This window comes from Crotalus tigris, unplaced genomic scaffold (assembly GCF_016545835.1).
Source record: "Crotalus tigris isolate CLP2741 ecotype Arizona unplaced genomic scaffold, ASM1654583v1 scf7180000019951.354573, whole genome shotgun sequence".
Taxonomy (NCBI): Eukaryota; Metazoa; Chordata; class Lepidosauria; order Squamata; family Viperidae; genus Crotalus; species Crotalus tigris.
In genome coordinates, this window is record NW_024097787.1 from 67108 (window position 1) to 211286 (window position 144179).

Genomic DNA, 144179 nt, shown 5'->3' on the forward strand with positions numbered 1-144179 from the left:
ATGCCAGACAAGAAAAGAAACTGTATTCTACTCTCTCCCTCCTTTCATATAACCAGGACATCTAAAACAATTATAACACAGGAATTATAACATTCGCATATTAAAATTTAATTCCCACCGTATACAACTGTGGATGGGACTGTGGCTGTTGTTATTTAGGAGTCTCTTGTGGCCTTTAGGAGTGCTGTCCCAGATATAGCTGGATGAGAGACTTTCTTTGTAAGAGTTGAAGGGAATCAATTGTGTTATGCTGTTTGTCTCCTTCCCTACGATAAAGCACTAGCCCTGTCAAAGCTCCTGAGTCCATGGCTGAGTTGGCAATGGAATTCCCCATATTGAAGATGCTGTGGGACTTCAACTTGCCTTCTTTGGGCTGGGAGTTGGAAATGGCTTGGGAGTCCATGGTCACAATGGCAGCTGTTGACCCAATCCATCTTATTGACATCTGGACTCACATGGGGTGGGGGTCTCACAGATTGGATCTGGTATTTATCTCAAGCAGTGACATTTGTGCCCAAGTGGTTGTTAAAGCCTCTTTGTAGTAGAGTGTGACCCTGCCTGCTTTGAAAGAGGTGATAGTTTGCCTGTTCCTCAAGAAACCATTCATTGACTCTACAATTTGGGATAGTTTCCATCCTGTCTCTAACTTTTGTAGGGAAGGTTGTTGAAAGTTGTACTTGGCTTACAACTGCAGAGATCCCTGGATGAAGCAGATTATCTAGACCCTTTTCAGTTAGAATTTAGACTGAGCTACACAGTATCAAGACTTCATTTGTCATATTTGGGGATAACTTCTGGAGCACTCCAAATGTGTGTCTATCCTGGCTCTCCTGGATTTTTCACCTTTAAAGTCCTACATGACATAGAGTGAGGTTATTTTCAGGTTCATTTCCCTGAGGATATCTGCCTCTCCCACAAGCTCAGACAGATGGGCACACTTCAGGTTCCTTAAACATTGTCATCTAACCGGACCTTGAACTTGCAACTTCTCTGTAGCAACCTGGATCTTTTCAAATAGCTCTCCACTTGAAATTTGTGTGTATGTGTGTGTGTGCGTAATACACATTTAGCCTTCTGGAAAGTAAGAAAGACCTGTCTCTTCCCCCAAGCAATGGGCTAGGATGAGTTTGTGTCATAGGGTCACCAGGGCCATCTGAGGGAAGGGTCTGATTTGTTTTTATTTAATTGTTTTTATTGGTTGTGGGCTGGCTAGGTTCACTGCATGAGATAAACAGCCATATAATTATTTAAATAAATAAACTTCTGAAATAGAATCAACAACGTTGATTGCTGATAGACAATGTACAGCACTAGTTGAGAATGTATTGTATGTTTGCTTCCAGTTCATACCACTGTGGTTGTTTTTAAAAAAATTCTTAAGAATAGAAGAGAAAGTGGATGATCTTAAAAATGTTTTGGTTGCAGCAATGTATTGTAGTACTAACAATCACAACATATGGGACATTCTTACCCAAGACAGAAAAAGAAATTAGATTGTCAAATAAGAAGAACTAGGGGAATGTCATTCCTCCCTTATAAGATCAGCTATGGCAGCCAGCAATTGACAACCTGCCTCTCCACCCCACCCCCCCAGGTCTGAGCACTTCAAGTCCAGGTCTGTTCACAAACTGAACTTTGACTCCATCAGTAAAGGCAACTGCTCTAGTAGCATCCCAAAATTGCTGATTCTAAGTTGATGTATACCTGCTATTTTGCATTTCAAGAAGGAACATCCTAGATCTAGACAATTCCTCCAGGTGAAAGAAAAGCAACACATTTTTTAAAAACAAGATTATTCATAACAACTTTAAACTAATGCAACAAACCATTGAGTTTCCCATGTCCCAAGAGAGCTTCATGAAATGAGAAAATGCTGTATTACAAAATCTGTAAGATCCACAAGAGGGAGCTAAAAGTAAGTTATTTGTTCCTGTCTTTTTCCCACGGAAAAGAGTTAAAAGAGTTAACAAATCTCATTTCTAACCTTTGCATTGAAACAAGCTATCCAATGAAGCAGTGACTCAGTAGATCTCCCTTTCTAAGTCCCAGTTCTATAAACCCAGATAATGAGATATGAAAGCAAACAAAATGCTTTTACAATCTTACAAGTAAAACAGAGAGTTGAAAGAGATAAGTTGAATGAACAGGCAGGATTCAGAAAAACAGATAACTGACATATGATTCAAAATAGAGAATACAAGAATGAGGTTTGCTTTAATTTCAATGAGTAAAGATAGGCCTTTGTGTGCATTATTTATCTGTATGTTAGATTCATAGGATTGTCCATACTATATAGTTTAAAAAAAAGTCAAAACGGTGCCATATTGGTGTGATCAAAGGGCCATCCATTTGTTATATGTAACCTAGGTGGATGTATTGTGGCAACCATCTTGATTTTTTTGACCATATCACCAGACATCCCTTTAGATTTATGTTCCTCCTTTTTTAAGACTTCAAGGTGAGGTATATAGTACTTCTGCTTCCAAGTCCCCACCCCCAAACAAGATTGTGTCCTGGATAAGTTTGTCAAATTTTCTTTAAAAGCCACCTAAACTGGCAGTGTCTAACAACAATAAATTTCATAATTTAGTAATCCTGATTTTTAATATTGTGAGAAATGGGGGAGGGGGAATCTCCATAGGCCCTTTTTCTACTTTATGCATGACTTTCCAGTTCCATTACCTCTTTTCTCTTGTCTGCTTTATTTCTATATTTATTGGAATATAGCTTAGTTTTTAGTAATTTTGACTGTCATTTGCTACAGATTTTCTTTCTGACTAGAACTGTATGTACTTAGTATAGTTTCACTACAGATGTATATGACAGCATTGTTATATTAGCACTTCTATTTCTCCTTATTCTTGTTGTGTCCTGAGCCTGCAAAAGCAGGCTCGGGACGTTGCATTGGTCCCAGGCATTCCAAAAGCTGCCCGGGACCAGACTGAGCAGTGCCAAAAACGCTCTGTTACTTTGTTTGCATTGTTCGGGTCTCTGGACACATAAAGAGGCCTGCGTGCCTTTTGCCATTCGTTCGGGTGTTGTTGGAAGAAGAATAAAGAGCTGTTTAACATCACCATGTGTATTCATCATTCACACGCGAATGAAGTACTTAACACTGGCGACGAAGGTGGGATCCTTTGCAAACTGAAGAGAAAGTTTTAAGGATTTACCCAGGAAGTCCTGAAGAGGGAAGACTGTGTCTGAATCAGCATCCCAGCCTGCCAGTATAGCGTCGCTGGAGGGTGAGCTCGGCTAAAGAACCCTTTCCCCAAACAGAAATTTGCAGAGGAGTGAGTAGTGAAGGTAGTAATAGTTTGATGGCGAAGATTGGTCATTTGATTTTGATGTCTCACACCCAGAGAGATGGAATTCCTTCATTGCAAGGGTGGAGAATTACTTCAGAGTAAATCAAATTAGAGAAGATGGCTTGAAGGCTGCAACTCTTTTGTGTGTCTGTGGACAGAAGCTTTTGAAATCGCTGAGAATCTGGTGGCTCCTGCACCTCTGGAATCAGTAACATATACTGACTTGAAGAAAATGTTAAAGGAACACTTCCAGCCAAAGTTATTTGTTATTGAATGGAGGCACGCATTTGAGCAGAGAGACCAGAGGCTGGGTAAATCTGCTGCGGATTTTATTGCGGCCTTAAGGCAAGCAGCCAGACCTTGTGAGTTCAAGGATCTGGAAGAGAGGCTGCAAGATTGCTTCATATGTGGTTTAAGGAACAGAGACTTACAACAGAAGATTTTTGCAAAAGAAGATGTCTCTTTCCAAGATGCGCTACAAGAGGTAACAGCTAAGGAAGCAGCAGGCGGGGCTGTGAAGACCTTACAGCTCACCAAGAATCCTCCAGACACAGCCACCATCCATCAAAAGGACGTTTGAGAAGGATCGGAAGTGGATCCTGAAGAAGAGGTGGGTAGGCTTCACCAGCCAGCTGAAAGGAGGCAGAAGGAACATCCAGACAAGGCCCCAGCATCTCTTCAGTGCTTCGGATGCGGAGGACACCATAAGCGAGCTGACTGAAGGTTCTGCTCCACCATTTGCAGAGTGTGTGGCAAGCAAGGCCAGATTGCATCCATCTGTTTGGGTCGCCAGAAGATCCAACCTCGTGAAGAATTGCATCTGAAAGGTACCAGGGTCCTCAGCCAACATAGGGTGGGTTTCTGTGCATTGATTGCGCAGGAGTATTTTGAGGACAGGGACACATAAGCCCCTTAAGAAGAAACTGTCCATTAACGTAAGGTTGCAAGGGGTTCCCTTATCAATGGAGTTGAACATTGGGTCCGCTCTCTCCATTATTTCTATTAACACATTCAAAAGGATATGCAGCAACAGTGGCCTTTGAGTTAAACTCAGGGCATCCAATCTAATACTTACAGATTTTCAGAATTCTATGGTGTGTGTTAAGGGGGAGGCCACCCTTAGAGTACAGCATAAGGATTTTGAGGGTCCCCTAGATGTGGTGGTTGTTGGGGCTGAACGTACGAGTCTTATTGGACTTGATTGGTTCGAGGTTCTGGGAATCCAGGTAACTGGGCTGCACCGTTTGCAAACGTTGAGCCTCGCAAAAGTCTGCAAGGAGTTTGCAGATGTATTTAGTTCAGAGCTAGGATCCTACAAGGGGCCTCCAATTTTGCTATGGTTAGACCCAACCATCACGCCCATCAGGGTTAAGCCTAGGAGGGTACCTTTTGCCCTCAGAGGCAAGATTGATGCTAAGTTGGACAAATTGCTCCAGCAGGGCATTCTAGAACCTGTGGATTCAAGTCCATGGGAAACTCTAAAGGCTAATGGGGACATACGTATATGTGCAGACTACAAGTGCACACTGAATAAGGCGCTGCAACAGCACGCTTATCCAGTGCCTGTGGTAAGTCACATTCTGGCTTCCCTCAAGGGGGGGGGGAGCATTTTTGCGAAGCTTGACCTGGCACAGGCCTATCAACAGCTACCTGTTGATGAGGCAGCTGCAGAGGCCCAAACTATTGTAACTCATAGGGGGGCCTTCAAGGTCAAGAGACTGCAGTTTGGGGTAAATGTAGCCCCTGGCATATTCCAAAGTGTCATGGAGAGCACACTTCGAGGTATTCCTGGGGTCTGTCACTACTTTGATGATGTCCTCATTGCTGGGGAATCATCCCAAAATTTAGCAGAGAGATTAAGGGCTGTCTTGCTTCATTTTTGAAAAGCAGGCCTTAAACTAAAGAAGGATAAATGTAAGATAGGAGTCACTTCTACTGACTTCTTAGGATTCAGGATAGATGCTCAAGGCATTCACCCTGCTGAGACTAAATTGCAAGCTATCCAACAGGCCCCAAGCCCTAAGTCTAAGAGTGAGCTGCAAGCCTTCTTGGGGCTATTAAATTTTTACCATGCATTTCTTCCACATAAAGCTGCAGTGGCAGAGCCATTACACAAGATCTTAGACAAGCAGGCTCCTTGGCAGTGGACTAAAGTCCATGACAAGAGTTTCAGTGAGGTTAAGGCCTTGCTCACTTCTAATGCTGTTTTAGCGCATGTCAATGAGCAACTGCCTGTTTGCATCACATGCGATGCATCTCCTTATGGGGTGGGAGCTGTACTCAGCCATTTGAAGGCTGATGGGACACAGGTCCCTATGGCCTATTATTCAAGGACTCTGTTTTCTGCAGAGCGGAATTACGCTCAAATTGACAGAGAAGCCTTGGCCATAGTGGCTGGCATTAAAAAAAATCATGATTTCTTATATGGCCGCCATTTCACGGTCTATACTGACCATAAGCCTCTGCTGGGTTTGTTTACCACTAACAAACAGACTCCACATATCATTTCTCCTCATATGCTGAGATGGTCCATTTTCCTGTCAGCATATGACTAAACATTAATTCACAAACCAGGAAAAGAAATGGGTCATGCAGATGGCCTGAGCAGATTACCCCTGAATCAATTGGAGCCTGCTCCTGCTCCAGCCATTAATATTCTGTCCATTCAGGAGTTGCCTGAGTCTCCCCTCAATGCTAGGGATGTGGCTGCAGAAACTGCCACTGATCACATGCTTACACGCGTGCTGACATGGGTGTTGTCAGGATGGCCTGACAAGTGCCCAGATACTGAGTTCCAAAGCTTCTGGCACAAGAAGCATGAGTTTTCCACTTTCAAGGGATGCCTGTTATGGGGTAGCAGGGTAGTGATCCCAGCCTCATTGAGGGCTAGAATCTTGATCTATCTGCATGAGGGACATCCTGGCATAGTCAGGATGAAAGCGCTTGCGCACAGCCATCTTTGGTGGCCTGGACTCAATAAAGCCATTGAGGCTCAGGTGCACGGGTGCTAAGTGTGCCAACAGTCTTGGTCTGAAATGCCTCAGGCCCCAGTACATAGATGGGAGGAAACTCAAACCCCATGGTCTAGGGTGCATATAGATTATGTTGGGCCCTTTCAGGGGCAATTCTTCCTGGTTGTTGTTGATAGCCATTCCAAGTGGCTAGAGGTTGTTCCTGTTTCCTCCACTACTACTGCCAGGACCATCCAGGTGTTGAGAGGAATTTTTTGCATCATACAGTCTTCCAGATGTTCTGGTTTCAGATAATGGCCCTCAATTTACCTCTTCTGAGTTCCAGGCTTTTCTTCAGGCCAATCTGATTTGGCATGCAACATCGGCTCCCTTCCACCCATCCTCCAATGGACTGGCAGAGAGAATGGTGCACACCACCAAAGATGCCCTCAAGAAACTGACTTACAGTAACTGGCATCACAGGTTAGCAGATTTCCTTCTTGCACACCGCACCACACCATGCACTGCCACAGGGAAGAGCCCTGCTGAACTCTGCTGGGATTGCTGTCTCATCACTAAACTGGACAGGTTGCACCCTGACCGGGTGGCTTCACAGGTGTCACAACCGCGGGCACCTAGTAGACTCCAAGTGGGCGATCCAGTCTGGGAATGAAACTATGGGCCTGATCACCTCTGGGTCTGCAAGGTCTCTGGGCCGTTGTCATACAAAGTTGCCTTGGGAGATGGCCGCGTTCTTCGCAGACACATAGACCAACTGCGTTAGAGACTGGACTCTCACCCTTCCGTTCCTGGCTCTGCTCCGGGGGGTGGGGAGGAGGACCATAACATGCATTCTGAGGCTCAGTTTCACAGGCTTAATAGGCCATCACTAGCTGCTACTGAGGCTATTTGGGATTCATCCCAAGGTTCCGCAAGTGCTCCTAACAGGAATTCACAGGATAGGGGGTCATCCTACACATCCATAATCACTCCAGACAGGGAGTCTCACCGGGGGTATCTACAGTATTCATATATGTCAGATAGTGCTCCAGACAGGGAGACTGACCGGAGGTATTCACACAAATCACAAGCAACAAGAGAAAAAGAATTCCATCGGGGGGCTTGCCAAATTCTGCAATTGCTCCCAAAAGGAGGTCACCAGCAAAGGGGGTTGCCATGGAGGCGACTCCTGACTCTGGCACCTTGGGCAGGTTCTTAGGGGCAACAGAATATTGGGGCATTTCCGTGACCCAGTCCTCCCCATCTGCTGGCCTTGGCCTTGAGGGACAGTGTTCCCAAGAGGGGTCTATTGTGGACCCAGGAAATTCCACCCCTCCATGGTATGCTGGCTTGGACTTAGAGGGTGCAGCCAGCCAGCAGCGGGGCAAGTCAACCGGGTATTTGGGGCAGCAAAGTCCTGGTCTGCCTCACCTGGTAGGCGAGCAGGTAGGCCAGGCACCCTTACTGGGGTCACCTGGGAATTTAGGGCAGCAACGCCCTGGCCTGCCTAGCCTGGTAGTCGAGCAGGTGGGCCATGCAATCTCTCCGGCCCTTAGAAGGTCACAGCGGGCCAAGTGCCTACCCAAACATTTGAGAGAGTTTGTGAAGTTGCTGTCAAATCATGAGGGTTCTGTTCATGAGGCCCCTGAGTAACGGGTAGATTATTTTGCATTATTTTTTTGATTTTGGATACATTTATTGCATGAACAAAGTTGAAGGGGTTTTGCCTGAGGGCAGACTCAAGTATTCCACATTCCTTGCATTTGAATAATGAAACTATATAGCACTCTTCCAATGTATGATGTACATGTGTATGCGCAGGTATGTTCCATCTAGGGGGGAGGGGTGTTGTGTCCTGACCTGCAAAAGCAGGCTCGGGACGTTGCATTGGTCCCGAGCATGCCAAAAGCTGCCCTGGACCAGACTGAGTGGCACCGGCCTTGTGTGCATGCACAAGGCGCGAAAACGCTCTGTTACTTTGTCTGGGTCTCTGGACACACAAAGAGGCCTGCATGCCTTTTGCCGTTCGTTCGGGTGTTGTTGGAAGAAGAATAAAAAGCTGTTTAACATCGCCATGTGTATTCATCATTCGCACGCAAACGAAGTACTTAACAATTCTGATGATTCCTGATGTGCAATTCAGCTTTTCAAGCAGCAGCTGCACATTGGGTTGATATTTTCATTGAGGGCAGCTTGACATTTCCATTTCCATTATGAGTTTAAGATTCCTTTTCTCTAGATATATCTTTGTTCCAATATATGTCACTTCGGACCTGCTTTTATTGAATTGCATGTGTCATTCAAAAACCTAGTTTGGAGTTCTTCACTATCCCTTTTTTATTTTACTAACCTAAATAACCTGGATTTAAGCCATATGAAGACACCATGTGTGAGTTCATATAAATATAAATGTGTTTAATAAATAATAATGATGATGATGATGATGATGATGATGATGATAATAATAATAATTCAAAGTAGCAACAATGGTGCATTGGAAGATCTGCAAAAAATATCATTTGCCTGTAAGCAAAAACTGGTGGGATCATAAAATAGAGAAAGTCATAGAAAATGATAAAATTAAACTGCTCTGGGACTTCAGAATTCAAACAGACAAGCACCTGCAACATAACACCCCAGACTTAACAATTGTCGATAAGAAAGACAAAAAAGTCTGGATAGTGGACGTGGCAGTGCCTGGAGACAGCAAAATAGATGAGAAAGAACTGGAGAAGATAACAAAATACAAAGACCTACAAATAGAAATAGAAAGACTGTGGCAAAAGCAAGCAAGGGTAGTACCAATAGTAATAGGCTCCTTTGGTGCAATCCCAAAACAACTGGAGCACCACTTGAACACCATTGGCATTGACAAATTCGCTATTAGTCAATTGCAAAAGGCGGCCTTACTAGGAACTGCTTCCATCCTGCGACGATACCTGTAATACCATCAAACATCCACATCTGCCTATCCCAGGTCCTGGGTAAGGACTCGATAGGTAGACAAAATGCCAAATCCAGTCTGAACATCTGGCTGACTGTGCGATGATCCATAATAATAATAATAATAAAGTTGGAAGGGACCTTGGAGGTCATCGAGTCCAACCCCCTGCTCAGGCAGGAAACCCTACACCATTTCAGACAAATGGCTGTCCAGTTTCTTCTTAAAAACTTCCAGTGTTGGAGAATTCACCGCTTCTGGAGGCAGGTTGTTTCACTGGTTAATTGTTCTAACTGTCAGGAAGTTTCTCCTTAGTTCTAGGTTGCTTCTCTCTTGATTAGTTTCCATCCGTTGCTTCTTGTCCTGCCTTCAGGCGCTTTGGAGAATAGCTTGACTCCCTCTTCTTTGTGGCAGCCCCTGAGATATTGGAACACTGCTATCATGTCCCCCCTCGTCCTTCTCTTCGTTAAACTAGACATAGCCAATTCCAGCAACCGTTCCTTATACATGCTATATAAATGGGTTTAATAAATACTTAATTTAGGGATATCAATCTAGTCTATTTAGAGCCAGGTTAAAAATCAGCAATCTTCATACAGATGATTGCTTTGTGTGATATCAATCAGAATGGAACTGAAAGGGACCTTGGAGATCTTCTAGTCCAACCCTCTGCCAAGCAGGAGACACAATTTGAGAAAAGTGGCTACCCAGTCTCTTCTTTAAAACCTCCAGTGATGAAACACCCACAACTTCTGAAGGCAAGCTCACTATTAGGAATTATGTTAATGTTAAAAATTATGCTAAAAATGTTAAATGCACTTTATACAGATAAATACAGAATATAAAGATACACTTTATATTCAAGAGAAGATAACTTTTCTCTTGGCTAATTCTGCTTTCTTTTAATGCTGGTTGATTGTATGTACTTCATATATGTTGCTAAAGTACTTTGATAATGAGATGGATGGCATATAAATTTAATAAATAAAACTAGATCAGGAATTCAAAAAGGAATTCTATACCTTTGTCCTTTTATTCATCTCCACTTATATGTTTTCTTTCTAAAATTCCTAAAGCCAGATACACTGCAAATTGCATTTCAAGGCTAGATTTAAAAACTGCCTTGGGACAAACTGATTCACAATATCAGTCATATTTGCAAGGAACATATTGCTGCTGATCTTTAATGCTATGAAGTTCATACTGAATCTTGTGATAATTATTTTAGGTCATTCAGTCCATACCTGTGCTATCTGTGATTCACCCTGTAGTAGTCTGGAGAAAGTGATGTGATCTGCAACTGATGCTTGTGAAACTAGAACATTTATTAAAATAATAGGAATAATAGCAATGACAACAATAATAATAATGCAGTATAGTTAATTTAGTGCACTGGTTAAAGAAAACAAGTTAGAAACCAGTCCATCAAGCAGCTGGATCATTTTGCGCCAGTCACTCTCTTTCAGCCTTGGAAGAAGAAGACAAAGACCTTCAATAAAAGCCTAAAGTTCTAGCTCTACCAGTTAGTTTGGGGCTCCAGTGGGGGAGCATCACAGTGGTTGATGGTTGATAGATTAACAACAAATCCATCTTTAACTGGGCCACAGTGTTTGGCTTTTTGTATTATCTTATTTATGTCTTTTAGCACAGAGGTCCCAACCTTTTGGGCACCAGGGACCAGTTACACGGAGAGATTTTTTTCTGCCGACCGGAGGGGACGTGGTTTTGTGTGCTGCCTGCATCCCATGGATGGGGCTTTGCTTGTTTGTGCAGACTGGTTGCTGGCATACCACGGCCCAGTACTGGTCCATGGACCGGGGGTTGGGGACCCCTGTTTTAGCCTGTACAGTTTTTATTTTTTATGATTATAAGCTGTCCATGGTTACCCTAAAGTAAGATAGGTGTCCAATAAATTTTACTAATAAAAATAAATAAATCATTTCTACAAATGTTGCCAAGGAAACTGCAAGGACTAGTCAGGAACTGACACTGACTCCAAGGCACAAAAAGGAAAAGTTGATGTTGTCCCCATTCCCTGCCCAAGCAAAGCTAGGAAATGATTGTGGAAGAGGGACGGGAACTTGATGTTCTTCAGTTGTTGCTGAGCTACAATTCTCATCATCTGTGACCATGTTGTTGGGAGCTGAGAGCCAAACAACATGTGCAGATGCTTCTTATAATGGTTTGTTTGTTTCTTCCAAGGCTGGAGAAACTCTGGTAGATGGGAAGCAACTTCATTCCACAGAGAGTGGAATAATGTGGTATCAGTTTATGTTTCAGCAGCTCCCATACACTGCTTAGGAATTTTTAGAAAGAACTCTTATCTGATCTGAACTACTGAGGTTAACAGCATATTTACTTGTCCTGATAGTTAGAAGTAGGATTGTCCCAATAGCACTGCTCAGAATTTGTCAGTTGTAACAATAACTTATGATAGAGTTGGTGGTTATTTTTTTAAGAGACTAGGCTAGCATAAACATGAGAATCTGACTCGCAAATTGAATGAGCATATGGAAAAAAGAGAGAATATCCAAATATTCAAAATAGTTTTTTTTAAAAAATATGAATATTAGATTATTGACCATATTGACAGAGTTAATACATGATGCTAAGTCCTCATTTGCTGTACTTTATTTTCATTTAGCGCAGGGGTTCTCAACCTTGACAACTTTAAGACGTGTGGACTTCAATTCCCAGAATTCCTCAGCCAGCAAAGCTGGCTGAGGAATTCTGGGAGTTGAAGTCTACACGTCTTAAAGTTGCCAAGGTTGAGAACCCCTGATTTAGCAGATTATATAAAATTAAGTACAATTAAAATAAGCCATGGTTGATTGTGATGAGTTTTGGGCAATAGGCAGCTGCTGTCTTATTTCATATCAACTATTTCTCGTGTCAAGCTATAAACCCTACTGCCTTTAGCACCGCAGTGTACTTCTAACTTGCCAACAGAGGGGGGAGAAAGGGAAGAGAGCTTTGAATCTACAGGTGTTCTATATCAGTGTGTGACCCACCCCCACCCCCCACCCCCAAGCTGCTGAAGAATTGTTTTGGTGAAACTAAAGTCTGTTCTCATAATAATTACTAGAAGATGTATTGGACAATGTGACCTGTACTATCAGAAAGGGGTGGGAAAAGTTTCATTCTTTTAATTAAGTGCTTCCCACCATTTCCTTAGAGCTAGCTTCCCTTTAATCCGACCAGTTTGATTCTGTTCAATAAAAGTCATCATTAGAAGTTTGCAATGGTTCTGATGTTTTGCTTGGTTGGGGTTGACATCTCATTTCTATTGTCTACTTCTTTTTAAGTGAAAATAGTTGGACTACACTGGATCTAAATCATGTAGGTAACGTTATAGCTCTCCAACTGGCTCCAAAATAAAATGCTCTGATGTAAAAATATGCAGCTCATGCTGTCCTTCCTCTACCTGCAGAATGAACATAATCTACTGTTTTAAAATTATATATCCTTATGATATCTCATCTCTCTACCCTAAAGAAGTAACAGCTTAGTCATCTTTAGACGTTCCGGTTACAAAATCATGTTTTTCCTCTTCTCCTATTTTTTTTTATTATTATTATGGACATGATCTTGGGTATTTGAACAACAGTATGGTTGATGATGCAGTTGAGCTGGAATCCGCCCAGCTCTTATTGGACTGCTTCCCTCAACTATAATTTTGGCCAGAGCTTTAGGAAAGTCTGGATATCACATTTCCACAGAGAAATCTGCCTGTATGATACCTGAAGCACATGTCAGGTCTTACTTGACCTCCTTATAGGCACTAAACACATGTTCAAATTTGGTTTTGCTTATAGGTTACAAATGGTTCAGGATGTAACGGTAGAAGAAGTTCTCTCTAGCATATTGGGGGAGCTCTGTCTTGCTCCATCCCATAACCCATGCCTGCAATTTTTTTAAAAAATGTGGAATTAGGAGTTTTATTAAAAGAGCACCAGAGTCACATTGAGAAATAGACTGAAGGATCACAGGCATGGAGCAGATCCATGTTTGTAATTGTTAATGTGCAACTTGACAGGTAGTATAAAACCACCACTTGAAGCCCTGTCTACAGCCCTATTGTTTCTTAAGAAGTGTAATTAGTAATTGTCTTTTCCACCAGTGAGTGCAGCTCAGTGGAAAAGGAATGAACTGAGGGAAATTCACCAATCACTTTCCATAACTTGTTCCACATTAAGAAAAGGGAAAGCATTGCTTTAAGGATTACTTTAAGACGCCCCGGCTGCTGGTTATGGACGAGATGAAGACAATAACATAAGAACATAATTTTCAAAAGCCAGACATGTTTATACTATAGGTAAGGATGAGTTCTGAGTGAGGATTTGAGCCAGGTCTCTTCAGCCATGAGAATAAAACAATAACTATCATAACATGCTGACTTTCATATGCAAGTGAAAAGCCAGTGGACAATTTTATGCCATAAAGTGCAGCAAATAATTTTAGCCATCATATAGCACCAAGCTATTCTGAATCAATAATACGTGACTAATAAGACACTAAGAGCCTGCTGAGAAAGAAGATAGCAGCTTGTCAAAAAAAAAAAATGTGTGGACATTTGGGACAATAACATGATGCACCAAACAAAGAGGATGTGAAATTTTCACTGGCCTTTTCAGGCACTAATGGAGTTGTTGACAGAATGTTGTCAGGGTAGGAAGACATTTGGATCCGAAAGAATCCACAAACTGTCAGCAGATACAGCCTAGCAATGATTAGGGTTAAAACCTGCCTTGGTGATAATTGCAGTGAGTGCTAAAAAAATAACATTAATGGCATAAAATAACATCTCCCAAGAAGAAAGAAGTAAAATATGTAATTTCTCTCTCCCTTCTTTCTAAGCATACACACAGGAAAAAAAACCTACACCTAATACTGTGCAGTTCTTCCCCATAATTCTTGGCTTTTCTGATTGTGAGTTGGCTTTCTGAGGAGGGGGGGAAGGATCTGGAGCTGTATTTAAGGGATAAGTGGATTTGTATCGCACTGAAGTATTCCCTCCCTGTGGTACTGTGGGCGTTACAAATTGCTAAGCAGATTTCAACTGTTCTTTTGAGTTGTGAGCTGCATATTTTCGGCACTTACTGATTATTCTCCCACCCCTACCCTTTCTTCTTTTTCTTTTTAAACAAAATGCCACGGGTATGATCTTAAAACTCTTGGATCTGTTAAAGAAAGCATGACTAGAAGATTCTCTATGCCCAAATAAATGTTATAGGATTAGCCCCAATTAGTAGAGTTACAGGATATAATTTGATGAATCTACTATGTGCCACCTCCTGGGCAACAGGATACAGGAAGAGACAATAGAAACTTCATTCATGCTGCCCACTCAGTACAAGCCAATGAATGCCATAAAAAACGGTGCATTTAAGCCCAGTAGTGATGTGTAGTTTAAGTGGAGATGGTAGCACTAATTCTCTATTAATATATGTTTTGCGTTGCCAGGAAAACATTACCATAACGATTAAAGGAAAGAAATAGAACCTTTCAAGATTTCAGAATTAGTTTCTTTATTCATACTCACTATGTGTTAGGTTGCCATGTTCTACTGACAAAGAAGTGAGCTCATGGCAAATATTTCAGTTTTATGTCTTTGTGGGATCAGAACTGAGAGGAGGAAGAATTCCTTGTGTCACTCTGCATTAATAGCACCATAAATTCCATAGCTCTAATTGTTAAGTACTTTGTTCGCATGTAAATGATGAATACACATGGCGAAGTTAAACAGCTCTTTATTCTTCTTCCAATAACACCCAAACGAACGGCAACAGACACACAGGCTTCTTTATGTGTCCAGAGACCCGGACAATGGCAAACAAAGTAACAGAGCATTTTCGCATCTTGCGCATGCACACAAGGCTGGCGCCACTCAGTCTGGTCCCGGGCAGCTTTTGGAATGCCCAGGACCAATGCAACGTCCCGAGCCTGCTTTTGCAGGCTCAGGACACAACACTAATGTTGTTAGAATGACTCATATCATGCACTGAGGAAGGTAGCATCATGTTATGTACACTGATTCAAAAGCTTAGTACAGTCTTTAAATCTGGCAGCACCAATGATCATATTCATCAGGTCAACGGCCATTATTTTAGAGATTAAAGTTAACCAATACCTTCTTTTGCTCCTGCATTTGCGCCAGAAGAATGGGGCTTTTGGAAGTTGAAGTATTCTGTGTGCTTATGAGAGTATTCCTGAAGGTAAAAATATGAGAAATGATTGATGAAACATTTTTACAATTGTAATAGAAAAGAAATGCAGCCTTTTCATCAAAGTGGTCTATTTATATTGTGTCTTGCTCCTGCTATGATGAATACAACCTTATACAAATATGCTTGACTATTAGTGCAAACTTCTCATCATAATCATTACCGTTCTCAACCAAGAGTATCTTAAGCACAGCAGTCCCAGTTTTTTTTCCAAGTGAAACCCCTACACACATACACACAGTATACTTGGTCTTGAAAACTCACTTGCATCTCGTGGTTTACTTCCCTGCTAGTAACCTGAGAGGTTTTTTAAATTTCATTCTTATGGAGTGCTTCAATTATCTCTTCTTCAGCCCTTTTCATTTCTCCCCAGTATTTATCTACCCACCCTGAATCTTGTAGTGTGTAGCTCATTTTCACAGTTCAGGGAATAATTTTTTCATTTTTGCCACACCATTCTATTCTGGGATATAGGGCACTTTAACTGCATGCCACAATCCATTTATAAATAGTATCTGGATCTCTGGACCCTAACCTCCTGCACCATTTTTGATATCACAGTTCCTAACTGCTCTTGCCCTATCATTTGTACAATTTAATTCAAATAGCCCCTTTTTGGCAGGTACCTTTCATAAAGAATTCTCCCTTCTCAGTTACAGTGCTATACTTGCCTTTAAGTATCATATCACATCATTTTTCCGAGATATGTCTTAAATTTGACTCCAGAACTGGGACATTTAAGTATCTTTAATAGGAAGGGATGCTTCTTATTTGCCTAATGCACAACAGACAGATTCTTATAGAGCTTTCCCAGGCAGATGAGCTTTTAAATTTATTTATAGGTTTTCCTTGTCTCCCTTTCCTAGAACAAGGAAGGGCAAATGACCCAAGCCATTGGAAATAAAACATTTCCTGATTTTTCTCCTGGCCTAACAAGCAGATTCTTGACTAAGAGATGCTTTTAGCTCTTCAGAGTTACTCAGCTCTGAATCCTGCAAGCAATTTATTATGAAATTACTATCTACTGCTTCTCTCATTTCCGTTGCATGAACCACAGTTTTTTAAACTGCTGGACAGTTAATTTAAAAACAAAAGCAACAAGCATTTCTTGTCATGTAGGCTTGTTTTGCCTCTCACTGGAAAATTTCTCATGAACAAGATGGTTTTTTCTAACTGTTGAAAGAAATAAGTGAAATCCCAGATGCTTTTCCTCTTTATACTATTGGTTTTAGCTTCACCCACTACATAATAACTAGTTCTTAGGAAATGTAATGTCTTATTGACAAGAAAACAAAGAATTCCTTACTTTTACTATAGATCAGCGGTTCTCAACCTATGGGTCGGGACCCCATTTGGGGTCGAACGACCATTTCACGGGGGTCGCCACACAACGCAGTCCGCTATTTTTTCCCCCTTTTCCTTAGCTGTGCTACTCCCTTTTATTCTATTGGCTTTTGAAAGCCAATAGAATAGACTCTCTTGAATAGAGTCTAATTCTATTGGCTTTCAAAACCCAATAGGAATTGTCCAGGCTGTCTCTGAGCCTGCTGATCCCACTAAAAGCCCCAGTCTGCAAACGGTGCTGCAAGTTGTCTGAAGCAAAGGCGAGCTGTCTGGAAGTTTCCACCCCTCCCTGCTGAGCAACTACTAAAAATGTCAGTAAAAGAGGGCCAGGGGTGGGAGGTGGGAGGCTGGCGGGCACAGGGAGGGTTGCTGGCATGTGTGGGGCCCAGCGGGTGCCTTACCTCCCTTTGGCTGGGCCAGCTGGTGGCCCAGCCGGTGGTCGGCCTGTGCCATCTCTGCCGCTTGCCAGCCATGCCTCGGCTGGTGCAGGGGGCGGCACCATGCATGTGTGGCGCTCCCGAGCAGGGAAAATCCTTGACTTACGACTGGTTGGGTAGTCCTCGACTTATGACCGGTTGGGGTCGCGGCATTAAAAAGGTTGAGAACCACTGCTATAGATCATCCTTAATTTGGTATTTTCCAGAAGTATTGTGCTGGAACTTTATAAGATTGTTTTGAATAGTGGCTATATGGGTTAGACACTGAGTAAATTAAAAACAACTTTTAGTATCCTTAACTGGCAAAGGCTATCCTGCTTGGAGATGATGGGTATTCACATAACATATTTGGAGGACATCATATTGGGGAAGGCAGATCATTTATACCTATCTCACTATTTCCTTTTAGAATAAACAGTGTTATGCAAAGAGGAAAAAGGGAGCAAGAAACAGTAGCCAGGGGAAATTTGATTTATTGTTCTTTTATCAGTTATGATTTATCATTGTTTCCAAAACTTCCAAGGAGTTGACAAATTGCGAAAGAAATGGAGTAGGTATAACTTGGTTTAAATGCGAAGAGTTTTGGAGCTGAGCAATATTCTGTCACTAAAATGATAATTCTTACATTCAGTCAAGAGCCACTGAGATATAACAGTTATACCAGTTCCTATCTGTGCTGGATGAACTTGTGCCAATCTCTCAATATAGTCAATTAGACTAAAAACCTAATTGACTGTATACGTCCAGCTCCTTAATGAAGAGAAGTAAATAAAAGAAATGTTGAAAAGCCTCAAGCCAACAGCAATAGCCATATAACTGACAATCCAAAACAGAATTAAAAATTGAGTTCTATCAGGTTTGTTGTTGTTGTTATTGTTTTGGTAATATCTCAGATCAGTTCTCTCAATATGGGAGCCCCAAGCAAAAAAAGGCTATCCTGGAAAGATCTTTTCATCTAAATTCTATGTTCATATATAATTTTCAACTAAAGAACTAAGGAAGGAAGAGAAAGGATTTATAGAAACAACTTTTTGAATTAAATTTTTGTTCTATTCTTAACATTCATCACCAGCATGAGAGAGCCAAATTCTCTTCCTGTTACTAAGCAGCTATGTTACAATATTGAGTGGTAAGATAAGGAGATCCAATCACACGCTTGAGTGAAAAAGGAAAATCATCATAAGGGGGAAAGGAATGGTCAGGAAGCTCCTTCCTTCCCCCATTATGATTATCTTCTTTTCTTGTACTAAAGTCAATATTGCCGAACTGACTGAAAGATGATTGTATTTGAGTCCCTGTACTGTGGCGAGTCCCTGTACTGTGTGATGTTTCCATTAATTTAATGGTTCAAGCCTTAACAAAAATAAGTTCCATCCTGTCCACTCCCACAAACTTCTTGACCAGTCAAAAATAGGGGTCCTGTATGCAGATGATACCATAGTTCCCACAATGATATTGACTGGATGAAAAAAAAGATCTTTGACTTTGCTTCTTATTGTTTAGAATAGATGAAGGGCATTTTACACATTTAAAAAAGTCAAAGATCTTGGCCTTTCTAATAAACTACAGAGCTATAGAGAGCAGATCAGTGGGACTGTGATAGAAGAAATTAAGTTACAGTAATTAAATATTTAGGGTTATTTTCTATCTTTTAGTGGAAATAACAAAATTGGAAGCAAGGAGTGCCTATAGCAACAACTCTGCTGTTTTTCGTATACTAGAATAAGTAATTTACTTTAAATGTTGACGAAGATTCTCATTCTTCCAGAAAGAGTTGTCTGGAAGTTGAGTCATGGCAACTGAACTTCTTGTTGATTCAAAATGTTTCCCTGCTTATCCAAGAGACTGAAGAAGCTATTTGAATAAACAGTGAGATGTTTCGAATCAACAAGAAAAGAAGCACAGTTGCCATGACTCAATTTTTAGAAGAAGTAATGTTATTCCTACTACTTTGAAGGCCTCTAATGTGGATATGTAAAAGTTCTACGCACAATTCTTTCCACCAAAAAAAATTTGAGTTGCTGACTTCCGGTTCCGGTTCGTGACGACTCTAGACGCACGGGGAGACTCGTCTCCTCGGCAGCTAGCCTTCCCCCCGCCGGTCGACTCTTATACGGGTCAAAAGTCGCCCTGGAGGGTGCAACTTCCATTGAAGAGGCTTCGGCTCGACTGTGGAGGAGTGACAGCTCCTCCAGCTGTCTGGGCGATCTCTGAGGGCCGACGGAGAAGATCGGCCAATAAAATGGCCAATCATCCTGCTGCTTCAAACCGCAAGTCAAGAACATCTAAGCTTTAAGAGCCCCCATGGTGAATCCAGGTGATTTTTCCTTGTTACTCCCTCTACTTGACTTTGTTTTTTTGCCTGTAAGAGCCTTGTTGGAATTACTTCCCTGGCTAGAGAAAGCAGCTTTGATATTTTTAGGAAAGAAAGCATTTTATAAGATTAAAATTTATTTTCATATTTTTGGGGATACAGAAATCTCTCTCTTTTTTGTTCTGCTAAGAACTGTACTATTACCTGGTGTTGGAAGATTATTTCTTCTTTCACACTATACTTTTAAAGATAGAAACAAAGCAATGCTGTCTGCAAAAAAATTCTTTTTTAACTCACTGAGGACATCTAGTGGCAAAAAGTTAATATTGCATCTTCTGGTTATTTTTTTGAAGTAAAACCAGACCTGACCTTCAAATCATTTCTGGAAAAAGATAAGCTGAGCTGTGGGAATTGTGGGGGTGGATATAGATTAACTCTTACCAAATACAACCTCAACAAACAAAATAAATAAACAAAACAAAAAACTATTACTAACTACTATCAAAATGGAGAATTTGCATTCACAATTAAACTATAAGCTTATATTGGAAAAGATACATGAGGCCACTACAAAAATTTGTACTATACAGAAAGAATCTATTTCAGAACTAAGATCTAGAAATTTCACTTCAAACATTTAAATGGATGACCAGACTACACTTGACTATTCTACAAACCAAATTATATTAGAAGAGGAATCAACTAAGATAAAAGAGGAGTTTATTTTACCTTACAAACCTTCCATCTGTAACTTTGAGGAACAGAAGAAGCAAAGATTGAGATTTGAAACTATAAAGCAACGATATTTTAAAGAGGAGAAAAACAGACGTCTGATGCAGAGGATGGGACTTCTATTTCTTCAAAGGCCATTCCAAGCAACAAAAATAGACTTACTGATTGAAAGAGAAGCGTGTTTATGGAAACCTGCCTGGCACAGGAAAAAACCTAAAATTAGACTTAAAAGAGAAATTTAAAATTGTGTAATGGATTTATGGATTGTTTTAAGGATTAAGATTCAGAGTTAGAAGCATATATATATATATATATATATATATATATATATATATATATATATATACACACACACACATACATACATACATACATACATACATACATACATACACACACATACATATACAGGAGCGTGATTATTAGAATAGATATTTTAAACAGATTAAGAATGTATTGGATTGTATTTATGTAGCGTTTGGGAAATATATGAAAATTATTATGTACTGGAATTGAAAAAATGATGACTGTTTAGATTGGGATGTTTTTAATAATTTATGGAATGTTTTAAATTACTAGGATGGATTTCTTGTATGACAACAAAGATATGATAAGACATGATAAGTAATTGGAGAAAATTTGAACTTTGTTTAATGAACTTGAATGAATTAAGATTTAATATTATTTTGTTATTTTAAAGAGATGTATTGACTTTGGGATTACATATATATAGGGCTGATCAATATTTTATTGCTATTAGGATATCTATTGTATAGTGGAAGAAGAAATAAATGAGTTTGGTGATAGAATGAAGGATGTGAGAGATTAAGAATTAGAATGGATAATTTTTTGTTTTAAATTTAAACTATTGTAATTGTAAACTGATAAAGTTATAATACAGGTTTAATAGTGATAGAAAATTAAAATAGAAATGGAATATTTAAATGTATTATGTTAATTGAGGGGAATAGAGAGGGGATAGTGAAATTTATTGAGTTGTGTTGTTTATATATATTTTTACTTTTGAATGTTTGACCACCCAACCACCATGGTGGGTCTTGAGTACTTTTTCTTAAGAATTAAAAAAAATCAATAAAATGTCTTATAAAAAAAAATGAGTTGCTCAAAACATGCATTTGTCCAGGCATGGAACCAGAGCATATGTCTTTGGTCTGGACCTAGTCCCATAACATACATATTCCTAGCAGGGTAGTTTGGGGTATGGAAAGGTAGTTTGGGGTGTGGACCTGCAGAGATTTGAGTTAGAACAGTGGTTCTCAACCTGTGGGTCGGGACCCCATTTGGGGTCGAACGACCATTTCACGGGGGTCGCCAAACAACGCAGTCTGCCATTTTCCCCCCTTTTCCTTAGCTGTGCTACTCCCTTTTATTCTATTGGCTTTTGAAAGCCAATAGAATAGACTCTCTTGAATAGAGTCTAATTCTATTGGCTTTCAAAAGCCAATAGGAATTGTCCAGGCTGTCTCTGCCCTGCTGAGCCCGCCAAAAGTCCCATTCTGCAAACGGTGCTGCAAGTTGTCTGCAGCGAAGGCGAGCTGTCTGGAAGTTTCCACCCCTCCCAGCTGAGCAACTACTAAAAATGTAAGTAAAAGAGGGCCAGGGGTGGGAGGTGGGAGGCCGGCGGGTGAGGGGAGGGTTGCTGCTGCGCGTGGGGCCCAGTAGGTGTCTTACCTCCCTTAGGCTGGGCCAGCTGGTGGCCCAGCCAATGGTCGGCCTGTGCCATCTTTGCCGCTTGCCAGCTATGCCTCGGCCAGCGCAGGGGGCGGCACCACACATGCGCGGCGCTCCCGGGAAGGGAAAGTCCTTGACTTACGACCGGTTGGGTAGTCCTCAACTTACGACCGGTTGGGTAGTCCTCGACTTACGACCGGTTGGGGTCGCGGCATTAAAAAGGTTGAGAATCACTGAGTTAGAATAATAAAAGGGAAGGGGGAGTTATTTCTTCTTCTTCTTCTTCTTCTTCTTCTTCTTCTTCTTCTTCTTCTTCTTCTTCTTCTTCTTCTTCTTCTTCTTCTTCTTCTTCTTCTTCTTCTTCTCCTTCTACTTCTTCTCCTCCTTCTCCTTCTCCTTCTCCTCCTCCTCCTCCTTCCTCCTCCTCCTCTTCTTTGTGATACATCACCCAGGGTCCTTTGACTGGGACAAAATACAGAAATTGTATATAAGTACATTCAGTTTCTATCTCTGACTAGCTTATCCTTCCAACAGTGTTAATGAGTCTTGACAATTTTAGGAAGTGTGGACTTCAAATTCTAGAATTCTCCAGCCAATGACATAAAAAAAAAAATGAGTTAGCAAAAAAATGAGTTGGACCACAAAAATATTCTCTAGAAGTCTTAGCTGCAGGCCTAGAGATTTTTGAAGGTTTTGCCATATCATAATTTTGAAGGTTTTGCCATATCATAATTTTAAATGTACCAAAAGAAGGAAATTTTAAATGCTTGGTAAGATACTAATAACATTAAAAGCATATCATTTTAATTTGCTGTAAATTAATACTTCTGCTAGTGACATCCCACCATATCAATTAAAGGTTTGAACAGCTCTTGGGCCAGAAAGTTTGCTTATCTATATCCACAGCACATATTTGAATTAAACTAGCATTTGGATTCTCTGACAAAATTGGATATTTTCTCTTGAATTGGCATCCAGTGGCTTGCAGATGTTGCTAAATATCAGGTCCAATTATCTTTGACTACTGCTAACACTGATTTAAATGGATTGGAGCTGAAGGCTACCAAAGCCCCCGATTTCTATCCATGGTTAATAAGTTGCCCAGTGACATTTTTGTCACGTTACCGGTAGTCCTTGGCTGACAACAGTTCAATTAGTGACTGCTAAAAGTTACAGCAACACTTTAAAAAGTAACTTATCACTATTTTTCACACTCATGACCATTGCAGCATCCCTATGGTCACATGATCAAAAATGACTATGGTCACATGATCAAAAATAGCAACTGACTCATATTTATGACGGTTGCAATGTCCCAGGGTCACGGGATCCCCCTTTTCAACCTTCTGGCAAGCAAAGTCAATGGGGAAGCCAGATTCACTTAACAAGTGGGTTACTGACTTAACCACTGCAATGATTCACAACAACTGTGGCAAAAAAAGGGATAAAATGAGGCAAAACTCACTTAACAAATGTTTCATTTAGCAACAGAAATTTTAGGCTCAGTTGTGGTCATGAGTTGGGAACTACCTGCATTTTTAAGGCTTCAATTGTTGCAGTTATTTGTTTCCATTTGCTTAAAGCATGATTACAGCTTTAGCGTGTTTAGTCTTTATTCTGCCTAGCCAAAAAGTTTCTTTGTGTGGAATTATATTTTTTTATTGCTTCCTGTTTTTCTTGCTTGAGAGAATAAGTGATGAAGTCTCAGATTTTCTTCTGCTGGAGAAGAGAGGTGTTTATTAATGTACTAATTACTTGCTTATTTTTTCATTCATTTAAAAATGTCACCGTGGTATTTTATTACTCTTAGAAATGAAAAGAACAATAAAATTCATTTCTTGAACACAAACAGACATTGAAGAATTAAGAATTCAGTTGGCACATTGAGATAGAATTTTCCTAGCCAAAGTCAGCAGGAGTATACTTTGGACAGAAACAGTACACAAGTAACTTTTAATTAATATTGGAAAGGACAGAGCATTAAATGAATGAGTTTACAGTACTTATGAGAAAGCATAATAGAAATATTTTAGCCACAGAGAAAAGTATTGCTAGATATATTCAGCACTGCAAAAATTTCTGCTATAAATCCATTTTCAATTTACAATGGAAAAGTCTAATTGTGCAATAAAATTTGACTGTTGTTATTATTACACCTAATCTGATGAATAAGTGGAGGTAATTAGATGTGGCTGTGTAATAAAATAGAACCATTGAGTTGCACAGCCTGTTACTCCTTTGAAAATATGAAGGGCAGCAACTGTTCAGTGCTGGTTGATTTATTGGCTTATATAGATGCCAGGCAAGATAGTTCCTCTGTAAATACCTATATTAGAATCAGCTAAAATGCCACATATTTTAAAAAGCAGGTTTTGGAAGTCCGTAAATCTTTTTATCAGCCTACATTTTAATATGCTGAACCAAGAGACAGAAGGGAGGTTGCCAGTAATGAAAGAGAAAATTCAAGTATAGAATATAAAAGCATTTAAAATGTACTGCTGTGGTCCTATTTCTAAAATATTCTTTTCCATCTATACATGATTTTATTTTTGCAACTTGAATCAATTAATTTCTGCTTTCCACCATGATGTTCAATTGCCAATTCCAATTCCTTCAGAAAGAAAATAATTGATCTGTTCATGTTGCCCCGAGTCCTTCAAACTATCTCCTAATTTCATAGCAAGACTCATTAAGTCTGTCTCTAAACAAAAAGTTGTGGTCGCTTTAAAGAAAAGCTCAAATTCTATGCAATGTGGCAATCATAAGGTGCACTTATAATGGTTTTAATTTCCTGCAAATATAATTAGAGCAATATACAAGTAAAAATAAAACAGGATTTGATCACATGGTTGGAGCCACCATCTTCATCTTTTTATTAATCTACCCCTGCTGATGTCCCTGTTTGAAAAGCATAGTTTACATCTACATCATACTGGGGTTACCTTGTTTGTGCTCTGTATGTGTGAACCCACACTTACTTTGGCTTGCAATCTATTGCTTACAACCATGTTTCTCAATGTCAGCAACTTTAAGATGTGGGGTGGGAGAATTCTAGTAATTGAAGTCCGAAAGTTACTGAGGTTGAGAAACACTGGTTTACAGTACATGAAGCCAGCTAATTGTGGTTTATTCAACAAGCCAAGGTTAGAAAAACATGGTTTAACACACTATGAAAACTTTCCTTCAATTTGAGTGTGCTGCAGCTGCCAAAAAGGCCAACATAGTGCTAGGCTGCATTAACAGAGGGATAGAATCAAGATCACGTGAAGTGTTAATACCACTTTACTGTTAGAAGTAAAGTATTCATCCTGGTTCATCCAAGCCAGAAATAAATAAGCAAACATGGCGACTGCTTTGGGAAGAAGGTTACTGTTTATTGAAGAAGCAGAAAGATGGTTCTTCAGGAAAGAGCAGAGGAGAGAAGGGCTGAGCACATGGGCTTGGGGTTTTTATACTTCCTCTAGCCTTTTGTTTGGAATAGTTTCCTGTTCCTGTGGCATGAACTTTGAGGCTATTTCCTGTGTCACGTATTCTGACCTGAGTCTAGGTGTGCCTCTATGGCAGTGGTTCTCAACCTGTGGGTCGGGACCCCATTTGGGGTCGAACGACCATTTCACGGGGGTCGCCAAATAACGCAGTCCGCCATTTTTCCCCCTTTTCCTTAGCTGTGCTACTCCCTTTTATTCTATTGGCTTTTGAAAGCCAATAGAATAGACTCTCTTGAATAGAGTCTAATTCTATTGGCTTTCAAAAGCCAATAGGAATTGTCCAGGCTGTCTCTGCCCTGCTGAGCCCGCCAAAAGTCCCATTTTGCAAACGGTGCTGCACCAGTTGAGTAGTCCTCAACTTACGACCGGTTGGGGGTCGCGGCATTAAAAAGGTTGAGAACCACTGCTCTATGGTATACTTGATGGTAATGGGTTAGTCCTATTATATCCCAAAAGTCATCTCCTGCTTCCCTGGGGCTGGGCTAATGACTCTTAAGAGTTTCTTTGTCTTGAGTTCCCTGGCTCCAACCTTCCTGATGGTCTTATATCTGCATTTCTATGAGGTTAGCTCTTGCTTGGGACAAAGAAATTTGGGGCCAGGTTTGGTTTCTGCTTTTCAAAAAAATACTTTTGGTGAAAAATATATTTTCCTTTTTAATATTTTCTTCTGGGGGGGCTAACTTCCCTCATTACAATGCCTTGGTAAGGCCACACTTAGAATACTGCATCCAGATGTTGAGACTCTAGAAAGGGTACAGAGAAGAGCAGCACAGATGATTAGGGGACTGGAGGCTAAAACATATAAGGAAGGGCTGCTGTAATTGGGTATGTCTAGTTTAATGAAGAGAAGGACGAGGGGGGACATGATAGCAGTGTTCTGATATCTCAGGGGCTACCACAAAGAAGAGGGAGTCAAGCTATTCTCCAAAGCACCTGAAGGCAGGACAAGAAGCAACGGGTGGAAATTGATCAAGGAGAGAAGCAACCTAGAACTAAGGAGAAACTTCCTGACAGTTAGAACAATTAACCAGTGGAACAACCTGCCTCCAGAAGCGGTGAATTCTCCAACACTGGAAGTTTTTAAGAAGAAACTGGACAGCCATTTGTCCGAAATTGTATAGGGTTTCCTGCCTGAGCAGGGGGTTGGACTAGATGACCTCCAAGGTTTAATACTTTTGAGTCAGAAGCACTGAAGTGTTTCTAGGATGACATGACCGTTACTCAGGGATGCCCAGCTGTGGGCTTCTTTTACATCCCTGTTAAATTACCCACCAAAGTGTTACCCTTTTGGCTACTTGCAGTCATTGAACTGCTGGGTTGGCAGGAGCTGGAGTGTATGACAGGAGCTCACGCTGCTCCATGACAACAGTGGGTCTCAAACACAAAGCTGCTGAGCATCAGCCCAGCATTCTAACCTCATGAGCCACCACGCTCCTCTAACTACATAAGTTACAATGTCTATCAGGAGAAAATGCATTTTTACATATTGATTTACACAGGTAAGTGCATGTTAGAGACAGCGCCCATTATTTTCATAGGAATGTATCTCTTCAATATATGGAAGACTCGTGAACAGATAAACTGTCTAGTCTCTAGTCCATGTTCTGCTGTCTGTTTATTGGAATTTCAATGCCTTTCATTTCCCACTGGATAGTATTTGATTGCAACTTGGACCGGAAAACCCTTCTTACACAGCAAAGAAACAAAATGTCTGATCCAGAAACAGTATGCCTTCTTCGGATCACCAATCAATCCTGATGCCAACTTGCCCAACTGGTATAATATCCCTTTATTTTGAGAAGAGAATTACATGAAAATCAAAGTCTTCAGCCATGTGGGTTAATAGCTTAACACAGATAAAAAAGAAAGTTTTTTTTTTTTAAAAAAAAACTCATCTTATTTCAGAACAAAAGGGAAAGGGATTTGCTAGGACTCCATCCTGTTTTTACATATATTATTGATTGCAGTTATCACCACTGAAACGAAGAAATACCTGTTGAAAAAAGATTTTAGTAGGTTGGCTTCTGGAAAGAAAGCCATATGATTCTCCCTAGCTCTTGCCAGAGAAAATGCAGAATGAAAGCCAATTCATGTCTTCCTCATTCATCCATGTGCTGGGAGAAAGAACACATCATTCTAATGCAGTTAATCTATCTAATGGATATACAGTAATATCCTTTTGCTGCTATCTGCACCATCTGACAGGTGTATCAAATGTAGAACTGGCTCAGTGACTCATCTGATGCCCATTTTCCACTGACAATAAGTCCCTTTATTTTGGTACACGAGTTGGAGGAACAGAGAAGGATAAATAGGGTGATGAGGTACAACAGAAACTTCTACATTTTCATAGCTTCGCCCATGGGAAAAATAATTGAATTTTCCATTGCAAATTATATTTTCCTGTATGTCACTCAGTAACTCAACTCTAGATGCTATACAGTCAATTACATGTGGGGAAGGTACTAGATTATTTATTTATTTTTGTTTGTTTGTTTGTTTATCAAATTTGTATAGCCAGCAATCTCACAAAAACCAAACTTTTAGCTTTGCCACCTTTTGCAAAAATTTGACAACTTCTTGGTTGGATATAGCTTTTAAGAGAGCAAGATTCAAGGAGCTAGAATGGTAAAATATGGACATTCCACGAAATGCCAAATTTTGAGAAGATGTGTTTGTAGAGCATCAGAAACAAAAGATATTGCACATTGTCTTTAATTGTCAGAGGACCCTAAATGAAGCAGATTATGTGGAGCCATTTCAGGTCAGGGTTACAAAACAGAGACAACATGGATAATGCTTGTAGATGACTTCTGGCAGGAGCAGGATGGATGTAGTGCAACCATCTATGCTCTTCTTGACCTCTCAGTGGCCTTTGATACCATTGATCATGTATCTTCTGGACTGGCTTCAGGAGTTGCTGGTGGATGGCACTGTGTTGCACTGATTATCCTCCTTTGAGAGTTGGTTCCAGTTGGTTTTGATAGAGGTGGAGAGATCCAGCCCATGGATCCTACTTTGTGGGGTAGGGCTCAGATCTCTTTCCTTTATTTAACATCTACTGTATATGAGGCCACTGAGTAAGGTGACCTGACGGTTTGAAATGAAGTATCATCAATATGTTGATAATATTCTGCTTTATATTTCTATCTCAGGCTGCCTGAGCAATGCCATTAATATTCTGTCCCAATGCCTGGAGGCTGCAAGGGTCTGAATGGGATGCAATGGGCTTTGACTCAACCAAAGAAAGACAGAGTGGCTTTGGGTATTTGGGACTTCCTGTGACAAAGTTTTACCAGTGATAGTCCTGGATGGGGCAGCATTGACCCAGACAGACCCAGTGCACAATCTGGGGGGCAGATGGGTCCAGTTCTAGCTCCTACTAGAAAGGCAAGTGTGGCCAGAAAGGCTTTGTACACCTTAGAGTTCTGCATTTGTTGAACCTATTCCAGGATTGGAGGCTTTGCCTTTTGTCTATATCAATTGGTGGTACACGTACCATTGGTGGTACGTCGGCACCTGGCAGGTGGTATGCTCATGGTGGGTTGAAAAGCACTGTAAAAAAATGTGTTAAAAAGTGTAAAAGTGTAGCGTGGGGATGAACTGAAGTGGCGGCAATGCAGCTCAGGCCTGTGGGAGAGTCAGCTGGAGCTACAGTGTTGCCAGGGCTATCCCTGCTGGACTCCAGCTGATTAGCGCACAGCTTCAGCTGACTGGCGTTTCTGGAAACTGCATGCAGCCTGGTGAAAGGAATCAGTTGCAGCTACACTGAAGACACAAGGAGGGGGAGGGGGAGAGAGCAGAGGATATATAATAGACATGCCCATGGAGTATGTACATTTGGCCTGGGGCACCCTGGGGATAGTGAGGGGCCGACCCATCCCAGCCCCCAATCAAAGGAAAAACCCAAATCCAGTGGGCCAGAAGGCAGCCAAATCACCGTGCCCCTCCAGTTCCTTCTCCTCGGCCCCTGGGCACAGATGCAGTCACTGCTTCTCGCCATAGCCAGGGCAGGACTTGCAAGTACCTCTGTCTACTTCATCCTGCAAAGCTGCACTTATCTGGCACTCCCACCCGCCACCATCCTGGCAGCCCCAACTAAAGGCCACATGCTGCAGCCTCGCCCAGCTTGTCAGGGGTGCTCAAAGGCTGCCCAACTTTACTCTGGAATTTAGAAGTGGTACAATCTCTGAAAAGGTTGAAAAGCCCTGGTCTATATTACTGCAACATGTTCTATATCAGCACCCCCCCCCCAACAGTTTCATGGAGAGAGGTTTTTCTGCAGATTGCAGGGGACATGATTTTCACATGCTGCCTGCATCCTGCAGATGGGGCTTTGCTCAGTAATGGGATTCAAATATGTGAACAACCGGTTCTCTGTGTGGATGCCACTTCTAGAAATCCATTCTGGGCCTGGGCAACAAAAAATTAGCTACTGGTTCTGACGAGGTGATGTGAACTGACTGAATCACACCACTGGCTTTGCTTGTTTGCGCAGTCTGGTTTTTGGCATGGCGTAGATCAGTGCTGATCCAGCAGCACTGGATCAGCACTGATCCAGCAAAAAAAAAAAATTGGTCAAAAGTACATACGTGGTTACAGAAAATGTTAAGAAAACATATAGATTTCAAGCCAGAATTATTTCTTTTAGGTATAATTATAGAAAACTATGACAAAAAATGTATATATTTAATATTACATGTACTAACAGCAGCGAGAATTACATTTGCACAGTAGAAACATCATTGGAGGAAGACACAATCAGGCTTGACATTTTATGGGTCCCCTCAGCCAGGTGATGTCAGATGGGACGAGGAGATGTATCTTCTCTGCCATAGCCTCTGCCCTCTGGAGCATTCTCCCTTCAGAAATCAGGATGAACCTGTTTGTCTTTCATAACGCTTTAAAAACATTGTACTTCAACCTTGGGTCCCCAGTGTGTTAAGGGCTTCATTTCTTGGCTATAATAACATCCAAGGCAATAATTCTACTCAGTCACCATATATATTTATTATGTAAGGTTTTAATTGTTTTTAATTGTTTTTATGTTTTATGAGGTATGCCACCCAGAGTCATTTACTGAGATGAGCTGCTATAGAAATAAAATAAATAAATAAATCCAGTCAACCAAAGACTGAGATAATAAAAATAATCAAGTTGAAGACAGATCTGATATGGAATTGGAAAGATATATATTCTTGTTGAAATGCATTTAAAAGCCACCATATATCCATCAAATTAAATCACTGTAAATAAATTTGTAATACTTTCTATAGATTTCTATGATTAATTCAAAAAGCAAAAAGAATTATCTCCCCCCCCCATAATTTAGCCATAAAGGGATTTTTCCCTTTTTTGATATGTTTTCAGCTAAGCTATGCTGTTTCTCTCCAAAGGAGAGCATAAGCAACATTTTTACTGTTTATGAAAAGTACGTTCTGTGTATCCAGGCAACATTCTTGCTTTGCCATTCAGAGAAGAGAAAGAATTATCAAGAAATATACATCTGCTAACCATAGTGACACAAAGGTTAGAATGCAGTATTGCAGGCTGACTCTGCCCATGCTAGAAGTTTGATTCTGACCAGCTCAAAGTTGACTCAGTTTCCCATTCTTCTGAAGTCAGTAAAATGAGGACCCAGATTGTTGGGGGTAATAATGTTGACATTTGTAAACCACTTAGAGAGGGCTGTAAAAGCACAATGGAGCAGTATGTAAGTCCAAGTGCTATTGAGATTGCTATTGCTACTAGCTAATTGCTAAAGATTTCAAAACTTTTCTTTCATATTGGGGTGGTCTTGTTACAATCTCATTTACAAGAGAACTGGGGATAGAGGACTTCATTTCTGTTTGTAAGTATTTAATTGTATGAATATTGTTTTGTTACATTTTACATTGTCTTCATTATTGCAAGCTGCTTTATCAAATGACTAGAAAATCCAATAATAAACAGTTAAAACCGCTAATCAAAAGTAAATATATGTTTTGCTTTTAAACAAGTGTGTATCAAACTCTTGCAGAAAAACAAGAAAAAACATGGAACAGGAAAAACAGAATCTAAGCAAAATATATAGTAAAAATTGGGGGGCCTTCAGATACTACTGTATCTGATCATGCCTGGTTTTCAGTATGCCTAGAAATTCCCTGTAGTTGTCTATGATTTATCCCCAAATTTCTCAACACGATACAATCTGTCATAAGCATAGGCTGGGAACATATCTTCAGTTAAGAGATGGTTTGCTAGTTTGCTTATTATGCAAATACAGATATATATCACTAATTCTCATCTGTTCTCATGGAAATTGCAGAGAGAACCAATGGACAGTGAAGTCTTAAGGCAACAGATATAGTCTTGTCTCATTTAATAGATTTCATTTGTGCAGTATAGAGAGAGAGTGAAAATGAGAACAGAGTTCTCCTTGTACAGAAGAACTGAATAAAGTGCAATTCATGGCATACATGTGACTCAAGATCTACCTTCTGCATATTTTTTTTTAAAACTTGAGATGCAAGAAATAGTGTATTATTTTTCTACAGGCTAGACATACCTATTCCCTTTTTTAAAAAGTGGGGGGACCAAAAACTTTAGATCAAACTGGATACTGACATTACTGTCATACTACCTTTTCACGGGCATATGTGTTTGGGGAAAAGGAGGAGACAAGATGGCACTGTGGTTGTGCAATTAAAACCCTACCCTAATTTTTGCTTCCGTGTGTGGTATTTACAACCACCCCCTCAAAAAAGGGCCAGGCTTCAGTCAGGCAGTCACAGCTGCCACATTGTTGGCCAATTTTGTTGACTTCCCTGCGAGTGCCTCTGCCCCTTTGCTTTTGGAAGCTGAAAATAAAAATAATTTTGAAGTGTGTCCTTCTAGTTCAAAAAATTTGTTCACCTTGCATAAAGCAAGAGAGGCAAAATACATCTGTCTTTTATTTCTTTGAGAAGAAAATTAAAGTGTCCCTTTGCTATTAATGAAAGCACCTACAGTTAACAGAATTATTTTCAACCTGATATTATGGGCTTTGTCCTGAAAGAAATCAGACCCTGCTTCATCTGTTTAGGACAACAAGCTGAGTTACTGTCTAGCAAGATATTTCCATTTCTTTCTAAAGGCATTGGAAGCATTACTAATCTTCTTTTGTGCACAGAATAACAAGGGAATGAAGAATTTTAAAGCTCCATTTAAGAAGCAAAGGCTGTTTGGAAATTGTATCCAAGGCAGTCAATTATGGAGGTATTAAACAACAGACAAAGAGGCAAAGCTTGCATCTGTTCTGGGCTAAGCAGCAAATCATTCAAACCCCTTCTGGTGACTGGTGGGATGTATTGTCTGCTGAACTATTATTTTCCTGTGCTAAAACCTAAGCAGCAAATTAGTTTTGTAAGAGAATCAGGTCTTTCTTGCAAAAACTCATAAGAGCACTAGATGACAGTAAAAGAATTTTTATACTTCTTTGTGCCATCTGGTGGTGGCCCAGATTTTTGCAACCCGAATTAGGGAGCCTTTCTGTTGTTTGTTTTTGAAAATAAATTAAAGACATAAAATAAAAAGCAGGATGATTTCATAATATTGCTTATTTATTTGGTACTCCATTGGTATGCTATTTTCTTCCATGCTGATAGTGTCCCATCAGACATTGACCAGCCTTAGTTCTACCGAATGGCTTTGTTATGTGTTCTCCATTTAATTATTGAGCAAACTGAGCACTTTTAGAGCCTGTGGTCAGCTATTGATCCTCTTACATCTTTTTTCATTCACTAATAAAGATAGTGGTGATCTTCCCTGCAAGAATTAGCCCATACCCATGAAATCTTGTTCAACTTGCCTTTTTAAAATTTACCCTTACACATCAGCCCCCTCTAAAAAAAAGAGAAAATCACAATTAATGTATTAAAAATACAGATTTGCATTAAACCTGCATAGTTTAATATACATATAAAGATACATATTTAGAAATAATGACCATGATTTAAACAGAAATGCACAACATTGTAAGGAAATTTATACGCACATTTATATGTTGCCTATGTGTTTTGCTCTCCAAATGCTACCTATTGATTACCAGCTTCAAGTTCTCCTCTCCTCTCCTCTCCTCTCCTCTCCTCTCCTCTCCTCTCCTCTCCTCTCCTCTCTAATCCCCTTTCCCTTTGTACCAAGCCTTTTTAAACTATAAGCAAGGAAGTTTGTAGATTATGGTCAAAATAGTTAATATGGCAGACGCATGGTGTAACTGAAGTTTCACTTGTTTTTTTTTATGCGTATCATAGATTTTAAAAAATCCCTCCACTTAAAAAAAAACACCATCTAATTTGGCTTTTTAACCATTCCCTACAGATACCCAATTGTAAGCTTGAGAATAGGTATTGTTTTATACTGGTTTTTGTAAGCAACTCTGGGGGTCCATTTTGACTAAAAATAGAGGACAACAAATCCTTCAGATAAACACAAGACTGTGATCTATAAAGTGGACCAGATTATCACTTTCAGTAAATGTAATGCTTAGCATCATTAAAAGTGTTGGGGAGACAGATCCTATCTGTGGCCACATCAGAGTCACAGAGTTAACAGGACCCACCAAACTACAGAATGGAATTGGTTCTCTCTGCTTTTATGTTTATATGATCATCCATCTCACAAAAGCCACTCTGGGCAGCAGATACAGTTAAAAAGTGTCAATATAATAATACAAAATGAAAATGAAAAATAAGAATATATAGGAATAAAATAAACAAATGACAGCCCAGGACAACCTTCAATAAACAATATCTCACAGGCTCACCTAATTTCCTGAGCCCACTCTCTGAGAAAACAGCCAATTCTTCAGGAGGCTAGTAGGCCTTTGCTTTTAGAAATGTAATCAAGATACATCTCTTCAATTTAGTTTTTAAATGTGGTTTTAATACTGCCTTTTGCATTTTAAGTCTGCCCATATTAATAATTTCTTCCTTAGGAAGGTCCTGGGACTAATTCCCACCCAACATGTTTTTAGATGAGCAGTGAAACATGTAAATTGCTGTGATTTTTTCTCCTGCTGCCTGATTGCATTGTTTTTATCTGTGATAAAATGTTCTGCTTTTATTGTTTAATTGATTTTCTGTGATTGGCAGCCATCTTCAACCAGATCTCCTATGCCACTTCTCATATCATCTGTAGCCATAACAGTCTGAGCAAAGCAGAATGGTTAGGAGAAAAAAATATGTTGCTGTTGTCATTTTTTATAGAAATGAATTCTTAATCCAATGTTTTACAGATATTGAATACAGAAGAGTTTAGAATAATTGCATAAGTACAAGCTGAACAGAGCTCTGTGCAGATAAAATAAAATGTTACTCAGATTTTTAGAAATTCTCCATTTTGTTATAGATATACAAAAAGGGGAAGTGAGAAAAAAGACTGAAAAGAAATCAATTCTCAGTTTTTCAGGATTATCTCCCTAATAGAGTATCTGATCCAAAAATAGATAAAAAACAATAGACTTTTAAAGTCAATCAAAGAAAACAAAAATGAAAAGCCATTTCTTACTTATAATTTTCAGATATATTTCAACAAGAGTTATACATAAGGGTAGTGCAAATTAGTAATAGTAGTAAAGTTGGAAGGGACCTTGGAGGTCATCTAGTCCAACCCCCTGCTCGGGCAGGAAACCCTACACCATTTCGGACAAATGGCTGTCCAGTCTCTTCTTAAAAACTTCCAGTGTTGGAGCATTTACTGCTTCTGGAGGCAAGCTGTTCCACTGATTAATTGTTCTCACTGTCAGGAAGTTTCTCCTTAGTTCTAGGTTGCTTCTCTCCTTGATTAGTTTCCACCCGTTGCTTCTTGTCCTGCCTTCAGGTGCTTTGGAAAATAGCTTAATTCCCTCTTCTTTATGGCAGCCCCTGAGATATTGGAATACTGCTATCATGTCCCCCCTTGTCCTTCTCTTCGTTAAACTAGACATACCCAATTCTCGCAACCGTTCCTTATATGTTTTAGCCTCCAGTCCCCTAATCATCTTTGTTGCTCTTCTCTGTACTCTTTCTAGAGTCTCAACATCTTTTTTACATCGTGGTGACCAAAACTGGATGCAGTATTCCAAGTGTGGCCTTACCAAGGCATTGAAGAGTGGTATTAATACTTCACGTGATCTTGATTCTATCCCTCTGTTAATGCAGCCTAGCACTGTGTTGGCCTTTTTGGCAGCTGCAGCACACTGCTGGCTCATATTTAAGTGATTGTCTACTAGGACTCCGAGGTCCCTCTCACAGTTACTACTATTGAGCATGGTGCCACCTATGCTGTACTTGTGCATTTGGTTTTTCTTGCCTAAATGTAGAACCTTGCTTTTTTCACCATTGAATTTCATTTTGTTAGTTAGTGCCCAGTGTTCAAGTCTGTCCAGATCCTTCTGTATCTGAAGCCTGTCTTCTGGAGTGTTGGCTATTCCTGCCAGCTTGGTGTCGTCTGCAAATTTGATGAGTTCCCCATCTATCCCTTCATCCAAATCGTTGATGAAGATGTTGAAGAGTACTGGGCCCAGAACAGAGCCCTGGGGCACCCCACTACACACTTCCCTCCATATAGATGCAGTTCCATTGAGGACCACTCGCTGAGTACGGCCGGTCAGCCAGCTACGGATCCATCTGGTGGTGGTTCTGTCTACCCCACATTTTTCTATCTTGTCAAGTAGTAGGTTGTGATCTACTTTATCAAATGCCTTACTGAAGTCCAAGTAAATTATGTCCACAGCATTCCTCTGATCCACTAATTTTGTCACTTGGTCAAAGAATGCAATAAGATTTGTCTGGCATGATCTATTTTTGACAAACCCATGTTGGCTTTTAGTAATGACTTTGTTTGCCTCTAGGTGTTCGTTGATTCGTTGTTTGATTATCTTTTCCAGGATCTTCCCAGGTATTGAGGTCAGGCTGATAGGTCTGTAATTTCCTGGATCCATTTTTTTTCCTTTTTTGAGGATGGGAACTACATCAGCTCTTTTCCAGTCCTCTGGTAGTTCCCCTGTGTTCCAGGATCTTTGAAAAATATAGTTCAGTGGCTCCGATATCACATCTGCCAGTTCCTTGAGAACTCTGGGGTGTAATCCGTCTGGTCCTGGCGATTTGAACTCATCTAGGCTGGACAGGTGCTCACTAACGATTTTCTTGCCTATCTTAACTTGTGTTTCTGTTTTGTTTTTTGTGGCACTATTTTTGATAGGTTGGTCTGTTTTTTCCCTTTGTGTAAAGACAGATGCAAAAAATGAGTTAAATAGTTCTGCTTTCTCCCTGTTGCTTGTCACCTTCTTGCCACTTCCACCCACTAATGGACCAATCATTTCCTTCACTTTTTTCTTGTTTTTTACATGTTGAAAGAAGCTTTTTTTGTTATTTTTGACTTTGGTCGCAAGCCTTAGTTCATTTTGAGCCTTGGCTTTCTTCACTTCATCTTTGCAGGCTCGGGCTATTTGCTGATATTCTGACTTAGTTATGTTCCCCTCTTTCCACTTTCTATACTTGTCCTTTTTATCTTTCAATTTGTCAGAGAGTTCTTTATGCAGCCATGCTGGTTTCTTTTGAGAGCTGTTATTTTTCCTCTTTGTTGGTATTGTGCTAGACTGTGCTTTTATTATCTCATTTTTCAAAATTTCCCAAGCTTCTTGAGTTGTTTTCCCCTTGAGGATTCTCATCCATGGAATCCTTCCCAAGCCCTCTCTAAGTTTATTGAAATTAGCTCTCTTGAAGTCCAAGACTCTAGTTTGACTGTGTTCTATTGGTTGTGCTTCTATAATGTTGAATTCTAATATTGCATGATCACTTCCTCCCAGGGTTCCTATGGCTCCAACACCGTCTATCATTTCATCTCTGTTAGTGAGAATTAGATCCAAAATGGCTAATCCCCTAGTTCCATTCTCTACTTTTTGGGAGACAAAGTTGTCTGCTAGGTTTGCCAGGAACCTGTTTGATCTTCCACTTGGTGCGGAGTTTGTCTCCCAGTTGATGTCAGGGTAGTTAAAGTCCCCCATTACTATTGTGATGTGCTTCCTACATACCTTAGTTAGCTGACTAGCAAAAAGTTCATCTATTTCCTCTGTTTGGTTGGGTGGTCTGTAGTATACACCTATGGCAATGTCATTTCCCCCCCCCTTTTATATTGACCCAAATGCATTCAAGACAGTTTTTATCATTGTTGTACTCTATTTCTGTGAAGATGTAGTTATTTCTTATATAGAGAGCAACTCCACCTCCTCTTTTATTTGGTCTGTTTCTTTTAAATAATTTAAATCCCTCTAGCTGTGTGTTCCATGTGTGAGTTTCATCCCACCATGTTTCCGTAATGGCAACAATATCGTATCTGCCCTCATTAACCTGAATTTCTAGTTCACCCTGTTTGCTGTTCATACTTTGTGCATTGGTGTATAAACATTTGAGTCCTTTGTGGGTGGCCCTGTGTTTCCTTTCTACATAACCTGTGTGGTGCCTGAGTTCCCCTATTGTCTTACCACCTATTTGGTTAGTGCACTTTATATGGCACTCGCTATTAGAGGCTTCATTTTGATTGGTAGCAAGGTTGGTATTCTTGTCCACACACACATCTGTGCTACATGGACTGATAGCCCTATAGTTTTTAAATTGCCGGGGACAGGGTTGTTCCGTATCAATTAACTCCCTGTCCCCGCTGTTTAGTTTAAATTTCCCTCCAGAAAATCTGTGAATTTATAGCCGAGTAACTCAGTCCCTTTTTTTGATGGATGCAAACCATCTCTTTTGTACATCTTTTGATTGGACCAGCTACTGACATCGTGACTAATATATCCAAAGCCTTCCCCTTTACACCATTCCTTTAGCCACATATTGAATTGTGCTATGCGCTGGCCTTTTCCGTTTTGCTCCTTATACACTGGTAAAACCTCTGAGAAAGTAAGCCTACAGCCTATTCTGCTAAGTTCCTTCCCCAAGCTCTGGAAATCATTCTGCACAGAGAGTACATCTTTTTGGGACAGATCATTAGTGCCAAGGTGTCAAAATATATCTGAAGGTTTCCAGATTGTGAATGGATAATTTATACATTCAAATAATTTAGTGTGTACATTTTCTCCTTGTTTATCATTTTGGGCTGTGACTGGAAAAGAGATGTGAGCATATTTCATTCTTGATGACATTACATTGAAAATGGACATTTCAAGAACAATGATTCAGATTATGCTGTTCGTGTCAAGCTGATTTTCTGCATGTGCAATGGAATTGTTTTCCTGCGGAAGTGCAATCACATTCTCAGCCCTTCTACCTAACCCACCCATTTCATTCCATTCCACTCTACTCCACACATTATTAGAGTCCAAGAAACATTTACATTCTTGATTTTTCTAAAGCCTTGGATTCGCTAAGATCCTCCATTCATACTGTGCATGTATGTGCATGTGTGTGCACTGGATATGTGCGGGTGAGTGTATATTTCTCCCAGTATTTACATGCTGAAGAAAAGGTCAGTAGGCCCCAAATATTTGCCAGCATAGAATCACAATCTGTTAAGATAAGTACAGTTTCACACACATTTTTCTGAGCTTCCACCACTCAAAGAAATAGGCTGGCACTCAGAGCAGTACAGATTGCTTAAAGAAATCTGTACAGCTAAAAAGGTCACACTGGTTTGCAGTGAGAGATAAGGTCTCTCCCCTCTTTCTCTTCTCTCCTGACTCAGAAGAACCCAAAAGCGATGCCAAATCTTAAAGAGTTCTCAGAGCATATGCTAAGAGAATAAGTTTGTTCTAAAAGGGGAAACTTTAAGACAAGAAAACTTGCAAATTTGTTCATTCATTTAAAAAAATTATATAGCTGCCCATCTTATATCGAACTCTGAGCAATTCCCAGATTGGAGTCCAAGATTGTTACTGGATGAAATTTCTATTTCTATTATTTCTATTTCTATTATTTCTATTTCTATTTCTATTATTATGATGCAAACCGTGAAGTCTACAGTCTGCGGTAGAAAATAGATTTAAGAAGAAAGGTGTCTTAATCACATCTTCTTTTTCAATTTTCCAATTCCAGATCAACATTCCAAGCCATTTCTAATATTGAGAAAGCTCTAAGATGACAACCAACTTACTGCAATGATTAAATAAAACTTTGATATGGTTATATCTTGGAAACATCCTTTTTTGCAGCTTTTGCAACTGAAGAAGCCCAAACTACAACATTCATTTCTCTGTTTTCCTTGACTTACAACCATAACTGAGCCCAAAATTTCTGTTGCTAAGCAAGACATGTGTTAAGTGAATTTTGCCCCATTTTATGACTTTTCTTGCCACCGTTGTTAAGTGAATCACTGCAGATGTCAAATAAGTAACACAGTTGTTAAGTGAATCTGGCTTCCCCATTGACTTTGCTTATCAGAAGGTCACAAAAGGGGATCACATGACCCCAGGACACTGCAATCAATATTAACCAGTTGCTGGGCATCTGAATTTTGATCACGTGACCATGGCGATGTGGAACAGATGTAAGCGTGAAAAACAGTCACAAGTCACTTATATGCTGATGTAGTTTTCAATGGTCACTTCAAAGTTACAACAGCGCATAAGCACACTAACACATTTGTTGTAAGTTGAGGACTACCTGTATTGCATATCTAATGCAGAATCTTCAACCCAGAATGTAAAATAGACTTTGATGGAAAGCAGATTAAACACATTCCTACTGAAGAGTATATAAAAGTAAGAAGCCTTGCTGGATTAGGCCAAGGGGAGATCATCATTATGCCTCATGCTGGTCACTTAGGTGCATCACAAGGACTGATGGGAAGATAACTACTTTCTTCCACTGGTGCTTTGTAGCAGCTGGTATTTAAGGATTCAGAAAGTATCACCCAGCCATCAAAGCTAGCAACTATTGGTAGCCCAGTCCCCCACGAAGTAACACATAACACCTATGAAAGCCTTCTTTTTCTCTGTTTTGAATTTTCCTATGTTGATCTTCAATTTTTTGTCAGAGTACTTTTGTACAACTGAAAAAAAACCCTTTCAAACTAACTGTAGGAACGGAATGTAGCTTAGTTTTTTTTTAAAAAAAAACTCTTATTTCTGTTAACACTAAGAACACAATCACCTAATGCTGTTTATCACAAGGTACACTACAATGTGACTGAGCTCAACCAATATGCATGATATAAAGCCAATTGCTTCCAGCTGCCCTTTAGGTGGATCAAAAATCTTAATAAAGTTGATTTGTTGATGTTACCCAAATCTGTTAACTATATTTCCACAGGACTAACAAAGAGCTGCATTGTAAAGCAACTTGATTTATGATTAGGATTAGCATTGGTGAGGTTACCTTGTTTGGGTAATAAAATGTCTGCAAGAAAACAACCAAGCTCAGAGAGCACCAAGGACCCCTCATTTCAATCCTGAGCTAGAAATATTCTCCTTTATTGGTGACTTATGAGCAAACCTAGTGTGCTGCGTGCAGATAAAAGAAAGCAGGGCGTCTTGTGACACTTAGGGGCTAATGGGCATATTGTGGAGTGTGCTTTCAACAACCTCTTTCATCATATGCAAAGCCAGATTCACGACAGATGAAATTAAGCCTCCAGCTGTTGGAATGAGATGGAGGAACCCTTGCCCCTGGATCACTGTAAAATACTTGAGGCATTTTCATTCTTTCTATATAAATGCTCCAGGCAGGCCTGCTAAGATTGGCTCCTTCTGAGCTAACCTTGAATAAGCAAAGCATGGGAACCCAGTCAATTTGCTTTGAATTCCGTTAAAGAAAATAAAGAAAAAACCCTCCAGCAAGCTAGAGATTCAGTGAATCATACCTCTCCTAAGCCTTTACTCTGCTTAAGATTGCAGGAAGAAGTTTCATCTCAGGCTTGATAAAAGATATAGACAGCACTTGTTGCTGATGTAAAAAAACATTATTAGCTTAAATGATGTATCTTTCACCCTTTATGTCTACATAATGTATATATTCATGAGTTTTGTATTCTGACATGGTATTTTTTTTCTCTTGGAATTCAGGTGTGGATCTGAGACAAAAAATGGCTCAAGCAAAGACTTGTCTAAAGAAGCCCATCAGCTGCCTTTTGACAGGTTAATACCGTCACTTATTTCAGAATGTTCATTAATAAGTAACTTAGTATCTTTGGTTTCCTTCAACTGTATGATTTGAGCTTCATAGAAATGGAGTCATTTTAATGGCAGGGCGGTTTTGCTAGAATGTTTTCCTGCCACAGGAAGCCAAGCAACAGCAGGAAGTTGTTCCATTAAAGTCACTCCAGTCAGTCAGTTAAAAATACCAGAGCATTAGGCCCCCATTCATCATCAAGATAAATATGTATAACTATGAGAAAGAATTCTCTCTTTTTTTTCTCCAGTTTTTTTACTCTATATTGATATATATTATGGCAGCTTAAATACAGTAGATCTATTTGCAATATTGTGGCAGCTTAAATACAGTAGATCTATTTGCAAGTTTACTGGGAAGCAAATTATCCTGATTTTTCTCTTGGACCTGCCAAATATGCCTAAAGCAATGTAATGTGTCCCCTGGTAGCCCCTCTTGATGTGGTTAAAGGCTTGCAGCACAGTTAGTACATAAAGGACATGGGATTCAGAGAGATCCACAGAAGGCATACCGTAAGATATATGGTAGCCTCACTGATCTTGCTAGAGATCTGACAATCTGTAAGATCAAATACTGTCACAAAATATGCAGTACTTCCAGACTCTGCTTTTCTATCTAGAAATGGAAAGGACTCTGGAAATATAAAATGTATATTTACAACCACATAACCCAACTGAATGTTCTCTACAACCCAGTGATGATCAGAAATTGGCTAGAATCACATAATATGCTAAGCCATAAATCAAATAAATCTTGTTATGGGTTAGTGTGTGCTCAGTGGAACCAGCCAGTATCTTCTATATCACATAGTTTGTGTTCACCCAATATACTGTGTTCACCCAATATACTATAGTCACATTTTAGGCTAGTATATTGTGCAAATCCACTTTGTATGGTTAGTTTATTATTCAATTTCTTATATAAACCAATGCTGAGTAAACCAAGGTTATGCTAACCATAATATTTGTTATTTCTTAATTTGTTAAATTTACTTTTATATGGTCAAATAACATGGTTAAGCTAACATGGTTACCATGTCAGGCAGACATAGCCCAGATTCTTAATTCTGGCTGTAAAACAGAAACAGAATAGGAGTGTGAAATAAGAGTGTGAACATTGTGTGTGTGTGAGGAAGAAACAGAGGGAGGAATCTAACAGAAACTTCATGACAGTATTGGCAGGGGCCATTTCTTTCTTTGTTTCATAATTTTATTTTCTCTCTTTCTGCTTTCCTTTAGTGGGGTACTAGGAGAGGGGCAAATAATTCTTGCCAGAAATCTGAAATGATAGTCTGTAAAAAAAAATTGGAATTAGGTTTTGAATGGGTTTATTCATTATGCTAAGCCTTAGTTGGGTTTTTATGTGAGCCATTCCACCTATGGGACTGTGCCAGTTTAAGATTGGTGTTTCTCCTTCCTTCCTCTTTCATGATAATTTGTGGCTTCCATAGAATTGAGAAACCAACCCACTCCAGCTTTGTTCCAGAGGAAATACTACGAAGATGGTTTAACAGTGTGTTTCTGGAGCAAGAGGCAATTTCTGATTAGCTGGAACACCCATCTTGTTTAACTTTGGGATCCCTTCCTGCACATTTATTTATTTATTTATTTATTTATTAAAATTTATAAATCGCCCCACTCCCGCAGGACTCCGGGCGGCTAACAATAAAAACACAATATAACTTAACAAGACAAACAATACAGTAACATTCATCCAGAGGTCAGATTTTATAAACCCCAGGCCTGCCGGAAAAGCCAGGTCTTAAGCAGCTTGCGGAAAACTAACAGGGTGGGAGCGGTCCTAATCCCCGGGGGGAGCTGGTTCCAAGACGTGGGTGCCATCACAGAGAAAGCCCCCCCCCCGCGGCCCCGCCAAATGGCACTTTGCTACTATCCCACCAAATTTTGCTGCTTCACTAGGATACGAACTGATTGCTGCTTTAAAACTGGTTTTTATTCACCATGAAAAGAAACTGGAAGGAATCCTGGTTGGCTCAAGGAGGGAAAAGTAGTAATAGCTGCCAGGTGCAGCATAGCAGCATGAAAATATTGTTTCTAGTTGCAAGCAAGTGGGGAATAAAGCCAGCAGCTATGTGCATAGGTTTTTTTGTGTTATATGAATCTGGGCATGTGATTCATTCAACAAACCATACTTAAACATACCATGGCTAACCAAAATGTATGGTCCCAACTGAATTCTTAAGAGTTTTCATTTTTCAGGATGTAATTGGACAGCCATTTCTGAAGTTGCTTTTTTTGTATAGAGAAATGACTTCAAAGAAGATTTTCTGCTAAACGTTTCCAACCTAATAAAGATAAAGGTTTTCACTGTCCAGATGTGTCTGACTCTAGGGCAGTGTTTCCCAAACTTGACAATTTTAAGGCATGAGGACTTCAACTCCCAGAATTCCACAGCCAGCAACGCTGGCTGTGGAATTCTGGGAGTTGAAGTCCACATGCCTTAAAATTGTCAAGTTTGGGAAACACTGCTCTAGGGTATGCTGCTCATCTCCGTTTCTTAGCTGAGAAGCCTGTGTTGTCCAAAGACATTTCCATGGTCATGTGGCCGAAGTTCATGAAACGCTGTTACTTTTCCACCAAAGTGGTATCTATTTATCTACCCACATTTGTATGCTTTCAAAATGCTAAGTGGGCAGGACCTGGAGCTCACCTGGTCATGCAGTTCTCAGGTCTCAAACCCCGGCTATCAGTTTTCCAGCTGACAAGCTCAGCATCTTTAACCACTGAGCCATCTCACCTCTTTTTTTCCCAATCTATTTTGTTAATAATAATTTACTGAACTCACTAAACCTTTCAGCTGGTAATTCTTGCAAATTTTAATGTAGCCTTGCACTTTGTGGCTGAGCGTTGTGAAACTGACCTGTTCTATGCTTGCATCTACTGTAAATAGAAAGTGTGGAATATTGCTTCACAATAATAGGATTGTTTTGCTGCCTTTGAAATATACAGATGCTATAATTCTCTGCAAGGAAGTGGGTAGACAGAAAAACTCTTTTGCATGCAAATATTCTATACATGTTAATTGAGGTGGTGGTGAAGTGTCAGTCAAAAACATTTGGATAAAATGTCATGGTTGTCTAAGAAAATCAATTAGTTGCTTCTGAGTCTCTTAAAAACCCTCCAAATGTCTTAAATGCCTAACCCCTCTTGGACATTTCTTTTTCAAAGATACATTACATATATAACACTGGGAATTTAATTCTAAAGTTCTGCATCAACATGTAGCAATCTGAGCCACAGATTGTACAATCACATTGGCCAATTCTTTTCAAGTGTTTTACTTTGATGAGAGCTATTTTAATTCTTATCTTATCCTTACTTATCTATATGTATTATTAAGTATGAACATTTTATAAAAGTGTGAATTGGATATGTCAGGAGGAACATAAAAATGGGATACTGTGGGAGTGGATTACATAAGAAATATATGTGATAAACTGAGAAGGATCAAGATTCTGGCAAAAAAAATCACTTGATACTGTGTCTGTTTGCACAATTACATACTTGTACAAACAGAAGATATCCATACAACAGTATATTCCTTCCTATATTGGTCTCCTTAGCCAGCTGTCATGTTGATGGGTGGTAAAATGGCTTATATGTCTTAATTTCTCCTGAGTTTGCTTTTTCCAAATGTAAATAGTGAAGAAAGTCAAAGTATACACTGCAATGTATACACTATACACCCTGTATACAAAGTATACACTGCAATATACACACAAGAGAATTTAGAGGCAATTTATTTTATTTTATTTTTTTATAATGATCATTATACTGGAAAACCTTTTTTACTTAATGTAAAATGCTGTCTTTTTTGTTTAGTCTGATTCTTTTTTAAAAAAATAAAATCCTGGGAGTCATTCTCTGGAAACTGTGAATTTTGAGATGAGGGATAGGAGGGGTTATGGTAACCTATTAGGGAAAGAAATCAGAACATCTTCAGAGACATTATATTGTTTATTTTCAGTATTAGAACACTTAGGTTATAATGCAATGGTCAGCATGTTTCCTCAGAAGGAAACCCATGTGTTTACTGTTCCTTATTTCTTGAGTAGGGTTGAAGAGATGTATATTAGACTGGACTGTGTGTGTGTGTGTGTGTGTGAAAGAGATTTACTTTGGTGTAAGGGAGACCATAGGGTTGGCCAGCAGCCCTGGCCTAGAGGAGGCTGTGTTACTTGCTCAGATTCATCTCAAGGGATCTTTTGTACAGCACAGTCCTCACTGGTATGGAAAGGAGTGATTTTGTATATGTTCCCTTCTATTTAATTATCAGGAGGGATAGCTGAATTTCACAGATGTTATTTCGGACCAAACATGCTAGGAAACATCCAGAATTCAAAATGAATTCTGTTGCTTTAAGTCTGGCTCTAATCTAACTAATTTTGCTGTAACTATTACTAATACTTCTATTTATTCTGCTTACAAAATACTTTTTGATTAATATATTTCTGAATACAACTATTCTATGTAAGTGAGCCCTTGATACTGACTTTAAAATATGCTTCTACATTGGAGGTATAGTAGAAGGTTTCACTGTAATGATTCCGAGGCTGTGGAATGATTTCACTGCTGAGATTCATTGTTGCTCTCCTCTTTTGACTTTCATTCAAATCATGGACAACTGAACAGCTGCTAGAAATGTAAAATATTTTGCAGATTTTGGGAGGAAGTTAATCTTTAGTTGTTGCTCTAAGCAAACTTTATTTACTTTCTAAAAATGGAAGGTAAATATTTTTTTAAAACTAAAAGTGGGCTGATGGGATTTGAACCAGGTTTCTTATTTATTGAAGAAATGCTGTAAAATGAAATAGACCAAATACAACTGTGTGTCCAATATACTAAATCATTTATTGAGCTGACTGCTCTGAGAAACATTTTTTTCCTTCCTAATGTTTTCTCACAAGTGCTTTGTGTGTGTGTGTGTGGGGGGGAAATCAACCCATACTGATCCATTCAGGGATTCACTGACTGGCACAAAATTACCCAATCAGTTTCCATGTGTAAGGCAGGATTAGAACTCACAGTCTCCTGATTTCTATCATATAAGTCCAACAAAAAGTATAGCATTAAAAAAAAAAGTGTAGAGAAGTATAGCGTTAACATGAGAGTCTATGTCTACTTCAAAGCATCTTTTCAGCTTTGGATCTGAAGCACTATAACTCCCCTATACTGTAGAAGTGATTCGCCTTCTTGTAGAATATTTCTTTAGATGTCCAGTCTAACATATAAGCCTGCAATTTCCAGGCAATTTCATTTTCAGATATGGGTAGTCTTCAACTTACGACCTCAAGCCCAAAATCTCTGTTGATTTCTAAATGAAACAGTTGTTAAGTGAGTTTGGCCCTATTTATGACCTTTCTTGCCACAGTTGTTAAGTGAATTACTGTAGATGTTAAGTTATAATACAGTTGTTAAGTGAATCTGGCTGCCCCCTTTACTCTGTTTGTCAGAAGCTTGCAAAAGGTGATCACATTAACCCAGGACACTGCAACTGTCATAAATGAGTCAGTTGTCAAGCCTCCAAAACACTGGTTTATGGGTTTCAGAGTTAAATAGAATTGCCTTCAGGTCACATCCTCAGCAAATGGCAGCACTGAAGTGACTAGGGCTGATCTTAGTGGATTTTGTGCAAAAGCCACCAGGATAGCTAGAATCTAGACTTCTACACTATATTAAGAAGTCGAAAGATAACTGGGGGGGAAAAAGCAATGGCAAACCACTTCCATATATAGTTGTTTGGAAAAATCTACCCAGGAATGCTTTTACTCCCAGCCAGAAAGGATCATTCCACATTCTGGGAGGCCTTTAGCAGAAGAAAGTTCTGTAGAGTTTCGAAACTTGGTAAGCCCCACCCACCTCCCAAAGCGCGGGTCAACATTTAAAGCAACCCCACGAAGGGACAAAAAACTCAGTGACAACTTTACAGAATCAAGGGGAGTCTGGCACCTGAACTCCTTAAAGGAGGCGCATCGCCAAGTATCCGAGGCAGGGCAGCGCTCCTATTGAACTTGGGGTGGGATTTGCCACTTCGTCGTCTCTTCCCCTCCCCCGCCGCCGCCGCCGCCGCATTTTCTCCTCCTCTCCCCTTTCCTGAAAGTCGCCGAGCTGCTTTGCGTGTCAACCGAGGACCGCGCCGGCAGAAGCAGGAACGAACGGAGATGTCAGTAGCAACCCCTGCCTGACGCGCGGTGCCGCTGCTGCTCAGGCTCTCTTTGCGAGCGGCTCGGCTCCGTGCATGGCCACCCGAGCGCTCGCTGCCTGCCCGGATCGCCCTTCGAGCCCCTAGGCAGCCCGCGCCCCGACTCGGCGGGCAGAGAAGAAGCGCCGCCGCGGCTCCTGGCGCCAGCAGGTAAGTGAGGAGGCGCCGCCCGTCTGCCCGCCCGCGTTTTCCAGGTGACTTGCAGGGCACCGGTCCGCGGCTGGTCGGATAAAGGAGCCATCGAGGAGAGGTCCGAAGGAAGGGGAGCTGGGAATGCCCTAACAGCCAGCCAGAGGAGAAGGAGGAGGAGGAGGAAAGTTCATCATGCTTAGGTGCTGGGAAGTGAAGCAGGGAAGGAAGTCCGGATAGTGGCCGAGCAAGCGTCGGGCGGGAAGGGGGAGCCAAAGGATGGGACCCGGCTCAGAGGCAGAAAGAAGGGAGCGAGGAGGGACCCGGGGCAGGAGCCGGCAGCCGGGCGCTTTCTAGGGTGGCGACAGGGAGAAAGATTCCAGAGGGCAGAGTGGAGAGACTAAAGAAAGTCTATGGAGATTCTCAGTCATCCAGGTCAGGGTTGTCCCAAAGGTGCTTTTTTTCCATGAGGCAACCGGACTGGAGAGAAACGCTGCAAGGGCCAAAGAAAGTGGGAAGGGTCTGACTGATGGTTTCGCTTGTGGGCTCAAGAGGAGGGGAGAGAGAGAGAGAGAGAGAGAGAGAGAGAGAGAGAGAGAGAGAGAGAGAGAGAGAGAGAGATTGCCTCCAGGTACCGAAGGAGGAAGGTCTCTTTTTATGCAGCTATTCCAGCTCGGTGGCTAGCGGGAGACCAAATCCTCTCGGGCTCGGCGTTTTTACTGAACAGGTCTTTCGGTCGCTCGCTCGTTCTCTCTCGCTCTCTCTCTTTCCCCGATGGGCGAAGGTGGGAAAACGCCGAGCATGGGACCCCGCTTGATTCACAATGTGGGGAAGGGAAGAAAAAGACAGATGCGGGAGGCAAGGCGTTCCCGTGCTGAAACATTTTAGCCCAGGGAGGAACATGGACGTGCACAGATTGGTGGCAGAAAGGAGGATCGGGCAGGAGCGAAGCCTGGAAAGTGTGTGGAGAGGAGACGGGTTAATTAAAACCGAGCCTTGGTCTGTCCGTTTGTGAGCTGAGCCTCCTTCATAGTCAGCTCTTCCCATTTAAGAGGGGAGAGACTTCCTTTCTGGAGTAGAATCAGAACTTGTAGGATCCGGTTATTTTACTTTACCCGGTAGCTTATCCCCCCCCCCCCGAAATTAAAACAGCAGGTCTCTCCCTAAACAAAGTATTTTCTAGCTGGTAATAATTGATATTATGCAATGGTGTGGAAGTTAAAGTGGATGGTGATGATGAAGATGATGATGACAACGACTATGATGATGATGATGATGATGATCATATAAATCTACTAGCATATTACATTTTCAGTCAGAAATCAGAAGTTCCACTCTGCATACAGGGCAGAGTGTACAGGGCAATAAAAAATTGAACTTAGTGGGTCAGACTTCTAAGGAGATGTGCATTAGATTGCACTGGGAGACAAGGAAGCTGAAACAAATGGGATAGAAGCCATTGTGGAAAAAAGAGGAAGAAAGCAGGATACAGGTTCTCTTACACAAAGCATATAGTAATACTTTTTTTTTAAAAAAAGGATATCTGTAAAACAATTGCATGTCTATACTTTGCCATCGTTCATATTTCATCTACTGTATAGATGAATTACTATTATTAGCTTTTATTTCATATGCCCTGGAGCCCAGTCAGAAAATGACTGTCCCCATTTTATAGAAGAGGATCAAAGATCAAAGAAAATTATTTGCCAACAAAATCCTTTCACACATTGTGCATTTGCAAACTTAAATCTAATAATTGTGCACCCAAAAATAATTGCCTGGCATTTCTGACAAAAATTGAATAGGTTTTGTTTTTGGGGGAGATTACATACAGTATGTTTTATTGGCCACATTCAGATGCACAAAGCCTAATTTAGGAATTCAAAAAATGTCTCAACTCCTCCTTTTCTTTCACTTTGTACAAGCAGAGAAAATCTCAGAAGCCACAGCTAATATAGCTTTACTTTACATTTTGTATTGAGTAACTATGTTTATGGATTTACAAAGCAAGTAAAAAAGGATATGAGCCCCTGAGGAGTTGCTGACATAAAAAGCAATAAGTTAAATATTATATCAGGTCTCAGATCCTGAATTGTTGTTTCTTTTACAAGTCAGATCCCATAACAAACTATAAATTATTATTTCTAGATAAGAGAGACAAGCTAGAATTTTCGGCTTCCATTTTTATCAACAAATTTGCTTGTCAACTAGAACTTTGCTGTGACATTCTATGCAAATGTGATATGTATGCATACTTAAATACGAAATCTGATTTGGCTGATCTTCATTTCATATCTTCAGGGTTTAGAGCTGCATACTACTTACTGGAACAGTTAGAATGGAAGTCAGGGAACTGTAGGAGTTATGTACACTTCATCTGCGTGGAGGCATTGCTTAGCGCTGATATTGTAAATATTGTGTATCCACCTGTCCTTTAGCCTTGTGAAGACAAAAAGAGTGGGTGTCCATATTGCTGTGTAATGACTGCTTGTAAAGTGTAATTTTCTTTTAGGTTTTATATTTGTAATATATGAAAGAACAAAGATGCAAATTATACTTGCCATATTCTTTAGGCTATATAACCAATAATATGTAGAGGGTGTGCCACAAAGAGACTGGCATTAACAATCCTTGGTAAGAAATAAATAATTCAGAATTCATATGACCTCAGGTGCCACAGCAGGATTCAGAAGAGGATTTCTGAATACTTTTCAAAGCTAGATATTTGTGAAACCCATTTCTTTATTTTTCTTGCGTATTCTTCTTTGTCTTTCTTTGCTCTCAGGTAGCTTCTTCAGATAGTCCGTGTCTTTAATATCTTTGTCTTTCTGAACAGAGTTCTTGTCCCTCCTGGAAAGTTGAGTGAACTGCTGTCCATTATTGATTGGCAATGGATTTATGTTGACTAGTTTATGCAGTGTTATTTCATCCTCTTGAAAGTAGGGAATGTGGAAAAACAACTGTACACATAGTAATTATGCACATATATTTTACTCTCTGTAGTCTTCCTTTGCTTCAACATACTATACATGTATATCAGATGGCACATCTTTTTCAGCTCTCTAATGAGAGTTACATTGGAGATAACTTGGCATAACCAATGGTTTGAGCTAATGTTCTACACTAGAACCTTAAGAGAATCTATTTCCCATAGCATACATATGGAGGGGTTATTTTTTCCCCATTCTTCAGAGATGCCACTTCAGTACAGCAATATTTTCTTTGCAGTTAACTTGCTGGTGTGAAAAAGCTAGCTTTTTTTTTTAACATTTCCCAATCAGGTTGACAATGTCACACCTACATTTACATTTATAGAAATAATTAATCTGCTGTGCCCTAGAAAACTGACAATGTACATATTGAATTTAAGGTGTAAGTACTTACCTGTGAAACCTTGGAGACTGATAGTGAAAGCATCATAAGAATGTTCACAATGAGTATATTTTTGTATCTTCCTGTTAGGAAAAAAAAGTCAGCATTTCCCTTTGTGGTCACAAACTTAGGGTTGTGGTTTTAAAAGTATGTTCCCCCCCCCTTCTGCTGACATCCAGGATCTCTTTTTCTTGTTTCTTAGACTAGAAGCAGATGATTCATTTTTCACACAGCTGTAGGTGGTATCAGTGAGCCAGGCTGGCTAAGTTATTTCTTTTTGTCCCACTGTTTTAGATATTTGAAACAGCACACGAAACTTCTTTATAGTTTTTTTTTTTTGAAAGATAGCTGAGCTTGAAACGATAAAGGTGTGATTTAAATAATAATGCCACGATTTACAGGAAAAATATCATACTCAGAGTCTCTAGATTATTCTAGCTACTTTAGTAGTTTCCCTGAACTTCATTGAAACCTTCCAAATGCAAACTCCTATTACTGAAACAGATTTGTGTGTAACACATGCACTCTTTTCACTGCCATCTATCTTATCTTCGTTCCTCATGGTACGGATGCATTCTTTTTTAATTTACCAGCATTAAAGGCAACTTTAATTTTTCCTATCCTTGAAAAAAGAAGGAGGCATGGGTATTTTAAAAATTAATATTATAATTTAGAAAACATCGTTGGATTATAGGAAGGGAAGAAATTTTAGAAGTCTCCCAATCCAATCCCCTGCTTAGGGCAAGAATCCTCATAGCATCCCAGAAATGGCCTTAAATAGGTTAAGCTGCCCAACTGGAAGCCTAGGATTTGGTTCTCCCATCTTCTTCCTTATATATATACAATGAGAAATTTAAGGGTACATTCAACATTTTATTTTTTACATAAACTTAGGAAGCTTTATCTGTATGTGTTAGCCATGTATTATATGATTACAGACTTCCATCTTGTTTAATCCAGCAGTAACTATTTTGACACACAGTATCACACCAAAGACTTTTGCTTGAGATACACTAGGAATTATGCTATAAGTCTGATAGTACTTATATTTATGAAATGAATTAAAATATGTTCTTGTTTAATTGAAAGTGCTATATGTTTGATGATATGACTTATGAAATTTATATACTGCCTTCTTCCAGGCACTCAAGGCAACATATATAACACCTTTAACTGCCCAAAGGTTGCTGGGAAGAGCTACAATCTGTGAGTTAAGAAGGAGGAGGGTGGAGGAGGAAAGCAGTGGCCGCGAACCTAAAGGCGCGCAAATCATACAACTAAAAATCAAAAACAGCAGCAGTACATTCAGGGCATGTGCATCTGAGACTCCTTTTATCTCAGAATGTCTGGCTTAGTTCAGTACAATACTTGCTTTGCAGTTATCTTTCGCAGTACTCTTTTCAAACTTGGAAACTGTCCTATTTGTAAACAAATCACTAGTCTACAAGGACAGATTATTTATCTAGGGTCTGTAATCTGTGCTCTTCAGGCAGAAGTTAGGTGTCTGGTTCAGCCCTTCTACTCTATTGAGCCTCCGTATCGGCTCCCTCTACCACAAAGATCCTGCAGGAAAAGGGCAGTGTGGACCACCATGGGATCTGGCAGGGTGAGAGCTGTGAACCATAAATATAAAGCTTTTGCTGTGTCCCTGCATAACAGATACAGTGTCCTTACTGACCTTAATAGGGCCATTAAGAAGACAGGTCAAGGTAGTTGTGATAATAACTCAAATAAGCAGGGGATCGTGATCCAAGATGAAGAACTTATTTTTGATAGGGAGAAGTGCAAATCAGGTATTATACATCAGTCATGCAAGAAGAGAAAGGCATCCAAAAAGAGAAGCCACCTTCTGGTTGGTGATTCAATTATAAGGGATGTAAATTTAGGAAAGGACACAGAGGTTTAGAAAGAGATCAGGTATCTTCCAGGTGTTACTGCCAGTAGGGACAAGAAGCGTATTTTTAAAATAGTCAAGAATGCCAGCAAGGACTGTGATGTGGAGGCTATTGTACATGTTGGCACTAAAGATCTGTCCCAGAAAGATGTACTATCTGTGCAGAATGATTTCCAGAGCTTGGGGCAGGGCCTTAGCAGGATAGGATGTAGGCTTATTTTTTTCAAGCGTTTTACCAGTATATAAGGAGCAAAATGGAAAAGGCCAGCATATAGCAGAATTCAATATGTGGCTAAGGAATGGTGTAAAGGGGAAGGCTTTGGTTATATTAGTCATGATGTCTGTAGCTGGTCCAATCAACAAAATGCACAAAAGAGATGGTTTGCATCCATCAAAGAAAGGGACTGAGTTACTCGGCAATAAATTCACAGATTTCTCTGGAGGAATATTTAAACTAAACAACAGGAACAGTGAGTTAATTGATACAGAATATTCCTGTCCCCATCAATCTAAAAATTATAGGGATATCAGTGCATGTAATATAGATGTGTGTGTGGACAAGAATATCAACCTTGCTGTCAAGCAAAATCAAGCTTTTAATAGCGAGTGCCACACAAAGTGCACTAACCAAACAGGTGGTAAGAAAATAGGGGAACTCAGGCACCACACAGGTTATGTAGAAAGTAAACACAGAATCAGTCATAAAGGACTCAAATGTCTATATACCAATGCACAGAGTATGAACAGCAAACAGGGTGAACTAGAAATTCAGGTTAATGAGGGCAGATATGATATTGTTTCCATTACGGGAACATGGTGGGATGAAACCCACAAATGGAACACACAGTTAGAAGGATTTAAATTATTCAAAAGAAATAGACTAAATAAAAGAAGAGTTGGAGTTGCTCTCTATATAAGAAATAACTATATCTCTACAGAAATAGAGCACAACAATGATGAAAACTGTCTTGAATGCATTTGGTTCAATATAAAAGGAGAAAAATGGCATTGCCATAGGTGTATACGACAGGCCACCCAACCAAACAGAAGAAATAAATGAACTTTTTGCTAGTCAGCTAACTAAAGTATGTAGGAAGCACATCACAATATTAATGGGGAACTTTGATTACCCTGACATCAACTGGGAGACAAACTCTGCACCAAGTGGAAAATCAAACAGATTCCTGACAAACCTGGCAGACAACTTTGTCTCCCAAAAAGTAGAGAAGGGAACTAGGGATATCAGCCATATTGGACTTAATTTTCACTAACAGAGATGAAATGATAGAAGGTGTTGAAGCCACAGGAATCTTGGGGGAAAATGATCATGCAATATTGGAATTCAACATTATGGAAGCACAAGCAATAGAACACAGTCAAACTAGGGTCTTGGACTTTAAGGGAGCTAATTTCAATAAACTTAGAGAGGGCTTGGGAAGGATTCCATGGATGAGAATCCTCAAGGGGAAAACAACTCAAGCAGCTTGGGAAATTTTGAAAAGTGAGATAATAAAAGCCCAGTCTAGCACAATACCAACAAAGAGGAAAAATAACAGCTCTCAAAAGAAACCAGCATGGCTGCATAAAGAACTCTCTGATAAATTGAAAGATAAAAAAGACAAGTATAGAAAGTGGAAAGAGGGGCACATAACTAAGTCAGAATATCAGCAAATAGCCCGAGCCTACTGTCCACTAGGACTCCGAGGTCCCTCTCACAGTTACTACTATTGAGCAAGGTACCCCCTATACTATACCTGTACATTTGGTTTTTCTTGCCTAAGTGTAGAACCTTACTTTTTTCACTTGTAGTCCTAGTGGATAATCACTTAAATATGAGCCAGCAGTGTGCCAAAAAAGCCAACACAGTGCTAGGCTGCATTAACAGAGGGATAGAATCAAGATCACGTGAAGTAATACCACTTTACAATGCCTTGGTAAAGCCACATTTGGAATACTGCATCCAGTTTTGGTCACCACGATGTAAAAAATGTTGAGACTCTAGAAAGAGTACAGAGAAGAGCAACAAAGATGATTAGGGGACTGGAGGCTAAAACATACAAGGAACAGTTGCTGGAATTGGTTATATCTAGTTTAATGAAGAGAAGGACGAGAGGGGACATGATAGCGGTGTTCCAATATCTCAGGGGTTGCCACAAAGAAGAGGGAATAAAGCTATTTTCCAAAGCACCTGAAGGCAGGACAAGAAACAATGGATGGAAACTAATCAAGGAGAGAAGCAACCTAGAACTAAGGAGAAATTTCCTGACAGTTAGAACAATTAACCAGTGGAACAACCTGCCCCAGAAGCAGTGAATACTCCAACATTGGAAGTTTTTAAGAAGAGACTGGACAGCCATTTGTCTGAAATCATATAGGGTTTCCTTCCTGAGCAGGGGATTGGACTAGATGACCTCCAAGGTCCCTTTCAACTTTATTATTATTATTATTATTATTATTATTATTATTATTATTATTATTATTATCATCATCATCATCATCATCATCAACATCATCAACATCATCATCATCATTATCATTATTATCATTATCATTATTACTTCTTGTCCATTTTTTCCCACACAATTACCTTCTAGGACAGATTGGGTTGAGAGAGAGTAATTGTGCTATGACCAATGGATGGGGAAGGACTTGAATCTGAGACTTCCTTATCCTAAATCTAACATCCTACCACTATACCATATACTATTGCTAATCAGGTTGATCCATAATTTCAATGTAAGAAGAAAGAAAGCCAAGAAAACATTTTCAAAATTGTTTGCGCTTAGTAGGACTAAATCACATGAATATAGCACCTCTAATTAAAGCAGATTCTTTTTTTCCCCAACTTCCACGTGAAAAAAGGTGCAGGTGCCTTAGGAATTACATATGGAGAGAGGTGAATAATTTAATTCATTTTTGAAGCCTCCACAGTCCTAGTACTCAGAATTAATCTCCCTCCATCCCTTGAAGAACAGTAATTACCTTGGCTTCTGATACTTTGCATAATTTATTTTACCTTTTTACTATTTTGTATATTTCACAGCAAGAAGCTGTTCAGAGCACTGAAAACTCATCTGTGATTATTGGAAACCTTTTTTTAAATAGACTGTTTGGCTTACCCAGGCATTGTCCAAACACTTTTCAACCATACAGGATTAAAAATAATGTTTTAGATAGATGTGTGCAATAGAAACTGGATTTTACCTCCATTAAAAAGATTCCCTTTTTTTGTCAGTGAAGATTCTCAGTCATCCAGATAGAGTTCACTGGAAGTTAAGAAACTACTTGCATAAGCAGCAAAACATTTCAAAGCAAGAAGAAAAAGCAGTCCAGTTGCCATAAATCAACGTCCAGACTTCCTTATTTTTTGTTTTGCTATCACAAAATTATAACTTTATATTTGTAAACTGGTTACAGTCACTTAGACTGTGACATTGGTGGTGTATAAATCTGATAAATCAATCTGCATAGCTTTATTTACTCTAACTATTGACATTTGAATATTACTTTTCAAACTACATTAAGGTGACCAACTTTTTTACAATGAAAAGGAGGACACAAATAAATTGAAGAAAAAAATATTGTAAATAAAAGAAACAGTTTATTCATTGCAACAATAATACAGAATACACTATAATATGATAAATGCATAATAAAAAACATTTGTAACAATAACATTTTATATTGTAATTATGCTTACATGCTGCGCCCCCACCCGCAGCCGCCCCGCCAGCACTGCTGCCTCACCATGTAGAGCGGGCCCCGCGGCTCCCAAAGCACCTGCTGTGCCTGCTCTGGGGGGCAGCCCGCCATCGACACATCCCACCTGCAGCCACCCCGCCAATACCACCGCCCACCTTGTGCAACCCCATGTAGAGGAGGCCCTGCGGCTCCCACAGCATGGGGGGCAACCAGCCACCGCCGCCCCTCACACCCCCACCAGCAGCAGCCCCACTCCCCCTGCCTCTTGTCCCCGCAGCCATTATTGCCCTAGCAGGGCCAAAGATCAAGAGAAAGTTACCGTGGCTTCGCCACTCCAGTCTCCTCCAGGTATCTTCGGAACTAACTAGGAGATGGTGTAATTGGGTAGCAGGGAGAGGTGCAAAGTTCCTGCCATTTCGCCTTCGCTGCAAACAACTTACATGTGCAAAATTTGCTGGCTGGGTGTTTTGGCGCGCTCAGCAGCAATTCCTATTGCTTTCGAAAGCCAATAGGGGAAGTAGCACAGCTCATGCAAAAGTTGAAAAAAAAACATCAGAAAAGGTGCCGGAACGCCTTTCTGAGCGTTCTATGAGGAAAGAAAAGCCCTGCAGATTAGTCTTCAAATATCAAAAAGGAGGTCATGTAGGAGGACACTTTTTGAGGGAGGACAGAACTCACAAAAGGAGGACTGTCCTCCCTAAAGAAGGACGGTTGGTCACCTTAACTACATGGAAGATTCAACACATATTATTGTTTAATCCCGTGGCTAGGTGGTCATCAGAGGTAGGCTGAATACAGTCATTCCTATAGTTATAATTAATTGTATAGTTATACAGTAATTAAAAAAAACCCTGTTTTTGCCATACTGCTTTGTAGTAGTTTTTATTAAACTACCACAAATGAAGTAAGCCACTGAGTTCACAAACAAACAAACATCATTTTCCTTTCTTGTACTAAGAAAGGAGGGAAGTTCAGAGGGTAGGAAATGATAGCTTCCTGTTGTCTTTGAACCAGCCAAAATATAGAGCTTCTTGGAATCCTTTAGAGTGATCAGGCTTGTTGGAGAACCTTAAATCAAGTTTCAGTTCAAGCGTTTTATCAACATAGGAAGAAAACGATTTTAGGCTCATGAAAAAAAATATTTTTTTGTGTAAGATCTGAGTCACATTACTGGAACATTCTATATAGATAGCACTATGTCTGAGAAGCTGCAATTGATCCAAAATACAATTACTATGGTCCTGACTAGTGTTACCGTTCTTATTCCAGCAAGATACTAATTTGATTTCTGTACATTTGAAAGTAGAGATTACAATTGAAAATCAGAATACCTAATGTACCACCTACTTAAATATGGATCTGCCTGACTCATTAAGATTTGAGTGCCCTCCCTCAGGAGCCACAGGGGAATGAGTTTTTTTCTTAACCATTGCTTTACTGATTGAAATCCACCTGTTTCTGAACTCATGATTCTTAAGTGTAAAAATAAAAACCGTCCTTCATTTTCATTCATTGAATGGATTTGGGGTATGTGAAAAAGTGTAATTCTGCAATTTTTTCTACAGTAGGCAAGTTGCTGTCTATGAGAAGTTATTGGTAAGGTCATGAATTCAGTCTACCACACCAGTAGTTTCTTAGCTACTGATATTCTGAGTTATATTGCCTTTGACACTGAAGAATAAGAATCTCTGCAAATGAAAATCCACACTAAGACTGTGCCATAACTGTCTCTATTTCAGCAGTTATTTATTTGGTAACTTACATATGAAATCTCTTCCCGTGACCTGTCCAGTGCTTAGCTTGTTCTCTTCCTGCAGATTTGCTTTTAGGTTAAGACCCTTTGAAAATTGGCACAATGATGTCTAGAATGAGGGAAATAGGAGTTACCCAATATAACAATTTTGTATAAGTATATCTTATCAGATTTTCTCACCTTTTCCTTCTTCCTGTTGAAGGCCAGCCCATAGTTTACTGTTCTAAAGTTAGCTTTAGATTGAGGATGCTGGTCAAATCCCGTACTAGACAATTACAGATTTGCCTGAGGTCATGCAGGTGACTTCTCCACAGTGTTTGTCAACCTTGGCAACTTGAAGATGAGTGGATTTCAACTCCCAGAATTCCCCAACCAGCTTTGCTGTTTTAAAGGCTATGGATTTATTTATTTATAAAAATTATTTGCCACACATCTTATATAGAAATGACTCTGGGCAGTTTAAGCATTAAAATATTGACACCCTAACACAGGAGTGTCAAACTCAATTTCACTGAAGGCCACATCAACATTATGGTTGCCCTCAGGAGGCCAGGTGGGTGTGGCCAAGGTGGATGTGGCCTACTGGGTGGGTGTGGATGGAGTGGATGTGGCCTACTGGGTGGGTGTGGCCAGCTCTATATCGTTCGTGTCAAGGGGGCCTGTGGGGGCCTGGGCAGAAGTGGGATAGTTCTGAGGGTCTCTGGCAGAAGAGGGTGGGACCAGGGCAAGTGCCAAGTGAGGGGATTGCACTTTTGCTATCCCCCCATACGTGGGGCAGATCCCACAAGCTGACACTAAAGAAGACTCCTGACACAGAGGCTTTCTTGGGGTGGGACTGCCCCGAACCGAAGTCCGGGAACTACTTTATTGATTACAGTATGCAAATAAGCATTGATTACATGTGATACATTTGTGCCATACATATAATTTCTTGCTGCGCCATAAGCTTAAAACCACTCCCATTACTTAGTCTCAGAGCATGTCAAGAGTACATGTCATGTTTGACCTATATTGCCCACCTGGTGACACAAAACAAAACCATGTGGTTAGTGCCTTCTCGAGCTTAGTTCTGCATAACATCCTGTTTAACTGTCATGCGGTTTGCCATTTGTGTTACGAGCTAGCGAGCTTTGCCGCAGACGTTTCCTCTAGAAAGGGCAAAGAAAGGGCAAGGAGGGGGCGAGGAGGGGGCTACAACTCCAACATCTCCCCTGTCTTTTTCTAATTAAAGGAAAAATCATCTTCTTCACTGCTAAGGGTTATGGCTAAAGGGTCCGGTATGTCCATGGTTGGCAGTTTCTTGTACCTAACCAGGTGTATGGTCCTTTTGAGGAAAATATATTTTTCTGCTCCTTTTTAATATTTCCTTCAGGGGGGGCTAACTTCCATCAATATCCCCACTTTGTGCCTTAAGTGTGTAAATGTATGACATTAAAATTGATCTGGTCAGAGAGACTTGGTAGGCAAGCTTTTAAACTATTAAGCAAAAAAAAAAAAGGAAAGAAAATTAAAACATTAATGGAGGCAGCAGAAAAAGATCCCTTTAGTGGCATCTATAAAGTTCTAAAAGTTAGGGCAAAATTTTGTTAGGTGGAAAAGAAATTTATAGTATCCAATATTCTGTGCCAATCATTTTCAAATGTTGGATGTCACCTTTAGCTTCCAGTCAGGTTTGCATACCTCCCAAAATTCTCCACAGCCATGGTTTTCCTTAATACATGACCACTGGCTGCCCAATTTCAAGGGTTGTTTCCTGCCTTAGCTCTTAATTCAGTGCATCCAGGTTTGTAATGTCCAATATGCCAGTCTATTAAATTTTCTTTAAATTGCACATAATGAGTTCTAGGAATCCCAATCTGAGCTCACCAGTGTAAGATATTCAGGGCTGAAGTTTGGGATTTTTCCTGTTGCCTCCTTAGTCAGGGCATATGAATTGCAAATCACCTGAGGGGGCCTAGTTCCCTCCCCCTTGTTATCTGTTGAAAGTTGGTCCCACAAAGCTTTGGTGCAATAGAGCAAAAATCAGCCTGAGGAACTTTACTAAAGGTAGGTGGAGGAGATAAACTCAAGTGTAATTCTGAATGGTGTGTGTGTGTGCATATATGTGCAGCTACTTTTACAAAATAGTCAATACAAACCTTGTGGATCAATTTTCCCTCCCACCAGATAGAAGTTCAAGGTGTTTAGTACTTGTTCTGCCACATATTCCCAAGTGCCATCTCTCTATTAATACATTCAACTGGCTTGTTACAATACAAATGGGGCAAGAAAAAAAAGTTTACAATGAGTTTCCACCCTCCCCCCACAGTCTTAATTTTCTCTTTTGAGGCTTTACATGGCACCACCTTCTGCAGCTCTCACAGGCATCTGGGGAAATGGTAGGACTTGGGAAAATGTTCCACTCAGATTGCATGGTGGCTTTTTAGTGGATGGCTGGATTCAAAACTCAATTCCATGGCTCAAATGGATGGAGGCAGCATCTGGGTCTGTGTGTTCTGCTTCCAAAGGCTTGGGAGAGGGTTTCAGGGCTGAAAGATACAAGAACAGGGTCTCCCCCCCCCTTTCTGGGTGGACTCTACCAGGAGAGGCAGACAAAAGGTATGGAGAACAGAGATTAGAAAATGCTTATTTGTTTCAGAAAAGTTTCATAGTAGTTTCACCAGTAAGTTTTAGGATATGAAAAGTAACTTAGGAAAATTATTTCCCCACACAAGCAGACTTGAGCTTCAAAAGGCTCTTGTAAATAGACACACATTTTTCAAAAAAAGGATAGATGAAATACATACAGTAAATGCAAGTGAAACTTTTCCAACAGATAAACTTAAAACAATCCCTCCTGGTAACTTAAGGCTGTTCTTGAGCGTACACAGAGAGAAAGAAAAACAAACAAACAAACAAACACAATTCTTTTTCTTCACTCTGTTTGTTGGCTAGACAAACAGAATGAGGTATTTCCTTTTTGTGGCTTATTTTAAGCAGAATTTCTAGCAAACTTTAAAATTCTTTTTCCTTTAGATTTGAAACAATTAACAGTCACAGTTTTACACATCCTGATCATTCATGAAAATACTTTCCTAATTTAACCCACACAGATTGTTTGAGTGACCCCTCTTCAGGGTAGGTTGGGCATTGTTGATAAATATATTTTAGCAGACTGATCAGGTCTGACTTGGTGGGAACGGCCAGATTTTTCCATTATTAAGTCGGGTCTTGGTCAATTCCCTAAGTTCGTGGAGGTGCGCAACCTGAGGCTTAGAGAATTCTGCCCCCATACTCACGAGTTTGAGGAGGGTACTTCGTTCCACGACGACCGGCCCTGAATTGCAGTAGGCGTCCTGCCGAGTGAAGTATGAGGGTACCAAGAGATGTCTAGGAGGGTACTTCGTTCTGCGACGACCGGCCCTGAGAGTTGCAACAGGACATACACGTCTAGGAGGGTGCTTCGTTCTGCGACGACCGGCCCTGAAAGTTGCAACAGGACATACACTCGACTTGCGAGAGATGTCTAGGAGGGTACTTCGTTCTGCGACGACCGGCCCTGAGAGTTGCAACAGGACATATACGTCTAGGAGGGTGCTTCGTTCTGCGACGACCGGCCCTGAAAGTTGCAACAGGACATACACTCGACTTGCGAGAGATGTCTAGGAGGGTACTTCGTTCTGCGACGACCGGCCCTGAGAGTTGCAACAGGACATATACGTCTAGGAGGGTACTTCGTTCTGCGACGACCGGCCCTGAGAGTTGCAACAGGACATACACTCGACTTGCGGGTCGAATCACGTCGGGGTCACCACCTGAGGGGATTGCACTTTTGCTATCCCCCCATACGTGGGGCAGATCCCACAAGCTGACACTAAAGAAGACTCCTGACACAGAGGCTTTCTTGGGGTGGGACTGCCCCGAACCGAAGTCCGGGAACTACTTTATTGATTACAGTATGCAAATAAGCATTGATTACATGTGATACATTTGTGCCATACATATAATTTCTTGCTGCGCCATAAGCTTAAAACCACTCCCATTACTTAGTCTCAGAGCATGTCAAGAGTACATGTCATGTTTGACCTATATTGCCCACCTGGCGACACAAAACAAAACCCTGTGGTTAGTGCCTTCTCGAGCTTAGTTCTACATAACATCCTGTTTAACTGTCATGCGGTTTGCCATTTGTGTTACGAGCTAGCGAGCTTTGCCGCAGACGTTTCCTCTAGAAAGGGCAAAGAAAGGGCAAGGAGGGGGCGAGGAGGGGGCTACAACTCCAACAGCCAAGGCATGGTCCATTGGAGGAGCCTCACTGTTCCTCTCAGGCCATGGGGGGGGGGCTTATGGAGCTAAGACTGAATGCGTTTCAGCATAGATGGCCACCACAAAATTGTACATTGGCTCCCGGCTGGCTTCGGCCAGGGCCTAAGCAGAGGGGGCCGTTCCCTCACTGTTTCCAGGATGGCTTTGCGGGCCACATGAAACCACTTTGTGGGCCGCATCTGGCCCCCAAGCCTTGTGTTTGACATGTCTGCCCTAACAGATAAGTAAGTTATCACTCTTTTTTTCCAAAAGACACTTGCCATAGAAACCTAATGGGACTTAGATTTAAATAAAAGGTTATAGGATTGCAACTTTAACAAACACGATTTGTGTTGCCTCCTTCTGACTTTTAAAGCTCTGCACACCTTAGGATCCATGGTGGCACAGTGGTTAGAATGCAGTATTGCAGGCTAATTCTGCTGTCTGCCAACTGCCAGCAGTTTGGCAGTTCGATCCTGATCGATTGAAGGTTGACTCAGCCTTCCATCTTTCCAAGGTCAGTAAAATGAGGTTCCAGATTGTTGAGGGCAATATGATAACTCTGTAAAATGTAAAGTACTATTGCTATTAGTATCCACTTATCTCCAGGAGGAAAAACCAATTTCTTGGTTTTAACATCTAATGCTCACTCTGGGCCTCCATCAAGGATAAAGTGGCCTTTGAGCAAAGAAGCTAAAGATATTTTCAGTTTTTAAACACTGGTATATTGATTTTTCCTATACAAATTTGACCTTGTTTCAAAACTTTAACTTTTTAGTCATTTAGATAGATTGTTGTGTTTGTTACCTACGCAATTTGACTGAACCCTACCTTAGGATATGAAATAAGGGTCACATTTGATTTTATCTTTTATTGTGTTATCGTGTTTTTCCTGTATTGTTTTATACTTTTACTGTAAATTACCATGAGCCCTGATGCTGACAATATGTAAATAGGAAGAGTTTTTTTAAAAAATATATATATATACATAATAAAGACATTCATTTAATAAATCAAGAGAAATCAACAGAAAAATCCGGTTACTGTAATTTCAGTGCAAGATATGAGCCTCAGTGTCATTACCCTAAATGATAGATAAAAACTTTGTCCTGTTGCCTTAGCAACTAGTGAGGCTTCCTTGCATAGGGTTTTAGTTCTGTGTTATTCAGTAGACCTCATATTATTGGGGCTATATCTATGCAGGGCTCTTAAGCAAATAGAGTTGAATGTGGTTTGCCATATTTAACATGGGGCAACAAGAAACATTTTAATCTGGATTAAATTTTAATATTTTAATTCTACCATATTGTAAAAATGTTGGCTTTATTGGTACATCAAATTTCGTATAAATCATCCATTGACAGATTTGATTGATCAGAAAAGAACAATCAGTTCATGCTCTTAAGTATTTCTGTTTCTTCTTATTTATTAAATTTATATGCTGCCCATCTCACAATCAAATGACTCTTTCACTCAGTGTGAATGAATCATTGAATTTAGTTTCTTCGTGGGAAGATTGCATCTCTTTATATAGTAAGTTTTTGTAAACATAACAATAGGATTCTTCAATCAGAATAGAGCTGGAAGAGACCTTGGAGGTCTTCTAGTCCAACCCTCTGCTCAAGTAGGATGTCAACTCTACAATGAGCATGTCATGGTTCTGACATAGGAGACCCTATACCATTTCAGATAGCTGGCTGTTCAGTTTTTTCTTAAAATCCTCCAGTGATGAAGCACTTACAACTTGTAAGGCAAGCTGTTCCACTGGTTAATTGTCCTTACTGTTAGGAAGTTTCTCCTTAATTCCAGGTTGTTTCTCTCCTAAATTAGTTTTATCCATTGTATGGAATAGAATAGAATAGAATAGAATAGAATAGAATAGAATAGAATAGAATAGAATAGAATAGAATAGAATAGAATAGAAATTTTATTGTCACTTTAAATGTACACTAATCAGCATACATTAAAAAAATTGTTCTATTAAGCTCTCAAAAAAACTTATGCATATACCCACATACACACATATATGACACAGAGAAACATCACAGTGTAGTTCAATTGTATACATATACATGGCAAAAAAAAAAAAAAAGAATCCTGTGAATTTACAAGACCAAATGGAAGTGAGTGCAACTTAATTAGTTTCCATCCATTGTTTCTTGCCTTCTGGTGCTGTGGAGAATAAGTTGATCTCTCTTCTTTATGTTGTTGTTGTTAGTTGCGATATCGTGTCCGACACATCGCGACCCCATGGACAACATTCTTCAGGCCTTCCTGTCGTCTACCATCTTCTGGAGTCCATTAAAGCTCATGCCTACTGCTTCTGTGACTCCATCCAGCCATCTCATTCTCTGTCGTCCCCTTCTTCTATTGCCCTCATTAGTCCTTCCTTCTCATTAGGTGGCCAAAGTACTTGAGTTTCAACTTCAGGATCTGGCCTTCTAAAAAGCAGTCAGGGCTGATCTTTATGGCAACCCCTCAAATACTAAAATACTACTATCATGTCACCCCTAATCCTTCTTTTCTCTAGACCCAACTGTTCATCTTATGTTTTTGTTTCCAAGTCATTAATCATCTTAGTTGCTCTTCTCTGAACTTTTTCCAAAGTCTCAACATCTTCTTTATAATGTGGTAACCAAAACTGGATGCGGTATTCTAGATGTGGTCTTACTAAGGATTTATAAAGCAGTACTAATACTTCACATGATTCACGTAATCACGTGATTAGCTTTTTTGGCTGCTGCTACATATTGCTGGCTCATGGTTAAATGACGGTCTACAAGGTCCAAGGTCCTTCTCAACAGTTACTGTTTTTGAGCCAGTTTCCCTAATCTGTACTTGTACCTTTGGCTTATTCTGCCTAGGTGTAAACCCCTTCCTTTTCTCCACATTAAATTTCATTTTGGATAGGGCCCATTGTTCAAGTCTGTCAAGGTCTTTTTGGACTCTGAGCTTGTCTTCTGGGGTGTTGGCAGTGGTGAGATTCAGTCGGTTCGCACAGGTTCGGCAGAACTAGTAGCTAAATTTTGCTGAATTTGGAGAACCAGCTGAATGCACACTGCTTCCAGAAGTCCAGCTTAGGCCTCAGAGGCCTGGAGGAGGCCTCCCAGACCTAGAACAGCCTGCCGGAAGTTTGTGGATGCTACTTCTGGAAGTACGTTCTAGGCCTCGGAGGCCTAGAGCATCCAATGAGAGAACCAGTTGTTCAGGTATTTGAATCCCACCAGCTTAGTGTCATCTGCAAATCTGATGAGTTCTTCTTCTATTCCCTCATCTAAATCATTTATGAAGATATTGAAGAGTAGTGGCCCTAAAATGGAACCTTGTGGTAACCTACTGCTTACTTCCCTTCATGTAGATGTAGTACCATTAAGGACTACTCTTTGAGTATGTTTTGTCAGCCAGTTACAAATAAATCTGGTAATGATACTGTCTAGCCCACATTTTTCTAGTTTACCAAGAAGTAGATTGTGGTCTACTTTGTTGAATGCCATGCTGAAGTTTAAGTATACTATGTCCACAGCATTTCACTGGTCCACTAATTTAGTAACTTTGTCAAAGAATGAAATAAATTTGATTTGGCATGATCTGTTTTTAGAAACCCAGGGTTATAACTTTATTTGTTTCTAGATGTTCACAGATCTGTTTTTTGATTATTTTTTCCAGTATCTTCCCAGGTATTCATGTTAGGCTGATCGTTCTGTAGTTTTTTCCCCCTTTTTTGAAGATGGGAACCACATCAGCTCTTTTCCAATCCTCTGGTTCCCCAGTGCTCCAGGATTTTTAAAAGATATGGTACAATGGTTCTGAGATAACATCTGCCAGCTCCTTCAGGTCCCAGTAATTTATATTTATCAATGTCAGACAGGTGTTCTCTTACCATTTTCTTGTTTATATTTTTTTTTAATAGACACTATTTCTAGTCTGTTTTTGGTAGGTTGGGGTATAGGGGTTTTTTGTGTGTGAAGACTGATGCAAAGAATGAGTTAAGCAGCTGTGCTTTCTCTCTATTGCCTGTTACTTCCTTGCCATCTTCTCTCTTTAGTGGACCGACTGTTTTCTTGACTTTTTGTTGTTATTTATATGTTGAAAGAAACCTTTTTTATTATTATCTTTGGCTTTTGATGCAAGTCTTTGTTCATTCTGAGCCTTTGCTTTCCTGACTTCATCTATGCAGATTCGGGCTATCTGCTGATATTCTCCCTCTTTCAGTTTTTGTACTTGTCCTTTTTGTCCTTCAGAGAGATCTTTGTGCAGCCAGAGATTTCTTGTTCTTTTTTTTCAGTGGTCTTGTGTTGGATTGGGCTTTTTCAACTTTTTCAAAGTTTCCCATGCTTCTTGAATTGTTTTCCTTTTTAGGATTTTTATGCATGCAATTTTTCTTAGGCTCTTTCAGAGTTTATCAAAATCAGCTCTTTTAAAATTTAGGACACTGGTTGGATTATATTCTATAACTTGTGTTTGCATTATATTGAAGTCCAATATGATGTGGTCACTCTTACCCAAGGATCTGGCAATATCAACTCCCTCTATCACTTCTTCTCTATTAGTAAGAATTAGGTCCATTGTAGCTTTTCCTGTAGCCTGGGCAATTACAAGTAGTGTAATTGCAAAAAAAAGTAGCAAGGGACAATCACCAGAAATAAGAATTATTCTGATCATTATCTATAATGAGATGACACATAAATGAAGAGTTCATTATTTCCACTGATTGGCATATGATATGCTGATTTTTAAAAGGTGTGGGGGATGGCCATAAAGAGGAAACAATTAAGCATCCTCTGTGTTCTGTGGCCCTAATGGACATCAGCTGTTCAGTATTTCTTCTACAGTAAAAATAAAATACCATCCTTATAATTATCAGTGTTTCTTGCTTTCTTCCAAGATTTTTCCAGTATTTTCCATGCCAAATGAAAAGCAGGATAAGTTTCAGTCTTATCATTAATACTGTGCATCAAGTTGTAAACTCTTAACAGTTTATGCTCTCTTTCTTAGTTTCTTAAAATAAAATTTTGTTTGCATATTTTCTTTCTGTAACAATTTCCTTCCTTTTCCATCTCTAAATGTGCTTCATTGCACTTCCTATGGTTTCAACATGTGGCAAGTCTTAATTGCTCTAGAAATTCAGATTTCATTTCTCCTTGGTAGGATTTTATATTTCTTCCTTTAAGACAGTAGCTGCAACAGGTCATCTCCCTATACTGTTCACCGAGGTAATTCTACAATCTGAAATACACATACTTTGAAGCTACACAGATCAGAGAGTGAATATTAAAATTGTAACTACGGGTTGTATCCAGTAGGTCTCTCTGTTGATGAAAGGTGCTTTGATTCAGAAAGAAGTTTTCACCTGTTGAACTAGAAGGGAAATGTATTTTGCTGATTTCCCACTTCTCTTCACAGGTACACATCTGTAATGTATTCATAGGAAGATAAGATGGGCTACTGCAGGAGGAAAACAAAATGAATAAAAATAGTGTCCCTTCCTATTGTGCTGGCAAAAATCTCCTGGAACAGAGTTTTTGGGGAAATTAAAGAGACCATTACTCTAATTTTGTGAGCGCAATTCACAACAAATTGCACTGAATGAGAAATGTGTCATTCATTTCAGTGGATTGCACTGTAATCCATCTGTCTCCCTCACTATATTCTAATCCTGAATTAATAGCACTCCTATTCACTTTTCTTTTTGTCAGTGCTAAAAGCACCATTCTACTTTGGACATTATTTATCAAGTTACTCAAAATGTTTTTCCATATTGAATTGCATTTCAAGCTGCACATGTATTAATACTGTCACCATAATGTGAAGTAAAAAAAAAAGTGACAGCTCCTTGTGTCAGTGTGACATGATATATACTGACTTGCCTCAAATGTGGAATGACTTTTAGTAAGGAGGGCAGCCTAGTCAGTGAACTGTCTTTTCAGATGGGATTTTTTTTCAGCCCCCAAAATTGACCTAGCTAGTCTAGCCAGGTTATGAGCTTGAGAATATCAACACAGCCCTACTGGATCAGGCCCATCACACACAATATTGTGTTACTCATGCTTCAAATGATGACATGAATGTTGTAGTGATTTCTTGCCCGCATTTCTCAACAATTGATAAAGAGAGGGCAGCTACTTGTGATATTGGAGGCAATCTGTAACCAGTGCCATTATAGGAACTGAAAAGAAAGTGCAAATTCTCATATTCACTGGAACGTGTCAGTTCAGACATTCCAAGGGAAGTTTGCCTGTTTCTGAAAGTATCTGAAACATGGTATGAACAGCAACAGACAGCATATGGAATACCTCAAACAACTTTCTGTTCTGCAAGTCTAATACTGGGAAAGAGACAAAACACCCTGACATCTCAAGTGGTAGAACACAGAGTTTTGCATAGAAACATTCAAACTGTTTATAAAATGTATCACATCCATTATGGATGTCCCCAGTCCCCTTTTAAAGGAATTCAGTGGTCCAACTGCAATTGGTGGCAGCCAATTCAATACTACTTTTTTCCCATCTAGACTTTTCCTATTCAAATTCTAGGTTTTTAATATTGTGAGAGAACTCGATAAACTGTTCCTTACCTACTTCTTCCATGTGCAGCATATTTTATATACTCTGACACATATTCCATTATTTGTTTAAACATAAAAGCCCCCAAAATTTCTAACATTTTCTGACAAGGGAATTGTTCTAATCCTTTGATTATTACAGCTATCAATTGCTACGCCTTTCCAACTCTATCTAAAGTATCCCTTTAATGTGCAGTCAATAGGACAGTACTCAGTCTTCCAAGTGTGATTGCTTCCTGGATTTATCTAAGGATATAATGCTATTCACTTTATTTTTATTCATTTGCTAATGGTAAGCTTTTGCCTTTTTTCAGTAGCTTCAGAACAGATTGCCATTTTTTTAGCCATCCACTTCATTTGTTCGTTCATTCATTCATTCACCCAATTTGTATTATCACCAAATCTTCACAATTCATAGTAGCTAAAACATAATAAAGTACAGTAAAACAATTAGATACTGATAAAGGACCACTATGACTAGCTCTGTGTTTTTGGTTTGTTTTGGTTCGTTTTTGTCTTCAAGTCTGGCTTGGCACCTATAAGGAAAATTTTTGCAAGTTTCTTGGCAAGATTTTCAAAAGTGGTTTGCCATTTCTGTCTTCCTAGAACTGAGAGAGAGTGACTGGCCCAAAGTCATCCTGCTGACTTCTATGCTTGAAGAAGCGCTGGAACTCAGGTTTTCCCAGCTATAATTCAGCCCTTAATAACTAGATGACAATTAGATTAGACACTATTACTTTGTATCGGAATACAGAGCCTCTCCTACCTACCCCCCCTCCCCAATAAGCTTCAGTTCAACCCTAGCAAATCTGGGTGGTTTTGGGTTTGGGGGCCTTCAAGTTCTTTGAACTTACCATGTTTGCTGCTAGATGGGGTGGCACTGCCACCAACAGACCCTTTGCACAATCTGAGGGTCCTGTTGGGCTCATGACTTCTGCTTGAGGCATAGATAGCAATTGTGCACAACTACAGTTTGTGTGCCAGTTGCACCCATTCCTCTTTTGAGAGGCTCTACTCTCAGAGACTCATGTTTTGATGATCTCTTACATGGATTGCTTTAATGTGTTGTAATGGGGCTACCTTTGAAGAACATGTGAAAACTGCAAGTGGTAAAAAATACAAGGGCACAGGCAGTTAGATGGACTTCTGGATAAGTGCACTTTTGTTTCTAAGTTCAATTCAAAGTGCTGGATGATGACATATAGAGCTCTACATGGCATGAGATTGGGTTATTTGAGGGACCGACTTTTCCTGGTTATACCTACTCATCCCATCATGCCAGGCAGAAGAGGTTTATTGTGGGTCCCATTAATTAGTGACCACAACTAGGATTACTGGAACTACTGTCACTAAATGATGTGGTTGCATGCTGTTTGATGGAAATTCCAGCCATAATTAGGGGCATTAAGTGAGAACTATTAAGTGAGAACTATTAAGTGAGAACTATAGTTTTTAATAGGTTTTAATTGGATTTTAACAGTTTTGTTTTGGTTGCTTATTTGTATTTGCTTATTGGTTTTGTTGTTATTTTAATTGTGTGAGTCACCCAGAGTTACAAGTAGCTATATAAATTATTTAGATAAATAAACATTTTGATACTTGCTTCCCTTGAATCACATATGTCTCTTTAATGCCTACTTTCCCAGTTGAATGATCAAACTTAGAAACTTTGCTATTCTTTTTTGTCATAACAGACTTAATAATTCAGTATGTAAGAACATTAGGCTGACATTGTGCTCAGTGGTAGCTAAACTTCTTTGGGAGAGCAAACAGAATATAAATCTAACAACAGTAAAAATAAATTTCCTTATCCCCTCCACTCTTCAATTTGGGTCTAACATTTACAAAGTAAAGAGCACGCAGTTGATTTAAAGAGTAGGATAGTCGAGATGTAAAGATGGGTAGTAGAGAATCAGGTTGATATAATGGTTAAGGCACAAGACTAGAAGCCAGGAGACCATGGGTTCTAGTTCCACCTTACATACAAAGTCCGTAGGGTGACCTTTGAAAAAGGCAATGACAAACCACTTTTGAGATCGTGTCCTCACAGTCACCATGAATCAAATCTGTCTCACACATAAAGGGGGGGAAATAATACTTCGTGTGTTTCAAATCACATATTTGAAATTGAATCCAAAGCATTATGCAGCTGTACTATTTATTCATACTTTCTGTTTCCTAGTTTTACTTACCAAAACAAAAAATACCTTTTCCATTGTCTCACAAATGTTCTGTATTCCTAAGCATTTTCAAAGAATGACAATGTTAATGGGCTTTGAAAGTCTCTGTAAAATTATTTCTAAAGGAGGGTGCATGTGTTTTGTTATCAGTACATGGATTACTGAGGCATGAATTAATTTGCAAAAGGCAACTTAATTATTCATCAGAAAAAAATTGTAAACATTTAGGGACATATATTACCAGTTTATGTGGAACAAAGATAAAGTCAACTTGCCTTTAATTTGCTAAACCTGTTTTAAGAAATTGTCATTGGCAAGTTAAGTATGGATTATTAAATCAACTCATCATTTTTACAAATCAAATGCAGCAGAAGCTTGCTAGCATTTATTTGAAGATCCCCCTACTATAAGACTTCAGTTTGTAGTCCCGTATTCCATTATCTAAAATAAAGCTGCAGTAGAAACAACAAAGTTTACTTCAGAACAGATACATAAGATTGCCTTAGAAATCTACAATAGCAATAGCACTTAGACTCACATACCGCTTCACAATGCTTTAAGCCCTCTCTAAGCGGTTTACAAAGTCAGTATATTGCCCCCAACACTCTGGGTCCCCATTTTACCAACCTTGGAAGGATGGCGTCAACCTTGAGCTGGTCAGGATTGAACCGCTGGCAGTTGGCAGAATTAGCCTGCAATACTGCATTCTGACCAGTGTACTACCATGGCTCTTGTGTATACTTTCTTAGGAGTAATACATTAATATAACACATTTCCAGCACCAACATGCATGCAAACACACAGATACTTCAGGATAAACACACACACACACACACAACACATAAAACATACACACACACAAATACTAAGGGGTAAGTAATGCTCTTAATATGCTCTTACAGAAAATGTGCAAAGCTGCATCTCTTTTACCAGCCTTTTTTATTATTACATGTTTTTGTGCCTATTTTAGTATTAATTTTAATCTCTATTTTTAACCTTTTTATATTCAAATTTTGTTTTTCAAATTTTGTTAAGTGTCTTGAGAGCTGAAAGGCACAGTATAAATCAGATAAATTACTTGCGTTGTAAATTATTTCTGTCACTGTACCAGTGAAATTAATATTCTTTGGGAGAGGGAGGAAAACAGACGTGTTGGAATCTCTCACATATTCTGTTCTCCATTCTTGATAATTGTCTGGTCTTGTTCGTGTTCTGAAAAATTTGCCCACATATCCTTCTGTTAGGAGAAACCATGTACAGACATTTGGTCATAGTTGCTTGATAGAGAACAGCTAGCATGCTTTCCTGCTTGGTGGATTGAGAACATTCAAATCTGAAGCTCTGGAAGAAGGAGGAGGAGGAGGAGGAGGAGGAGGAGGAGGAGGAGGAGGAGGAGGAGGAGGAGGAGCTAGAATTTACCATGTCATTAGCTCCCATAGCACTTGATAAATGCAGCATAATCCAAGCACAGAGAAAGATTTACGAAGGGATAGGCTAGCATAGAATTGATAATGACACTGAAGAGAGTATCATAGAATAATGCAAGACTAGTTTTTCTGAAAATAAATAATATGTGGAAGAAAGATTTATAATGTTCATGGAAAACAAGCATCTAGCCAGGCAGTTGGGTTCAATGATTTAGCTCTATCATGCTAAGGTAACCAGCCTCAAATCCTCTTTTCCATAGCCGTAGAGATACACGAGCCTTGCAGTTTTGCAGCTGACCCTATCATGCCCTGTTCCAAGACACTCAATTCCATTTCCCTCATGCCAACAGATAATAAATGTTTTGAGCCCATCATTTATTCTCAGTTTACATGGAGAAACTTTCCATCTTTTCATTTCATCTTTTTCCCTGGTTCCTTGGATATACAATATTGTATTATTTAAGCTACATACAGGTAACACTCAGTGGCTGCGTTCATACAACAAACACAATTAATACTGGTACTGACATTGTTAGCACAACCCAGGAACATAGCAAAACATGCTTGGTTTTCATAAAAATCTAATGCACTCTAAGCCAAGCATAACATGTCCCAGTTTAGCCACTTTCTTGATAAAAGTTAATGTGTGGACACAATCAACGAATACACCGCTCTTAAAATACAGAAAATGTAATGCAAGTTCATAAAAATGATGTTCCCCCTTTCCTTTTCATATGAGAAGCTGCCTTAGATAAATCAGAATTTCAGAACATAATTCTGTTTTTGAGGCAACACAAATTATGTAGGTTTATGCTTGTTCAGGGAGTGGAGGTGTGTATGAGGAAGAGCTTAGAAAAGTCATGTCCAGTTGTTAATAAGAGGTTTAATCACCCCCAATTTCCTATTAAGGCCAGTCGACTAAAAAAGATTGCAGCCGATGCACTTCTTCTCAGTTCCTTTCACATTTTTATTCTCAACTAATATTAGACAACTTGCATCCAATTCAGATATAATATTTGTTTTGGAGGAATTTGCATAACTGAATATTTCTCAGCTTTGGGCCCTTGACTGATTTTGGACTTCAGATCCCATTAACATTAATCAACTTAGCCAATGGTCTCTAGTTTTATATTTGGAATTTAGTAATTAATCCTTTTTCAAATTATAAGATTAGAAAGCAGATGCTAGCTTGGGTGAATCAATAATCCTGCATTTAAATTATGATATTCTCTTTATTTTGTTCTGCTTTTATTTCAACTAATAAGTTCAGTAGCTGTCGTATATTTTCATGAGGTCAGTAGTTAGAGATGCAAAACTTTCTTCAACTTTTCTTTATTCGGACCATATATATAATGCTGATGGACGAGCCCTTCTTTTAGAGAGCCAGTTGTCTAGTGGTTAGGGTATCAGGCTAGAAATCAGAAGACTGAGTTCTAGTCCCATCTTAGATATGAAAGGTGGCTGAGTGACTTTGGGTCAGTCACTCTCTCTCATCCCAATCTACCTCACAGGGTTGTTGTGGGAAAAATAGGAGGAGGAAGGAATATTAGGTATGTTCACTGCCTTGAGTTATTTATAAAAAAAATCTTTTAAAAAGTGTTCTGTAGACTTCTCAATATGAAAAACAGGAGACCAGTGTGCAAAATGTGAAGTGAAAATATTGTAATTTTTGAAGTCTAATTGTTCTATAAAACAGATAATAATTTGTAAACTAAATAAAATAGACAGAAATATGAAAGTTATTTTACTCACTACATCAGAGGTATCAAGAAATTATAGACCAGTCACTCTTATTTCAGTATTTGGAATCTGTAAGAATCTTGAAAAAAATGCTGTGATTACTAAAAGTTCACCATTAAATTATCAAGCACAAGTTTCACCATATTAATCTTATTTCATTTTTTTTGTTTGGGTAATGTCCTTAGTAGATTGGAGGAATGGTATAAGCTTGATATAGTTTAACTGCAGCAAAGCATTTGTCAAAAATTCCTATGGCATTCTAATCATCAAGTTAGTTAAGGAAGAACTAGATAAAAATCTGTTGGATATAGAATAGAATAGAATAGAATAGAATAGAATAGAATAGAATAGAATAGAATAGAATAGAATAGAATAGAGCTGGAAGGGACCTTGGAGGTCTTCTAGTCCAGCCCCCTGCTTGAGCAGAACAACCTGTACCATTTCAGACAAGTGACTGTCTAGTCTCTTCTTAAAAACCTCCATGATGGAGTGCCCACGATTTCTGAAGGCAAGCTGTCCCACTGGTTAATTGTTCCCACTGTTAAGAAGTTTCTCCTTAATTCCAGGTTGCTTCTCTCTTTGATCAGTTTCCAACCATTGTTTCTTGTCCTGCCCTCTGGTGCTTTGGACAATAATTTGACCCCCTGTTCTTAGTGGCAGCCTCTCAAATACTGTAATACTGTTATCATGTCACCCCTATTTCTCTTCTGCTTATGGGTGGATCAATTTGTGGACTTCCACTCATTCAGTTCTCCAGTACCGGAGATGGATAATCCATGGATGGGTTTTCTCTGTCTGCCTGCTCTTGAGACCAAGTAGCCAAAGCTTGACACGCCCCCACTTCCTGTGGAGTCCATTCTTAACTTGGTCTCTGCTCGGAGAAGACTCGTTTTGGCGTGGCTCTCAGCTTATCAGGTTAGACAAGAAATCCATTGATTGATTATCCCTTGATAATTGGCTTCCCCTTCCCAAAAAAATTTTTTTCCACCTATAGGAATTTAACCACAAAATTTTCTGGGGATCAGTCCTGATCTCAAACCTAAAATTAAAAAGGGGATTGGTGGGGAGGGAAATTTCCCCACAGATATCAGCCAGCCCCAGGGCTCTGGGGGGTGAAAAGGGGGGGAAGAAGGCATCAGCAGAGACTACTTGCTGAACCTTTTCCCCAACCACTAAGTTTTCCTTGGGATCATCCCTGATCCTATATTAAAATTGAAAAAGGGGGTGTGGGGGGGGAAAACTCCCCACGGATCCCAGTCAGCCCCAGGGCTCTGGAGGTGGAAAAGGGGGGGAAAAAAGGCATCAGCAGAGACCACTTGCTGAGCTTTTCTCCCCAACCTTCCAAGGGATTTTTTCCTCAAATTGGGGGAAAAAATAACAATCTCCAGGTCCGGATTCAAACTTGAATTCGGATCATCGGAGATTCCCTAGCAGCCCAGGGCAACCGCGGGCGCCATTTTAGTTGCCGTTTTCAGACAACAAAGGCAATCCCTGGCTGGGATTACCTTAAAACGTCACAGCGCGCCAAATTTAAATCCCCGGGCACAAGCAGCTTCTGGGAGGCTGCGGAGCTTATCTTCAGAGGGAAACGAAGCACAGGAAGGGAGTAAGCCAACCAAGAAACGGAGGCTAGAGAACCCTCCTGGGATCTGCAAAGCCCTTTTTCAGGGAGAAACGAGCTGTGGCTGCCATCTCTTGCCAGAGAAAGGCAAACCAAGCTTAAGGAAGCTCTACATCATATCTGGAATCACTGATAGAGGCGGAATAGGAGCACACAACCAGCGCTCCACCCCCGATACACACATATAATAATAGGACAAAATATAATAATAATAAAAATAGATACATAAATTTTAAAAATAATAATAATAATAATAAAAAAAAAAATTTTTTTTTTTAAAGCTAAAAATTAAGTGACTGCAGGGCCAACAGGCCTAAAGACAGAACACACAATATTATCATCATCACCATTATTGTTGTTGTTGTTATTATTATTATTATTTTACTATTATTGTTGTTCCTATTATTAGTATAATAGTAATAGTATTAATAAGAATAAATTCCGCTCTAGGTGACCGCCATTTGATACCTGCTGTGTATTAAGTCAGGCCTACAGACCCTTTTGAGGTCGCCACTGATATTTTTTGCCTCCCTTTTCCTTTTTCTACTGGTGCACGTTGCCTGGTCACCTAAGGCCTCCGGGCGGAACCCAAAGAGTGGTTCCAAACGTGCCTTCGGTACCTCCCTCAGCTACCGTGACCTTAGCCCAGAGAGAATATTTTTGTTGTGGTCGGGTGATCAGGGGAACAGTCCTGGTACTTGTTCCAATTTCGCTCCCGCCAATACTTGCCTGCCTGAGCGTCTTCTCAGTTTTTCTGGGACTGCTCAAGCGGAATGGAGGGACCCTCGTTGCCTCAATCCATGAGCACGACCCCTCCACCTCCCAATTACGGCTGCAACACACCTTCTGACCAGAAGGCGGCAGGCAAGTGCAAAGCGAAGACAAAACACTCGCTCAAGAGGCCCTCCAAGTTGGCGGAAAAGCAAGCCAGCCGTAGGCACCAGGCCCTGGAGAAGGAGTTCTCCAGAGCGCAGAGGCAGGCCCAATTGGAATTGGTTCAAATGGCGGCCACCGAGATGGAATTACCATTGGGTCCATCCACATCAACCCAGAGCGCGTGGTCCATTCCAGGAACACCGCAACCACTGGATCCGCCATCTACATCAGCCCAACAAACAACCATGGCGGCAGGCACAACCACTGAGTCCAACTCTCCACCTGCGGTCACCACACCCAAAGGTAATGACATAGGGGACATCTGGGCAGATGGACGGCTAGAGGCCCTATTAACCAAAGTGGTGGACCGAGCCCTAGCACAGCGCTCCGCCCACCACGACCAGGGGCCCTCCATCTCAGCCATGCCACACTCGGAACTCCCCTCAGAGTCCTCAGGCATTCAGGAACCCGTCTCCCCGGCCCAGTCCTCCATGAGTGGTTATTCTTCACCACAAGAGGAGGATCAACCTGGGAACTCTATGTCAGAGGATGAGGAACTTCCCCCTGAGCCCCCCTCAGGGGGATTATTTAATCCCAACCGCTTCCTCACGATATTACGCAAGGCCACAGCCATTGCGGACATGGGGATGGATCAGTTTTCTCAGCCGCAAGCGACACCGGCCACCACATCCAGACCCGTATTCGTAGAAAAGGTGACAACGCAACACCATATACCTTGCCCCGCCATTTTCCTGAAAGGGATCAAGAAGCCATGGGACTCTCCCGCTTCCTTCCCATCAGTGAGTGGTACGGACAAAAAATTATACAGCACTGCCACAGACCTCAATGAGGCCTTAGAAATTCCTAAAGTAGATGAAGCCTGGACCCCCTTGGTCTCCCAGACAGCCATGGCTGGGGACCTAGTGGAGGCCCTTAAGGCAGATGACAAAAAGTGGGAACAAGCCTTTCGCAAAACCCACCAGACAGCGGCATGGGCCATCAAAGCAGCCACCTCGGCCTCCTTTTTTGTCCGGGCCACCCTCATCTGGTTGCAACAACTACAAACCATAGTTCCTATGGAGGACATACGAACACACCAGGACCTGGCTAAGATGGTAGCAGCCACGGAATACGCTGCAGACGCAACGTTCCAATCGGCCATTTTTTCATCCAGATCCATAGCATCCAACATAATTGCCAGGAGAATGCTATGGCTAAAACACTGGCAAGCTGACACCAAGGCTAAGTGGCGGCTAGCGACCGCCCCTTACTCAAGCAACGGTCTGTTTGGGGAGGCCTTGGACCCCTATCTTGTAGAGAACAAAGACAAGCGGAAGGTCATGGCACACTTGAACAAAAGGTCAGACAAACGTACCACACCTTACTTTCGTAGGCAGTCCTTTCGTCAACCGACAACCACGCCTATCAGTCAGGCACCCAAGCCATTCACTCCCAGGCAGAACAAACCGTACGGCCGCCCCTACGACAGACCGGGGTTCCAGCCCAGACAACAAAACCAGTCGAGACGACCCTTTCGTGGAACGGGTCGTCCGTACCGGAAGACAAAATGACTCCTACATAGACCTACCCATTGGAGGAAGACTAGCTCACTTCTTCCACCAGTGGGAGCAGACCTCCACGGACAACTGGGTACTACAAACCATCCAGTCCGGGCTGTCCCTGGAGTTCCTGGTCACACCCCCAGACCGACTCATCAACTGCTCGGTCTCCAGGAACCCCACCAAACGCAAACTCATGCAGGAGGCCATCCAACACCTGTTGGACATTCAAGCAATAGAACCGGTCCCAGCGGAATACAGAGGCAGAGGATTTTACTCCATCCTCTTTGTGGTTCCAAAGACTTCAGGAGGATGGAGGGCAATCCTGGACCTAAAAAACCTCAACCGCTACATCACATACAAAAAATTCAAGATGCAATCCCTTCAGTCCATCCTGGGAAGCATCAGAGAAGGAGACTTCCTGGCATCGATAGACCTCACGGAAGCCTACCTTCACATCCCCATCCACCCAAACCACCGCCGGTTCCTACGTTTCTGTTACGGGGGAAAACACTTCCAATACAGAGCTCTCCCCTTCGGTCTATCTTCGGCACCCAGGGTATTTACCAAGATACTAGCAGCGGTAGCCGCCAAACTGAGAAAAATCCCAATACGCGTCCAATGTTACCTAGACGACATACTAATCCAAGCAACATCCCTACAGACAGCTCAGGCGGACGTAAGGACCGTCATTCGCGTCCTCCAATTACACGGATTCTCAGTAAACTTTCAGAAGAGCCAGACAGTTCCCTCGTCCAGGCTGCTGCATCTGGGGGCCATGATAGACACAACCAACTGTATGGTCTATCTCTCCCAAGACCGGGTGGCCGGCATCAGGGAACTGGCTCGCTGGGTTCACAGGCAACGTTCAGTTCCGATGCTAACACTTTCCCAATTATTGGGCAAGATGGTATCGGCCATAGCCATTGTACCCTGGGCCAGGCTCCACCTACGGGAACTACAGTGGTTTCTGCTCCCGTACCAACGGCAGAACACCAGCGCATCCAACCACCTAGTCAGGGTCACGGCACAAATCCGCAGGGCGCTACGCTGGTGGTGCTCTCGGGCCGTGACCAAGGGGTCACCCTTCAAGGAACCAGTCAGAGTTACCATCACTACAGACGCCAGTCTGTATGGTTGGGGAGCCCATCTGGACTCCCGGTTTGTACAGGGACGTTGGTCCGCCACGGATCTGAGAAACAACATCAACTGGCTAGAACTCAGGGCTATCCACCTAGCCTTGCAACAATTCAAAGACAGAATCAGAGGCCACCACGTTCTAGTCCTAACAGACAACGTAGCAGCCAAGGCGCACATCAATCGGCAGGGGGGGACCAGATCAAAAACCCTGATGACAGAGTCACGACTCCTATTCAGCTGGGTAGAGCCCAATCTGAAGTCACTAAAAGCGGAACACATATCGGGGGTCAACAACCAGCAAGCGGACTTCCTAAGCCGCACCACAGTGGACCCTTCGGAGTGGGGGCTACACCCGAACTTGTTCCTAGACATCTCCCGCAAGTTCGGGTACCCGATCCTCGATCTGTTCGCATCATCAGACAATGCCCAGCTCCCCAGATTTTACTCTCGTTACTTCAACCCGCGAGCAGAGGGGACGGACGCTCTGAGAACTCAGTGGCCTCAGGGTCTGCTTTATGCCTTTCCCCCACTACCACTCATACCGGCGGTCATCCGAAAGCTGATTCAGGAGCGGGCAGAAGTGATCCTAGTAGCACCATATTGGCCACAGAGACCGTGGTTCGCCGACCTGATGAACCTGTCTCAGTCGCCCCCATGGAACATTCCCCCTCATCAAGTGTCCCTACACCAGGGAACCATCAGTCACCCGGAACCCCAATGGTTACAACTGACCGCCTGGCACTTGAGCGCCAGATAATGGCACAGGAACTATTCTCTCCCGGGGCCATTACCATAATTCAAGCTTCACGCCGTCCGGCAACAAACCGCATTTATGACTCCACTTGGAAAAATTTTTGCCTTTGGTGCAGGGAACGGCAGTTTGACTTACACAAACTCTACATCCCTCAGATAGTAGATTACCTCTTGGAGGGACTAGACAGAGGCCTCGCCCCCGCGACCATCCGCAGGCAAGTGGCGGCCTTGTCCACCCTCCTCACCTGCACGGATTCGGTTCCCTTAGCTCACCACCCCAGGATCCGCGCCTTTATCAAGGGCGCCTATAACACCAGACCTCCAGTAATTCACAGGTGGGAACTACCGCGAGTCCTTCACGCACTCACTCGGTCACCATTTGAACCATTGGCGACCGTTTCCTTGCGACACCTGTCGCTAAAGGTGGCGTTCCTGATTGCCATCACATCGGCCAGACGAATTTCGGAACTGGCCGCACTGTCAGTCAGAAACGACCTATGCATTTTCCACAAGGACAGGGTGGTCCTTAGGTTAGATCCTGCCTTCATACCGAAGGTGAATTCACTCTTTCACAGGACACAGGAAGTAATTCTCCCAAACTTCTGTCCAAACCCAACACATGACCGGGAGCGGCAGTGGCATACATTGGACGTCCGCAGAGCCTTGCGGCGTTATATAAAGCGTACAGAACCCTTCCGCAAATCGGAGGCCCTATTTGTGTCCTTCCAAGCGGGCACCTTGGGGCGGAAAGTTTCCGCGGGCACCATTGGAAGGTGGATCCGAAGCTGTATCGCAGAAGCTTACAATGTATCATCCTGCCGCCCCCAAGTCATCTCACAGCCCATTCCACCCGAAGCGCTGCAACTTCGGCGGCATGGGCTACCCAGGCGTCAATCGAGGAAGTTTGCAGGGCCGCGACATGGTCCTCGCCTTCCCCGTTTATACGACACTACAAGATAGACCGCTTTGCATCGGCGGATGCCTCCTTTGGTAGGAGGGTCCTCCAGCAAGTTGTCTCAGAGATCAATCTACCGGCCTTATCTGTTTCCCACCCCTTGGGACAGTGAGGCTTTGGTACGTCCCATCCATGGATTATCCATCTCCTGGTACTGGAGAAGGGGCGTTGGTCTTACCTGAACGCCTTTTCTCAGTACGGAGATGGATAATCCACACCCACCCCAAGGCCAGCAGGCCGCTAGTAGGGAGCTGAGAGCCAATACCTCGTCAATCATCAGCCAATTCGCCCTCGTTAAGAATGGACTCCACAGGAAGTGGGGGCGTGTCAAGCTTTGGCTACTTGGTCTCAAGAGCAGGCAGACAGAGAAAACCCATCCATGGATTATCCATCTCCGTACTGAGAAAAGGCGTTCAGGTAAGACCAACGCCCCTTCTAATCCAGCCTGTTGAATCGATTCTAGAACTAATTATATTTCTTGACTACTTGTTCTTTTACTGTTGATGGTTGACCCTAAAAGATAGAAGCAATCTACCACTTTATTACCTCCATAGCCAATTCTAAGGCTGCTTGTCATTAGTTTGATCTTCTTTAGATTTAATTCTTTTTCACTGTGCTCCTTAACTTTTATTACGAGCTTACTGTACAGATCCTTTGTGGTTTTGGCTATCAGAGCAGTATCATCAGCATCACACAGGTTGTTGATATTTCTTCCTCCAGTTTTAAAACCATATTCATCTTCTTCCAAACCATCTTCCCTTAATATGTATTCAGCATATAAATTGAATAAATAACAGGAGAATATACACCTCATTGCACTCCTTTGCCAATCTGGAGCCAATCACTTTCATGATATCCTCTCCAAATTGTGGCTTCCTGACCTTTATATAGGTTTTCATTAAGACAATGAGATGTTCCAGATTTCCCATTTTTCTGAGCACATTTCACAAAGTATTTCCTATGATGAAGCACACAATGACTTCTTTTTGCTACTTTTTCTTAATTGTGTAGCATGCATCAGAAACAATGTCTTCTGTTCTTTGGCCTTTTCTAAAGCTGGCTTAAATATATGGCATCTCTTTTTCCATGTAGGGTTCTAATCTGTGTTGGATGATCTTAAACATTGTTTTGTTAACCTTGTGATATTAAGGGTACTGTACAACAGTTTGCACCCTCTACACATTCAGAATCTTGCCTGCAGAAGTTGTGGGTGCTCAAACATTGGAGGTTTTTAAGAAGAGATTGGACAATCATTTGTCTGAAATGGTATAGGGCAGGGCTAGGCAACCTTGACTCTTTTATGACTCATGGACTTCAACTCCCAGAATACCTGAGCCAGCATGGCTCAGCATGGAAACCTATCCCTTTCTCCTCAGCATGGCTGGCTCAGGAATTCTGGGAGTTGAAGTCCACGAGTCATAAAAGAGCCAAGGTTGCCTACCCCTGGTATAGGGTATCCTGCTTGAGCAGAGGATTGGACTAGATGACCTCCAAGATCCCTTCCAATTCTGTTATTCTGTTAGACTGGAGCATGTTACAGTAAACTGTTCATCTGCAATAAGAATCAGCTAGACAAATTATTTTACATATCTCTAAGTTGAATTTTGGAGCAGTATTCATCATGCATTTTAATTTTGAATCAATATTATAATAAATAAGGTTAATTTTAGAAAGTGAAAAAACCATTACATTCAATACTTAACAATTTTACATCATATTTAAAAGTATACTATACTATTTTAAAATACAATTAAATTTTATAGTATTTAATTAATATCTTGTAATTTGCTTATACTTTATTTTTTGTTCATAATAAAATCTACAGCCAAATGGAATCCTGTATTTATTGTAATATATCATAAATAAATTTCATCATTCAGTAAATATGTTCTGTGATCTTCCTTCTTTGACTGTTTCACAACAATATGGATCTTTTCAACCAAATCAAAACCAATCAATCCAGTGATTATGTTACAGCACTCATAATGCTATCTATTAAATATTATTATTGTACTTTAGTCCTTCATTTAATCACAAACATAGCTATGTTAAAGAATTTTAAACAATAATAAAATGAAAATATTAGACTTAAGAACATATTTTTATTTAAACAAATTCTAGAGTAGATCCTCATTCTGAAGACCTGTGCCATTGTCCCAGTTTTGCAGAGTGAAAGACTGAAGAATGAATTGTTAATTCTGCTGATTTAGTTAGATCTAGATCAGAGTATATGTTGTTCGACCACATACTTGGAGCTTCCAAATCAATGGGTTTTTATAATATAAGTTGGTTTACTTTTCAAATGGAAAGTGTAACTTTTGAAAATGCAATAAAAATTGCCCTATTAAAGATTATTTGACATATGTAAGACTTAGGTTTTTTGAGAGTGAAATGGAGAAAGAAATCAGGTACTGGTATGAAATGTGTAGTTGCTAGATTTGTATTTATGAAGTATATAAAAAAGAAAGCCTGTCCTGTTTTTCTATGCAGCTGAAAATATGATACTGTATTACCTGGAAGCATTTTCAGACTCCAGAAGAGTTGAACATAAGTGTAGAAATGGTTTTATTTAAAAAAAACCTTTCCATACCTTTTTTTTTCTCTTGAACCACCTTTCACACAGAGCATGTCTGAATCTTCTGGAGTCCATTTATTTTGTTGTCTTTGAGAAGAAAAGAACCTCCCTATAACTAATCTGTACATCTGTGAAGAGGAAAGCAGCTCTAACCCTGTGGAGCAGCCGAAGAGCTCAAGTAGTAGAGCGTGGGTGGGAAGAGGCAACCTTGGCTCCTGGAAAGAACAGGATGGAATTGTCTGATTTGTAGTCTCTGACATATCTTACTTTCTTCAGTTGCTTAGGAGAAGGGGGGGTGGAGAGCGAGAGAGAAGAAAAAAGAAAATACTTAAATCCGAAAAGCAGTAGGCGGTTTTCAGAAAGATCTGCATACATGAGTGCATTTCTCTTTGGTGGATCATGTAACATGACAAAGACACAAATGTTTTTCCTTGATATCAGTGTGGATTTCAAAAGCACCATCATTAAGCAGAAATGAGTTTTGTGCACTGCCCTTTTCTTTCTCTCCTATCTCCTTCTCTTTTTCCTTCTCTCTTTGACAATTCTGTCTCTCTCTCTCTCTCTCTCTTTCTCTGCCATTAACATTTCCTAGATTGGCTACTAGGAAAGAAAGAGAATACTTCTGCCAAAAATGTAAAGAACTGAGAGTGCAACTGCACAGGATATTTTGAATCAACAGTACATAAGAACTGCCATACTATTAGACCCAATGTCAGATTACTGTTTTTGTGCCTTAAGAGGCATTGCATTAGAGAGGAAAGAGTATTCAAGTAGGATGAAGAAGATCAAGGTTAGGATTAAGTAGCCTAAATGTTCCTGTTTCTATCAGAACATGGACTCATGAAGCTACAGGAAGACAGATTTTGATTATTTGGAAAAAGAATTCCTAATAACAAAAGCAGTTGCTAAAATATATGAAGAAAGGTTGCAGGAATGAATATGAATAGTCTAGAGCAGTGGTTCTCAACCTTTCTAATGCCGCGACCCCATAATACAGTTCCCCATGTTGTGGTGACCCCCAACCACTTATACATCACCGGGTGCCAGGGGCGTGGCCAAAGAAAAAGGGAAAAAAATTGCGGACAGCCTTGTTTGGCAACCCCCGTGAAATGGTGGTTTGACCCCAAATGGGGTCCCGACCCATAGGTTGAGAACCACTGGTCTAGAGAAAAGAAGAACTAGGGATGACATGATAGTAGTATTCCAGTATTTGAGGGGCTGCCACAAAGATAAGGAAGTCAACTTATTTTCTAAAGCACCAGAAGGCAATACAAGAAACGATGGATGGAAACTAATCAAGAAGAGAAGCAGTCTGGAACTAAGAAGAAATTTCCTAACAGTAAGGACAATTATCAATGGAACAGCTTGCTTTCAGAAATTGTGGGCGCTCCATCACTGGAGTTTTTAAAGAAGAAACTAGACAGCCTTTTGTCTGAAATGGTATAGGTCCTCCTGCTTGAGCAGAGGGCTGGACTCAAAGACCTCTAACCTCTCTTCCAGGTCTATTCTGATTGAGTTCAACAGTAGAACTAATTACCCGAAATTTCCTTTCCTGGATGTAATGAAATGGAAGGTAGAGAGCCAACCATCTGGGATTTTTTTTTAAACTTTGGATTTCTACACATCTCATGAGATTACAATTGATGGTTTAAATGCCTTCTTCCAACCCTATTATTCTAGGAAATCATATTCCACCATGAGAATGGCAGGGATATCTTGAATTATTTTACCTAACCTAAAAATGTGGTATAGGAAGAAATTGTGATAACATTGCTATCTATTGTCTTCAGCTCCTTGAATACTGCTGTTATATGTGACTGTTGTCCACATTCAGAAAGTCATTTAAAAAGTCCAGATAAGTGGCTTTTTTGTTTATAGAGTTCCCTTTCTTCCTCCCTTTGTAAATCATAATAGCCAAATCAGAAAATCTTTGATAATCAAATTTTAGCCAACTTCAAGATTCGGCCTTTTTATTAAGTTTGGACAAAATGAAAAATGTTGGTTAATTGAAGTCCTTCTATTGGTGCAAATCTTAGTTTATTTTTAATATTTTAAAAGTTGTTTAAAATTAACATTAAAATTGCTTAATGTTTAAATTATATCTGTCTATCTATCTATCTATCATCTATCTTTGCTTTACATATAAGACAATGGGACTTGTAATAGGGATCAATTATCCTCTCCTGCCTATCATAATCCACTGAACAAGACACAGGAATAACTTTCCATTTATTTAGGGTAAATTAGGTCACACAAAGTCACTGGGAGTCAGGTGGCATATCAATTATTATTAGAAAGCAGAAAATTGAAGAAACCTAGTTTATGTGGACACATAATTGTATGTGTTTGAAATTTTTAGCATTTCCTGCCCCCACCCCCGCCCTTGAAGATCACCTGAGACAGTAAAGGTTACAGTACATGTGAAGATTCTTCAGGCATTTAGATAGGAGTCTTTTCTAATCTTACCTGGATACTGTATATCAAGGATTAACCTTTTGACTGGCTTTAAACTACATACCTTTTTTAAAAAAAAAAACACTCTACAAAACAGGAACTGTTCCAGGGCATATGACAAGTTGGAGAATAAGCACCAGGCAAATGAATGTATGAAATAGTGTTGTTGTTTTGTTGTTGTTTTTCCTTATCTTGGATAATCTGACCAATATTTAATATTTACTAGTGACAGTGTGCACGTTTCAGTTATTGCTCCAAACTTACAACCACTCGACGAGATATGCTACAAGTCTCCATCCCTTTCTGTAGAGCAATTGGTAGGATATTATATGAAGCTATATGCACATTATATAGAGAGGAATTATTAGCTCGAGGCATCTAAGCTGTGAGTCAGAGGAGTGGTGATTTGTCACAGATACTGAAGGATCAAATGTTCCTGGAATTGAGAATAGCACTTCAAGTGATATTATGAATGACTAAGTTGTGGTAGGCAGGGTAATGCTGGAGGTAATCATATATTTTATTCTCCATTAAAAAGCCACTGTATACAGTTAGCTGAATCTACTGTTAAAACTTTTGTGGAATAGATCTTCCTTTCCTGATAGCAGGAATAACTTCATAGTTGCAAAGCGTGGATTAAACAAATAAAATGCAATGCCACATGATGTAATGATAGCTATCATTTTAGGAATTAATTCACGGGGTTATAAAACTACAGTAGCACTATGGCACTAAAAATTAATCACTGGGGAAAATAACAGAATGACACTGCCTTTTTGGTTATGCTTGTGGTAGGATCTAGTTGACCTAAATGGAGTATACTTGTATCCAGTATAATTTTGTTCTGTTCACATAGCAAAAGAAAAATTTATATACAAGTGACATGTTTATATGGGAACTATAAAATGCAGGAGTTAGATGAAAGTTGGTTATGGCTATAAGAATATACTGTAGACTCCAGGACAGCTCCATATTTTGCTTAGAGTTTTACATTGGTTCCATTGTGCAAATATTATATTGGACAAATATTGTGTCTGGAAAATAGGTTTGGGTGATTACAGGAAGTCTTCAAAATGTTCTGGTTAATTTGGAATCCAAGCTGTTGTCTTGGGAATCCAGGAATTCGAAGGCTGTTTTTCAGCCAGCCTGTTCACTCATCTGGACCAATGGTTCAGTCAGGGGGGAAATGTTGCAAACAAGTTCTATAATTCCAATTAGCATTCTCATTGGTAAATTAGAAGATCTCAGATTGAAATACACATAACACAATAGAGAAACAACAATCTAAATATAGCTTGAAAAACTGAACATACAAATTAAAAAAACAAAAACAGAATAATATGTTGGCAAGTGAACTGTATCACTTATATGAACTAGATATTACAATATCTGGATAAAATGCTAGATTACACATTTGTTCCAAATAAGTAGGCATCTGTGGGAGACAAATCCCAAGCAATCAGTCTTGATTAATAGATCTAACTTTTATTAAGACAGCTTCCTATATTTAAAAGTTTTATCTCAATGAAACCAGTATCATATTAATTGTTGTATGGATCTGATTAAAACTTGACTTTTAGACTTATATAAGAAGGAAGGAAGGAAGGAAGGAAGGAAGGAAGGAAGGAAGGAAGGAAGGAAGGAAGGAAGGAAGGAAGGAAGGAAGGAAAGAAGGAAGGAAATCATACATTAAATCCTCTGGGTTATACAGTCTTATCTGGATAGATTGCTCTATATTACAATAATTATTTTTACAATAGTTAAAATTTTGCTTCAAGAACAATATAAGAGTGGCCTGGTTCAAGCATTTAAATGGATGTTAATATCATGAACAGTGGCTTAGAGGACAAAGAGACTTTCTATTCTTTTTAAACAATATATTTTATTATTCGTCATTTGGACATTATATCTCAATTTATTATTACCATATATATAAGCAAATTGGACAGAACAGGAAGACAAAAAGGATAAAACTGCCTAGAGATTTCAGTTGAATTCTGGAACAGAATAAAAGCCAAGTTTTATACAGATTCATAACAACAAATAATATTAAAGTGGAAAAGAAATAGAATAACACAGAATAAAGAAGAATAAAGTAAAATAATAATAATAATAATGAAAAATCACTAAAAGCAAAAATCATGTGTCTGCATAATCTCTGAAAGAAAGCTGTGTTGGCCAAAAGCTGTATTAACAGTACGTGAATGACCTAATGCATATTTAGAAACATTGTATAAAAGTAAAAACTGCCTTCATTGTATTCCCATGAGAAATGGACCTAACGTGTGAGAAACTATTTGAATGTTACACAAAATAGATTCAATATACAATGTAAGATTCCATCTATGCTTCCTTTGTTCCTGAGAAAAAGAAACCTATAAAGCTTTAGTTTAGACCCTCCCCCTTGTTCAGAAATTTGCTGATTGTTAAATCACTTCTGAACCTTTTTGCGCAAAAATAAAGATCTCTCTTTCACCCATGGAATTTCGTAAAAGTCCTTATATTTTTTAAGGCTTTATTTTTCCACAAGATTTATGGCGACTTCTCCGCCGGGACATTTTTAAGGGCTTTTAAGAAAAAGGATTTAACCTTCCAAGACGGATTGCCCTGGTGGGCCCCCCCCCTCTCCTAAACGACGACAGCTCCAAAGCCGGCTTCGTAGCTTTTTACTACGAGGAGAACTCGACGGGAGGAAAGGGAATTAACCCATCAGGAAGCATTCCAGTCTGAGGATCCGTGAGGGTGACAGACAGATCTTAAATCAACAAAGGAGTCTGGAAAACGCCTGCAGGCAAGTATTGTAAAACAGGGGAAACCTGATCCCTTTTGGATCGGAAGAGGGGACTGATCACCCCCTAGAAGGCAAAGGTGGCGTCCTTAAGCCTTCAATAGGCAGGATTGTGTGGGAGGTTAAACCATTGTAGCTCATGCTGAGTGATCAATGGTAGTGTATTAGAGAAATGGGTGGGAAAAAGTCAAAGGAGAGCGTTGACCAGACGCCACTCCAGTGCATGTGCGAAGTTCAAAAAGGTTTTTCTAGGGATTATGGAGATCCAAAACCAAATCCAGCCATGTTAAAAAGATTCTGTGAATCTGAGTGGACTGCCCTGGGCGTAGGGTGGCCAAAAATGGGATGGGCGAATCCCGAACTCGTTGCACGGGTTCATCAAATTGTGACTGGAAATGGTTATTGGGACCAGTACCCCTATGGAAAATCAACATTGCACAGAGACCCAGATGGTTAGCAAAATGTCAGATAGAGTGTGCAAAGATATATTTGGCAAGCCAAAAAGCCAAGCCTCAAACAAAAGCTAAGATTTTCAGCCAGGAAGATAGGGAGGAAATCGCCAGAACACCCCCCTACGTTCCTAGAAGAGAAGAAGGGAGAATAAATCAGAAAATTCCACTCCCTCTGCCTGAAAGAGAAGCCCAATTTCAGCCAGAAGCCGGTGAGGAAGGAAAATTAGCAACAGCTGAATCCCTTCAAGAAACAGATAAAAGCTTGAATAACTTTGAAAGTGAAACCTCAGTTTCTAGCCGCACCAGGAGCAAGTTAGAAATAAAAACAGAAGAAAATATTGCCCCTCTAAGAGAGGTGTTGGTTCCTGGACCAGATAACACTAATATTTCAATGCTTCAATATGTTCCGTAACTGTGACAGGGAGGAGGAATGCAAATCAGATCAAAAAGAAAAAAAAAAGAAAGTTGAAATGTTAGCCGTGGCATTGGGAGGAACATGCCTAGGACCCAATCAGTGTGCCATCTGTAAACAAGAAAGACACTGGCAAAGGGAGAGCCCCCAGAGGAATGGCCAACCCAGGGGACAATCTCGCCAATATGGAAGAGGAAGAGGATTTAGAGGGACTTTCCAGAGAGGCTTCAGAAAGAGCTTCAAAGGAAGAGGGCATCCAGTTTATCCCAATCAGACAGAGGAAAGAGAAGAAAACATGATCGGCTTAGCTGACATGGAATGGGAAGACTGAAGAGGACAGGGTTCTATCGCCCCACCCCCAGAGCCCATTGTTAAAATAAGGGTGGGAGGACAGGTTGTCCCGATGCTAGTTGACACGGGAGCCACCAGATCTGTCCTAAATAAATCCATTGGCAAGCAATCAAATCCTTGTGGTAGCCGTATATTTAAAAATTCGCCAACGTGCTTTAGTCAAGCCCTAGCCCAAGATCTTGCTTATCTGAAGTTAGTCAGACAAGAGGATTGTTGCCTTCAATATGTCGATGATGTCTTAGTAACTGGCCAAAGCAGGGAGGATTGCTTTGAAAACACATCAAGACTGCTCCAATTGTTACAAGACTGTGGTTATAGAGTATCCAAAAAAAGAAAGCACAATTAATTCAAGAGACTGTAATGTATTTAGGCTATGAACTTTCACAAGGACAAAGAACTTTGGGCCCCCAGAGAAAGCAAGCTGTGTTACAGATTCCCATCCCACAAACAAAACAGGAAGTCAGAGCCTTTTTGGGAATTACAGGCTTCTGTAGAATTTGGATTCCTAACTTCGCTCTCACAGCTAAACCATTGTACCAAGCTTTAAGGGGACCAGAAAAAGAACCTCTGTTGTGGCAAGAGGAACAAACCCAAGCAATGAGACAATTGCAACAGGCTCTCACCACAGCCCCTGCCCTAGGACTACCTGATATATCTAAGCCTTTTTCACTTTATGTGGATGTAAGACAAAATGTAGCTTTAGGGGTCCTTACCCAAAAACAGGGAAGTTGGAACCGCCCTGTCGCTTATCTGTCAAAACACCTGGACATTTCTTCACAGGGCTGGCCCCAGTGTTTAAAAATTCTAGCAGCAGTTATGCTATTACTGCAGGAGGCAAACAAGTTAACCTTTTCAGCTCCAGTGACTGTTTACACTAGTCATGCCTTGCAGACAATCATTGACAATAAAGGACATTTATGGATAAGTAATCAACGAATGCATAAAATACAGGCTCTTTTATTAGAAAATCCACAAGTTACACTGCAACAATGTTCAACTTTAAACCCAGCAACTCTAATGCCAATTCCTAAATCAACCAAACCTGTTCATGACTGCATGCAAACAATAGAACTACAATATTCTTGCAGACCTGACCTTACAGACCAACCCTTGCATAATCCAGACTATCAATGGTTTACTGATGGTTCTAGCTTTATGGATAAAGGATGTAGATACTCTGGTTACGCAATAGTTTCTCAAACTTCTATTGTTGAGTCAGCACAGTTGCCTAGTCAAGCCAGTTCACAGTTTGCAGAATTATATGCCTTGACCCGTGCATTAGAAGTAGCAGCGGGAAGGACTTTAAATGTATATACAGATAGTAAATATGCATTTTTAACAATACATGCGCATGTGGCTATCTACAAAGAGAGAGGATATTTGGATTCCACAGGCAAAGTTATCCAATATGCAACTTTGATTAAAAGACTTATCAAGGCAGCCCAATTGCCATCCAAAGTTGCAATCATCCATTGTCCTGGACATCAAAAAGACTCAAGCCTTATTACCCAGGGCAATAGGAAGGCAGACAAAGAAGCAAAAAGAGCTGCATTAGAAGGTCCCCCTCTCCAATCAGATGTCACAAGGTTCATGTATCTAGGATTTCATCAGATAATGGCCCTGAATTTGTACACCAAATCAATCAGGCTTTAGCCCAAGCATTAGGAATTAAATGGAGATTTCATTGTGCTTTCCGCCCTCAATCGGCTGCTAGAGTGGAAAGATCTCATAAAACACTTATTACCAAATTTTGTTTGGAAACTCATCTACACTGGCCAGATGTTTTGCCTATGGTTTTGTATGCAATCAGACTGTCCCCCCGCACTAAATTACAACTTAGTCCTTATGAGCTCATGTTTGGCCGTCCTCCTTGCCTGTTTAAACCTGACAGTCAAGGATGGCCCGATTTGGCACATAAGGGGGGGGGTAGATCAACAGAAATCGTTACATCAGTTACAGCTTCATAATTTGGCCGTTTCAAAATTGCGCCATTATATGATGGAACAACAACCCCCTCCAGTAGTTACAGCAACACATGGGTTCAAGCCTGGAGATAGAGTGTGGGTAAAGCACTGGAAATCAGATCCCTTGAGCCCAAGATGGAAAGGACCGTATACTGTTGTCATGTGTTCTCCTTTGGCAGTGAAAACCCTGGAAGGAAAATCTTGGATCCATTGGAGTAGAGTGAAAGCAGCTGCACCTGCAGATCCGGTGACCTACAAGGTGGATAAGACTGACAAGCCTTTGGTGTTGAAATTTACAAGAAATACAGCAACGGGTTCCCAAGACACGGTGTGATCAACAACCTTGCTGAGACACCCCAGGAAGCTGTCTCTCTACGCACGGTGGAAGATATGAGGATTCTACAGCTCATAATATTTGTTAATTATTTAATATGCACACACATTCCTACACCAATCAGTACAATGGCTACATGAGAGGTCATAATGCAGAAACCCTCCAATAAAGAATTATTGAGTAGCACACACCAAGAAAGAGCAGAAACACAGGGAAACCAAGGTTGTCAAAACTGTATCAAAACTACAAAACAAGGAAACCAGATAACCAAGACTTTGATTTACCATACAGTTAAACCAGAAGGGTGTCAAGATAGTTCTCCTGACTCTTGTACATACAATAGAACTACATATAAATTTTGTAGAAAAGGTATCCAATATCAGTGTTATAACCCGAAGTCTGATCCTGATCGTTGGGCCTTACAAATCAAAACACATAGAACAAGAACTAGCTATAAGGACCAGGCACTCTTAGGGATCTCCCAATGGAAATCCAATCCACACTCCAGTTTTAGCGTCACCTTTGATGTTTGCAAAGCAGCTAATTACTGGACTCCAACATATGGTTGCGGAGGGATCGGTAATATTCACAACTTTATCCCAAAACATAAGTACTTGTGCCCACCAGATGGATGTGCGGTCAAATGTAAGTGGTGGTCATGTATTAAGTGGCATACCCAAGACCCAAAAGAGATAGACCACATCTTGTTTGAAAAGAATGAAACAAAAGCAAATTCCTGTGGAACGGATAACTGTAATTTGGTGACTCTCACAGTCAAGAATGGCAGTTGGTTCCTAGAACAAAATAGGTGGGAAAGTAAGAAATGGATGTTTGGGATAGGAATAGATACAAATGGCTATGACCCAATGTCAGAAATAGAAGTCAAAATTATAACTACAACCAAAAGACCAGAACAAAAATCATTATTTTGGTCATATTATGAGGAAATGGAGAACCTACATATTCCTGAAGTACCTAGACATGTAACCAATACCTTTGTTAAGTTAGCAGAAGACATTGCCCATACTTTAGGCGTGTCTAACTGTTTTGTGTGTGGTGGAACAAACATGGGAGAAAGGTGGCCATGGGAGGCACAAGAGTTAAATTATACCAAGGTACTGGAAATGTCTAAAAATAATAATTTAACCTATACAAGTGGGAAAGATGGTGATTGGGGTCTCACTTCCAACTTGGTAGGACACGTATGTTACTCAAAAAACAAAACAGAATCTTGTGTAGCAGTAGGTGACCTCCTATGCACAAGGACATGGGAAGATGGTAAATGGTGGTCTGGAACCAATGAGACCACTGCTATGGATCTTGGAATTAACAAGGCTGCTATGACTATGAAGGTTTGTAGGCCTGCAAGTTTTGTTAATTCTAGGATGTATTTTATTTCCTTGCTTGATCCCCTGTCTTATAGCCATGATTCGGAGAATCTCAGAAAGTACAGCCCAATTAACAGCGAAACATGAAACAATGTTAGCCTTATGGGAATATAAAGTGGTACCTTCAGGAGATCCGGAATCAGAGGTAGAATAATGGAAGTTTAAGCTGGAAAACTTCCAAAAGGGGGGAGTAAAGTGGAAAAGAAATAGAATAACACAGAATAAAGAAGAATAAAGTAAAATAATAATAATAATAATGAAAAATCACTAAAAGCAAAAATCATGTGTCTGCATAATCTCTGAAAGAAAGCTGTGTTGGCCAAAAGCTGTATTAACAGTACGTGAATGACCTAATGCATATTTAGAAACATTGTATAAAAGTAAAAACTGCCTTCATTGTATTCCCATGAGAAATGGACCTAACGTGTGAGAAACTATCTGAATGTTACACAAAATAGATTCCATATACAATGTAAGATTCCATCTATGCTTCCTTTGTTCCTGAGAAAAAGAAACCTATAAAGCTTTAGTTTAGACCCTCCCCCTTGTTCAGAAATTTGCTGATTGTTAAATCACTTCTGAACCTTTTTGCGCAAAAATAAAGATCTCTCTTTCACCCATGGAATTTCGTAAAAGTCCTTATATTTTTTAAGGCTTTCTATTCTTTTTAAACAATATATTTTATTATTCGTCATTTGGACATTATATCTCAATTTATTATTACCATATATATAAGCAAATTGGACAGAACAGGAAGACAAAAAGGATAAAACTGCCTAGAGATTTCAGTTGAATTCTGGAACAGAATAAAAGCCAAGTTTTATACAGATTCATAACAACAAATAATATGATTCTATGTTCTATATTCTATGAAAACAGAGTTGGCTTGTAAATACAGAGGTAATCGTGGAGCATTAGAATCTCTTTAATTGTAATGACCCAGGATCTTTTCAGAAAATGAGTACTGAAAGATACGGGACATTTTTTTCCTAATTGTTATTTTTGAATGAAATCATTGCCTGATTAATCTACTATTCTACATTATGACTGAAAGGTTTCCTAAATAAGAAATTTGTTAAACCTCTGTGGCTATGATCCAAGTTACTGTAAGGCATGCAACTTGCACACTACTGCTATTCATTTCAGTAAAGACACCTTTTTCAACTTTAGAGAAATGGCTGTGGCTGGCATAAAATATTTTTGTTAAAGACTCCTTGAGTGGGGAAGGATAGACTGGACCCTGTGTTGGACCATGATGTTTACTATCGTTCATAATTTTCTAAGTCCTTTTACCAGTACAAACATTCTTGTGTGTGTGTGTGTGTCTGTGTCTGTGTCTGTGTACAGTGACTTGTTTGATGGCTATTAATAAGCAACATGATAGCCGGAGGGCAGCTGTGGTCTAATGGGCAGAGTGTTTAATCAAACTCTATCTGCCTGACACTTTCCCCTTCAACATCCTTCAAGTCTCCCATTACAAACATATCCATTGAAATCTGTAACCATGTTCCACTGAAAAAAAGTGGCAGGCAGGCAAGGAAGGAAGCAAAGGTCCACCAAGTTAAGAATATCCTAAGAATTTTGGAACATCCATTTCTTTGATAAATTTAGACCTTAAATGCAGTCTATCCTGCATTTTCAAGATTATTTAAAGTAAAGTTAAAATAGAATACTCTGTGTGCTGCCATTTAACTTGAGTCATCAATTTTTAATAACTTCTAGTGTTGGCTTTTAGTTTTTTGGTACCATCTACTGTATGACTGAAAGGCAACTGTACATTTTTGAAAGGTTTTGCTACTAATCTGCTTTCTTCTACAACTGTTTGCCATAATTATGTTCCATTGATCTCTGATTGCCTTTTTTATTTGGTTTTTATTTTTAAAATTACAGAAATAGAAGTTAAATATGAAACAATATAAAGAAAAAAAAGAAATGTGAAGTGAAGAAATGGCATATAAAAAGAGATACAAATACAAAAAAGAAAACATATATTAAGAAGCAATTTCCGATCTTTTTTCCAGCATTTACAAACTTATTCTCATTCTTCTCTGATTAAAATTATACCCTTATTCTCTTCCATTTTCGGCCCTTTTTAATCAGCAAATCCATAAATCATCAGTTCATTTTTTTCATTTTCAGCAAAATATAAGAGGTTTGCAATATTTTCTAGTACTTGCTGTCATCCTTGATCAAACAGGTCAATTTTGCCATTTCCACCAGTTCCATAATCTTTACAAACCACTTCAATTTCAGAACAATTAACCAGTGGAAAAATCTGCCTCCAGAAGCGGTGAATGCTCCAACACTGGAAGTTTTTAAGAAGAGACTGGACAACCATTTGTCCGAAATGGTATAGGGTTTCCTGCCTGAGCAGGGGATTGGACTAGATGACCTCCAAGGTCCCTTCCAACTTTACTATATATTACTACTATATACTATATTTGTCTATCTTTGTGCCTATAATAACCTTGCTGCAGTTACCATATTCAAAATAAATCTTTCATAATTCTCTTCTAATTGGCTGTCCATAAGTCCCAAGTTATAAAAAGTTATGGTTTCATCTGTAAGGTTGATCTTTCAACAATCTCTCATGTGATTCTCAGCTTCTCCCTTTCTCTTGTCTGTCAGGAGGATCATAAAATCTGTGCACCTCAACACAAACTCTTGTTGAGCTCTAGCCTTGAGAGAAACCATTGAGAGGTGGTTCGTTATTGCCCAAATAAAATACAGCATTTATTTCCATCTCCAAGTTTGCAATGCATTGTGAAACTCTTCATCCATCTTAAAGAAAACCAGAGTAAGAAAAGAGACAATCTCTTTGCTTTTTGTTTTGGACTGGAAATTGGGCAGCAAAGCAAGGGGATTTGTGAATTTGTGCAGAAGGACAAACTCAGGTTAGATTGGGCAGGTTCTATTGGGAGAATCTGAAAAAAGTATGAAAGAATTTAGTTTCATAAACAGAAGAGCCAGCAATATTTGGGGGAAAAAGAGTTTCTATTCTATTAGAATACCATCTGAAGAAGGGAGGGATTTTTTTTTCAATCTCATTAATGAATATGGGCAGTTCAACGGCTTAGTGGTTAAAATGCTGGGCTTGTCGGCTGGAAAGCCGACAGCCCGGGTTCGAGACCGAAGTGTCATGCGACAAGGTGAGTGCCCATCTTCACCTAGCTCCTGTTCACCTAGCTCCTGTTCACCTAGCACAGGGGTAGGCAACTGTGGCTCTTTTATGACTTGGGGACTTCAACTCCCAGAATTCCTGAGCCAACTCCCAGTTCTGGGAGTTGAAGTCCACAAATCATAAAAAAGCCACAGTTGCCCACCCCTGACCTAGCAGCTCAAAAGCATGCAAATGCGAGTAGATAAATATTACCACTTCGGTTGGAAGGAAACAGTGCTCCACGATGTCACGCTGGCCACATTACCGTGGAAATGTTTTCAGACAGCACTCGCTCAATGGCCTTGAAATGGAGATGAGCACTATAGATGGCAATGACTAGTGGAGTAAAATCTGCAGAGACTCCTATTAGTGAATATGCAAACATCTATGCCATCTTTTAGGTTTCAGATAACCTTTCTTAGGTTATCTACTTTTTTCAGTAAACTTAGTTTGGATAGTTATAATTTGAGGAGCAAGTCACAGGTTCTTTGAAAAAATGGGTAGCATTGTGGGCTGAGCCATTTACCAATATCCCTCTCCCAGAAGGCAATCTGGTGCTATTAAAATCTCTGCCACCTTCCTCACCCCCAGTATCTTATTTGGTCTCTCTCACTTTTACCTTTTTCCCAGTCAGATGGAAACATTCACAGCCACAGTCCCTTTTCAGTTTCTAACTGTGTCTCTGGGCATTCTAATAAAGAAGGATCATGCAAGAGACTGGAGCTCTATTTCTCAAATGGGAACTTTAGTGCCTGTTTACACTTATTCACTACCTTTGTTTGATAATGTTTGTTTAAGTCTTTTTCCTAAGTTTTTCTTTCTGCCTTAATGTTACTTTATGAACTTTCAGAAGAAAGTGTTTTGTGTGACTTTAAAGTGTTAACTGGTAGGGGAGCTATTCTAGTCGTAAATATTAAAAATGAAATAAAATTCTCAATAAATTCAATAAATCCCACTTTCAACAGAAATGGATCACAATGCTGCCTTTATTTATTATGAGGATGATATAACTCAGATATACTCTTAATGTATTTACTAAAAAAGATGATCTGAACACTTGCCCCACCCTCCCTCCCCAAAAATAAAACATTTGCCATATTTGCAGCAAATCTAAGATGATCCCTGCGTATTAAATAAAAAAAATATTTGACAAAGCAAGAAGTCTTTCTTTCTGGTAAATATAGTGTTGAAAGAAAAGTCTTCATCCTGGTTCATCCAAGCCAGGGATAAATAAACAACATGGCGACTGCTTTAGAAAGAAGGTTGCAGTTTATTGAAGGGCCAGACCGAAAGATGGTTCCTGCAGGAAACAGGAGAGAAAAAGAAGGCCAAGCACATCTGGGAAGTAGGTTTTTATAACTTCCTTTTGTTTGGAATAGTTTCCTGTTCCTGTTTTAGGCTTTGTATTTCCTGTGTCACGTATTCTGACCTGAGTCTGGATGTGCCTTTCTGGTATTCTTGATGGTGATGGGTTAGTCCTATTATCATATCCTGCTTCCCTGGTGATGGGGCTAATGACTCCTAGAGTTTGGGTGGGGTATGCAGATTTTAGGTGTCTTTGTCTTCTTGATCTCCTAGCTGGGGCCTTTCTGATGGTTTACATCTGCATTTGTACAGGGCTGCTTTCTGCTTGGGATAGAGAGACTTGGGGGCAGGGTTGATTTCTGCTTTTAAAATCCTTTTGAGGAAATATATTTTTCTGCCCTTTTAATATTTCCTTCTCTGGGGAGCTGACTTCCCTCAATAGTAAACCTTCTTGGTCTCATATTATCCATAGTTACTGATCCTGAGTTGAAGTAACAGTGAAAGCTACACAGGTTCAAACTTTAGTCAGTTTTTTTCACCAAGTGAGTTGAATATTGCATTTTGAGTAAGATTCCTCAGAGGAGAAACAGTGGCAGATTTCATGGTTGTAGAAGAAAAGCCAAGCACCAGCAACTGCATAGGTCTATCTACCATATATACAAATTTGTCCTGAATTTTCTTTTAGAATTTTGTAGAACTGCCTGCTTCCTCTTGTTCTCTTTTTATCTCAGGTTCATTATGCCCATTCTTCCAGCTTTGTCACTTCTGCCACATCCTCTGATTCATTCCAATATTGTTTTTTTCAGATGCACTACGTGATTGACGCAATTGGCACAACGCTTCCTCCCCAGAGCGAACATTGGCAACAAGCATAGATTTTTTAGGAACAAATCCATTCATGTCCTTAGAAGGTAAATGTAATCGTCATTATGCCATTTTCTTCCCCTTATTTACCCCAGCTCAGATGCTTATTTGTTAATGATGTACTCATTTGCCAATTCCTGCTTTTTGTCAAGAGGATGAAATAAGCTTGCTCCTTAGATTTAGATCTAGGCTTTTGCCCTCTGTAGCTACACTACATGCTGAGTGCATTACAAATGTAGTTTGTAGGAAAGAAAGGAGATTATTAACATACCACTTGAGCTAGTCTTTGTCAGTATGCAAATACTTGGTTTAGTTCAGAAAAAAAAGAAAGTATCTCAATCCATTCTTAAAATGAGTTCTAGATATTGTTGGCATCTGGGTTGAACAAGCCAGTCCATATTACTGAATAAAAGATACTTCAGTAGGTTAGGTTCTTTGGACAAGTCCTTGTAGTTCACTGTGGATGCACATATGGCAACTGATTCTTTTGAATGGAAAATTGAATGTACATTCAAGCCAGTTTATATCATACATTGTTTGCATGCTTTCGGAGGGAGAAGATGCCCATGTCTGATGGTCATTTGTGCAACAATGATTTGGTATGTCTATTTTTATGGCAAATTGTGCTGAATCTTCAGTGAATAACTATAGATAGTCAGTGGTTTTTGTGAAAGTAAAAAGCAAGGCGCCAAGCTGACAGCAATCTAGTCTCTATTATCCTTAAGACTGCATATATTGTCTTAAATCTCTTAATATATCTCCTAATTAAGAGGCTATAGAATAGCTATTTATGCCTTGCATCAACAAGCTGGCAACAGCTCTAACTTTTCAAATCACTGGTTCTAAAAAAAAGGAAGAGACACAGTCATAGTCTGAAGTGAATAAAGGAAAGTTCACTCTGAAAATATGGATTATGGTGTCTTCCTTCATCATCACAGCTTCATTGTTATGATTGTGAGATCTTTTCCAAGCAGAACCATAACTCCTGAGCAAAGATAGCAGTAAATGGGTCAGAACGGCAAAAGTCATGATAGACATTTCTATGGACTGTCAAAACTATGGTTCAGTGATATGCTAAGCCTATGGCTCAAACTTTGGGAGATGGGCCAATGATCCAAAGTGTCTTCAAACCAAAGCCTTTCTTGAGGAAGAAACAATTTGATAATGATCTGTGTATGCCATCTGTCTTGTAAATTTTCAGGATTCTTTTTTTTTTACCATGTATATCTATACATTCGAATTAGACTGTGATGTTTCTCTGTGTCATATGTGTGTGTGTGTGTGTGTATGCATATATGCATAATGGTATTTTGGGGAGAGCTGAATTCAATGAATATTCATTTTAATATATGATTAGTGTACATTTAAAGTGACAGTAAAGTTTCTATTCTATTCTAGTCTAGTCTAGTCTAGTCTAGTCTACCCTACCCTACCCTACCCTACCCTACCCTACCCTACCCTACCCTACCCTATCCTATACATTATATACTGGGTTTCCTATTTTCTCTTGTTGCTACACAACACAGAGAACTCAAATTCTAATGGAATTGATATTGATATTGAATAAGGACATCAGAATAGTTTCAGATCCCATTTTGTCCTAGTGACTGGCTGTTAACTACAAAAAACTGGCAACATGCTCTTATGGCATTTAATATTGTTCACCAGCATGGAAGAACATCTCTGCATTTTTATAGTTATTTTATTTCTTCACTATTTTTTTTTCAAAAGAGGCTTAGATACTTAAGCTTCACTGCTTCTGCAAATGTCATCTGCTCTTGCTTTCTGATCTTTCCTTGAGAAAGCACTACAAAGTGGAATCAGAGTGGACATTTCATCCATTTCCATTGATTCTTGCCACATACTTTCTAGTTTTTAGTTCATGCAAATGTCCAATTTCTCCTGTCACCTGGTGCCACAAAAATCCATTCCCCTTATGTGCAATTTATGGAGAGAGGGTTAATGATCTAATTTTATCAGCCACAAAGGTGGGGCATTTCAACATAAGCTATGTCATTTTATTCATTTTCCCAGGCAGAGTATGTTAACTTTCTAATTATAATAGTTATTTTTTTAGGGACTGGTCTCACTGCAAATGATTGAAGCAGGCAGCATCTCATTGTAGACTATAATTTTGATTTGTTCTGTTCTGAAGTTTGTCCTTGGAAGTTTGTCCTCATTTAAAGCAGTAGAACACAGAATATAGAACATAGAATTATAGGAGTGGAGGGATAGAATCAAGATCACGTGAAGTATTAATACCACTCTTCAATGCCTTGGTAAGGCCACACTTGGAATACTGCATCCAGTTTTGGTCACCACGATGTAAAAAAGATGTTGAGACTCTAGAAAGAGTACAGAGAAGAGCAACAAAGATGATTAGGGGACTGGAGGCTAAAACATATAAGGAACGGTTGCTAGAATTGGGTATGTCTAGTTCAGGGGTAGGCAACCCAAAACACTCAAAGAGCCACTTGAACCCGTTTCCCACCAAAAACAAAACACCGGGAGCTGCAAAACCCTTTTGATATCTAAAATGAAGATAACACTGCATATATCCTTTTTTACCTTTATTATAGGTGTGTGTGTGTGTTTCTGTGTGTATCTGTGTGTGTATATATATGTATATGTGTATATATACACACACACACACATACACAGGTAAAAAAAGGATATATGCAGTGTTATCTTCATTTTAGATGTCAAAAGGGTCTCTCTCTCTCTCTCTCTCTCTCTGTCTCTCTCTCCCTCCCTCTCTATCTGCCCTTGGTCTGCCACTCCTCTTCCCCCGCTCTCTTTCTTTCTCTCTCTCTCTTTCCTCTCTCTCTCTCCCTCCCTCTCTCTTTCTCTCTCTCTCTTTCTCCCCCCCCCCCTCCTATCTGTTGCTCACCTGGCAAGCTTCAAGCTGTTGTCCAACAAGCAACCTTGTCTCTTTTATGACTCATGGACTTCAACTCCCAGAATTCCTGAGTCAGCCTAGCTGGGCTAGCTAGCTCTCTCCTGCCCTTCCTGCTTCCTGCTTCCTGCTTCCTGCAGAGACGCAGCAAAGGGAGGAGCTCCGCCCAGTAACCTTTTCAGCTCCTCGGAGAATACTGTGAGTGCACTCTCTTTTACACATACACACAGACACACACACACACAAAAACACAAACACACAGAGAGAGAGAGAGAGAGAGAGAGAGAGAAGCAGGGAAGCACAATTGCCTCTCTCTGTCTCTGTCTCTCTCTGCAAAGGCAGAGGAGGCTGGGAGCCACATGGGAAGGCTCAAAGAGCCGCATGCGGCTCCGGAGCCGCAGGTTGCCGACCTGTGGTCTAGTTTAACCAAGAGAAGGACGAGGGGGGACATGATAGCAGTATTCCAATATCTCAGGGGCTGCCATAAAGAAGAGGGAATTAAGCTATTTTCCAAAGCACCTGAAGGCAGGACAAGAAGCAACGGGTGGAAATAATCAAGGAGAGAAGCAACCTAGAACTAAGGAGAAACTTCCTGACAGTGAGAACAATTAATCAGTGGAATAGCTTGCCTCCAGAAGCAGTAAATGCTCCAACACTGGAAGTTTTTAAGAAGAGACTGGACAGCCATTTGTCCGAAATGGTGTAGGGTTTCCTGCCTGAGCAGGGGGTTGGACTAGATGACCTCCAAGGTTCCTTCCAACTTTACTACTATTATTATTATAAAGTCTTCTAGTCCAGCCCCCTGCTCAAAACAGGAGTCTTTATACCGTTCCAGTCAAATGGTTGTCCAGTCTATTTTTGAAAACCTCCAGTGATGGAGCACCCACAACTCCGTGGGGAGGGGGAGCTATTTCATTGAGCAACTATTCTCAATGTCAGAAAATTTCTTGTTCCTTCTAGGTTGGATTTCTCTTTAACAAGCTTCCACCCTTTACTTCTTGTCCTGCCATCTTGGAGAATAAGTCAATCCCCTCTTCTCTGTGACAGCCCCTCAAATACTGGAAGACAGTTATCATGACCCCCTAATCCTTCTGTTCAATAAACTAGACATACCTAGCTACCTCAACCATTCATCATAATATTTCACTTCTGTATCAGTTGTGTCCTTTCCAAGTCATCTTCATTTCTGCAACCTCAGAAAAAGAACAAAATATGTATTGAGTCATAGGGAATCATCATCCACTTTTTCTGAATTGTCTTTGGTTTATGTCTCGCTATTTTTTCTGACTTGATCTGAAGTAAGGCAGAGAGAAGAATCACTATTGATATGGAAAAATTTAACTTGAAAGTTGTGGTGCAGATAATTCTGTTTTTTCCTGCAAATTCATGAACACGGTTAAAAGAATCCAACTAATTTGAATTATGCTATTAATAAATGTACAGGCACACTAGCCTGGTTTATTAATACATAAGCCATAGTGTGCTTTGTCTGGCATATGGATAAGAAAATTCAAATATGTTATGAGATATTTAACCTGTCTTTCACATTTTCAGTAGCCTGTTCTGATTTTTCCAGCATGACAGAGGTAATGAATACACGTGAACCTGTGATGGAGGAATTTATCTTGAGCCAACCTGAGGAAGAAGGAGGCACTTCCACTCAGGTAAGTGTATGTATGCAAATTGTATACAAAGCTACAGTCAGACAAGGTCACATCTTCAAAATCTGTCAGAACAATTTAGCTTCTTAGAATAAGCTAGAGTGAGACACCACAAGATCATAGTATATACAAATTGAAATCCACTGTGTGTTTTAATCTGACGTGCAAGAAGAATTATGAGCTAGGTTTTGTTATGACTGTCATTTTGGTGAAGCTTGGAGCTAAATTCCTTTTGAATATAATAGAAGGTGGCAGTATTTCATAAAATACAGTACTATCGAAGTTGCTCACTGAAACCTATTTTACAGGTTTTACATCAGTGAATCAAGTGACAGATTTTAAAAAGTAGATTTAAGATCAAGGTGCTAGACAGACAACATCTGGAATGTAGAAATCCATGAACAACTACAGTGGTTTTGGAAAAATCACTGGAAAATGGTGATACCGGTACATACCAATCATATAAGATTCCCTTTTTGATCACCTATATCTCTCTATATAAGTGATGGGTAACCTTACAGTACTTCATTTTTTGGGATGACTTATAGATGATAGGGTGCTGATACAAGGTGGGTGAGACTATATTGTATATGTGAACAGGATCAGGCTGTTCTGATTTTCCCTATTTAGAAGAGGATGCTGTGTTTCCAACCTTAAAGTGAAAGAAAATTTAAATGCAACATTTGACAATTAAAGAGCTTCCTTATTTACATTAAATGTAGTACTCAGTATGAAAATACTGATCTCCTTTTCACTAAATGCCATGCTCCTATATGTAATTTGGAACCTTAGATAAAAGTTCCCATAGATTCAAGATCCATTCTAAGGTTCTAAGACAGATTTTTCCAGCAGAATATAATTTTGAGTGAAGAAATTAGACCCACTGCATCATATACCACATTTAAAAGAAGTATTCACACTGTGTAGCCTTAATTAAGGTAATAATGAGGGAAATGATAGGCTATAATGAACATAACATACAATGTTATTTTTCCAATTCAGCTCAGAGGCTGCTGGGGTGACATCCTGTTTTTGTTCAGTCTAATGAAAATAAGGCAATTCGCTTTTGCACTGTATTTTCCTAATTTGTTTATATGTGACATTTCAAAACCAAATTTTCACAGAGTAGCTTACACTACACTGAAATAAAAAAAATAAAATTGTGAATAGTTAAAATATTGTACATAGAAGTAAATGTAATTAAAATGCACACTAGTACGCATTGTCTCAATTGTCTCTCAATTTGAGATTTCATATTTACAATGATTTATAATAACTTAGTACTTTGCCAAAATTACTGTATTTCAGAGTAATGTTTTGCACAGTTTGTTTTTCGAGAGATGGTTTTTTGTTCTTGTTGAGTCCTCGAGTCAACGGCAAAAAAAGAGCACACATTCTGATGGTTCTAACAGCTTTTATTCTCTTCACTCACTCCGACACAACTCAGAGGCTTGCAGGCCTCTCTGCCTCCTTTAATAGAATCCCCAGGCAAAAAGGTAACAAACTGGTGCGCTTCCACGCCTTGCGCATGCGCGCAGGGCTGGCGCCACTCAGTCTGGTCCCAGGCAGCTTGCAACAGCCCGGGACCATTGCAATGTCCCGAGCCTGCTTTTGCAGGCTCAGGACACAACAGTTATAAATATGTATCTTTAGGGATAGCCTTGGGCAGGATCAGTTATTACGTAAGTCTAGCCTATTTCCTGCTATAGTTCTAAAAGACCCATTCAGGACATTTGAAATTGGATAGCTTATATAACAAATTTAGCTTTTCCTTTTTGTGGAATTTTTATGATTTAATGGAAAAAATGTGGGGAGATATTGAAAATTGACAAATAAAAGAGGACATCTGGATTCCTCCCTGCATAATTACACAAATGGGACAAGTTCACTGTATAAGAAAAGTACAATCTAGAAGTACCCATAATTTGAGAATCTTCCTAAGTTTTGTGGATTTTCTTTGCAAGTTCTAATCTAGTGTATGTCTGATGCATTATCTGATCATGTAATCTAATCATTAAAAGATGATAAAGATGAAATTATCTGAGGATTTGATAAAAGGCAAATAATAAGTTGAAAGAAAGATATGGCAGGGGATCAGCTTGGCCATTTTTATTGGAAAATAGGGAGATCTGCCTTGGGCAACTACTACTGATAAGAAATATCTTATATAATAATAATAGTAATAATAGTAATAATAATAATAAAGTTGGAAAGGACCTTGGAGGTCATCGAGTCCAATCCCCTGCTCAGGCAGGAAACCCTATACCATTTTGGACAAATGGCTGTCCAGTTTCTTCTTAAAAACTTCCAGTGTTGGAGCATTCACCGCTTCTGGAGGCAGGTTGTTCCACTGGTTAATTGTTCTAACTGTCAGGAAGTTTCTCCTTAGTTCTAGGTTGCTTCTCTCCTGGATTAGTTTCCATCTGTTGCCTCTTGTCCTGCCTTCAGGCGCTCTGGAGAATAGCTTGACTCCTTCTTTGTGGCAGCCCCTGAGATATTGGAACATTGCTATCATGTCCCCCGTTGTCCTTCTCTTCGTTAAACTAGACATACCCAATTCCAGCAACCGTTCCTTATATGTTTTAGCCTCCAGTCCCCTAATCATCTTTGTTGCTTTTCTCGGTACTCTTTCTAGAGTCTCAGCATCTTTTTTACATCATGGTGACCAAAACTGGATGCAGTATTCCAAGTGTGGCCTTACTGATTAATGTATATCATAGCATTTATAACAATTCCACATCTCCATACATGTTACATGAATTCTTTTTTACTTTTTTCTATATGCATATTTGTTAAAGTAAATGTCAGAAATCAGAGTATTGTTGACATTTACTGCTAATTCCATGGAGATCTACTAGGAAGCTTAGAGCAAACATTTATCCTTTCATTGCATGCTAAATATCCTATAGTAGTAAGCGATGGTAATGAAGATGCATTTGATGAAAACAATCAGAAGGCTTTGAGATTTACATTTTTTGACATTTCCTTAAGTTGGTTTTTTTAAAAAAAAAAACTCAGCAATTACTAGTAAATCTAAATATCTAATATTTCCAACAATGGATAGGTGTATTATCTTTACAACTTTTGTCATTAAGTGTAAACAAACATAGAGGTATCATGCAATCCTTAAAAATAACACCAGGCTAATCTGAATAGTTCTCTCAATTTCTCATTTTCCCCATCCTAAAATTATTTTCTATATTAGTTGGTAGATATGGCAAAAAACAAAACAAGTACATGAAAATCCATACCTATTTCCTTGTATATTTTTCCTAATATACATATTTTTGTCTAAGGATTTTCTTCCATATTGTATTTCATTCTTAAAATACTGTGTTTCTGTTCATTCTTTCTCAGTTTACATATTTTACATGCATTCCTATTGAAGAATAATTATTAAGAATTTCAGTCACTGTTCTGAATCTGGTGGTTAGACTCCACATATTTACACTGGCATGAATCTAAAAAGTGCACATTAATCCACCTCTAGAAGATTGAGGGCAATAGAAGAAGAGGACGACAGAGAATGAGGTGGCTATATGGAGTCACTGAAGCAGTAAGCATGAGTTTAAATGGACTCCAGAAGATAGTAGAGGACAGGAAGACCTGGAGGAACTTTGTCCATGGGGTCGCGATGGGCCGGACACGACTTTGCAACTAACAACAACCTTAGAATTAGTCTGCTGTATACCAGTCTGAACTGAATTACTTGGGGATATACTGACCAATAGCATGTCTCCAGGCAGAGATATCCACAGCTGGTCATAATGATACCAAAATAAGGAAACATGTCCAATTGCCACCCAACTTCTTAGGTACTTGTAGCCAATGTTGCTACTCAAGGGGCAAAGTTTGCATTTTAATGTTATAACACCTATTTTATCACTTGTCCTTCCATTTGTAGTTACTTCAAGGGCTCATCTAAACCTCTTTCCTATCTATGTATTATAAATTCTGCCACTTCCCAGTATTAGAAGCCATGGTGGCACAGTGATTTGAATGCAGTATTGAAGGCTAATTCTGCTGACTGCAAGCAGTTCAATTCTCACCAGCTCAAGGTTGATTCAGCCTTCCATCCTTCTGAGATCAGTAAAATGAGGACCCATATTGTTGAGGGCAATAGGTTGACTATATAAACCCCTTAGAGATGGCTGTAAAGCACTATGAAGTGATATATAAGTTTAAGTGCTATTGCTATTAGCTGAGTGGGGTTGAGCTGTGATGTTTGAACTGCTGATAGACATGAACAACAACTGAAGGGCCACAAGCTCACCATCCCATGTCAATCCTGCCTCGATTTGAACCTTAAGCAAGAATGATCCATGACTCCATTTTTGAGAGTAAGGTATAGTCTTACTAAAGTCAAGTGAAGTACAGTAAAGCAAAGCCAGGTCTGAGGTTCCCTGGCCAATTCGCTCATGAAAACCCCTTGTTTCCCACATCTGCCTCCCTTTGATCCCCCTTTGCCCTACCATATTCAAACCAGATGTTTTTGGAATGATCATCCTTGGAATTCAGCTTCATTCTTCTTCCTGGCCAGGTGTCCTTGAGGTGTTGTCTCTGGCTGGTACAAAGCAGTTTGGAAAGTCCCCCACTTCCCCCCTCCCAAGGATTTCCCTCCACCTCCCAGTGTTTATGGCAGGCTGGCACTGAACAAGTTGAAAACAGGAGCGAAGTGGCAGATCTGACAATGCCTAAGCATAGACCAGGGGTAGGCAACCTTGGCTCTTTTATGACTCGTGGACTTCAACTCCCAGAATTCCTGATATGGTTAACATTTGTTTATTTTTAATTAAAATAATTTTAAATATATTTTTAAAATATATTTAAAAACTTCCATCCATGCTAAGGAATGGACAACTTATTAAGGATATTAGCTAATCACTTCCTGGGTTTTTGAAATTAATTGAAAACCCATGCATACTTAGAAACTATGCTTCTCTATTGCAAGTATTTATGGAGTCTGTTCTGACTGACAGTTGGTTCTGTTTCTTTCTCTAGCTGGCATCTAGCCTTTTAAAATCTTCCATATAAGGAGACTGAAACCAAATCTGGAGTCATTTATATGAAGATTGATCTGATGAAGCTTGTATTTAAAAATCATCCTGTTCTAAATAACCATGCTCTTCACTATTTGCAGTATAATTGCTCTCATGGTTTCATAACAATTGTCATTGTTGCTATGAGTTGAGGCTGTCAACTGCATTCATGCCAGATGATTAAATATTGGATATTTGTATTACACAAATATTAATCATCAAACTGAAGAATGTAAATAGCAATATGTCACAGTAAATTACCATTGTCCGTTGTTTATAGCAATGTCAATAAAGTACAAAAGGTGGGAGGCAAAGATTCTTGGTTTGCCAGGACAAATCCTACACTATTTCTTATTTCTATTGCCCAATGGAATTGTATCAGGCTGGTAAATATTTGAGCTAAGAGGCCACAGCAGAAGGCAATGGGCTTTGAAGGCCAAACTTCTTGTTTTTTTAGGATAGTACCAAGAAATCCATCTGTCTATCGACCTTCTAATTTTGTCAGTTTCAAATATTCCAACATGTGTTTCCCTGGGCTAAAGGGAAGAAGTGTTCCTTGGTTTGAAAGAAAACAACCTTTTACTTGAATTCACCATCAAAATATTGCTTACCTTAACCAGTTCAGACTGGTTAAGATAACCAGTTTAAGGTGAGGTTTTCTGACAAACTGGGATAAATTGCACGGTAAGAATTCTTTCAGCAACCATTCCTTTCTGTCTTTTGAGTATAAAATGGAAAATGCAAGTTTGCAAGAAGCCCAAAACAGATTATGAAGGGCACAGCCACTATCACCACCACCAATGGAGAACTGATAGTCAACAGGATGCCACTAAAAATAAAATCACTCATTTGTAATATGGATATATCCATTTCCTCTAGAATTTTAGGTTAGCTTTCCTGGTTTGTGAAATTTGTGTTGCAAGATTGTACTAATTATTGCTATGGGATCTGATATTTTTTTTCCTTTTTACAATCTTTAATGGTATTTTAAAAAGTGAAACAGTGAATATCCATTTGTCTCTATAGTTATTTTTTTATACGTGTCATTACAGCCTGATCATCATGATAAAACTAATTCAATTCTTCATTGTACTTCATAGGCTTTTCCGGATGCCCATGAAAAGTATCCAAAACTGTCAAAGAGATTACCATCCATTGTGGTTGAGCCCTCTGAAGTGGGGGATGTTGAAAGTGGAGAGCTTCGTTGGCCGCCAGAGGATCTGAAATCGATGGAAGACAAGAAGGCTCTTGCTGCTCAGAGATCCTGTGCTCAGCAACACCAGATGGATCTTGAAAGTATGAACATTTTAATAACTTTTACTGGGGGAAACATGTTGAAAAGAGTGTGACATTGCCTGTACTAGCTCACCATAGTAATAATACAAAAACTGATGAATTCTTATTCCTCTGATGGGATATTCTAATATATCCAGCATAGGCAGACCTGGTCTTTGAATTCCATTAGATCATCCAGTTAATGTTAAATGGCAAAGGATTACATAAGTGTAAGCCAAACATTTGGCTACCAAGCTACCTGTTCTTTTGACAGAGCGCCGTGACAATCCTGGACTCTTCTAAGATCACGCACCCTTTCCTCCTCCAGCTTAACCTTTTGGAAATTTCAGCTTTTATTTACAGTTATTCAAATACATTATATTGCTTAGTATAATTTTTGAGATAAAGTAACGTCATTTATTATGCTTTTTCATCTGTTTAACAAACCGTAGCTAGGTTAATCATAATTTCTCATGTTTGGCTAACTAGCTAATGGAAGTGAATGCAGTCTGAGGCGGAAAAAGGGAGAAGTAGTTTGTTAGTTTTAAGTAAAGCATATATATGTACAACAGAAAATCAACACAGGAACAATTGTTTCTCTCCAGGTGCTTCATCACACCAAGACATTGGAGATAGTACAAAATGCAGTGAAAGCAGAACTGAGGATGACTAAGGAACTTCATTCAACGAACAGAAGCTGTGGTGGGACCCTAATTGGAAAGCTGGCACATTCCGAAGGCTTGTCAACATGCTCTATTTTAAAACCATAGAAGGATTTAATTTTAGTTCTATTATTAGATTAGTACATGGCAAGAAATTTAGGGGCTTTAGAACTGCTTCTTTTCAGGCTGGGATTCTTATCATTACAATTTCCTTTGAGGAAAAATGGAGCACATTAGGTAGGTAGTTCTTCCTGGTTCCTTTTGTTAATGCCACAAAGGAAAAATAGAAGCAAAACTATTCATATCAAACACAAAAAATATATCAATTGCAATTAGCACTTGTAAGTGAAATTGCCTGTTAAAGATAAAAGAGCTATCTGGTATTGATACCAAGACACAGGGTTTGTTTGCTATAGAATATATTAAATCAATTAAACCTCTTTTGTTTTAGCCATTTAAAACTAGCACTGTGATATTATGGATAATAGATGTAATATAAGGTCACCTTCTAACTTTGTACCTTTTTTGTATAGAAATGCAAGTTTCACTTTTAAATCTGGATTAAATGGAAAATTTAGGACTGCCTTTTTGTGGTGCACAGCAGGGATCTGTACTTATCCCTTATCACTTTTTCTGTGCAAATTCAAGTGAACCAGCTTTTTATTAACACTGCATTTGAAAGAAAATGAATTAAAATTTAAGGAATTCTTTACCAATGTAAATTTTGAATGGAAATAGCTATTCATTATTGTTTGTGAACTGAGTTAGATTTGTGAAACTTCAGCAGCCTTTTCTATTGTTTGTGCAAATAATTTGTGACCCAAATGCTAACCTGGTTTAATTGAGCCTGTTTTAAAAGGGAAAAAGAGAACACTGCTTATGTCATTGCTGTTTTAGGACATTTCCAAGGCATTTGTATATAGACTCTGCTGAAATTTTTATCTATACTTTTGGATCAAAGACTAGACAGAAATGGCCAGTATATACATAAGATGCATTTTTATGTAATTAATGATGTCCATCTGCTTTATTTGCATTATTTAATCTACTGTAGCCTTTTGCCCAGGGAGGGTCTTATGTGGGGCCTCACGGTAGCAGTGAATAGGATCAAATTGATACAGCAGTTATTCCCAAGAGTGTTTTCCAATGCTTTAACTTCAATGTGGTCACCAAAATACAATCTCCAGAACTGGGTAGAAGTCATGACAAAGTGATATGATGAAGCGAAGCGATATTTGTATGGTGTTGATTTCAAGATAAAGTCTACTTGATTTGATGCTTGTATTTTGATGTCTTAGGATGAGTTTTCACTATTTTATCACAAAGAAAGTTTTCTTTCTGTAAGGAATTAAATTGAAATAAAGCTCTCCAGGGGAAAGAGATGCTAAAGTACATTTTATGTGTATATGGTAGTAATCATAGCTCAGCTTATGAAAACAATATTGGGATGGGTGGGAATGATAAATGTTCACTCGTGACTTATATAAATAATCATTATTATTATGAGCATCAACCTTAATGTGCTTGAAAACCAGCTAAGATAATTTTTAGAAGTCAATTTTTTAAATTTTATTTTCTTAATATGGGGTTCATGCTTTATTTTAAAAGTGTCTACCAATCTTAGATTAACAGATTGAAGTCTGTGTGGGCATAAAAAGTTCTAATAAGGATTGGTCTAGAAATATGTGTGCATAGGAAATTACAGAGATGACCTCAGAAAAGCAATGTGGCATTTAGCAAAACATGAATTTAGTCCCAGAAAGGAAAAAAATGTTAGAAAAAACTTAAACTAACTCTGCCCTAATTCTCTTATAAGAAAGGAAAGAAAAAACAACATTGGGCTTTCAGGATTGATAGGTCAGGTCAGGAAACAGATATCACAGGAAATTCTAGAATGCTACTGGTATGAACTATAATAGCCGAATCTTCAAAGCTTCTTCCTTTCCTGGGCTTCATTCATGTTAACTAATTGAGGTGTTCCTTCTCCAAGGTCACCTCTGTGTCTCTCTACAGTGTAACAGAAAAGATTTTATAGTATTCTGTTCTTTAGAGGGATAAAGTAGCCTTCTGCTAAGTTAAATCTTGTGAAATTTTATAAGGGGAATTCTGTGTTTATGGAGTAAAACTGAAGCTTTAACTTCAGTTACTCTTCTACACTTATTCACTCAACCCACTTCTTCTATCTGTCCCCACTTACAATTCTTGAAAAGTGAAAATGAAAACACTTATTCTCCCTCATTCCACAAAAATGTCCTAAATGTACATCTACTGTTTTTAAGAAAAAGAGAATTTAAATTTGATTGTAAACTTCCACTGTTATGATTGCTCTTCAGATCATATATACCAGTCTCACTTCTAAAATGAGTAACAATTCCAAATTTTGTTATAATGAATGAAATTGGTTAGGTTTGGTCCCAAAATGGGATTTGCAAACATGTTTCATATATATATTATCCTTGACATTTTCTTTTTAGGATCCTTTTCACTGCATGAGGATCACTACCAGTATAATGAAAAATATTTTAATAGGATCGTTCTATATATATTCTTAGTAACCAAATTTTAATATGTTTATTTAAAAACTGTTGTGTAACAGTAGCAGTAAGGTGGAAGTATACAACTTTTTCTTAGACAAAGTGAGCATAATGCAGTTTATGTATGAAAGGTAATTCATTATTTTGGGCGTTAGGTGGCTAGTGCTGGTTCCATCATGTAGGGTTGCTGTGTTGGAGAGGTTATATTTCCAATATAGGATAAAGGACTCAACTTTTTTTAATGTTTAATGCATCAAAGTAGAAATCAAGAGTCCCACCTTAGGCACAAAGCCAGCTGGGTGACCTTAGGCCAGTCTTCTTGCCAAGAAACCTGCAGGGACTTATCCAGGTAGTTGCCAAGAACCAAAACTGACAGGAAGGCACAAAAATAAATTAAATAAAATGGATAGAATGTGTCCTGTTATGATGGATTTTATTTTTTAAAAAAATTGAAGTCATAGTCTTGTCACCAAGTGATCTTTTTGTTGACCGACTTAAATTTAGCCCACCTCAGGTCTGGTGAAAAACAAAACCAAATCTAGAAGTCATAAACCCCATTTAGCAATTCTCTCTTATATAGTCTGCCAAATGCTTTGAATACAAATTATGCAGAATATGATAACTAACGTAGTGCTTTATAGCACTCTGTAAGTGGTTTAAAGAGTCAGCATATTGCCCCCAACAATCTGAGTCCTCATTTTATCAACCTCAGAAGGATGGAAGGCTGACTCAACCTTGAGCCGGACAGAATCAAACTGCTGGCAGTTGGCAGAGTTAGCCTGCAATACTGCGTTCTAACCACTGCGCCACCTGCGCAAGTGCACACTGGGGCTTCTATCTGATCCTTAGCTCAAATTAGCTTGTGAGCATTGTATTTGCAAGAAAATCCAGCGAGGTTCTACTCAAAAGTGAATATATGTAGGAATATAACTTAATTCCAATTGTTCTCAACAGGACTTAATGTAGTCTTGATAAAGAGCTGAATATAAATTTCAAAATACTTTGTTACTTAAAATGAAGGGCTGGGTGACAATCCTCCAGCATTTTTCATCTGCCTCCAAAGCCACCTGCATCATTTCTTTTTGGAATCCATGTTCATGCTATTGTGTACAGACTCAGATTGCATTGTGCAGCTCTAAATGTCTTCAAGGTGACACAATTTATACAAAATGCTAGGATATAGGCTGATGCAATGAAATTGAATGGTAAGACATTTGGCATAGCAGAAGGAAGTATTTCTTTGTAGAGTGCATGACTCAAAGATCTGGAAATGATGTTTAACTTGGACAGATTTTAAAAAAGGAAATAGATAAATTCATGGAGAATAGGGTAATGAATGTCGACTAATCATGATGGCTATATAATCATCAGAATCGGAGAGAGCATTTTTCAGTAACAGTTGCTTAGAAGGCCAAATGAGAGGATGATATTGTGTTTGTGTCTTGGTTGTGGACTAATCATAAGCACCTCCATGGTTACTGTAGGAACATGCTGCTGATCAAGATAGACTGTTGGTTTGCTCCAGCTTCGCTTTTCTGATCGTATGCTAAATGTAAATGCTTTAATTACATTTCATTAAGTAGCATTTAATTTGAAGAGAGGTAAATTTTATAAATTAATGAGAAAGGAAAGTGATAAAACTTTTTCAGCAATACAAATGTTGTATTCAATGATGCATAATCACATATATGACATTACTTTATCTGTATACCAGAGTATTGTCCTGCCTACTAAACTTAACTGATTTTTCTGTATTTCCTTTGTTTTGGATGAAATGCTTTGTAGGAAGAGGGAAACACTCAGAATAGTTGGTCATATTTTTGTAGACTATTAAAAACAAGATGTGGATAAAGATTTGATGGACTATAATATATTGTTGGATTCTGCACCTTTGTAACTTTCTTTTTCTTTTTTGTAAATTGCCATCTGTGTATAAACTCCAATAATGCTATGTCTTGCAGATGTAATTAAATCAATTAAAAGCCTACATGGACGTAATTTGGTAAACTAGTATATCAAATATTTATTTTAAAATGAGTTTCTAATTTGACAAGCAAAGTTTCCTCTACTATCAAAAGCTACATTGGTGAAGATATAAGAAACCTATAATATTCCTGTAATAAAGGTCAGTGATGGAAAGCTTAAATATCCAGATATATGCTATTTTCATTCAGTTCTGCCTAGCAGATCCTCCTAAAACATTTTTGATTGATGATGAAAATATTTACAGCCCAGCATATAGATTATTTTTATAAAATAATACAGGATTTGATCTATTGCTTCTAATGCAATACTGAAAAACAATGTCCTTGCAGATTAGATCAAAGGGGGAAAAGTGAGATTGCCATAGGTTTATATTACAAGCCATCCAATCAATCAGAAGAAATAGATGAACTCTTTGCCAATCAGTTAACAAATGTATGTAGGAAGCATATCACAGTAGTAATGGGAGACTTCAACTATCCAGATATCAATTGGGAGACAAACTCTGCAGTGAGTGGGAAATCAAACAGATTCCTAACCAACCTAGCTGACAGCTTTGTCATCCAAAAGGTGAAGGAGGGAACTAGAAGTAAAGCTATACTGGACCTAATTCATATTAATAGAGAAGAAGTGATAGAGGGAGTTGAAGTTGAAGTGACCATGTCATACTGGAATTCAATATAATGCAAACACAAGCAATAGAAAATAACCCAATCAGTGTCTTAAACTTCAAAAGAGATGATTTTAACAAACTCAGAGAGAACCTAGGAAAGATTCCATGGATGAAAATCCTAAAGGGGAAACTACTCAAGAAGTATAGGAAACTCTGAAAAATATGACATAAAAGTCCAGTCCATCACAATACCAATTAAAAAGAAAAACAAGAAATTCAAGAAGAAAGCAGTATGGCTGCACAAAGATCTCTCTGACAAACTGAAAGACAAAAAAGACAAGTAAAAAAATGGAAAGAGGGACATATAACTAAGGCTGATTATCATCCAGATTATCATCCAGCCAGAACATACAAAGATGAAGTCAGGAAAGCAAAGGCTCAGAATGAACAAAGTCTTACAACAGAAATTGAGGATAATAAAAAGTTTCTTTTAACATATTAATAACAGAAAAAAAGTCAATGAAACTGTAGGTCCACTAAAGAGAGGAGCTGGCAAGGAACTAACAGACACTAGAGAAAAAGCAGAGCTGCTTAACTCATTCTTTGTATCAGTCTTCACACAAAAAGAAATTATAGCCCAACATACCAAAAAAACTACAGCAAAAGGCAAAAACTATAAACAAAAATTAAAATAAGAAAAATGGTAAAAGAACACCTATCCAACCTTGACAAACATAAATCACTGGGCCCCGACAGATTACATCCCAGAGTTCTGAAGGAGTTGGCAGATGTTATCACAGAACCATTGCACCATATCTTTCAAAAATCCTGGAGCACCGGGGAGGTACCTGAGGATTGGAAAAGGGCTGATGTGGTTCCCATCTTCAAAAAAAGGGGAAAAAACAGACCCAGGAAACTATAGATCAATCAACCTAACATCAATACCTGGGAAGATACTGGAAAATATAATCAAAAAACAGATCTGTGAACATCTAGAAACAAATAAAGTTATAACTAGTAACCACAATGGGTTTCTAAAAACAGATAATGCCAAATCAATTTTATTTCATTCTTTGACAAAATTACTAAATTAGTGGACAAGAGAAATGCTGTAGACATAGTATACTTAAACTTCAGCATGGCATTCAACAAAGTAGACCACAACTTACTTCTTGGTAAACTAGAAAAATGTGGGCTAGACAGTATCACCACCAGATTTATTTGTAACTTGCTGACAAACCATACTCAAAGAGTAGTCCTTAATGGTACTACATCTACATGAAGGGAAGTAAGCAGTAGGTTACCACAAGGTTCCATTTTAGGGCCACTACTCTTCAATATCTTCATAAATGATTTAGATGAGGGAATAGAAGAGGAACTCATCAGATTTGCAGATGACACTAAGCTGGTGGGATTCAAATACCTGAACAACTGGTTCTCTTATTGGATCCTCCAGGCCTCCGAGGCCTAGAATGGACTTCTGGAAGTAGCATCCACACACTTCTGGCAAGCTGTTTTAGGCCTGAGAGGCCTCCTCCAGGCCTCTGAGGCCTAGACTGGACTTCCGGAAACAGTGTGCATTCAGCCGTTTCTCTGAGCTCAGCAAAATTTAGCTACCAGTTCTCTTCAGTACTCTTCAATATCTTCATAAATGACTGACATGAAGGAATAGAAGGGAAACTCATCAAATTTGTAGATGACACTAAGCTGGCAGGAATAGTCAATAACCCAGAAGACAAGATTAGGATCCAAAAAGATCTTGACAGACTTGAACAATGGGCCCTATCCAACAAAATGAAACTGTAACTGTGAAAGGGACTTTGGAGTCCTAGTGGACTGTCACTTAGACATGAGCTAGTGGTGTGTGGCAGCAGCCAAAAAACTAATACAATACTTGGTTGTATAAACAGAGGCATAGAATAAAAATCACGTGAAGTATTAGTACCACTTTATAAACCCTTAGTAAGACCACACCTGGAATATTGCATCCAGTGCTTTTTTTGTAAAAAAAAAAAAAAAAGGTGCCAGAACTCACACGTCATACAATCCTCCTTGCCTATCCTACAAGATTCCATCCAAAAAAGGTGCCAGAACCCCGTTCTGGGCATTCTATGAGAAAAAAAACCCTGGTCATCACATTACAAAAAAAAAGTTGAGACTTGGAAAAAGTGTAAAGAAAAGCAATTAAGATGATTAAGGGCCTGGAGACAAAAACATATGAAGAACAGTTGCAGGACTTGGGTTTGGCTAGTCTACAGAAAAGATACGGGTGACATGATAGCAATATTCCAGCCACAAAGAAAAGATGGTCAAATTATTCTCCAAAGTACCAGAGGGCAGAACAAGAAATAATGGATGGAAACTGATCAAAGAGAGAAGCAACCTGGAATTAAGGAGAAACTTCCTAACAGTGAGGACAATTAACCAGTGGAATAGCTTACCTTCAGAAATCATGGACACTCCATCACTGGAGTTTTTTAAGAAGAAACTAGACAGCCATTTGTTTGAAATGGTATAGGTTCTCCTGCTTGAGCAGGGGGCTGGACTAGAAGACCTCCAAGGTCCCTTCCAGCTCTATTCTGTTCTATCATGGGGACAAAGTAGAAGGCCATTCCATGTTCAACATGGAATGGTTGTTGTTATATGCAAAATTTATTTATTTGTTTGTTTGTTTATATTAAATTTATATGTTGTCCATTCCACCATCGAAAGTTACTTTGGTTAGACTAGATAAAATGGCAGACCAGATAAAATGTTGTTGAGTTCTACATGCTTTCTTCTATTTTTGTACAGTTTTTAAATGAAAGAATACAGCAGAAGTTTTGGAAAATCAGAGGAGGATTACAAATGGAAAATTATATTGTTTGCCCTTCCCCCACATTATTCTTCCAGAGGCAGGTCAATTTGAAACAAAAATCTGATCTGGACTCTTCACAGATATAAGAAGGAATACACAAATAATATAATTAATACAGAACGATGTCATTTAACTTTCTATTTACAATGTTCTAAGCACAAGAAGGTGGCTTGGGGGAATCCAAGGGAGGGAGGGAGGGAGGAAGGAAGGCAGGCAGGCAGGCAGGAAGGAAGGAAGGAAGGAAGGAAGGAAGGAAGGAAGGAAGGAAGGAAGGAAGGAAGGAAGGAAGGAAGGAAGGAAAGAATTTTTAAAAGATGGGGAGATTCCAAAACATCCTAATATGCTTTATAATCACAGATGGAGAATGTGAAGAGTGAAGGAAGAATGCAAAACAATGAAACTGATAGAACTTACTTCAAGGTTGGAGGAGTGGGAGGAACATTATCTTGTACGGTGACTGATGAGGAATTCTGGGAATTGATTCAGTAGCAACTAGCCTCAAGATCTTTATCCTTATATTAGGGTATAAATCTTCTCACAATGGTTCAAGTGATTGAGAAAGATACTACCGTATTTCCCCGAAAATAAGGCCCTTTTTTCCCTCCAAAAGAGGCATTAGAGGCAGCTCCCCCATCTCGCCTCATGTCTTAGCAAATAAGTAGGGCTTATTTTTGGGGTAGGGCTTATTTTTGGGGAAACGCGATATAAAATTAGTTTAAGAAATAATAAATGCCAATGATAAAAGTAATACTGACAACCCACTTCAAAATATTTAAATCATTGGCAGTCCCACAAAAAAAAACCCAAGGAAAAAAAATAAATGAAAAAAAATTAGAGTTACACCAAAAGAAATGGAGTGGCTCAGTGGCTTAAAAGATGTTAGAGAAGATCTGTGCTCCAGTGGTTTGTGATAGAGTGAGCCCCCGTCACTTGCCTCAGCTCCTGCCAGCCTAACAGTTTGAAAGCATGTAAAATGCAAGTAGATAAATAGGTACCACTTTGGTGGGAAGATGACAGCATTCCGTGTTTTCTGTACCCTTTTTGCCATGACGTGATGTCATGCTGACCACATGACTGCTGAAACATCTTTGAAAAATGCTGGGTCAATGGCTTAAAGAAACATAGATGAGCACCGCCCCCTAAAATTGGCTACAAATAATGGAGTAAAGATAACTCCTTTATCTTTTAGGGTTAGGGTAAAAGGCCCACACTGATTTTAAATTGCAGCAGGGGCGTCATAGGGGTGTCAAAAAATCATTGTGATTGCACAAAGTCTGGCCCTTTTTCAAAAGCCATGACAACACACATGAAAAAAGGATGGGACATTGGATAGACACAGGCACTATTTTAATCCTTTTGCCAGCCTCTCCTTGCAGATGGTCCTGAAGTAGAAACAACCTGAAAGAAAAAGTCTGGCCACAAAAAAGTTTTCAGCTATCTTCTCAATCTGCTTATGCTGCTCCCTGAGATTTTTAAGAATTTTTGCTATCTATATATACATTGGAAGGCTGAAAGGGACAAATGGATATTTTTAAAAATTATACAAAAGGCAAAAGCTTAACCTTTTGAATTATCTCAGATATATTGAAAGATTCTGTCCCTTTCTATTATAAAGGACATGTATCTATTTTTAAAGTTTTCAGAATTAGCACAGTAATTTCTGAGTTTGTGCCAATGTATCATGAACTCTATTAATTTTGACAGCCTATGAAAGGAAGACACATTTTAACCTCTTTTTAAAATAATGAATTGCCACAGCCTCGATTTTTCTTTCCTTGAATGAATGAACTGGTAATTTAATTTATGAATCATGTAAAATATCAACCAGCTATTTCTGTATTGGTTGACATATGCAGTGCATTGGGATGTTATTCATGAATATGTTAAACTTTTAATATCAACTACTGACATGGAAGGAAAAAGATTGAACTCAAGTAAAGGAAATACTGTACTTTTTGTAAATCCAAGCATTATTTTCCAGCCAACTTGGAAATATAGTGGAGTTCCAGTTGATTGTACTTGACGTTCTCATTTAAACTTCTACAAGCAGAATTAAAGGAAGGTAAAAAATAAAATAAAAACAAGATTACTGCGTACAAATGGCTTCAGTATAGTGACTAGTTATCCCTCTGGAATTTCAGGCAGAAATCTTTCTCAGCCCTTTCTATAGGTGCCAAAGGTTGGAACTGGGATCTTCTGTGTGCAAATCATCTATTCTGCCACTGATGTATTTTCAACCAGAAACTCTTTTTAGAGCAAAGAAAAATCAAATTGAACTCAGAGGATTATATGGATAAGTCATGTAGTTTTATTAGCAATAGTACAGAGCTGGCTCCCTCTGCCTTTTTCTAACTTTCTGATAAAGCCTATAGCTCTAGGATTTTCTACCATCCCAAGACTAACCAGGGCAGACACTGCTTAGCTTTTTTCATCATTGATTGTAGTTGATGTTATGTCCCGAGCCTTTGCAAACGGCTCGGGCGTTTGCAGGCAGTCCCGGGCAGGTGCAAAGCTGCCCGGGACCAGACAGGCTGTCGCCAGCGCCGTGCGCATGCGCGGGTGCTGGCGCGGGAAAAAGTAACCCATTTACCCGGGAGTTGCCTATATAAGAGGCTGCGAGGCGTTTGGGCGAGGCTGAAGCCATCTTCCTGTAAGCTGAACGCTGAATAAAAGAAACTGAGAACTCCAGCTGCTTCTCGTGTCTGTTTTCCCGCCAAGGACGCAACACTGGCGACGAAGGTGGGATGCCTTGCACTACCTGGAAAGAAGAAGTGTAAGCTTACCCAAGGAGTCCTGAGCGGCGGAAGAGGAACGGCGTCGACTCGGCAGCTACCCGCCAATCCGGTGCGCATTCGGGGGTAGGCTGGCTGATAGACCCGTCTCCTGAAGATCCGAAGATGGCGAAAATCGGAAGGCTTTCGGAATTCGACGTCTCACATCCAGAGCGGTGGGAGTCCTACGTATCCAGAATGGAGAACTACTTCAAGGCAAACCAAGTGAGGGAAGATAGCTTGAAGGCCGCCACCCTGCTTTGCGTTTGCGGCCAAGACGCCTTCGAAATCGCAGAAAATCTTGTAGCACCTGTTCCAGTAGAGTCTGTAAGCTACGCAGACCTGAAGAAGCTGCTGAAAGAGCACTTCCACCCCAAGGTGTCCGTTATCTCATGGCGCCACACCTTCGAGCAGAGGGATCAACGGTCCGGTGAAACAGCCAAGGAATACATCGCCGCGCTACGGAAGGCCGCCAAGCCCTGCGAGTTCAAGGACCTCGAGGAACGACTGAGGGACCGATTCGTGTGCGGGCTAAGGCATCGAGAGCTACAACAGAGACTTTTGCCAAGGAAGAATTATCCTTCCAAGACGCCTTAAGGGAAGTCACCGCAGAAGAAGCAGCAGGCGGCGCCATCAAAAACATGCGGCCGATCAGAAACAGTGCAGAGGGTGCGTCCATGCACCAGGAAGACGTCCGACGAAACTCCGAGGAGGATCCGGACGAGGAAGTCGACCGTCTACACCCCGCGAAGGAAGAGAACCAGAAGGGAAGCTCTTCGGCTCTGCTCAAGTGCATCGGCTGTGGAGGTCGCCACAGGAGAACCGACTGCAAGTTCCGCTCCGCTACCTGCCGGGCATGCGGCAAACAAGGGCATATTGCAGCTGTGTGTCTGAGCCGACGAAAGGCACAACCCCCGAAGAACGCCTGAAGGTACCAGATTCCCCAGCCAGAATAGGGTAGGGTTTTGCGCTTCGCGAAGAAGCATCTGTAGAACAGGCACACACAAGCCCATGAAGAAAAAGCTGTCACTCAACGTGAAGCTACAAGGGGTTCCATTATCTATGGAACTAGACACAGGGTCTGCCCTGTCCATCATTTCATTGCATACATTTAGGAAGATTTGTTCCAGTAGTGGGTCTAAGGCCAAGTTAAGGCCTTCTGATATTGTATTAACAGATTTTCAGAACTCAAGAGTGTGTGTTAAGGGGGAGGCCACCCTTAACGTGCAATACAAGAGTTTTGAAGGTCCACTAGACTTATTAGTAGTAGGGGGTGAACGAACGAGTCTCATAGGACTCGATTGGTTTGAGGCCCTGGGGATACACGTCACAGGACTCAACAGCTTACAAACACTCGACCTACAGGAAGTCTGCAAAGAATTTGCAGATGTTTTCAGCCCCCAGCTGGGCACATTCAAAGGACCACCTGTGTCCTTAAAGCTAGACCCCACTGTCACTCCCATTAGGATTAAAGCAAGAAGGGTCCCTTTTGCTTTAAAAAGTAAGATTGACACTGAACTAGACAAACTAATCCAACAGGGAATCCTAGAACCTGTTTATTCCAGCCCGTGGGAGACCCCCATTGTCACGCCTCTAAAGGCAAATGGGGACATTCGCAGTTGTGCTGATTACAAATGCACACTCAATAAGGCATTGCAGCAACATGCCTATCCTGTTCCTGTGGTCAGTCACATCCTGGCCTCTCTCAAGGGGGGGCGTGTTTTTGCAAAGCTTGACCTAGCTCAAGCATATCAACAGCTGCCTGTTGATGATGATGCTGCTATAGCTCAGACCATTGTGACCCACAGGGGAGCCTTTAAGGTAAAAAGGCTACAGTTTGGAGTGAATGTCGCTCCTGGGATTTTCCAAAGCTGTATGGAAAAACAACTAAGAGGTATACAAGGTCTGCCCCTACTTTGCACGATGTCTTGATTGCAGGAGACTACAACAACACATTCTAGCTGAAAGGACTAGGGCTGATCTGTTAAGATTCAAGGGAATCAGGCCTCAAGCCTCAGGAAAAGACAAATCGCATATCGGTGTGCCTTCTATGATTTCTGGGATTCAAAAATGATGGCTGCTGGGATTCATCCTGCTGAATCCAAACTAACTGCTATTTTACAAGCACCCAGGCCAAAGTCTAAGGCCGAACTTCAGGCCTTCCTAGGCCTCCTGAATTTCTACAATTCTTTTCTTCCACATAAAGCTAGTGTAGCTGAGCCTCTTCACAGGCTACGAGACAAACAAGCTGTGTGGCTGTGGTCACAAGCACATGAGGCTTGCTTTAAAGAAGTCAAGGCCTTGCTCACTTCTAACAGTGTTCTTGCACATTTCAACGAGTCTCTTCCTGTGTGCATCGCTTGTGATGCATCCCCTACGGGGTTGGAGCTGTCCTGAGTCACCTCAGGTCTGATGGAACTCAGGTTCCTATTGCATACTACTCCAGAACACTGTCTTCTGCCGAGCGCAACTACGCTCAGATAGACAGGGAGGCTCTGGCTGTTGTTGCTGGAATTAAAAAATTCCACGATTTTCTATATGGCAGGCATTTCACGGTCTTCACTGACCATAAGCCTCTGCTGGGACTGTTTACCACACGTAAGCAGACTCCCCACATCATTTCCCCTAGAATGCTTAGGTGGTCTATTTTCTTGTCTGCATATGATTTTTCATTACTCCACAAGCCTGGGAAAGAAATGGGCCATGCTGATGGCCTCAGTAGGTTGCCTCTGCCAGTAGTAGAAGCTGACCCCGCGCCAGCTGTCAAACATTCTATCAATCCAAGCCTTGCCCGAGCTCCCTCTTAGTGCCAGGGATGTTACCGCTGAAACAGGTACAGATCACACACTTTCACGTGTCCGTTCCTGGGTCCTGTCCGGTGTGGCCTGAGCACTGCCCTAGTCCTGAGTTTCAGAGTTTCTGGTCCAAAAGGAACGAACTGTCCCTTTCTCAGGGTTGTCTGCTTTGGGGAAACAGAGTTGTCATTCCCACCTCAATGAGGACTAGGGTCTTAGAATCCCTCCACGAGGGTCATCCTGGCATTGTTCGTATGAAGGCTCTTGCACGAAGCCACTTGTGGTGGCCTGCTTTAGATAAAGATATTGAGGCTAAGGTACACGCATGCCACCTGTGCCAACGATCTCGCCCAGAGATGCCCCAAGCTCCTGTGCATAGATGGGAGGAAACACAGTCCCCATGGTCTAGGGTGCACATTGACTACGCTGGGCCCTTTCAGGGCCAGTTCTTCTTGGTCCTTGTTGACAGCCATTCAAAATGGCTTGAGGTTGTGCCTGTCTCATCCACCACCACTGCAAGGACTATTCAGGTACTGAGGGGGATTTTGCTGCACACGGGCTGCCAGATGTCATCGTGTCCGACAACGGCCCTCAATTCACCTCCTCCGAATTCCAAGCTTTCTTACAGGCAAAAAACCTGATTCGTCATGCCACGTCTGCGCCTTTTCACCCGTCCACCAACGGTATGGCGGAACGCATGGTGCGCATCGCAAAGGACGCCTTGAAGAGACTCACCTACGGGGACTGGCATCACAGGTTGGCTGACTTTCTCCTTTCTTATCGCACCACACCGTCCACTTCTACAGGGAGAAGTCCAGCTGAACTTCGTTGGGGGCGCCAACTTACTACTAGACTTGACCGGTTGCATCCGGACAGACTGCCTTCATCTACCTCACATCCTAGGGCACCTAGACGACTACTTGTGGGTGCCCCGGTTTGGGCTCGCAATTACGGGCCTGGTCATACATGGTCCCCGCTTCTGTGTCCAGGATCACAGGTCCTCTCTCCTACGAGGTTGCCCTGGACAACGGTCGTGTCCTGCGTCGGCACATCGACCAACTTCGCTCTAGGCGAGACTTTTCTGCTGAGACTCCTGGGTCTTTTCCAGGGGGGGAGGGGGACCCTTTGGAGCAAAGGAAGGGCACGATCTGCTGCCCATCTCCACTGAGGGAGCCACAAACGGCCCATCCAGGGTTCCGCGAGAGCTCCGAAACAAGAATTCCATGAGCTTACCTAACTACCAGGCATCCACGCCTACTCCAGCCAGGGAGTCACCCCGGGGGCATACTCACGTTCCACACACGTCACACAGCACTCCAGTCACGGAGGATACCCGGGGGCATCCCAACAAATCATTCCCCGCAAGAGAGCTGGCACACAATCCCCAAAGTTGGCCTGACCTTACCCCAAATCCTACAGGGGGTCAAACATACACAGAGCTAGTCGAGGAACCAAGTCCCGACTACAACAACCCTAGCACAAATCAGGGAACACCTGAGTTTTGGGAAAGTACAGAAACCCACACGAGCCCGAACACAGAATGGGGTTCAGGGAATGGACAGCCTCCTGACAGGTCTTGGACTGACCTAGGAGGTTCTACAGAGACGCCCAGCAGTGGCTATCACTTCAAGGGGCCTGAGGGTCTACAGCTAGGTAGGTCAACCAGGTCACAAAGTAACAGAAGCCCTGGCCTGACGAGCCCGGTGGGCAAGCAAGCAGGCCAGGCATCGGGGCACAGTCCTTGGAAGACACCAGGGCACAATAGAGAGAACAGGCTCACGCCTCCCTCCAGTCAGGGGACTTATGCCAGTAACCCACAGCTAAGAAGGTCACAGAGAGCAAAGAAATCTAAGTTATACATAACATTGCTGGCAAGGCAAAGGCCAGTAAACAGTGGGAGCACTGGGGAGCAAAATGTCCATTTCCCGAGCCTTTGCAAACGGCTCGGGCGTTTGCAGGCAGTCCCGGGCAGGTGCAAAGCTGCCCGGGACCAGACAGGCTGTCGCCAGCGCCGTGCGCATGCGCGGGTGCTGGCGCGGGAAAAGTAACCCATTTACCCGGGAGTTGCCTATATAAGAGGCTGCGAGGCGTTTGGGCGAGGCTGAAGCCATCTTCCTGTAAGCTGAACGCTGAATAAAAGAAACTGAGAACTCCAGCTGCTTCTCGTGTCTGTTTTCCCGCCAAGGACGCAACAGTTGACTTGGTATTACACTTATTATTTGAATTGGATGAACCATTTCTCAAGGGAATTATCTAAATCTGCATGCTGTTTTCATATTAACAATCGAATAATGGCATTTAGTTCTCTGTGTATGATTTAAACATTTAGCACTCTGGAAAAATATACTCAATGTGCTACTGACAGATATGACTGTTTCATCCTAGCAAAAAAAAAACATTTTTATTATCTCCAGTTTTCAGCAGTTGCTCACTCTGTCGGTTGCTGACCGGACAATCTCTGGGACGTCATGAAAGTAAATGTTCCCAGAGTGGTTTTCCTACCTTCCAGTACCAATATGATGCCTAAATAAATGTTTGAGTGGATGCCCAGTCCTGTTGTGCTTTATTCCTGTTCAAAGCTGGCAGCCTATTGTGAAAGCAGCCTATTGCAAGAGCATTCAGTTTACTATCCAATACTTTTATCAGATAGATTACCAACATGAAAGAAATAATTGATTATGGAGCAAGGTGAATGAGGTAAATTTTTCCCAATCCTATTATTTTAGTTTTCTCCACTTACTGCTACATGAAATTTTTGCATCCATCAGAATCAGCCCTGGTTGGGTCTCATCAACCAGTCTGGTTCTATGAGCTGATTCGCACATTCTGGTTCTGCAGGACTGCATTGGGAACTGAATCAAAAGAGATTATCATCCAGCCTAAAAAGGAACAAAAAGACCCAAGCACCTCTTCACCAGCAATCAGCACCCAGATTAGCATAGATCAGTGATGGCGAACCTTTTAGAGATCGAGTGCCCAAACTGCAACCCAAAACCCACTTATGCATCATTGAGTGCCAGGTAGGTGTGGCCCATTGGCTGGGTGTGGCCCCTTAGTGGGCATGGCTGCGGTGGTAATGGCAGACTGGGTGGGACTAAAAAGTTCAATCAACCAATTCCAACTTTGCAAGAACTTTTTTTCCCTGCGAAAAATTGAAATTGACTGATTGAACTTTTTTTTTTTTTTTTGCACATAGCAGTGGAGGCCTAAAACGAAAAGGTTTTATAAAACCCAGCTAAATGCCTAGGACTGGGGCGACAGTGCGTGTGCCCACAGAGAGGGATCTGAGTGCCGCCTCTGGCACCCGTGCCATAGGTTTGCCACCACTGGCATAGATTAACTCCAAGGTTAACATCAGACCAACAATCAAGTAAACAATACCACAACCAAGAAACTGCCAAAGAGCCAACAATAAACAGCCTAACCAAAGAACCTCTAAAACCATCCCCACCAATAGTGACAGGAGTTTGGGTAATGAAACATCTACAAGAGAACAAGCTACAATATTTGTGAGCTACAAATATTCTCCTTTATTGGAGCAAAACTGTTTTGTTTTTAAATTGTTGTAGCTCTGAGGTGAAATGGGAGTTCTTACTATGCCCTCCCTCCCTCCCAGCTTTTGTTATCTGGATTTTTGCAGGTGAGATCTGGTAGCCCTAATTCGAAGCTAAAGCATTTTGACAAAAATAAGAATGCTAATATCCCTACCTTTACTTCAAACATGAGACCCTATTTCTCACTCCACTGGATAAAGAAGCTTTTTCAAAATAATGATGACCATTTTCCATAAGTTTGCAAAGTTCACAGGGAATCAGCCTGGCAATAAAACTATAAATCCCCCCCCCCCAACAAAAAAGGTTTTTCAGAACCTAATCACAAGTGACTAACTGCTTCATACTCTATAAAGGGCCCTTTAGAACAGAGGTCTCCAACCTTTTGGGCACCAGGGACCGGTTCCATGGAGAAAGGTTTTTCTGTAGACTGGAGAATGCGTGGTTTTGTGTGCTGCCTGCATCCCACGGGTGGGGCTTTGCTTGTTTGTGTGGACAGGTTGCTGGCATGCCGCAGTCCGGTACCGGTCCACAGACTGGGGGTTGAGGACCCCTGCTTTAGAAGGCACCATTGCATAGCAGGGCTACCTGGTATGGGTTGCAAAAGGCTGGATAAACTGCTAATGGAACAAAAAGAGGTGATGTTTTCTGTGTTTTCTGTGCTTCAGTTGGTGCAAAATGCAATTGTGTTTTTCCCTAAGAAGACATACATTACAGCTTTGCTTCACAAACTGCATTGGTTGCCATCCAGTTCAATTTGGGTTTGATTCAGGGTGTGAGTTTTGACCTTTAAAGCCCTTCATAGCATGGATCCAGTTTATTTGAGGGTTAATATTAACCCTAACCCAATCCCTGATTAGATCAGCTCCTCCCATCAGATCCAGCAGAGATGATAAGTTGTGGATCCTGTCCATGAATGTGTTACATCTGGTGGAATCCAGAAGACAGGCCTTTTCTGCTATGGAACCTGGCCTGTGGAACATCATTTCCCCAAAGGTGAGACTGGTCTCATCCTTAATATCCTTCAGGAAGTCTCTTAGAACATGTAATGTCAACAGGCTCAGGGATCTACATGAACAGGCAACTTAGTGAAGTGGCTGCATGGTCTATAACATCAAACCCTCTCAGTCTGTCAATAATGATATCAGCAGATCAGAGATTTTCTGTCTCCAGTTACAAACTCCCTTAAATTGGGAAAAATAAGCAATTAAACTAATAAGAACTGATCATGAGGGTCTTGCTTTTGCTCTCAAAAGTCTATTAGAATTGTAAAAGCACATTTTCTGAATATTTAGATGAGCATTAAGAGGCATACCATGCTACATGGAAGCCAGTGGTAAGGTACAAAAATGTCAGTGATGTGTCAACTTATTGAAATCAATGAATGAACTCTGCTTATTGTTTTGTCAAGTAAAAGTATATAAAAGTGGTACTTGAGAGCAGAAAATCACTCCTCTTCTTGACTGAGAGATCAGCAAAAGGGCCAACTTTATTTGTGCACATAAATAAAAATACTTTCCATCTCGGAGTCTATTTGGGCAAAGACACACTGGGCCCAACAAATCGCTGGTTTGTCCAACCAACAATAGTAACATCAACAGATGCTTTTAATTATAGAGTTCTTTTTAAATATTATTTTATGGTTTGTTTTTATTATATGCCATTCAGAGTCACAGTTTGGTATGAACTTGACCAGATATCAACACTAACTGGAACCCAAAGGTGCTTTTTCAAAAGACAACTGCACTTTGTTTTTCCTTAAAGATGTTTCGCTTCTCATCCAAGCTTCTTCAGAACCCCAGTTGCCTTTTGAAAAAGCACCTTTGGGACAACCATGAGCTGGATGACTGAGAACCAGTCCACTAACTGTACAAAACCTGGAGGAAAAAGGAGAACCAGCACAAAACTGTGTGCCCAGATCTCAAGCCCTGAAGCTGGTTTATAAGGATAACCATGATGAATGATATCAAAAGGCTGCATAGGCAAAATCAAATCCAGAGATCACTCTCATTCCAAATGGCAACCAGGCATTGACCAGTTACAGGAACTCTGTGGCTCATTTTCTCTTTCCTACAAAGATTCTAGCAGTTGGTATCTTGCTTTGAAGGCCAAGAAAGATCAAGAAAAGCTCTTATCTCCATGGAATTTAAGAAGATATCTTTATTTGCTCAAGTGACAGTCTTCTCCCCACCCTACTTCTGTCTCAGCTAAAAAATGACAGAGCAGAAGTTTCTGTGCTTGGCATTTGAAAAGTGTGAAATTAATATACTGCAGAGTAATCCTTGTAATGACTAGTTAATGTAACAAGGAACCTTGTCATTTTCAAATTAGAAAGAGTCATTAAAGGCTATGTAAGAATAAGTTCATAATGGCAGTCTTATTACCTGTGATTCCAGTCTGAATAATAAAAACAGGGGATTCGTACTTTTGTTGGCTCCGTTCAACATTATGATTCTCTGAAACAAATTAGAGTTGGGTAAGTTCACAGAAGTCCCTAAACTCTATGCCATAGCCAATAAGTCACAATGGTTTGGATTCTCACGATGTGCTAAGCCAATATTTTTTCAACCTTGTCAACTTTAGGATGTGTGGACTTCAGTTCCCAGAATTTGCCAACCAGCATGCCCATTACAGTTGGGAACAATATTGTGAGTTCCAATGGTTCTGTGCCCTCCCCTTCAAAATATCATTTGGGGAGGGGCCTAATGCTGTGAGATTCCATTTTGTGCATGCTATTCAAACTAGTGCTGAATAGATATCCCGATTTAAAGAGCAAATTCAGTGTATGTATGGCATCAATGTAGCACTTAAAACAGCTGCATTTTTCCTGAGTTCATGCAACCATTCTTTGCAGTTGGCATACATTCACAACACACAAATTCCTTGTATGTCACACAAATTCCAATCACACTTGGTCAATAAACCTATTCTATTCTATAATAAAAGAATTGAGGCCTTTGACGTATGGTGCTAGAGAAGACTCATGCGAGTCCCCTGGACTGCAAGGCGATCAAACCGATCAGTCATAGAGAAGATCAACCCTGACTGCTCTTTAGAAGGCCAGATCCAGAAGTTGAAAGTCAAGTACTTTGGCCACCTAATGAGAAGGAAGGACTCACTGGAGAAGAGCCTAATGCTGGGAAAGATTGAGGGCAATAGAAGAAGGGGACGACAGAGAATGAGATGGCTGGATGGAGTCACTGAAGCAGTAGGTATGAACTTAAATGGACTCCAGAAGATGGTAGAGGACAGGAAGGCCTGGAGGAACATTGTCCATGGGGTCGCGATAGGTTGGACACGACTTCGCAACTAACAACAACAACATTCTATTCTATTCTATTCTATTCTATTCTATTCTATTCTATTCTATTCTATTCTATTCCAGATACATTTGCTGCCCCCATGGGTATTCCAGTCTGCATTTTGCCTCACCAAATCTGAATTTCTGCACAACTGTAATAACAATCTCAGCTTCCAATGATCTAATACCAATGAAACCAAATACAATGTTCACATCTCTGGAATTATCACTCCTTGGAGAATGAAAATGTCACAGAGTGGCAAAACCTCATTAGAGGATGATGACTGGGTAATTTCTTGATAAATACATCTCTACTGTATTTTTTTTAAAATGATACTAATGTTTAATATCCTTTTTTACTGTTTCACAAGATAACAGCTCATCACTAATATACACCAAAGCTTTTTTTAAAAAAAAACATTGTCATTGTATATAGTACTGTTCAATATAAACAAGTTTTTTTGCATTTTCTGCACAAAATACAGGTGTCCTCATTTAATCAACACCTGTTCAGTGACCATTCAAACTTGCAACAGGTCTGACCATTCTTGAAGTTCAGGCTGGCAAAGCTGTCCCATTGGTGCTCAGCATATGGCCCAGATACCTGAATGTCTCAGTGTCCCATACTTAGTTCCCTGACTTAGCAGACTGTGATTTTATAGAACTGCCATCCAGCAGAGAACAGAGCAGTCTGACAGCCAAGTATGAAATGACTTCACATGGCAGTGTCCAGCTGTTGAAAGGAACAGATGTGTAGGGACTTCTGTCAACTGGAGCTGAGGCTGTTAATGCAGAACCCAGTGATGGAGACCATCTGGTCTGAAGAGCTTAAGATAGCTCAGGTCACATAGAAGCAGTTTTGAATCAAAGCTGACAAACATAAATGTAAAATGCATTTGCAATGGGCTGGGAATCGAAAAAAGATAATATTATATCAGCACTTAGGAAGTGATGAATGGCCTTATAGACCAAACAAAAAGTGTGCCTCCTCCCTCTCTGAAAAAAAAAATATTGCCTTCCCCTGACTATTAATTGTTAGGATAGCAATCAAATAAATGCATAAATAACACTTTGATCAGCGTACAGTCACCATTGTAAATTACTGTTTATGAGAAATTGAGGCTCTAATCACTATGACATCATCTGAAGGCAACTGCAGCTTTATGAAATGGCAGAATGCCCTATCTCAGGCTCAGCTGTGAGCCCAAGCAACAGAGGGAAAGCTATGAGCTTTACAGAAAGGCAGATATGGGGATGAGGGAAGAGAGAAAGTGTGCTTTTTAAACTTAGCAATTTTAAAATGTGAGGATTTCAGCTCTCAAAATTCCCATGCTGGCTATGGAATTCCGTGAGTTGATTTTCACTCATCTTAAAGCTGCCAAGTATGAAAAATACTGATTTAGTAGTTGGCACAATAAAATTAAAACTGATAGATATAAATTCCCTTTTACATCAAGCTGCTGTCGGGAAAACCTAGCTGACCCCAGTTAATCTTGAAAAGGTAAGCAACATCAGATCTGGTTAGTACTCAGAAGGCAGCAAAATTAGAAAGTCAAAAACAACCCAGGAAGAAGTTATGCCAAATGATTCCTATGCTATTGCCAAAAATATGTGTGAATATATACATATGGACACCAGGAATTAAGGTTTATTCTATAATTATAACTCTGAGATCTATTTAGCTCTCAAATATAGTGGAGATGTTGAATTAATTCTGAGATCTGTCAAAAGTGAGCTTATCAAACTATTTTTTGGATCTACCAGTATTATTTTTATAGCTCCCTGACCTGTTTTCTCCTCTTTTTTTATATACCCTTCTCCCTATAGTTTTCAAAACCTATTAAGATGTAGCATATCAGTTTCTTCTCATGAAAAAATCTGTGGGAAATTGCATCACCATTGTTTAAGGTTTGCTGTCAAATTTTGGCGTATGACCTTGAGGGCTCTAAAATTCACCCCAAAAGAACCAAAGGCACCTGAAGCTCTAGGGGAAGATGCAGGTTATCTCCTGCTCTGCAGGTTGCCCCTTCGTGTAGACCATGGGTGCCCAAGCTATGGTCTGCAGCCTGGGCCAGGCCATGGGCTCAGCCAGTAGGTCACAGGAAATGGCTGGCCGGTGCGCGCATGCATGGGCACATTTTTCCCCCACTCGTGCTACCACCCGCAGCCTGTTTGTGCATGCATGCAAGCATGAATGGGAATGCTAGTGCAGGGCGGCAGTCTACAACCCATTTGCGCATGCGCTGCTAGCTCAGGCGGTTTGCGTGGCCCATTAGTGCATGCATGAACAGGCCGCTAGCCGCCATGGGGTGTGTGGCCATTTGCACATGCACAAAGTGCCAGCACATGCCGCATGCGTGAACAGGGCTGCTAGTGCCACGCCAGTGTGTGTGGTTCCATGCACACGCATGCGCGCATTCACACCAATTTTGAAGCTGCTCTCCTTCCCTCTGGTCCTCGAGCCCAGAAAGTTTGGAGACCTCTGGTGTAAATTGTAGGCTTCAACAGCAATGAGGATTGTAGTCTACTCTACAGGCTTGGACGTGCTGAGCTGGGGAAGGTTATTTTCAAACATGTTTCATGAAGGACATTATTGAGTATTACATGGGACTGAGGAAATTGATGGACATTATTGTTCTAGTTGCTGAAAACAGCTGCTTCATGAATCTGACTTCTTCCTATACCTCTTCTGGCTATATCTAAACCATTAAAAAAAAAGACCCTGCTTTTTCATGTGGTGCTTATAAATATCATTTCACATTTTGTTGTGGGCATTTTCACAGGAGTTTTGGTATCGGTTTTTCCTCCTTTTCCACAGTTTGGATAATTATACCCTGCATTGAGCAAAGTCATCCGAGATGTGTTGACGGTACAGAAATAGCTGCTTGTTTCTAATGGGAATTTTGCATAGAGAAGGCGTGGGGGAGGGGAGAGAAGAAAAGAGAAAATAAATGCCAGTAATAGCTGTAGGCTGGCTGGACTTCAAGTGCTGACCTTTCAGTCAGATTTAGTGGCAATCATTAACATAAATACACTTCTGTATAAGTGACACATGCTACAATTTCTGGTACAGTAGTGTCTACATAGCATGTCTACCCATAATATTTTGGTTCTCGTCTTTTACACTCAGAGTGCAGTGTCTTTTCCAAATCTTGACAAAGATTTGGATTTCATCCCACTCCATACCAGTCCACTTGAGGTCCCAGAAGGCTCTCCAGCCCTATCAGACAATCAAACAAAAGACTGTTTAAGCCTTTAATGCTATATTAAAACATAGGCTAAAATTTGCCAAATGTGTCTCCCATTAAGGAATTGGTAAGCTCTGATTAACTTAATCATCACTAAAGAAAATCCCCTCAAGAGAGGAAAATTCTTTGACTACACAGGCAACTCCCAGAGCCAGACCTCTCACCCAAAATTGTAACAACTCAACACACAAAGGATCAAGAATTAACATGTAACACATCTGCAAGCAGGTCTGCAAAACTAACAGAGGAAAAAATTCTGCATAAATATTACTGTTTCACCATTCAATTCATGGCCACCTTTGACAGGTGTACAGTACAATCCACTATGCCCTCAAATAGACCATCCTTCATCTCAAGCAAGTTGCCTAGTGTGTTTATTTTCATTAGCTGGCTTGGAAAATGGACAAAAAGAAATTTCTTCTAACAATAGTGCAAAGGGATGACATTTCAAAGCAGCAAAAGAATAAATGACACGATATGCTTCCCACTTTGGGCTGTGTTCATACATATACAGGTTTCTCACCAGATTTTCACAATACCTTTCAGATCATATTTGTTTCTCCAAGTTTGAAAGTTTGATTCCTTCTTTTTCTGTCTTAAGCTTGTTTGTTGATTAGTACTCAAACACTGGAGATGTTACTACTTACTAGGTTGGCCACCATCATATTTGAGGGATTTTTTTGTGTACATTTTGCCGCTTTATATCTATTCAGTTTTCACATACAGCCATCTTCACATGCTTCCCATTATACCTCCCTTCACTCACTCAGTACCAAGTTGTGTAAAGGAATTTACAGGATATCCCAAGAAGGTATGAAAGAACTACTAAAGAATGATTTGGTGAAAAGACTGCAGTCTAGAAGTTGAGCAAGTTTGAGAAATAACCCACATTAATATTGTTTAGAAAAAGATAGAACTGGACAGGCTTTCCATTATTATAGAAACAGACTTTTTATTTCTTTCATACCCAGTGGATTCCAGGAACAGTAGGATTCAAGGACTCTGCTAGGCTAAAAAAGAAAGTGATCAAAAGTAAGGACAGCAGTAGAGACAGTAAGTTGACTGGACTGAAAATTTACTAACATATCTTCTCCAATCTGATACCTTCCAACAGAGTTGGACTTCAATTCCCATAGCTCCCAATCAATAGAATTCATTGTATTTTGAAAGATGGAATTGCTGGCTGGTTGGTGCTCTGAACAGGATTTTTATTAAGGCAGAATATACCAGATGTTTTTACATGTATCGCTTGTCACTTTAATTAAGCATGGAAGCGTTTGATAATTGATTAAATTCATATATTGTGTAAGTCAAAACTGGGGAAAAATGAGTTTATATGATGTATGAAGCCAGTCATTACTAGGATGCATTCATACAATACAATAAATCATAGTTTGTTTTACAAATAGTTTGCTTTTCATACAGCACAGGCATAAATCATAGTTTATTGCAATAACTGAATTCATATACAGTAACGTGATACAACATAGGTTTTACAATATGCTAGGCTAAAATATGGAACAATGCCCTTAGGCAAATTCAGGCAATATGGCTAGCTTAGAATTCCATGTGCTGTTGAGTGAATTATGGTTCAAATCATCCATACTTATTGTTTGGACAACATCAGTTTTTGTGTATCTGACAATGTGAGTGAATATATGAGGGGGGGGGAAGCAAATGAGAACAAGTATTATTTATCATAAGCATACATTCTTTTAATGACACCACATAATTAGCAGTTTCATTATGTTTGAGCTATATATTCTCTGAACTAATTTCAAAGGATAATATAGGATTATAGCACCAATGGCAATTTTTAGAAAGTCAAATTTAGGAAAAGATGATGGTCAATTCTGCTTCTCTATTGACTGCATCCCATCCTCATTTTAGTCTTTCTTTTTTGCCAATCTTATCTTTTCTGTGAGGCTAGATAATTTTGGATAGAGACTGTGGAAGTTCAAATACTAAGCCTTTTGGGAACACAGGCAAACTGCCACTGAAATATGCTGATAGTTAAGCTGAAAGAGCAGAGTAAAACTGACAAGGTTGTGTCACTGTGGCAACCACTTATTATGATTAACCCGATCAAATGTTGAGGGTGCAATATGAAAACGTGTACCTAATCAAGACACATCTCTTCACTATCTTACTTCCCCCAATTATATCTGTACTTCTCAGAATTGAGGAAGGGTTTGAATGTCTGTGAACCCATAAAGATTTCAAAGAAAACTACAGGATAAACATATTTGATCAGTAGAGGAAAAAACATCTCCTATAATTCATTTTCAAATAGACAAGGGCATAACAGCTGCAAGTAGCTTTCTTTGTTGCATGGAGGGAGGATGGGAAACAAATATGAATGACTCATACTTCTTATTTGTCAACATAAACTGAAGATTTTGATCTTTCAATGATAGTCATATTGGACTCCAAAGTCCAAAGGCTTTCAGAGAGCTTAATTTTGACATGGAACAGCAAGCAAATGAGAACCAAAGAGCAGATCTAGCAAATTCCAAGGGAAAGAGGCAGGAATCACAGATGGATTGGCTAGACATGGCTTGTGTTGTCACTCAACTGGACAAGATGACTTCTTTAGAAGGAAGGCGAGCATATACTGTAAATAACATTAATAATTTCTCAGATAGCCCACAAGAAAATATTTGATGTAATTATAGAATCTATGAGTTATTAGTTATCTAGTCTAATTCCCTGTCCAAGAGGTAACCAATCTCCAATGAGACAGTAAACAAAAATTACAGATCTTTCAAAAAAGCAAGACGTGGTATGGACCAAGGACTTTAATTATTCAGACTCTTGTTGGAGACAAATTCTGCGGCTCATTTTACTGATAATTTTCTCACTCAGAATGTGGATGAAACTACAAGAGGAATCTTGAACGTTGATACAGACTTTTTTGGCTTTTCAGATATTAACAACAAAATATGGAAGTGGAAGTAGCACAAAATATTAGGAGAAGTCCAATGCCGGACTTCTTGATTTTAAGAGAAACTAAATATAAGTGTGGTTGAACATGTATGATGAGTAGAATTTCATGGTGGGGAAAACTAGGAAGATAACCAAAGAAGCTAATGTGGCTGAGGAGAAACAATGAAATTTGAACACAGAAAAGGAATCGTATTACATGTACACATATATACCCATCATACTATTCTCTTTTGGGGTAATCAACATTATGCAGAAAGCAGTAAAGAAATTATAGTAAGCCAAATAAATTAAGAGCACAAGAAAAAAGAATATACCTCAATTATTTTTAATAAAATAGTAAAAACCTAGGTTACCACACACACACACACACACACACACCCCACTGCCTTAGACTTATACATGTCACATGCAGCATTCCCTGCAAATGGTAAAGAAAGTGCTGGACAATTTTGGCACATTTTCATCAATATGCCACAAGTACAATCAAATCAATGTTTTATCCCATCTATCCTCAAAATAGAAGGTACATATGGGATATTGAGTCATACTCAAGATTTATTTTTTATTTATTTATTCATCATATTCAGTTTGGAAAGTATTACACTAATGAGATTGCTTGATAGTATTTTTTTGCCATGGGTACTTCAGCAGCAGCTTTCAATGGATGAGGGGAGGGATCAATAAAACTAGTATGTATGTATTAGGACTCCTAGATAGATTTGTTTTCTAAGTACAAAAGAACATTTTTGCAAAATAGATATGAAGAATATATGGATCAGAGTTCAAACAAACACCTTTACACATTTCAGAATCAGAATAGATCTGGAAGGGACCTTAGAGGTCTTCTAGTCCAGACCCTGCTCAAGCAGGAGATCCTATACTATACCATTTCAGACAAGTGGCTGTCCACTCTCTTCTTAAAACCTCCAGTGATGAAGCACTCACAACATCTGAAAGCAAGCTGTTCTAATGGTTAGTTGTCCTTGCTGTTAGGAAGTTTCTCGTTAATTCCAGGTTGTTTCTCTTCTTGACTAGTTTCTATCCATTGTTTCTTGTCTTGCCTTCTGGAAAATAAATTGACCCCCTCCTCCTTGTGGCAGCCTCTCAAATTCTGGAATACTGCTATCATGTCCTCCTATTTCTTCTTTTCTCTAGATCAGCCAAACTCAAATTCTGCAACGAGTCTTCATATGTTTTAGTCTCCAGGCCTTTAATCATCTTAGTTGCTCTTCTTTGCACTTTTTCCAGAGTCTCAACATCTTTTTTGTAATGTGGTGACCAAAACTGGATGCAGTATTCCAGGTGTGGCCTTACTAAGCTACTTTATCAAGCTTTGTGTGATTTTGATTTGCTAACTAACTGAATGACTGTAAATTGTTTGTCTTTGACTATTGACACAGCTGCTGTATTTTATACTCTGGCATTTGCAATGGCACTTTAAATATGAAAATAATATTTTTATTTTCCCTCTTTATAAAACCTTTAATATTTAAACTTTTCTTCAGCTTTATTTAATAAATAATAATGTTAGTAGGCAGCAAACCAAGTGTTGTGTCCTGAGCCTGCAAAAGCAGACTCGGGATGTTGCATGGGTCCCGAGCATTCCAAAAGCTGCCCGGGACCAGACTGAGCGGCACCAGCCTTGTGTGCATGCGCAAGGCGTTTGCTGCCCGGGACCAGACAGAGCGGCGCCAGCCTTGTGCGCATGCGCAAGGCGCGCAAATGTTCTGTTACTTTGTTTGACATTTTCCGGGTCTCTGGACGCATAAAAAGCCTGCATGCTTTTGCCTGTTCGTTCGGTTGTTGTTAGAGAAGAATAAAGAGCTGTTTAACATCACCATGTGTTTTCATCATTCGCACGTGAACGAAGTACTTAACACCAAGGATCTGATGTAATCCATCATCTAGTAATTCAATCTTTGAAAGAAGTTACAGTTAACTTTTGGCTATACTTGCACATGCTACTTCAGATACAAGGCAACCCATGACCCAATGAGTCATCTTTTCACAGATATTTTCTTACCTAAACAAAAAAAAAACAGAATGACCATAACTGGGCAAAAAGGCAGAGGGAATGGAAGAATTTCCTATTTCCTGTTGGCTTTCCCATTGACCTTCCTTGTGGGAAGCTGGCAGGGAGTGTTAGAAATCACAATCACTTTGACTACAGCAATGCTGTAGCAGCCACAATTTTGCAAATACAACTGGTGTGCAAATTCTTGAAATTTCAGTTACACCGGGTTAATGGGTCCCAGATTTTGAATACATTGTTTAAGTTAACAGATTTGAGTACCTTGATTCAAAATATGTTGTGTTGTGATGCACTGTTTGGGCTAATTGAAGGTTACAAACAGACAAGAGAGTTTTACTATATAGTTTCTAGTCCAACAAATTTACAAGCACTTTAATCTAAATGTTCTATCTTTAGAAACTAAATAAAATTTAAGATTCAAGCCAGTGGTTTGGTAACATCATCAAAAAAATTGTGCCTCTGTCCTCCCATACTTCTGTTTTCATTGATGTATGTATGTATGTATGTATGTATGTATGTATGTATGTATGTATGTATGTATGTAAAATTTTAAAACCTCTCACAGAGGTATTTTTTGCAATTTGTACTGCAAATTCCCTTCTCTGAATCTCCCCATTTGTTTCTGTTCTTCTATGTCAGCAATGGAACATCTAAAGTTTCCTGCCCATGTGGATTGATTTTCTGTAGCGTTAGCAAAAGAAAGATATATTGAACTTAAGGCAGAGCATCTAAATAATACCCCCAATGCTGGATATTTTTGTAATATGACTAAGAGATAAATGAGAAACTGCACCTGTGTGCTGTCAGACTCAGCTAGAACAGGCATAAATCGAGATCTGTGAGATGCACCTATAAAGGAGGAAAGAGACTTTTTGCAAAGTTTTCCTTTAAATCTCAAAACAGACTATTATATATGCTCAACAATCTGACCATACCCTGAACTAGTCAAAAGTAATAAATGATCTCTAGCTTTTAATAGAATATATTTATTATGGCTGGTAAATATATTCTATCATATTTTGATTCCAAAAACGTGCTTTGGAGCTTGCCCAAATGTAAACATAGCACCTCTCTGCAACTCATGTATAATCATGGGAAAAGATGAAGGTTATCATATTTGCACCCTACATATTCCAAAGGAACTTTTTGGAACTGAATTCAAAACATAATTCAAGAAAACTGTCCAGAAAAAAACAAAAAAGTATTAGAAGCTATAGTAGGTAAACACTAAGACTGAATAACAGAATAACGGAGTTGGAAGGGGCCTTAGAGGTCTTCTAGTCCAACCCCCTTCTCAGGCAGGAAATCCTATACCATTTCAAACAAATGGTTGTCCAATCTCTTCTTAAAAACTTCCAGTGTTGGCACACCCAACACATCGTTCCACCGATTAATTGTTCTAATTGTCAGGAAATTTCTCCTTAGTTCTAGGTTGCTTCTCTCCTTGATTAGTTTCCATCCGTTGGTTCTTGTCCTGCCTTCAGGCGCTTTGGAAAATAGGATGATCTCCTCTTCTTTGTGGCAACCCCTGAGATATTGGAACACTGTTATCATGTCACCCCTAATTCTGTTCACAAACATACTTATCTGGCTACTAAATTAACCCATATTTTGGATTCATTCAATAACTGAGACCTATGTTGAACAAATATACTAATCCTAAAAAATGAATGATGGTTACAACTAAGCTTCGTCTGTGATATAAATGCAGCCTCTAGCCCTTTAACTGATGTGACTGATGACAAAAGACCAATGGAGCAAAAATACTAATTAATAGTTTTCTCCCATTCTTTCTCCTCAAACCCTGCACTCTCTACGATTCCCATTTATCTTTGTCCCTTGTTTTCTTGGACAGTTTTTAAATTTTCAAATGAATCTCTCAGCTGCAGCTATCCAGAGGTACTTTAGAGGCATTTTATGAAATAAAATCCATACTAGGAGCTGGAGGTTTGCTTTTCATTAATTAAAATAAACTAACAAAAAATAAAATCAGGCTGAATGGACATATATATTGGGGAAGGGAATGAGAAAACATATAATGTAATACAAACCACATGACTTCTGTGGGACAAAGTACAACATTGGGGATTATAATGTGACCATCACGATACGCATTTTGTCATTTTTCATCACTGCAATTTGTTCCAAGTGCTTTGGAGCTCCATGTTCCCAATTCCCAATTCTCAAGGCATCAGGAAAATAACAGAACTAAGCTGATTCATTCAAGTTCACAAAAAGCTTTGACACCATCTGAAGTAAACTGAAAACAGCTTTTCATGTACTAAGCTCCCTGTCCAACCTCTTCTTTTAAGCTGCAGAGTAAAAAGCTTGAAAATGAACTATAAATAGTTCAACACAAACCAGAAAAGCAAATCTTAGCAACTGGGTAGAACGATCCGGCCACATCACAAGAACAGAGAGGTTTTCTGAAATTCTGCCTTGGGAAAGATAAACTTCCCCTAGGCCGTACACTTTTCATTTGATTTTCATTACTATTCAGAAGCACACGTGCTGAATTTAAAAAGTATTCCTGGGTAGAGCCAGCAGTCTAGCAGCAGAAAAAGATCATACTGGATTATTATTAATTATTTGTAAAGGGCAAATATGAAGGTTTAAAAAAAAACACTCCATGGTTAATATTGTAATGAGCCATGTGAGAGGCAAGAGTGTGGTTAGGGGAGACACGTGGTCCTTTCAGAAGAGCCCTCTGGACTGCAAGGATTCCCAGAGAGTGCGTCTATGTGTAGTAATAGCCACCAAATGCTAAAGGCATCCCTTGGAAACATGCCAGTTTCCTCTTAATTAAAAACAGGGGAAGGACAAACTTGGGAGGAAGGATAGAAGAGCTTTCTTTCCCCACCCCCCACCCCCAGACCTAATAATAGCCCTCTCTTTCAGCAGGTCCCCTTGTCCTTTATTCTTGTCATCAAAACCTGTTATGAATTGCTACCGAAACAAGCTGCTTTAAAAATTTCCCTTCTGAGCATTCTAGATAAAAGGTGATCCATTTTGGGATTCCCACCTTTTAATTGCTGAGTCTGAATGTGCTGCAATTTATACCAATATCATGCTGACAAATCACAGCAACTTCATTAAAATAGAGCCACTGTTGTCATTTACAGTGGTTGTTACTGTAGGACTGTGTTTCTCAAGCTCAGCAAGTTTAAGAGGTATGGACTTGAAACTCAGAATTCCCCAGCCATCATCTCTCCCCCCCCCCCCCGCACACACACATAATATCCATCTCCAGAATTCTGCATGATTCTCACCCTAATGTTCTTCCAAACATTTTTTTAAAAAAAACTGGTAGTTCTGCCCATCTTGAAATTAAATGGCTGCTGAGTCCATGTAGGTTGATTTTTATTGTTGATTTGGTTTTTGTGCTGCTCTGGAAATCTATGATGTTTCTTAATTATTATTATTATTATGCTTGCTTTTAAAATATAAGTTGCCCAGAGTAATTTGAAATCAGGCTGCCTCTAAAATTAATTAATTAATTCTGAATAAGTATCCACATGCATGAATAAAACCACTATCAGAATTATCCCTTGCAATTATGTGTACATGACCATCTCTCGTAATTGTCTGGTAAACAGCTGGAGATAGTTGTGATTGGTGGTGTAGAAATGTATTTATTAAGTTAGTATAGACCAGGGGTCCCCAATCTGTGGGCCGTGGTCCATTACCGGTCGGTGGCCTATTCTCAATGGGGCCGTGTGAGTGGCTCCCCTCCTGGGCTGCTAAACGGAAACGTTGGGGAACTCTGGTATGGACTGCCCACTCCCACAAGGCTTCCCATACATTATGTACATTGCATACATTAAAATGACCTGAAATTCAACAAACATATTTACAGTCAAAATCTGCAATACTATAAAATACTGCTTGGTGTCCTCCAATAATAATCTTAACAAATGAAAGCTCTATGACACACTTCATAGAGTTTGACTTATCTTCTGAATGCCAAGAAGGAGGGTGCACATTCTTTGGGGGGGGGGGAAGTGAGGTTATTCCAAAGGAAACAATGATAAAAAACATTGCCACCTGCAATACCCTCAAACCACTGGGGAAGGATGGAGACTGGTGCATATGGATCAAGTCCAAAGGAAGGGACAATGATAAAAAACATTGCCACCTGCCACCCTCAAACCACATGGGGAAGGAGGAGATGGTCAACATCTCTACATAAAACTTGGAAAGTAGATGGGTAGGTTCTTTTGGAAACAGGAACGACTGGGCATCAAACTATTATTATTTATTATTATTTG

At 39.9% G+C, this 144179-nt stretch overlaps 1 protein-coding gene across 1 annotated transcript; it reads left to right on the top strand.

Annotated features, from left to right (window-relative positions):
- Positions 1-47472: 47472 nt before the first annotated feature.
- LOC120317955 (protein LBH-like) lies at positions 47473-115812 on the top strand. Its single transcript, XM_039365058.1, has 4 exons — positions 47473-47903; positions 104220-104307; positions 110444-110639; positions 111224-115812. Exons 2-4 carry the CDS (start codon positions 104221-104223, stop codon positions 111289-111291), a joined length of 351 nt encoding a protein of 116 aa, XP_039220992.1. The 5' UTR covers positions 47473-47903; position 104220; the 3' UTR covers positions 111292-115812.
- The last annotated feature ends 28367 nt before the right edge of the window (positions 115813-144179 follow it).

Bases quoted from the DNA above. Each gene is read 5' to 3' on its own strand.
- LOC120317955 (XM_039365058.1), top strand. From the start codon at position 104,221: ATGACAGAGGTAATGAATACACGTGAACCTGTGATGGAGGAATTTATC. The intron at 104,308-110,443 runs GTAAGTGTATGT...TGTACTTCATAG, and splicing joins AAGGAGGCACTTCCACTCAG to GCTTTTCCGGATGCCCATGA. The intron at 110,640-111,223 runs GTATGAACATTT...GTTTCTCTCCAG, and splicing joins ACACCAGATGGATCTTGAAA to GTGCTTCATCACACCAAGAC.